The sequence below is a fragment of the Sinohyriopsis cumingii genome, chromosome 7 (assembly GCF_028554795.1).
Source record: "Sinohyriopsis cumingii isolate HCF-2022 chromosome 7, ASM2855479v2, whole genome shotgun sequence".
Classification (NCBI taxonomy): domain Eukaryota; kingdom Metazoa; phylum Mollusca; class Bivalvia; order Unionida; family Unionidae; genus Sinohyriopsis; species Sinohyriopsis cumingii.
This window is the reverse complement of record NC_142967.1, coordinates 66100540-66222832: the sequence shown is the minus strand read 5'-3', so window position 1 is coordinate 66222832 and position 122293 is coordinate 66100540. Positions and strand designations below refer to the sequence as shown.

General features: G+C 35.9%; 2 protein-coding genes across 3 annotated transcripts; one reads left to right on the top strand and one right to left on the bottom strand.

The window, feature by feature from the left end:
• The first annotated feature begins 23079 nt into the window (after positions 1-23079).
• Positions 23080-93598, top strand: LOC149795434 (serine/threonine-protein phosphatase 2A 55 kDa regulatory subunit B alpha isoform-like). 2 transcript variants are annotated; one of them, XM_089965221.1, is made up of 8 exons: positions 23080-23566; positions 51820-51888; positions 57568-57665; positions 65074-65245; positions 67430-67720; positions 71964-72128; positions 81835-82096; positions 85124-93598. In XM_089965221.1, exons 1-8 carry the CDS (start codon positions 23395-23397, stop codon positions 85398-85400), a joined length of 1506 nt encoding a protein of 501 aa, XP_089821347.1. In that variant the 5' UTR covers positions 23080-23394; the 3' UTR covers positions 85401-93598. The 2 variants fall into 2 exon arrangements, with proteins under 2 accessions (XP_089821347.1, XP_089821348.1); XM_089965222.1 differs by lacking the exon at positions 23080-23566 and adding an exon at positions 51522-51693.
• A 4569-nt stretch (positions 93599-98167) lies between these two features.
• Positions 98168-113547, bottom strand: LOC149795433 (protein D2-like). Its single transcript, XM_089965220.1, has 4 exons — positions 113257-113547; positions 104543-104663; positions 102880-103017; positions 98168-101135 (listed from the first exon to the last, which is right to left on the bottom strand). The coding sequence occupies exons 1-4, from the start codon at positions 113401-113403 to the stop codon at positions 100894-100896; spliced, it is 648 nt and encodes a 215-aa protein (XP_089821346.1). The 5' UTR covers positions 113404-113547; the 3' UTR covers positions 98168-100893.
• Between the last annotated feature and the right edge of the window lie 8746 nt (positions 113548-122293).

The following is a 122293-nucleotide window of genomic DNA, read 5'->3' as shown; positions in this document are numbered from 1 at the left end:
ATCCTCCCCCCCCCCCCATATGTTCTTTGATCAATAAGGCATTTGATATCACAGACTTCGTGATCTTTCTAGGTCGCTCGTTTTAACTCGGGCAAGTGTAAAGTTCCTTCTAACACTTGGTTCATATCTTCCAATGTCTAGACAAGTGGGTCACGTCCATACACTTGTACTGGACAGGAAACAGTTCGGTAAATAGCCATTCCTAAAAGTGTTTTGTGTTTTCAGTGGAACCCCAATCTGCGTGTTTCTTTCTTTTTCTTGTCTCTTACGTTCCAAACAATCTATTACTCTTCGTTTTAGGCGTCCTTTCTTCTGGAGCACAGCAGATACTGTGATGGTGTGATTGTAAGCTTTGACCATGCGTGGTTACATGTCAGTGTATTTGAGTGCATATTGATATGTAAAATATTTACACATAAGTTCTTTCAAAGTCCTTTGAAAATGATCCATGACACTTGCTTTAGTTTTAGGATTTTCAGTAGTGAAAAATAAGTGTGAGGAGTTTAAATATGTTTGAAATGATTCTTAAGAAAATCAGGAACTTTGACCTTTATCCATCACAGGATATCTACCACTTTATGTCAAGGCGATTTTAAGAACTCGTACTAACTCTGAACTATCTTAGATGTCAAAGTAAACACCCAATCCGATTCTGAAAAATACATCAGTTATACAAAACAAATAATTTTAACATCAATTGTACGAAGCTAAATGAGAGACATCTGCTAAGTCAGATCACTGATAATTGACTCCTGCATTTTTAGTTTCACGGCTTTGAAATTTTCGTCCAGTGGCTTTCATGTTGTGTACATCGATTGTTTTTGTAACCGTAGACCTTTGGTTTTGTTTTGGCTACACAGTACCAGTTTTTAAATTTCTCCTTAGCCAGCTGCGAGTGCGGGATTGCAGTAAATGCTTGAAAATGTAGTTTGTCAATGTCTTTGCTGCTGGATAAATCACCGAATGTATAATGCTGTTAGGGTCGTGTGGTATTTTGGTATTTTGGACTGTGATGCATGATGTGTCTAATGAGCAATTGGAGTAGGCCATGAAGTTTCCACATCGGTTCTTTTGGCACATTCTTCTTGATCTCATTTTCACTTCCATTTTTTTTTTCTTCTGCTGAAGAATGTATTGACATCTTTTGGACCCAGGCGTTGATTTCTTCTCGACTCTGATTAATGGATGGCGTCAACAGTGCTACCACATTGACTTTATGATGGAAGGTGGGGGGTTGAAATTCTTATAATTCTTTTTCTTTTTCTATTCTATTCTCTTGGCAGTGTACATGTATGTCATCATCTTCGGAGCTCCTGCAACTGCTGATTTTCGTTCTTCGGTTTTCGTGACATTCTTGAAACCTCTGATAATGGTTCGGTTGTCGTGTCTAATTCCTTTTGGTGAAACAATGAAGAGGTTTGTTATTTTTCAGTTTCTAACAAACTGTGCTATCCATCAATGATTGTAACTCTTGTTGTAAGAGTGACATCTCTGTAAATTAGGATTCGGGTGTAAATAGGCATCCATTGTTCATACCAACGGTGGCATTCCATCCATCGTCTGTTTGGTATTAAAGTTAATTTTAGTCCATCCATAAGATCTAAGTGTACAGGTGTGATGTCCTCCCAGAATGTTCGGTCTCTTTTATAATCACCTCACATATCTCCTAAAAGAGTTCCAGGAATTGAACCTAGCAATCGAACAATGGACCCATCTGCATGGGAAGCAAACCTATTTGATGAATAAGCAATTTTTCTTTTGACCGACTGGAATTTTATTTTTCACTGTTTGTCGAAGAACGTGACAATATCATCGCAATCACTGTTTTTGTATTTTGGTCAAGAGAACTATTCCTTTCAATGTATTCAAACAACATTCACAGACAGTATCTACGATTTTTCTGTAAGCGCTTTTTAAATGATCTGTTTTTGCATCAAGGCATTAAGTTTCCTAAGTGCTGACAACGCATCCCAGTGTTTATCTAAACAACGAGGAATAACATGTTTTACTTTTTGTGGCGACATCTCGGATGTAGACGATCATGTGGACCTTGAGAGGAAGTGATATTATTAAGACAAACTAAAGTGATCCTTGTCCAAAAACATTTTCTTTTATACTGGAATTAATCTCTTGTGATTGTCAGGTTGTCGTACAAACTCGACTTTGGGTAACCCTGAGCGATGTCGTGTTCTTAATGGACTAAATCGTGCCAGTTCTTTTTTGGGCAAATCCAATCCGGTAAACTTTGTAACATTCCTGTTATGTCTTGCACTTTTTTCTTATGGGGATGCCACCTTCTTCATCAGCTGAAGAAGACTCAGATAGAAGAAGTACAAGTCCATTTGGAGATGAGTTTCTATTTTTTCATGAGGTGGAGAAACATTTTTATTAAATCAGGCTGTTATCATCATTAGGAAGGGGAAAGAGGAAGACAAGAGGAAGAGGAGGTAGCCACAGATCGAGGTTGTCATGAGTAACTGCGCATTCGAGCCCCACACACTCTCTTTCTTAAAACAGCTTAATTTTTAAGTTTTCTTTGTCTTCTTTGTTGAGGCGATGCTGAGTGTGAGCTCACTGCCACTCTCTTCTTCTTGTTTGTCTGTCTCTTGAATTTGGGTTATTGGGCATGGTTTAGCATTGACCGCATCCCGTTGTAGAAGCGAACTAATAATCCCACCTCCTAGAAATCAACTTCATTTGATTACCCATTCTTGAATTGACCAACGTCGTCGAAGCTACTTTTGTATTTCTAAGGAAAAACGTGCTTGATGAAGAATGTGCATAATTCCTTGTAACAACTGACTTTCTGTCAAAGTACACAATCGTAACACGTCTTTGAGCTTGACCTCTCACAAAGTAAAATTCGACCACGGTGTTCCTGGACGTTTAGCCTAGATTTGAATTTGAGATTTGTCGTCTGACTCTAAACAATCATACGATACTGTTTGTTGAAATAAATTTTTAGTAATGTAAGTAAAAAAGGTGTTACAATGATGGACTTTTCGTGTACACCAAAGTTTCACTTATTTTTCGTCTTTTCATAGAATCGAAGATGACGAGACACTTTGACCAAAATCAGGCACGAACTTATCGTCTTCGCGAGGAATCATCTCTAGAAACAAAATGGATTCTCCTTGAAATTTTAGTAACATGTAAGACTTTTTCCATTCTGTGTAAAAACACTTTACATTGTGCAGGACGATTGAATAAAAGCCGGTTGTGTTTGATCACGCATTTGGGCAATTCTTTTTTGAATGAATCACTTGTTAAAAAGATCAACATTTTAAAGGGATGGCGAAGATATAGTGCCTTTCAACTTCGACGTTGTGATCTTTCATCAATCATTTTGAGAATGGAAAATGAAGCCATAACTCTCACTTATGAGACGATCAATATACAATTTATATATTTATTTTTTCATATTATAACAGAGATACTAAATTTAAAAAATGTTCATGTTTTGTTTCTTTCTTACAATCAGCCACACGTGTATTGCACATAGTCAGCCATTTCATATTTTCAATTCTAAGACTATTTAGTGATCAGTCTCCATATATCCAACTAGCCACGTATTTTTTTTTTGGTAAGTATAAAGACTTTTTTGTAATCTATCTCCATGCGTCCAACTAGTCACACACGTTTGTTGGTATGACGACTTCTAGTGATCAGTCTCCATGTATCCAACTAGCTACGTACGTTTGTTGGTATGAAGACTTCTAGTGATCAGTCTCCATGTATCCAACTAGCTACGAAAGTTTGTTGGTAAGTATGATGACTAGTAGCGATCAGTCTCCATCTATCTAACTATTCACATATGTTTGTGGTTACGTATGACGACTTCTAGTGATTAATCTCCATGTATACAACTAGCTATATGCGTTTGATAGTAAGTATGAAAGGCAAATAAAATACAACTTCTTCTTTGCCCATGAGTACAGAAGTCTTAATCAACACTAATCACAGCACATTTATTACAACTCTATGGTCTTAAACTAATAATAGAAATAGCGAAAACCAACAAGCTTTGTAAAATTCAACAAATAATGTATTTCCCTAAGGTACGAAGTGAAAATTTAAAAATTAACGTGCATTATCGCGAATTGAATCCAAAATAGTCCAAAATGTTCCGCCACCAATCCTGATGAAAACAGTTCTAATTAAATTCCATTGGTTTACGAAATAAGTTCAAACACTGAATGTGTCTTTAGTAGCATGCGACGTGGAGAGGCGTCAAAAGCATTTTGATGAATCACATTATAATCCAATATGTCCTTGTCTGAATTCACTAAAATCCTAAGATGATGTTTGTGTCCAGGAATATTATTGAAGAGCACTTTGTACTTCCAGTGAATAATAATTTGAATAAATAATTCAACCCAAATAAAATAATGAGCACAACAATACAAGTGATTTCCGCTTCAGATGTTTTCGCAGGAATTTTTTTCTTCTTCAAGTAAACAAGATTATATAAAAAGACACAAAAAAAAGAACACGGATGTATGTCCCAAGTTTATTTCTAAGTAAGTTGTAAATAAATAAAACCTGTTTCTAAAATTATAATAAAGAATGTGGTCAACATCATGTTCTTGACTCAGACTAAGATAATAATCCAAATATTTAACCTACACTTCTAGGGAAATATTAACTATGTATTATTTGTTTACAAGATAAAAACAACATCAGTGTCTCTTGTCATGAAAACTGTGACGTAACGGGTTGTTATACCGTCAATGTTATAGGTGTTATGGTTGGGGTGGGGTGCTCCCAATATACCATTTAAATTATTATATAAGTCCCACCCAGGCTCGATTTTGGTTGGAAGTTAAATTAGTGAAATATAGATGTAAAGCTCCGAGCCCTTAGTCAGCAATGCCGACGGTTAAATGATTGAATATACAAAAAGAGTGAAATTCAAAGAATAATAGATTAATGACAATTAAATAGTCAAATGATTAACATTTCCCAAGTACTATCCTTCCGCTCAACCCTGTGATAGCATATTGCATTATTTAATTCGTAGTGTGAGATAGCTTTCCACCTGTCCTTGTATTCTACTCATCTGTTAATTCTTCTCTCCTATTCCTCTAATTCCTTCTCCTCTTCCTTCCGACTTTCTCCAAATTTCTTCTCCTCCTCGACTTCTCTATACCCCTTCTCTTTTTCCACTTTCTCCTCCTCAGCTTCTTTTCCTCCTCATCATCGACTCTCTCCACCGACTAAACTTGTCGACTCCGACTGCTCTGCTAGTCTCACTTCCGTCTCCACTCTTAGAGACTCGGGACTTAACTGAACTGGAAGTTATGCCCCCCCCCCCCCAGCTTCCTGTGAAAACACAAGGACGGTACAATACTTTCCTTAGCCCTCTCATCTCAGACTACACCGAGCCTATCATCAGATAACGGCTATTAATCTTATTCGGTCACGAATTCATTCACATCGAAATACGCGTACGTTCTTGCATGGTATAACAACGTCGGAATCAACGCACGGTATCAGTTACTTCTCATACATACATCAATAAATTGCGTCACATCAGGAAAAATTCCTAATCCCATTATGCTAAACAATATCACAACAATCAGACGCATTTCTTTACATTACAACATATACAATGTACACAAATATTCAAATATCCATGCTCTGATATATCCAAACATCCATATTAACTAATCGTACACACTTCAACCATTTTCCAAATTCACAATTCAAGCATGTGTAAAATCTAACATATGACATGAATAAATGCACTAATTTACTACGAAAGCTAACAATCTAGATAATTCTCTACATATTACTCAGTCTCATTTCTCAAATACGCACGTAAATTAAACACTACAAAGGTAATTATACGTACTAAACGATCCTATTAATTAAGTATACAGAAAAAGGCACCAAATGTTGTTGTTGTTGTTGTTGTTGTATGTTTTTGCTATTCTGTTCTCCCACTTGGGCTTGTAGTATAAAGAATAACCTGTCAGTACATCGATGACATGTTTGGATGTGCACAGCATGGGCATCTTTTTGATATGTAAAGGCGAGGTCGTGCTGCATCGCGAACGTTACAGGGTATGACATCACTCTTGTCGCAAGGTGCAGCATCACACTCGGCTTAATTTAACTTTGGGGAATGAACCTGTGCCATACTGTGACGACTCTGGTTATAAAGTAAGTAGCAAAAAGAGCAAAACCAAAACATTTTTGTAAAATTTAACAACAATTTTACTTACCAAATATATAAAATAAAAATGTATAAGGAACTCACAGTATTATGAATAAAATAATCCTAAAACGTTCCATTCAAGTCCAAAAGAATCGACTGTTCCGAACCAATGTGAGATCCTCGAATGCATTTGTCTGCCAACAGTCTTGATGTATCAAAATGACATTGTTCAGAACTCCTTTGAATAATTCACAATTGTCCCAGAATAATATTTCAGTCCAATGCGCACATTGCAGCTGCAATGAATAATCTAAACAAATGTTTCCTCTCAAATAATATCTAAACACAACATTAAATAGTCTAAAGACTGATGCTACAACAAAAACGTAAGAAAATGTAAAACTGACTAACACTATTACGCTTCATGCACTTATTTATTCGGATAAGGGGTGAAAACTCACTTTGCTACTAATACCTACGCCGCGTTTTGCAAATATTCCATATCGTAAAAGAACCCATCTGACCTAACCCATCCAATGGAAATAGCTTAATTCTTCTAAGAAACTACATGACCCCACCAGCCAATGAGACATTAACCCAAAGTTGTCAGCATGTTTTATTATTATTATCATTATTATTATTATTATCATTATTTAGAAAATTTAGCTACCAAATACCTTGACTATAGATTATCTTTACAATTTACTTTCATGAACAAATATTACACACAATATAGACGCAATCATGTAGCAAAAGTTACAAACAACATAGATATACATAACACAGATTATGTCTTTATTGTTTTCTTTGCAAGGTATAGCATTACTCTTGTCACATTCATCTTCTATTAACTTTGAATCGATTGGACCATTCCATGGTTTCTTTTGGAATTCCTCTTTCTCCGTGAGCATCTTTTCATAAAATAATGTTTTGTTTTCTTTCTGAACTTACTTGTGCTTAAAAGCCGTAGCAACGTGGTACCATGTTGTGATTGGGAAGTCACGCTCGTTTTTTGTCGACTCAGGTGCACTTTCTCCAAGGGTAAAAAAACAACAAACAAACCAAACTATGATCTAACAAACGAATAATTTTGTAATGGTCAACCATTTTGACAAGACAGTCTTGATTGTCTTGACTTTAAGGCTTCTTTCAATACATAAGCGTTTACCTTTTAATAACTGGAATGACAGTTAAGGGTCAGTCCTGTAACTATACATTTGGTATGAAGTCGTCCTTTCTTATCTTTGTAAAGGTAATGACAATGTTTAGGTCCACCATAGTTAAAACTCACGTTAGTCCCCAGAATGTTCATGCTGATAAGCATTCGTCTTCAAAGTGAGGATGATATCCTTCAGGACGATTGTTGTATATGCAGCTATCAGTCTCAGAGTAACGGGCGTGGTCTCCAAAAGGTTCCAACACCGAAAACATTTTTAAACGAACACTGGAAGTCATACAAGCAGCAATGATGACATTGGCAAACTCATCTTGAGAACCAACTTCATTGCCTCTTCGTAATATCAAATCTTCGCATGCTTTCGCGAGTCTGATACGTTCTCCTTTACTGTCTATAGGCTGAGAGCAATGATGTGGGTCCACAGTGTATTCCGTCTCAGGTAACGTCCTATGTTGGCTAGTTTTCCTCACAAATAACTCGACATGAGTTTGGTCTGTTCTTCGTGCTCCAAGTATATCAGTAGCACTGTTTAAGTTGATCTTTTTTCTTATGGAGTATGACATGAGGAAGGATAGCTGCTTGCTTCTTGTTTCAATTTCAGAAACTCGTCGACATGGCCTTAAAAATACATTGACTGGAGTTATCGTCTACGGTCCCATGGTATTTTCTGTGGTAGGAAAGTGCCAAATTTCGTCAACTTTTAACAGTTGGTATTCACGATCGAGAGTATGAAACAATTCGACTCTCATCCACATTCCTGTCAAGGCGCATTCTTGGACATCGTGGCGACAAGGATGGTGTTGATTAGATGTTTTATCACGCGTATAATATAATGAAAACATACGTTTTAGTAGCAATGATGAGGCAACAAGGGTTGGTACAAGTTCGTCGGTGGTCGGTGATTTGGCAATGGTAGAAGTTTTCCTTCAAGGGATCGATACCTCCGTGCTCAAGGAATAACCAAACTTTTCCACAACATTGTAACAGAATGCTGATATTAGACCGACAATACTTTGGCACTTCTTTCTGAAAGTCAGAAAGGTTTGAAGAGTAGGTTTGATGCCAGGCACACAAAGCGTCATGTTGATCTATTCGCACACGACTGGGATCATAGTAGTGGATAATCGCGGAAGCTCGACGTGTTGATTTTCTTCATACTATATCATTTTACACTATCATACACAGAGTGAAAGAAGTGAATAGGGTACAGTTGCATACTCACATATACAAACATATACTAATATAGACATGCATATTTACTCGTCGATTAAAACCAATCTCTCTCGATTATTTGAAATATCGTGTGGATTTTGTATTTTAACATTCGACGTGGTTCTGTTTCATGAAGCTATACTAAAAACCTTAGTATCTGTTTGTCTTCATTTGTTTAGTAGTATGAAAACACACACACTTTATAATAGAGCGAAAATGGTTCTTAATAAATTAGGCAATCACTTGGGTTACATATCTTTTTAAAGAGGACCGTTTGTGTAGTTTTAGTGATAGTTAAAACATTTTCTTAACAAGTACACTTTATTTATAATGCACCGCTTCCAAGAACTTTGTGTTTGGCTGTTTCCAAGCACTAACATAAAATTCTCTCTCTCTCTCTCTCTCTCTCTCTCTCTCATATGATCTATGTGTAATAAACTGAACTGACCATATGTATATGCATGTAAAGGTTAATGTACTCTCACTACGACGGCAAAAGTTACATTTCTTTCCGTAGGACTGGAGTCGCTCTGTATTTGTACAGACAATTTGTTATTTCTTAACAAATACAAAATACTCGATGTACCATGTGTAACTTCAACTACTTTGTTCTGAAATTTTCAAAACCTTAACAGAAATTGTCACAAATTTAAATGAAATCTTCGCTTCACACAAAATTCGGACCTCGTTTAAAACTGCTAACTTGAATTGTAGTCTCAGTAGCTCATATTTCTATCCATCTTGAAAACAACAACACATTGGTATAAATTGAACTGACCTTGGGAGAAGTCTGACAATGTTCTAAATCTAGGGTACACAAGTTTAATTTGTAACAAACTGGAGACCCCAGATCAGTCGCATACAGCACAGGCGCTGCAATATGTAGTCTCGTTTTAGTGAGAAATTTAAAAACAGACCCCACGTGGCTCCATATAGGGTTTTTACAACAGTGGATATGTCTACGCATGGACTGTAAAAGTAAGTTAATTCCTATCCTTCAGTGTGTGTTTGTTCTTCTCTCCATTCTGTTGGATGTTTATAGAAGAGTGTATCCTGCGCTTTTCTCTTTCTACACTCCATGCATGATAGTGCAAAGGTATGTTTGTGTTTGGATGGTAAAAGTAGGCTAGTGTATGTATATGTCCTTGTATTTTTTCCTTCCACTGTGTGTATATATTTATTAGAGCAGTGTAGCATGAATAACTGAACTTGCCGCGATACATATGACAGACGCATTTTATTACGGACCAGCGATTTAAATGTTCTGGGGCAGGGACATGACACTTTTTTGTTTCGTTTCCGTCTGTCAATAGATGAAAATATGCCTTGTTCTGATTTATAGCAAAGTAACACCATATTTTATATCCTTGATATTATTTGGGGAAAAAGTTATTATCTTGAGACAAAGGAAAAGAAAATAGTTCACCTCAAAATGAAGTCACAGTCCCCCTCCCGCGTGAAACTTAAATGGCCAGTATTATAGCAGATGAATTTGCTGTGTATGTTATTGTTGCACAAGTTGTAATCTAAAAGCTGTAATTAACTAATGTGAGATAATTAAGCTTACACTATAGCTGATACATCGTGCTGACATTTGAGAGTGTATTAATACAAATAGGAAGTGTTACACCATCGATATAATAGGCAGGGAAACTTTGAGTGGGATGCCAACACTGGACAAGATATTCATTAGAGACGCTAAGTAGACCTGAAACACTTACGGAACAAACGGGAAGATATTTACGCAAAGTTCAGACGGAAAACAAGTGCGCTTCTGAAAATCATAGGACGATTCGCAGTCTTACGAAGGAATACATATACTTAACAAATTCATTTACGCGAGTAAATAACTAAACATGAAAACATTACTTTTTCTAAAAAATAATCCAAAAGTTGAATTTTGCTTGAATATGTTTCATAACGTTTCGTTTAGCCACCGCTTTAGCATACGCCGTGACACGTGTCAAACATGTCATTAAAAGATGATAGACATAATTATATTAGTGACATTCACCAATAATATGTGACAGATACAACCGTTTTGCTAAACAAATGATAATTTATAAAAACTTCACTGTCATGAAGGATGAAAACACGCTGTTAATATCGATAAAGTAGTAGCAGTATTCCTAGGGAATTTCCGTACATTTCCTTAAGGACGGAAACTATGGAGACACCCGTACATTGTAAAAGTACGGCGGTACGTATCACCGGCAACGATATGCCGGCAAGTTAGTGTAATGTAAATACGGCGCACCTCTAATTTCTACCGTTTCGTTTCTTCCCTTCCATGTATGATATTATTTTTAGAATTGGAGATGAGGTTTTGACTTTGTTTACAAGGGGATAATAGTAAAGTTATGGGGGTCTAGGTTATTATTTTTGTTTATTTTTTATCAGGGATTTAACTTGTATATTGTACCCTTTTGTTTACATCCCATTCTGTGTTTATTAGTAGATAAAACGGTCTTGTTCACTCAAAACAGGGTGTAAATATGTGGTACTGGTCACTCCAAAAGGCGTGGTGGATCGTAAATGCGAGGGTAAAGGATAGTTTGCAACTGTGTGTTGGTCAGTTAAAATGTGGTTTAGACATGTGGATTAACGGCGTAATGTTTAATTTCCATTGCCGCCAGACACTGTTATTCCCATGTAAGCCATGTTAGAGGTCATAATGCTATCAACATGTTAAATTCGCGTTCGATGCCATAGTGAAGAATTTCCATAGGTTTAGCATTAGTCAATGATAATTCCAGTTAGATGCATTAACTCATATAATTCCCTGAAAATGAGTTTAGTTCCATTAATGACAACTTGTGGAAATTCAGTTCCTTGTTTGAAACTGTTTTGAAAGGAATTGTCCCTCATGTCACGAGAAGTTGTGATCAATGGCTTGGTGTATTGATGACAGTTGCTGTACCGATACACCTCCTATTTGTTTCAAGTGTCGTCCGTGGTATCTAAAACCCACTGAGCCAAATCGGAAAGAGTATGGGAGCCACAACAATGTCTTTTAACAAACCCCCCACCCCATCTTCTCGAATTTAGACAGTGGTGAAATAAAGGCTCCCGAATACGTCGTGGCAAACGCAATGAGCCACACAAAAGTTAGGAATGTGACTCACTGTCTTTTGAGAACTTTCAAGGTCAAATGATCAAAACAATAGACAAGATGGTCCCCTTTCTTTTCCTTGTCCTGCACATTCACTAATTCCTCGGCTTCGTTGTCATATCCCTGAATTCAATACTGATGATCCAACTTGACCAATAATGGGGTATCGTGTCTTTCCTGGACAAACGTGAGGTTCTCTGTTATTGGTATGACCTGCTGTCCACAGGCACGATACTCACTGAATAATCTTTAAGCTCTTTTCTGTTGTTGGAGTTATTTAGTGCGGAAAATGTGGTCTTCGATACAGGAGAACCCCACTAATGACTCGAGGCTAAATTTTCAACGTATAATCAGGGGATAGTACGTCTTGACGCTTCTGCATTTTAGAAACTACACACAAGGTCTCTTTCGAAATTCTTGCTGCAAAGCGGTTTCTTCTTCTCTCAGTTGTTTGGAGTTTTACAAAATGACAAAACTTGCACATAATCATTTCCCCTCCGGTGTTTCAGTTTTCTTTGTATAAGCTACACCAACGACAATGGCGCGATCTAAGCACATCTCATCTTGGTCATTATTACTCTTGACGACACATCGCTTCGTGATCTCCCGATAAAACTACATTTTCAGCTGCCTGAAGGTGGTGAAACTTGAGACGTATAAAGGTCACTTTTCCATCGGACATGTCAAACTCATCATAGATTATTGGATGTGTTGCGTTTTATCCAAGATTATGGCAGAAATTAATTCCGCAGGTGTATTAGCTTCGGTCCAAACAGGAAATTTTAAACTCTTAGATCAGTTACTGTCTCTTCAGGGACAAGAGAGCCGCGAAGTCTTTAAATTTGACTGTGCAAGTGTAGGCGGTGGTTCTAAAATTTATATGAGCCAATTTGTGGATTGGTTGAATTGAAATTAGTCTTCGGGAACTATCGAACGACTTTCTTTCTTGGTAGATATATATAATCGCCAGGTCTTTGGGAGGTTGTGGATGGTACTGGATGGGGAAAGATCATGTCCTCTTCATAATCGCTATGTAAACTTATACCAAACTTTCATGACGAGTGTCCTTGTTTTGTGTCTGGCGTCTCCTTGCAAAGGCGTTATAGTTTTGTGATGTTTGATAATTGAAATGTGATTGCCTTGGCAAGACCTCTCTCTATATATATGAAGTACCCTCTACTCCACAAAAATACATTCATCCGGTTTCAATCTGTGAAGATGGATGAGCCCCAACAGACATAATTTCAGGTCAGAGATTTACATAGAGTTATTCGAAACTACAAAATGACTTATGGAGAGTCTCCAGGCTACTTTGTTTCTCGAAATAAAAGTGAAGATATTTGTTATATCTGGAAAAGGACACTGCACTTCAGAGTGTCCATAGATTTAAAGAAAAAGAACCTCAAAGACAGGAGAAAGCAGGCCTAGAGACAAAAGCAAATACACTGTTGGCAATGCTGAGAAAATGGACATTGGTCTTCATTGCCGCCGCAAGTACGTAAAAAAAGGAGTAAAATGGGAAGAGCTTTCAGAAACAGAAGAAAAACCAATGCCAGCGAAGAAATGTAACGCAAATCAATCAGAATGGTCCATAATAATGTAGAAAATAAAACGATTAGGGAAGAATGAAAAAAGGAATGGACAATCGTGACTTTTTGAAATTTCGTTGTGGTTCTTACTCGCAATTTACCAAAACGGAAGTGCATCCATCTCTTTATTTTTTGGTTTAGTATTCATAGCGGACGCACGCACACACACACGTCTGCTTTGTTTTCCTTTTTAATTATTCTGAGAGATCTGGCTGGAGACTGAAAAGAACCGTTGGGATGGAAAAGAAAAATCATGGACTTTATAAAATCATGTGTAACTGTCTTAAACGATGTAGTCGTGGAAGGTTCAGAATTTTTGGATTGTGAAAATCTTCTTTTCAGTGGTTTCGCCTAGTTAGCATCATACAGTTCTTTCAGTTGTTTTAGTTCTGCAAAGGTGGCTTCGTTCTCTCTGGTGTTTAATTTCCACAGAAATGTATTGTAGCATACTCACAGTTCAATTTTCACCCCTCATTTATGTTCACTACTCATGGTTTTCATCTCCTCTTGTTTGCTTTCTATTTCCCTCTTCTGGTGGTTTTTGCACAGATGTATGCTCTTCTATTTGGCTTCTAGGAACGCGTATAATTCTGTCTTCTTTTTTTAAAAAAATAATATGCTAGCGATAGTAGAGAATGAGGAGGTAGTACATGCAGAATACTTGCGATGATAAGAAATCGCAAAAAGTTTGTGTCATTCGCTGTAATTATACTCGCTACATCAACAGTGGTTGTAGTTACTCCCGTTACAGGAAGCCGCAATGGTTTAATGGTTAGAATGTTGGACTCACGACCTAATATGCACGGGTTCGAATCTTACAGTTGGTTTCCACTGCAGGCACATCCTAACACATCGTCTTTGTTTCAGGTGTAAAATCTGTACTTGCACTGTCCCGCACTGGGTTGTAAAGTCACAGTATGAAGAAACGGTCACTTCACTTGTACATATTACGTTACAAATCGGTACTTCACCCCATAACGATATATTTTAAATACAAGAATTTCATTATACTAGTTAGAATCTCATTATCAAAATAGTCCCATTCTGACTTGACGAGTTGTTATGCCGCCAATGTGGTAGGTGTTATGGTTGGGGTGGGTGCTGCCAATATTCTATTTCAATTATTACAGAAGTCCCACCCTGGCTAGATTTTGCTTGAAGTTAAATTAGTGAAAGATAGATGTAAAGCTCCGAGCCCCCAGTCAGCAATGCCGACGGTTAAATTATTGAATATACTCTTATGTTACGTGTTTATGCTCAAATAAACAGCAACAAAATAAAGAGTGAAAACAACAAGCTTTGAAAAATTTAACAAATAATTTATTTCCCTGGAAAACACTGTAAACATGAAAAAATGAGAACTTACGATTTTAGGAATCAAATCCAAAAATAATCCAAGAATAATCCACGAATTAAATTTTAGAAGTCCTATTAATGAAACTGTTGTAATGAAATTTGAGTTCGAGTCCGAACGAAAAATCCAAAATGGAAGGCGATGACGTATAGTGTAGTGAGTATCGTGCCGTTGTGTCTACATTGCTTTCTTGATTCACACACAATAATATTCCGAATAAAATTTAGATAAATGTTTTGTCCAAGAATTCTGTGTGAGCACTCAAATATTTCCAGGAAAAGGAATTAATCTTTTAGAATCCAAATAATTTGAATAAAAATTAAACTACAATTTCAAACTGGTCGCAAGCAAACACTTTCCAGTTTAAAAAAAAGGCGCAAACTGAGAAATATCTCTCTAAACATCACTAAAAATATCTAACTACTGCTCAATTTCGGAAAACCCAGAATTGTGAAATAGGACTGTTTACAACAGAAAATTATGTACTCCCAGTATGACCTTGATAAAAACCAATCACTTTACCCCGAGAATAAAATATAAAAAAAAAAGAAAAACGTTTACTTGTCTCAGTGATTTCTGAATCAAGGTCGTGAACTAAGTCAGAAATAGAAACAGTGCTTCTGTTATTAGGTATTTATGCAAAGATTTTAGGTCAAACTGAATTTTCTCGAAAATATATAATTCCTAGTAAACAAAATTACATTACATTGACATATATTGAAATTAAAAATATAAATATTTAAAACTTACAAACAGACAATTAAATTAAATCAAATATAAATTGAATCAAATATGTATAACAATACAAAAAGTGAAATTAAACGAATGACAATTTAATGACAATTCAATAGTCAAATGATTACAATTTCCCATGTACTCTCCTTTCGCTCGACCTTGTGACAGCCTACTGCATCATTTGATTAGTAGTGTGAGATAGCTTCCCACCTGTCCTTGTATTCTACTCATCTGTGTATTCTTCTATCCTATTCCTCTAATTCCTTCTCTTCCTCAAGACTTTCTTCAAATTCCTTCTCATCCTCGACTTCTCTATACTCCTCCTCCTTCTCTACTTTCTCCTCCTCGACTCTTTTTCTTCCTCCTCCTCCTCGACTATCTCCACCGACTAGACTTGTCGACTCCGATTGCTGTGCTAGTCTTACATCCGTCTCCCCTCTTAGAGACTCGGGACTTTACTGAACCCCCCAAAAGCTTCATGTGAAAACACAAGGACGGTACAATATTTTCTTTAGCCCCCTCATCTCAGACTACACCCAGCCTATCATCAGATAACGGCTATTAAATTTCTTCGGTCACGCATTCATTCACATCGAAATACTCATACGTTCTTGTAAGGTAAATCAATGTCGTAACAAAAGCACGGTATCAGCTAATTCTCATACATACATCACTAAATTGCGTCACATCAGGAAGTAATCCCAATCCATTATACTAAACAATATCACAACAATAAGACTCATTACATTACAACGCATACAAAGTACAAAAATATTCAAATATCCATGCTCTGGTATGTCCTTACATGCATATTAATTAATCTTACGCACTTCAACCATTTTCCAAATTCATAATTCAAGCATGTGTAAAATCTAACATATCACATGAATAAATGCACTAGTTTACTACCAGGTAACCTGTTAGCGAATGACAAAATTAATTCTGACCACAAACTAACAATCTACATAATTCTCTACATAATACTCAAGCTCATTTCTCAAATACGCACGAAAATAAACACTACAAAGGTAATTATACGTACTAAATGATCCTATTAAGTATACATACTACACATAATTACAATTACAATGCCGTAAAATATTTTGCAAAAATCGAGCAATAATAACTTACTGACCATTACGAAGCTTTTTCTTTCCTTAAAATCTCAGTAACCCTATATTGTTCAGCAATCTTCCTAGGCGAGACTAATTTTTCGCTTGCAAGTTAGAAGTTATGATTCGGATCGAAATTATTATCACACCCTCTATCTCAATACCGATTGGGTATCGTTTTGACCCGATCCAATCAAACTTAGCGGACAAGTTCTTCTCGCTGTCTGTCCACGTGGGGACGGATTTAGAACACTCGCCGGTTCCGCGCGGGTTCCTCTGATCTTAGGACTAAGCTGTAACACATAGGTGGGAAGTCGCTCGATCTAACGCCTGTGCCGATCCAAGATGCCGGATGTTCTCTCTGGTCACGGTTACCATGCGTAAGAGATTAGCTCTAACTGCGGAAATGTTTAGACATCAAAACATAGTTTGTAATAATATCTTAGTTTATGCACGACTTATGAACTGGGGCTGAACAATCGTGATCCATTTTTCACGATTATTAGTTTTGTCGAGACTTGTCGACCACTTCAGCGGCTTTGTATATCTTACTTAGGAATTATTTTTTAATATATTATGTTTATAATATAATTATGGACTCGATAGCGTAAATTAACAAAGAATTATAATTTATACAATAGAGTATCTATTAAAAAAACCTCTGAATTATTAATTAAATCGATATTTCGGATTTAGCAAAAACCATAAACATGGAGATGACAGAGAGATCAGATCTGTTTGAGTACGGGGAAAAGTACATGTTTCTTTAACACAGTTTTCCGTTTCCACAAAATTGAGGATGTAAGGAAACTAACATTTAATTTTCCAGAAGGTGGTAGGGATAGGGTGTGTGTGCAATATTTTGATTTTGCTATATTGCTATATTGCAAAAAGAACCATAACCTATTGTATCAATTATATTCTTTGAACGAAACAAACAATCTTTAGTAAAACAAAAAAAGCATTCTCCGAGTTTGAAAGGATATCACAAACCCCACCAAAACCTACTCCCCTCCTGGAAAAAAGTATACATAGTTGGTCCTTTATATGGTAAGATGTCATAAGTGCTATCGTGAGATGATCTAACCTTATTTACCTGTTTATTGGACGCGCTCAACTGCAGACAGGGTAGATCCAAGTCTGACATCGCATTACGTGGTAAAAGCTCACGTTTATATTATTCACTTGAAGTCATAGAAAGAACTTCATATAACAGCTGATCTGAGTCTAGGCTGTTAGTAGTTGAGAGCGTATTAGAACAAACAAATACGGCATCTAAACGAATTTACGTTTGAAGATAAACGAAAGATACTATACTTGCTAATAGCATTGTCATTTCAGGGCAGTCTTTCTCGCGATACATATTTGAATTGCGTGCCTTATCGAACAAATTTTGTATTAAAGCTCACAGCACTTACCGTTTATATTCGCTTATAAGACGAGTCTAACTGCAAACTGCACATACCTAGATCTGCCGTTGCATAATGCACAGGCAGATCTGGGTCTGTGCAGTTTGTTAGGAGAAATCAGTATAAAAAACGACACAGACCCAGATCTACAGGTTTATTATCCTATGGCAGAGCAGGATCTTTGTTGTTTGTAGTTTGCATCGACTTAAAAGCGGCTATAGACGGTTTCTGTGTCGGAACTCTTGATCCAAATAACAACACGGAATTAAGTCAGTGCCTGAAACATTGATTTATAAGGGAATTTATACCATGTATCCGTGACAAGTATGAAACAGATTTGAATTTAGATAGCAGTGAGTCTAATATTACATTTACAACTCCAGCCACGCACCTGTTGAGTCGACTTCGTTTCAGGGAGAGCAGGAGTCTCAAGGACTACAACTTACCACAAACAAGTTACATAAGCTTAATATGTATTTTTTGTAAAGAAAATAGAAGACACCACGTGTATGCATACTGGTTCTTGCTGATGAACTATCGTACTATCTGCTGCAGACTGTTTTTTCTTCTTCCTGAAATGACCATAAACAACAAGGCCATCCCATCAACAGGCAGCGGTCGCAATGAAGTTAATATACTTTATTTTTTGTTTTTTGTTTTCAATACCAAAAAGATGCTGTGGCATATGAAAACAGTGCTGCTGCGGCTGTAGGAGTTTTTGTTCTGCCTCCAAGTGACAAAGACAAATGATCTAAACCGAAAAACGGAAAATGCACAGCCTGCTGATCAGCTTTTTTTTATAAAAAAAAATGGGTTATTTATGTGGTGTGTTTTTTTAAAAAATATGTTTGATACACGACTTACAATTTAAAGTTTACAGTGACTCTTTGATAAAAATTTGGGTAGAACATGTCATTTATACAGTTTCAAAACGTATGTTACATTATGAAGTACCTAGATTATATATTCGGTTTGAGGGAATCTTTTAGAACCATCCGAACGCTGCCAGTCAAATAATGAGATTCTGTAATAATTCACATCTAGCGTGTGATTGGACTGGTCAGTTGTCCACTGAAACTGTATTCTGCCATATTGGATTGACAGATGCCAAGAGGACCGTGAATCATTTAGTGCTAAAGATTGACAAACGATAAAACTGAACGGAGACACTAAAGTCCAAATAGACCATGTGGTGACAGGGAGTGTTTTCAGCTATGCCGCAGTTCTGAAAAACAATTGTTCATGTGACCACAAAAACAACTGAAAGCCGCCATTTCGAAAATATTACCCTATGGACACATGGACAAATTTTGCTATTAAAATATCCACAGGAATAAAATTAGAGGGAATTTGGGGGTACCATAGGGTTAAGGTGAATTTAACACTGTGGGACAGCATGGCGGGAAGTGGGTATTTAACGGGGGGGGGGTCACTTTGGGGACATACGAGTATTAAATATTGTGGACACTCTGTGGATCAACGGGAATTAAACACTTAATCCAACTCAGATATACTCACATCGCCAACACATACTGACCACTACAAACACCTGCTGACCAATGTCCATACTTACTGTCCAGTACATAGTCATACTGACCAGAATCCACGATTACTAACAAAAATGGGCGTGGGATGGTATAATCCATGGACACTGAAAAAATGTATAAAGGGGTTTCTGTTACGACTCTATGGTCACAAATTTAAACAACAGAAAAGAAGCGAAACCTACACGTTTTCTAAAACTTATTAAACAGTGTAATTATCAAGTTATAAATGAAAAATGGGAGAGGAACTGTTAGTATTATGAAGTGATTCCAAGCTAGTCCTTACAAAAGTCTATGAAAGTCCTAAATGAAAGAAAATATAATTTCAGTACCGGAAATGTACTGGCCCTACAGGAACCGTGACGTTTTCAAGATGGCGTTCTCCAGAATTCTTTCGAACAATTTATAACAGTTCAAGAATAAGATTATAGTCCAAATAATTAATACTTTCTGTTTCCCCTGAAAAGTCAAAACAGATATTTTTCCTCTCGAATAATATCAAAGTACAATATATAAAACGTCTGCAGACTTACAACAGAAGAACAACAGGCGTGAATGACTATACAAAAATCGGAACTAATCTGATTGCTTAATTTCTTTTCCTTATATACACTGTATATTGTGACTGTACTAAGCAATAGACTCCACGTGACAGCATACACTATTGATTTTGCGTCGAATTAATCATATTCACGTGACTTATCGCAACTAATGGGAAACTACAGAATTATTCTCGAAACATTAATATCCCATCAGTCACTGAGAAACTAAACCATAGGCGCCATTTAAGTCTTATTATTATGAAGATTATTATTAATAATTGTCAACACTTATTTAAAGATCTATTTATAGGTCCTATGCAATAACATAGTCTTAACAGATCCAGGTCATGTATGCCAATCTTAAATAAAGATATGTTGTATACATTACAGCCATGAATAAGAATTATATAAAATCAGATAAAACCATGTACCAATAGTTTTAAAAAAAATATAGATATACATAACAGTTACCTAAACATAATCTTAATGACCAGCAACAAAACATACTGGCCAGCACTAACACCTACTGACCAACATACATAGATACATACAATTGAGTCATACATGCATGCATGCATACGTACGTACGTACGTACGTACATACATACATACATACATACATACATACATACATACATACATAAGTATGTACAAAGTCTAAATGATTTTTAAATATCCAAGATGGCGTCAATAGACAAAAGGAAAAGGTAATACTAAACTTCTGAAACTGACACAGAAGTTAACTGATACGAAAACCGCGAAGACTAGAAGTTGTACTAAAATAAAGAAACTTACATGGAACTTGGCAGAGACTAGCCAGAACCCCTTAATATTTAACTAAAATGGGCTGAGACTACAAGTATTAGTAACAATCCGAAACTAAAACGGAATTCACCAGAGACAAAAGAAAAATTCGAATATCCGAATATTAAACTGTTATTATATTAAAATGGATGATAAAAAAGTAGTACTCAAAAATTGGAACTAAAAGAGAATTCTGAGAAGACTTTAAAGTCGTGCTAAAATTCCGAAACCGAAACGAAATTAAGCGAAGTATTAGAAAAATTTGAATAAAGTTTTAAAAAATAAAGGAATTTGATGATAATTTAATTGCTGGAAAATTACAAATAGAAACATTTCGAAATAATTATAAAAAATTATTATTTAAAACTATAAAAGTTTTAAAGTGTAGCATAGAGTAAAAATTGAACAAATTTCGAAATTAACTAAGTTAACTATTTAAAAACTGGAAACAATTTGCAAAAATACCAAGTTCATTTTCTTCTTCAAAAGTGTTAACAAAAGTTGTAATAAAAATTTAAGATTTCAAAAACGTTTCAGAATGTTATTATTTAAAAATACAGAATAATTTGCACAACAAATTAAGACGTATCAAAATTTAACAACTTTACAAATTTGAATTTTTTTCAAATATTACAAAATGAAAACTAAGAAAGTTCAACAGTTTAACATGTATACACAACAAATGTAAAGAGAAAATATGTACTTGTATAACAAATTAAAGCAATTAAAAAGAAAAAAGTAAATAATATCCCCCTCCCCGCCCCCTCCGGGCCCGTGTAATGGGATCATTGATACAATGTCGATGTTTGTGTGTTTATATGTATAGTTATCTTATATATATATAAAACATAATCCAAAAATATTTTTTTATATAGGAATCAATATGAATTTAATCATTTCACGAAACTCTAGTTGCTCTTCTTAGTGTCTTACTTTGAATTGATTAGACTGGATGATTTATTATTCTCCTATCTTTGAAATTTGTTTCTACTCCTCCTCTTCCTTCAGTTTCGTTTGACATTCTGGACACTCCGAAGACGAATGTTTTTATGCATCGTTCCATTTGTTTCAGGGCCTTTTTTCATATTTGGGATAAATTACCCTTTTCTAAGATGCTTTGGGTTTTCCGAAACCCTTGTATTCATTTGTTTATCATTAGCATTATTACATGGACACACTCACTCACAAACTATAGAAAATGAGACGCGGGAGTTTAAGAGTTGTCTTCTAAATTTTGTGACTGCTGAATTTCTTTTGAAAATTTGATTTTTTTTGGTAAATTCTTTGATTTTGTAATGTTTAAAAGAACAAAACAATTGAAATTGTTAATTTCTTTTACCGGATACCTTTTAGGTTTCTGCTATGTGCATTCTTCTCCATTTTCCAAGTTTTATATTTCTTGCATTGAAACGTCAAAGCAGATGGGATAAGATAGTCACCCAGTTTTGAAGAGCAACTGATGCAAATAACCAGTACACTTGCCATCTCCAAACTTTTGTCCACTGAAATGCGCACCACCTTGTTTTCTAATGTCGCGATAGACCCCTCCCCCCCCCCCCCTTTGTTGTTGTTGTGGGGTTTAACGCCATTTTTCAGCACACGATAAGCTATGTATGGCGGCCAGTATTAATGGTGGAGGAAGAACCCGGGAAAACCCCGGGAAGAACCACCGACCCACGAGAAGCTACTGGCAAGCTTTCTCACATACCCAGATTGGCCGAATCCTTGACTCGAACCCACGCAGACAGAGGTGAGATGGCAGTGATCCGTAACGGAGAGCGCTCGGCCACTCGCCCCCCCCCCCCTTGCCAGTAGTCAGTCTGTACCATTCAGGATGGAAGTATCTACGTTATTTTTCTGTAACTACTACAGAAAATTGTGCTAATTATGGCATTTCGCGAAAATTCTGTTTTATTTACTGTTGTTGTTGTTGTTGTGGGGGTGTTTTATTTTCCTATATATACAGCATGGGTGGGGATGGTGGTGAAGTGGAACTTTATTTCAAATATGCAGACTATCTGAAGTCAAGCGTCTATGGAAAAAGCGGAATATTTGTGACAAAGTGTCTTTTTCTCCAAAGCAAGGAAATCACTAGGTATTAACAGGTATTTTCACTCAAACTATAATGACTGTGACCTATGCTTAACTAAAGAGTCTAAACGGTAATGGCACTACCAATTTTAATTTCAATTGTATCTTCTTTTCTTTTTTTCTTTCTTTTTTTTCTAATTCTTCTTATTGTTGTTAGAGGAAATACGGTACTAGATCACTGATGATCATCGAAAGAAAAAAGGTCCTGGTACGTCACTCGAACAACCGGTGATATCTTGTTTCCTTTTTAAAAAGAAAGCACTATTTACCAGTGCGGTACTAGTCTAGTCATATGTTTGATGTACAAGGACTCGTAGTCTCTGTTGTAGTTAAATGTTTAATGTCGTGTGAGGATTCATAGTCTCCGCTGTACACGTTTTTATCTCTTTGAAGGATCGTTTTGCTTGACCCACACAAGCCTCGTTTTACCTACAAGACAAGCATATCAAAGTCCGGACATAATACAGGGACTTCACTATTTCACATTGATGTATATGCTGATAGATATCTTCGTGTCCCAGAGGGTGCAATCTAGATATATAAAGTATACTGAATGGTCAAAATGAGTAGCGGAGGGACCAACGGCTCAAAAACAAACAGTGTGGACAAAGCACAATCATCGCCTAAACTTCACAGAGGCATTATTTCAGCTGGACAAAAGTTTTCCAACAAGATTCACACAATTTTACACCATGCCCCCAAGGAGAAATCACTTGAGAACAAAGGTGAGTTCATACATCATTAATCATAATCACCTGTTCGACCAGCCTGTGCCATCCGACAGTAACCTTTGCATGTTCTACTTGCAACAACTTCTCTCTCTCTCTCTCTCTCTCTCTCTCTCTCTCATTAAAGCTAATTTTACAAGTTTTCATTTTGATAACTGGTTTTGAACTTACAGCATAGACGCCAAGGACCATGTCCAAAATGAACCCATGCTTCCGAATTTCTGCCACAGCTTGATACTTAAATTTAGATACAGTTATTATATTAGTATGTTGTCCTCCATTTCACAGGCCCCCCCCCCCCACCTTTCCGATTCGAATATCACTTTTCTGAAACACAATATGAAAGTCGCTCATCACCTCGCCCTGCCCCCCCCCCTTTTTTTTTTTTCGGGCTTAGAGACGTAGAATGTGCCAGATACGCACTATTGCATGCTTTAAAGGCGATAAATAGAGACAGGAGCCTCGTTGGCTCAGCATAAGTGACTCACGACCAAAAGAGTTAAGTGTTCGACCCATTCTACTCAGGTTAGCTATCGCAGTGCGTTCTCAGGCAGGGTGCCTTGCTCCAGTGACCTCAGTTCAGCACAAAATAACCTAATTGTGTTGTTATGCCTTAAAACTTCAAACCAAACTAAAATACGGTATGTCTCAAGAAGGTATTATGGAAGCAACAGGTTTACGGTCATATGTCGCAAAGGTTGAAATATGGCTTATACAGATAACATACAGATATTGTTAAACTGGATTACATATACAGCATGTGCGTACATGTATATGTTATAAAAATGTACACAGATTTTCTATTATCGATACAACTACTCGTTAACTCTTAGCCAAATACAGAGTGACTAAGTTATTATTTCCTGTTTTAAGAGTTTGTTTTCGAAGCTAAGAATGTATTCTACCGCGGTTCGGTTTGTATGATGATCCAAATGATCCAGAGACATGCATATATAGTATATATATATATATATATATATATATATATATATATATATATATATATATATATATATATAGTGGCGTCACTAGGGTTGATGTCACCCAATGCGGTAACTTATGGTGTCACCCCCATGGACCTGCTTCCTGCACAAAAATTCAAAACTTTTATAGATTCAAGTGCGTTAGCTCATGATGTCACATCCATGGACCCCCCCCCCCTTCAAAAAAATGCAAAAGTTTTAAAGGCAGTCATTTTGGTGTCAGTACTTCATTCGCATAGTTAGACAATAGACGTCTATTCACTATATATAACATGCAGCAAATATACAGCAATTTAAACGTACTTATCTCACTTTTTGTACCTGCAACAGGGTCTTGTACATCCGAATGTTTAAGTCCCTGGCTATCATATGAAAAGAACTAGGAAAGGCAAAGAAAGAAAGATCTATAAAAGACAGGAAGGAACTTAGGAAGACAAAAGTAAGCATGAAATAGTTGTTCGCACTGCTCCAACTCGTTTTATTTTCGTCCATCTGTGAGAGAACGAGCGTTAACTAGCAAATACGACTACCTTAGTTTAGTCCAATATGCCCGTGTCATTAACTAAGTACTGACACATATCGGGCTCAAGGTCAGGTATTATATACTTTAAAAGAACCAGCATATTATTCATTAAGATATTTTATTGGAATAAAAGCAAGTGTAACAATTGTTTCAACGTTTTATTGAACATTTTAAACTCATTTATTTATGAATGAAACCGGAGCACCGCGCAGTAATACGTGTAATTGCTCTTGAAAAGCACTCGTGATTTTCTTTCCTCATTGGCTTTGTGTTTTGTTTGTTTTTGTTGTTGTTGAAAAATGTAGAGAAAGGCAATTGCAGTGTAAAAGCCATACCAGTTTTGGAGTCTGAAAAGCATAGGTTGGAATGGTTGTGATTGGGACACTAGCGTAGAGTTAAGTCTGTACATATATACTGTACACAGCAAGAAAGATACATACGGCTATAACGAGTGCATCTACTACTACTACTTCGGATTAAAGTCACGTGCACCATTTGGTATGTGCGACTGGTTAATTTGTACACGTTTGTGTACTATTTGATTTTTGCGATTCACCGATATTAGTACAATGCCTCCCAAGCAAGCAACCGGAAGCAGAGGAGCCCAAAGGCCCCGTTAAGGCCCCCGTCACAGTAACATCCTCCATCGTTGTCTTCCGGCGGTGGTTCATTCAAGGCTGTCAACAAGTACACTAGCAGCAGTGGGTTTTTTTAAATTCATGTTTCAAATCAATGCCCAGTTCCCAATTTTTATTGGGCTGTTCCTATACTATTTTGCCAAACATGTGATTGTCACATTCGATTCAGACATTTCTGAGTTGTGAATTTTCCTATCGTATGTTAGTTCTTTTAATTTCGTGTACTGTGCTTACTTGAATTTTCCGAAAAGTTTGTCACATGGTGTAGGCTTAAGTAGCCTTCTTTTGAGATCTAAATATCTGGGTAAATATTTCTCAAGTGGGAATTTAAACCAATAATTTTTTAAAGGGCCAGCAGGTTGTTGGTTTAAAGAGGGCTTTCGTGGGTCGGAATGAAAGCCCTATGTGGTAAACTTGTGTGTGTGCTATATATTTTTTTTTATTATTTTTTTTGGGGGGTGGGGTAGGTGTGTATGCTATATTTTGTGTGGAGGCTATATATATTTCTGTTCGTGTTTCTGTTAGTCTCTACATATATTCCAACAACACATTCACGCACACTTTCTCGCATACATGTGTGGGTTGTGTTGGGGGTGGGGAGGGAGTTGGTATTTCCCTTGTTTTTATTTCGGGATGGCAATTCTTTTCAGACTGGGGGTGGGTGGTTTTTTTTATATTATTTTGTGGCAAAAACCCCAGTCAGCGAAGAATTAAGACTGAAAAATACAAAGCTTGAAATACTAACACATTTAACCTAATCTTAAGTTCAACAGATTGTTCATGCACGATCTCTGAGGCTACGATCCACGTATCGTCATCAAGGAATTCGCGAGTCAAGACCTTGTAAATACTATAAATATTATTACATACACAGTCGAGAAATAAACATAATTCAGCATGGACTTTGCTGTGTAATTGAGTGTAAAACATGGTAAGAAAATTCCTGAGAAAAGGACATATATAATTGTTGATAACTTTTACTTTATGGGCCAAGTCTTTGAGCAATAGGTAAAGAATTTAGACGACAAAAGCTTTGTAAAGACAACGAATGCGTAAACTAAACTCCTGCTATGAGTAATTCGATTGTTTCTGTAGATTCGATGAAACAACGGCACCATCTATATATAAAAAAAGTTATATTCATCACAGTTTAGTGTTACGACTCTAGGTCTTAAATTAAGTAAAAGAAAGACAGTGAAACCAACAATTTAAGTAAAATCAAGGAGCAATTTATTTGTCTTGCAATACAAAGTGAAAATTCAGGAAACACAGTATTGTGAATTAAGTCCCAAATAATAGAAATGTCCTATCACAAATACGAAATATAGATTGTTGCGAATGAATGTCAATCGTCTCAAATGGCTCCATGTAATACAATGATGCAATCCAGAATGTCTTTGAATGAGTTCACAGAAATCCAGAAATAACGTATTAATCCAAAAAACAATGAGCACTTTATTAATTCCAATGAATATATTTTTATGAATATTTAATTTGCACTGTTTCTTGTTTTCTATTCATTATATGCTATGCATAATTGTATTTTGGACTTAACTGTGTCCAAAATTACGTTCTTTTTCTACATGACCTGAATCGTTGATTTTGGAACTGTAAACGACATATTTTTCTAAATCTGAATCGAAAACATTGGAAATCCCCCATGAAATACCGGGTCTACCTGTTGATTGTAACATTTTATGTTGAATTTTAGTAAGAGACCTTCTAATTATAACTGAGATTTTATCTTGTAAACACTTGGAACCTCCCAGAATGAAATTTCTATTAGGTAAAACATTTTTTAAATAGAAAATGCCAATTGTGACGTGAGGTCAAGTGGATGACTACATAATCTTGTTTATCTAGAAATTATTCATTCATGCTGCAAGATATGAGTAGAATCAATTTTGTTATTGTTGTGTCAAGTATCTCATTTGGACCGGACTTTATATATTCGAAATATTTACTTGAAGTTATTTTTCTCCTGAAATACAAAGTGCTCCAAACTTACATCCTTGGAAATAGAGACTTGGGTTTATAGCGAAATTCAAATAAGGATATATTCTTGGATGGTATTATTGTGATTCAAGAAAAGACTATTGTCATATCACTATAGGCCATCACAAGCACATCATAACTTAGAGCGTTGGATTTATTTAGGAATACCACAAAAGTTTATTCAGAACTTTAAATCATTAGGACTTGTGCTAGAAACTCTAGGATTATTTGGGATTTAATTCGAAAGAAATATTGTAAGTTCTTTTTACATTTCTTCACTTTCTATTTTTCGGGAAATAAATTATTTGTTTAATGTTACAAAACTTGTTGGTTTTCGCTCTTTAATGCTACTTTGTTTAGGACCATAGAGTAGTAACAATTTTAAATAAGTCCTCACGAATTATATGACAGACTGATATGAAACAGGAATTAATTCTTTGTTTGTGAAATGCCTATTTATACACATTTTCACTTGACCTACATTGTAATAGAATGTGAAGAGTTCAAATGGAAAAACCAAGTCCAGCTGTAAACAAAACTGGACTTGAACTCTTGCTATGTATACATTCTGTTTACAACTTACAATCACGGAAAAAGGGAGCCATGTAAATATTCTGCTACAACTGTCAATCGTGGACAAAAGCACACGAGATAAATTATAGATAACATCAGCTCTTACAGCTGACGGTGACTGTCGACACGGTCAAGATGTTATGTTGCACTTAAGCCTTCAAACATTATGTGATAGTCGCGACTATTATGTGAAAAAGAAGATGTTGTATGGCTTTCTGAACAGTTTAGCAATATTAGTTAGAAATCTCCACCCTCCCCCCCCCCCCCCCGTTTCATCACCCGTGGTTTAGAACTTAAAGGAGACCAGAAACCAATGGAAATATTGGATAATAATAAAGGTACTATAGCAGTAAACCTTATTCTGAAGTATCATCTGCGACCGAAATGCCAATATTAAAATATTGGCCTATCTTCTAGGAGCTGAATTTCCGTGACCTCGTATGCAAAATTTCCGCGCCTATTCGGTTACTTTCGGGATGTGACGTCATAGTAGCGACTCCAGCAGCCCAAGTGGGAGTTGCCAGAGTAAAAGACAATACCGTTTTGCGTTGCTTACGGGTGTAATAAAACATTAAGAAAAGCCAGTGGACAACACTTTTTTTTTCTTTTCCGAAAGATAAAGGCATACTGAAAGAATGGATACATTATTACAGACGAGTCGATTTCAAAGCAACACCATACAGCCCTATGTGCTCGTTACATTTCTCAAAGAACTGTTACGACAGGGATTCTGAAAAAATGGCAGCTCAAGGATACGCAAATGCTAGGCTTAGACAAAAAGTTGGCTCTGTTCCAGACATAACGTTGAATATTTTAAATCCTGGGAAAAGTGATGAACGTGCGAGTTACGAAAATAGGCAGAAGGCCGAGTAAGTGACCACAAAATGCAACAATCAATTCACAGATCTTTTATCTACACCAGCAGTGCTAAAAATAAATCGGATAGCCCGACACCCTGGGTCCCTCTGGTTTTAGTTCCGGCCCATCCTGTATTCAAAATGAGGTGCCCGTCAGGTTTGTCGAAACAAAAATTGTTTGCCTGAGGAAACTTTGATCGCGCTGGTGAAATTAGTAAATGTATTTTCAAGATGTTGACATGCATGCCTTAACACGGTACAATCTAAATCAAATCAATACTGTCCAAGGTGAAATTTAGATTTGATTTTAATCAAATGGAGGCTTTGCCAAAAATAATATTCTAAACCTGTCGTGTTTCGAGAAAACACAATTTTCAGTAATCTTATAAAAATTACAAATTTAAAAAAAATATCATTGTATACATGTAGTATGTATAAACGGTAATCTGTAATGATTGGAACTGATATAAAATTATTCCTTGGGCAGTTTAAATAACAGCGATTAAAAGAAAAGAGGTCAAAGTTTCACATTAAATGGCTGACAATAGAAACTGGGGTGGGTGGGGACTATTGACCCAACCCCTTGCCCCAATGTGCGAGCGCCCTTGGGACGTACCTTTTCTCCATGTGATACGCCTTATTATTCCCCCAGGACAAGCCCATTTTGCACATTCTGGTCAGCTCTGGCTAAATTGCAAAATAGCTAAAGTTTTGATTTAAGTACGCAAACAATAAAGCCGATGTGACCGTTCCGGTGGCCTAGTGGTTAGAGCGTCCGCCTCGGATGCGGGAGGTCGTGGGTTCGATCCCCGGCCGAGTCATACAAAAGACTTTTAAAATGGTACTAACAGCTGCCTCGCTTGGCGTTCAGCATCAAGAGGTTAGTGTTAGGACTGGTCGGCCTGGTGTCAGGATAATGTGACTGGGTGGGACATCATGCTACATGTCTGCGGCATGATGCCCCAGTGCTAGACATCACTATAAACTGCCACATTGCAGACATCGTAGCGATATGACTGAAAAATTGTTAAAGCTACGTTAAAAATCAAAATCACATCACATCACAATAAAGCCGATGTGACTGATGAACATATTCCATCCCTGCATTGATCTTGTGAAAAGGACTGCCCTTCGGACATACTTCAAAGAAACCCTGTTCGACAGTGTGTGTGTGTGTGTGTGTGTGTGTAAGCTCCAGCAATTGATTGCCAAAATAAACGATGCCTATTTTGTTGTTACTTACGATGCCATGGACTTCAGGTTTAAGTCTTAATGCATGTAACACTGTTTGCTGAACAAAATATTTATTCAGAATTAGTTCTTTAGGGCCACATATACTGCATGGTATATTTTGTTTTATTCCTTTTAATTTAATTATGGTAATTAAACTTTACATATACGGTCGAGGAATGTCAGGTGTTAACTGGCCGAGTTTCTTTGGCGGAAATGGAGATGCGATTTTTGTTTGCAGAGAAAATTTCACAGTGATCATTCATTTAAGCTAATTGGTGACAATTGTATTCTTTTTATTTTGTTATACTATAGTACTGTTGTAGTTGTTTAAAAACATCTGAAATTTACTTGAATAATGTTTAATTTTCACGTTCTATTTACTGAAGAAGAAAAAAAAAAGAAAAAAAATGTTGTGTGATATTAATTATTTCGTCCAGTGCCGGATTTAGACGTGTGTGCGTGTGATTTGAATTTTTAACGTAGTTTTAACAATTTTTCAGTCATATCACTACGATGTCTGCAGTGTGGCAGCTTAGACTGTGGATTGCATACGTTATATCTATTTATAAACGGTTTGGGGTTGGTTTTTTCTTCTTCTGACAAATGAAAATTGACAGACATAATGTAATTATCGGGACTTCGCTGCGAAAAATTTAGAGATATTACGAGATCGAGATGTAGATCAGGAAATACCCCCAAAATCAGGAGGTTTTTCTCCCGGCTTGAGAGTTGACAGGTATGAACTGTCCGGGCTTGTGGAATTTCAGTCAGGGCTTGAGTTTATTTAAGTCACCTGCCCGGGGCCTGTGCCTAAAAAAATTCTTTTAACACTGACCAGTACAGTACATAAACTGTTATATCAGACTGCAGATTCAAGTTTTGAATGTGCAACCCAAATGTGGTCTCCTTCCGTCTGCCTCGCTCGCCAATGTTTATGTTTGTATTCGAGGACTGGCTAGTATTGCGTCACGGTACCACGTGATCTGTCGTCTCATTAAAACTCGGAAAAACTCGGCAATTTACGGAATCGTGGTATCTTCCATGCAATAAAATCACTACCCGCTTACGATATTTAATTTATAAACATGTCAGTCGAATTAAAATCTGTAGAGAATTATATACGTAGAAGGAAAATTTTGATTTCTAGTCTCCTTTAAGGTCATGATTCGAATTTAAAGATGGCGGGTATTCAGTTAGAACGTTTCACATATAACTCAAATGTTTACATGAGCCAGAATCCATTTTGATTGAACCAATGGGGCCGCATAATCATAACGTGCGTTTAGTATTGGCACGGGCAGCGAACCACACAAAATGTTTCGTCGGGACTTAAGTTGTGCGACATATTTCTGATGACAGTTAAGTGGAATTCTTGGCGAAAACAATATGATACCGTATAGGCACGCAAATGTCAACCATGAATAGCTTTGCGAAAAATATACGATACCGTATAGGTACGTTAATAGTGTGTGTGATTTGACTTTTTAACGTAGCTTTAACAATTTTTCAGACATATCGGTACGAGTCCGCGGTGTGGCAGTTTATAGTGATGTATAGCACTGGGGCATCATGCAGCAGACACCAGGCCGACCAGTCCTAACACTACGTTCTTAATGCCGAGCGTCAAGCGAGGCCTTCTGTTTGTACCACTTTTATAAATCATTGGTATGACTCGGCCGGGGATCGAACCCACGACCTCCCGCATCCGAGGCGGACGCTTTAACCACTAGGCCAATGGAGCAGTGGCAATCATGAATAGCTTTGCAAAATTAATATGATATCGTATGGGTACGCTAAAGTCAATCATGAATAGCATGGTGAAATTAATGTGATACCGTATAGGTACGCTAAAGTCAATCATGAATAGCATGGCGAAATTAATGTGATACCGTATAGGTACGCTAAAGTCAATCGTGAATAGCATTGCGAAATTAATATGATACTGTATAGGTACGCTAAAGTCAATCATGAAAAGCGTGGCGAAATTAATATAATACCGTATAGGTACGCAAAAGTCAATCATGAATAGCGTGGCGAAATTAATATGATACCGTATGTGTACGCTAAAGTCGACCATGAATAAAATGCCGAAATTAATATGATACCGTATCGGTACGCTAAAGTCAATGATGAATGGTTTGGTGAAATTAATATGACACCATATAGGCATGCAAAAGTCAACCATGAATAGCATGGCGAAATTAATATGATCCCTTACTGGCACGCTAAAGTCAACCAGGAGTAGCATGCACATGATCAAGGAAAAATGATGGAGAGGTGGATGGGAAAAAGGCATATAAGATATAGCTCAATACCACAAATCTTGATGGGATGGGGAAGAGACAATATATGTAAATAACTTAAAATGTTTGAGATAAGCTGCATGCACACTACCGCCCATTACAAGTGAACAGAGTATGTATTTTTTACTTGATTAGCACAAAATTGATAGAAATCATTAGGTTTGTGTTGCTTTGGTTTTTCATGTCTGCCATAGTAGCCACGATGGACAACAACATCGTCCAGATTGTTTAAATGCAGAGTCAGCAAACTTTGTTCTCTGAGTTTTTCATTTAAGTAGTATCATCTATTGTATTTTACTCCCTCTGGTGGCCGAATTGTCTAAAGCACTCACCTTTACGGGTCACTGCCATCTCACCTATGTCCACTTTTATTCGAGTCTCGGGCTCAGTCAGTGTGGTTATATAAGAAATCTTGCCAGTAGCTTCCTGTGAGTAGGTGATTCTTACCGGTGTTTTCCCGGGTTCTTTCTCCAACAGTTATTCTGGCCTTCATGTATAGCCTATCAGGTGCTGAAAAATGGCGTTAAACCCACAAGAACAACTCCTCTCTTTTTCCCTGGTGGTACATTTGATGACATTTTGTGGTGTCTAATTTGTTCTTCATCATCTCCATCTGGATCCAATAGCTTCAACAGAAAGTTTGTTGCTGTAAATGCTGGACATTAGGCTATTGGACGCCCAGTCACAATTGCTGATGTGGACATTTTATTTTGACGCATTTATGATTAAGAAGTTACTGATGATCCAGTCATCCATTTCATTCCATTTATATGATTCAGTCATCCATTTCATTCCATTTATTTGATCCAGTCATCCATTGCATTCCATTTATTAGATCCAGTCATCCATTGCATTCCATTTATTAAATCCAGCCATCCATTTCATTCCATTTATTAGATCCAGTCATCCATTTCATTCCATTTATTAGATCCAGTCATCCATTTCATTCCAATGATTAAAACACTATTCTCTTCCAGATATTATGCACGTGGTTCATTTACATTGTAAAAGATTGCCACCTACGGTGAGTCGTTTTTGTTTAAGTCCAATTAATAAGCAACACGATGGTTGTTTGCCTGAAACCCAATTAAAAATCATGGTTTCTTCAGGAAGATATTTTGTATAATATATTGTACAGTTGATAAGAAGAAAAAAATCAGCATGCATGTGATTGTCTGGTTTGAATTATGTAATAAACTCAAGCATCTGTTATGTGAAACTTGTATTCAATAAAACGTGTTGGCACATATTTTAATCTGTTACTGTTAACTAATGTATGGGTGTAGCTTCGGAATTAAAAATAAGCATCAATCTTTCTCCTTTTTAAATTCATTGGACAGGTTAAAATTTCAATTTCATCTGTTGAATACACATGTAAATCATTCTGCAGCTCGTTTAGGTTTTATTCTTTCAATCTCCTTTTTGTATTCATCCATTTTCCTGTTTTGGTGTTTTTATTCTTTCAAATAACGCAATTTTTTTATGACCTATATCTGTTTTGAGTTCAGGTTTGATTGTATGCTGTTGTTGATATCGGTTCTAGCTGTATTAGAGCCACCACTTAATGCAATGGTGGTTTTTATCTACTCTAGTCTTATGCTTCGAAATATGTTGTAAACCTTGCTCCAAATCAATTTTAAAAAAATGTAACGTTCCATCCATTTCTCAGTTTTGTCAATACTACTTTGCTCCACACGGACAATTCACTACGTCTTGACCACTATGTGCTGCTGTTATAGATTCTTCACCCGGCAGAGTACAGTTTGTTATAAAATTCAGCGAATGTGACATCATTGATCGCTTTGATCGTAAAATTCAGCGAATCTGACATCATCGATCGCTTTGCACTCAAATCTGTAATATGGATATTGCAAGTTGTTGTCCTACATCTAATTCTGCGTTTTCTTCACATATATTTTGTTTTTGCGTCCTCAAATTTTATCGTCATTTCTGTCCAAAAAACTTTGGCAACTGGACAGTGGGCTGGTGTTGCCCATTATCATGATGTTAAAGTCAGCAAAGTTGATGACAAGATCATTAATTAACTTTTTAATTTCTTCATCGTGTGTTTTCGGATTTCATTATCCATTTCTCCATGAATTCCGTCTGTAACTGTTCATGTTGACATTGTAGAGTGCCATTTTTGTCATATATATATATATATATATATATATATATATATATATATATATATATATATATATATATATATATATGTGTGTATGTGTGTGTGTGTGTGTGTGTGTGTGTGTGTGTGTGTGTGTGTGTGTGTGTTTAGGCTCTAATAAACGGTAACAAAAGAAAGAGTGCAAGCAACACGCTTTGAATTAAAAAATTTAACAAATAATTTATTCCCTGGGAAAACTCCGTAAAAATTATAAAAAAAATTAACGGTTTTAAGAATCAAATCAAAAATAATCCAAGAATAACCCACGAATTAAATTTTAGAAGTCATAGTGATGAAATGTTCTAATGAATTCAAGTTCGAGTCCCGACGAAAACTCCCAAAATAGAAGGCGACGACGTATACTGTAGCCAGTATAGAGCTGATATGTACGGTCCTTTGTGAACTAAAGAAAACATAATCCCGGTGTTTGAATTCGGAATAAAATTTAAATAAACGTCTTTGTCCAAGAATTCTATATGAGCACTCAAATATTTCCAGGAAAAAGAATTCATCTTTTAGAATCCGAATAATTTGAATAAAAATTAACATATAACTCCAAACTGCCACAACAGTGAAACCTGACTACTGCGCAATTTCGGAAAACCCAGAATTGCGAAATAGAGGCTATTTACATATAAAAAATCATGTACTCCTAGAATGACCTTGATAAAAGCCATTCATTTTATTCCAGAATAAAATGAAAATAAAACGTTGTTTACTTGTCTCAGTGACTTATGAATCAAGGTCGGGAACTAAGTCAGAAATAGAAACAGTGTTTCTATTATTAGGTATTTATGAAAAGATTCAGGTCAAACAGAATTTTCTGGAAAATGTCTAATTCCTAGTAAACAAAATTACATAACATTGACATGTAATGAAATTAAAAATAGACAAAATTTAAAATTTACAATAAATTAAATCATATATATATATATATATATATATATATATATATATATATATATATATATATATATATATATATGTGTGTGTGTGTGTGTGTGTGTGTGTGTGTGACAAAAGTATTCATATTTTTTCGCCGTGGAGTATGACAACTGTATTTTAATCAACTTATTTTCTTCCTAACTTTATAACTACAAACTACATTCTCTGAAAAGAATGTTGATCAGTTTCCTTAACAGGAAACAACAACAAAAAAGCACGCTTTATTTGCATCCTCTCCTTGTCTCTATGACGGCCAGAAAACTAAAAAAATATCAAAAAATGGCTAAATTTTTAAAATTAAAAACAAATAAATAAAAACTTACCAAAGCTTCTACTAAGGTCTTAGTTTTAAAATTCCTTAAAGGAAAAGCTTCTGAAAAACTTGTAGGCGCACGCATACTCGTCACAAAATACTGATTGCCAAATTTAGTCTTTGGTAAAGGTCTGACACAGTCTACCATTACTCAACTAAATGGTTCGTCAGACTTAGGAATAGGTTGCAGATAAGCTTTGGGTATCATCTGATTGAGTTTATCTACCATTGGATAAGTAGGACAAGATTTATAAAATATAGGAACAGAACTCTTATGTTTCGACCGATAAAAAAGATTTAAGATCTTGTAGTAATTCTTGTTCGCATCTAAATGACCAGCCAACGAACTTTCTTGGGCTAGACTATGAAGTTCCTGTCTATATGACCTAGGAACAAACATTTATTGCCTTAATGACCAGTCACCACCAGCAGAAACCTCAGATGCCATCTGTTTTCTCATAATGATCCCATTCTTGGAGAAGTAACACGTTTCTTCTTGTGTGGCATCAGTTTCACTAAAAGCCCTCTAAAACAAACATAAGATCTGAGGATCTTCTTCCTGTAGGACAGCTAGTGATTGTTCTTTATCACGCTGATTGGTATTAAGAGAACAGGTTGCCAACAGAGCATCACTGTGATAATTACTCCTGATTGATCATAACTAGGATCAAAAGTGACCTCATTGAAAGACTGACCCATAAAGATGTCATCTCAAGGAATAGTAACCTGATCAACATCATTCTCAAGTGCATGCTTTGGCATGGCTCTATTAACTGCGCAAAATGGATATAAACCAGGGAATTCTACTTCAGTATGATCAACGCTTTGTCAGTTGCAGTTGGATTAACCACTACCTTATCTCCAGCTAGGTTATTGCATAGTAAAAAAAAAAATGAACGCCCTGAAGAGGCAAAAATTCCACAGTTCCTATAGTCACTGGTCTCTTAACTAATTCAGATCACAGATGAACATAGTGGAGAGGAATGATAACAATATATATACTCTCATCCCTTAATTATAACACTTTCACTAGAAGAAGACTTCTCAAAAAAGGGCAAATTGCCTAATAACAAAAGATGGATAAGCCCTTGTGTCTATATCTTAATTCGAAGCAGCCTTATCTAAATCACCAACAAATGATACTGAACCTTTCAACATGAATGTTTCGTAAATCTCCAAAAGAAACATCAGACTAGGGTTAGCTAGCCTTAACAACTGTATCTCTTTCAATATATGACCGTGACCTTGACCTCTTAGAAAGAAGAGCATTTAGAACAGTTCTGCTATAAGTCTTTTGCTTATTTTTCCCGATAGCAATCAGAAATAACTGCCCTTTCCTCTTACAATAACATGCATCAGGGAAGGGATAAGGATTTCTGATCGTCTTATCAGAAATTGTTTTCTTTACGGCTATACTTGTTTGAGACTTGTAAATACTCGCACGAGACTGAAGTCATTTCTTAACAAAAATCTGTTGAGACGATGATTTATTTAGAAATGGAACATTGTGAATTAAAGAATAATCATCAGCTGTACTAGCTGACTTTTCTAAAGTATCAACCCGTTATCACCGTATCATAAGCCTTCAAAAACTTGGCCACGTCATAATCACCAGTTTGATCAGACGAGAGTGAAGCGCATATATCACTAGCTTTACCAGTGAACACATTTTGCAATAACGAAGTCTTTCGGCCATGTCCAATTTTCAGAAATTTTCTGAACAGTGAGAACATTTATTTTCCTTCTTTTCTCGAAAAGTGAGTAACTGCATGGTGTTTGGCAATATAAAAAAATGAACCTGTATTTACATGAGAGTGCTCTTTGCTGGTCAGTTCAAATTCCTTTAATCTAAACTCCGTTTGATCTCACCCTTCGCTCTTGTCTTTCTCTTCCTATCTTGCCTTTTTATTTATATCTTGTGTATTTTTATTTGTACCTTCAGTATTTTCCTATATTTATATTCGTTCTTTCTATCTTCCTTTCTTGCATCTCTCTGTCTCTCTATGTCTGTCTCTTTGTTCTTTGTATATCTGCATTTGCTCCCGATGAAACTGGATCATCTCTAACGCTACTTCCTTCAATGCACTATATTTCCTGCCCGAACCATTCATTGAATATTTTTGAAATTTGAATTTCAGTTTGAAATTTTCGTAGTCTCTGGTAATATGATTTTGTAGTTGGGAAAAGCACATATACACACACACACACACGCGCGCGCCTAGTGGTTAGAGTGTCCGCCTCGGATGCGGGAGATCACGGGTTCGAACCCCAGCTGAGTCCTACCAAAGGCTTAAAAAATGATACTAACAGATGTCATGATAGGCGCTCAGCATTAAGAGGTTAGTGTTAGGACTGGTCGGCCTGGTGTCAGGATAATGTGACTAAGTGGGACATCATGCAATATGTCTGCGGCATGATGCCACAGTGCCAGACATCACTATAAACTGCCATACTGCAGACATCATAGCGATATGACTGAAAAAGACTAATAATGAAAAATGAGAGAGAGAGATGATGATGATGATGATGATGACACAATGACGATGTAACGTCTCCCTCTTAGTAAGAGAGGTGGTTAATTGGATTTGGCTGGCCTCTCTCGATATTATAACCCGGCGTGAGTGAAAGAAGAATAGAATTTCAACAGAGAACTGAGCGAGAATACTGGGAAGAAATAAAGCAATACGAGCCCCCTTTTGACAAAAAAATAACAAATTTAATTCGAACAAATTAATAACGGCAATTCCAATTCAAGTTAGATTATATCAATATAATTTAACAGGAGTGTCCAATTTGGAGTTATTTCATCATCATAACGAAAGGTGAAAAGAGCGCAATGTCCACGATTGATTGCATGATCTTCCTCTCTTGGCCGTATATCAACGTCTCCTAGTTCTTCCTTCCTAATCTCTATGCTTTGTCCCTTAATGGACTTCCTGGACCTTTAATTCTGACCTCGTCCTTCTTTTTCTCGGACTTCTGTCTTCAGACTGTCCCGTCTCTCTCCTAGAAAAGTGTTCTTTAACGGAAAAAATTACCCCTAAATTTCTGTATACACCACTCTCTAGATGTACATTAATTTCCTCACGTTACTCAGAGCATGTTATCTATCCACACACTGCGTAAATTCAGACTTGATACGGTAGGACATTAACCTCGCTTCCAGCGGCAGGTCTTAGATTATCACGTGAGCGTCTATCGAGTATTACCGTATTCTTTTATATATGCTACTACATGTTCGATTACTATTGCATGAAATATACAAATTGTAACTCGCAGATATCCTTAACCTACAAGATTATTCAAACATTACAAAATTATATATAATTAGGTAAGTATCGTTAACTCACGGTGATCCGTATCGTCCTAACAAAGTGAGTTATTTCATATAACCCTATGAAATCCTACATATATGAACATTTGGATCGCATGCAATCACTTCTCCCAATGAACTAATAACTGTAAAAATTAAAAGGTAAATTGCATAGCAATTCTTGCATCAACACTTTCCATGAAACTGAATAAAAATAAATTGCATCATAACTCTGTCATCAACAAATTTCCATGAAATTGAATAAACGATACATAATAATATGGAAACCTAGTCATAGAAAACACATTTGCATAAAACAAACAATCAAATAATAGAATATTACGTGAAACTAAAATTGCGTACCTTATTGCTGTTCTCTTTCAGAACCTGTGCATCCTAGCACCACAACCTGTCTTTCATTTTACAAGACGGCCACCTAGTCCCTTTCTTGTTTCACGAGGAAAGCACTATTCTCTTTAGGCCTCCCACGGAATTAACTACTTTTCCTCTTTCAGAAAATTTCAGACATAAGAATTTCGACCAAAGTCGTCGCTTTAAAGTCTGATTGCTTCTAAAGTGTGCGCCTTAATTTATTCTGCCCAATCGTAGGCAGCGGTCCCTAATTTTCCCCAAAGAAATAATTTATTTCATCAGGTTTAGACAGCTCGGAATCTGTGAACGACGGTGCGTAACATAACAATTTCCCTTTGAAAAAATGATAAGTTGACATAGGTTCCTACCAAGTGGTTAGGGATGGTAGCTCGAATGTTTACTTTCTAAGGACCGTGTTAAGATACCCGGTCAATTTCACTGAGTTGGAATCCTGCCCCTTTGAAGTTTACACTGACATGGGGAAGATGAACGAAGAAAGGTCGAAGTGATCCTTCACAAAGACTTTTCTGGCTTAAATGCGATAAAATTTTAGTGCTCAATGCATTCAACTTTAAAATTCACTGCAATTTAAAATTCGACACTTCACAGACGGCATTCGCGATTTAAATAAGTTATTGAACTCGTCCGGTATCAGTTACATATTTCCATACATGTTGCAAAATTCTATATTTTTTATGTGCATTGTCGCTTTCCCAAAGTAGTAAATCTAAGCTGAAAGCTTAATATGGCAACTCGGTATGTTGCTTACCTCCGACAGAACATGAACAATGCATGGTTTCTATCCCAATGCAGGAACAAAAAGTGGTGTCAACATATTGAACGCAGTAAAGATAGGCTTTTAATGCACTTACATCATTTCGCAGTCTAATATTGATAATATCCAGGGCATAATGACTAAAACCTTGTATTTTACTGGATTCTACATTTGGACAAATACTTTTTCCGAGTACTGTAAGACAGTGGGTATCCGTCCCAGACTACACTTGCATATTCCGAGATGGGCCTGATATAAGTGATATATAATTTTGATAAAATGTGCCTGCTAAGTATGTCTTTTAGTTTTCGTAAGACTGGCTATTCGAAATGATGATATGTTAAAAATGATGTCAGTATGACAAGTCCATTTGATATTCGATGAAAGTAGTAATCCAAAATGAGGATGAGAATCCACGTACTTGAGATCGGTATTTTAAAATTAAATGTTCAGATACATTTGTTGCACTCTTGTTCGTGAAAAACATAGTCATTGTTTTCTTCTGGATAAACTTTAAGAACCATTGCACATATCATTTATGCAGTTGTACTGTACCATTGTGCATGATTAGTTTTGTTTTATCACAGGAAGAGGACGAATAATGCAAAGATGGGTCATCTGCAAAGAAACAAGTGACGGAACTTATGCCATCAGCAATATCATTTATCGTGGCTAGTAAAAAATGAGCGGCCCAAGTATGGATCTTTGTTGTACACCATTATTTGTAATCGTTTCTTGTGGATAAATATCATGTAAAAGGACCATTTATTTCTGTTCCCTAGAAAATTGTCAAGCCATTTTATCAGATTTCCTGAAACACTGTAATACTTCCGTTTAAATAATAAGCAAGTGTGCCAGACACGATCAAAAGATTTTGATAAATTACCAAACACGATACAAGAATTTAGAAATTTTTCCAGTGATTTACATACACTATGATAAAGTTCAATAAGGTGAAAAACAGGCGAGTAAACGTAAAGGAATCATGATTGATAGTTTTGAAAAAAAGATAGTTGTTATGAAGTATACGTGTTTAACAATGAATCCTTCAAATCAAATTTTGACAAAGCTAAGCTGAGAGATTAGTCAAGACTAGGAAACCTCATGTAAATCATTTATGGGGGGGGGGGCATTGGAGTATGTTCATGTTTCCTTTTATCTAGACATATGCATTCCTTCAGTGATCGGTTAAAGAGAGTGTTAGTGATGTTCCTATCTTTTCACTGATGCAAATAAGCATTATCTGACGACTTACGCCATGTGTTTTTTTAAATAAATGGTTTTAATAATATCTTTAATTTCTTTCACACAGATTTAACCTTTATTAAGGGTAACACATCTTTTTCTGAACAATAGGAAGGTAAACATTACTGTTATCATTAGCTGAAATTGAACTTAAATACTCAATGGTCACAAACTAAGTAACTATTAGAAGCAAAAAGAACAAATTTGGTTAATAGAAGTTTTGTTAAACTTAAAGGAAACCAATTTAATTATCAATGTTATAAATGAAAATGCGAGAGGAACTTACAGTATTATGAAGTGAATCCAAAAATATCCTGAAAAAAGTTCTATTAAAGTCCTTTTGAATGAAAAGCTGCTTATAAATTTCAGAACCGGGAAAGTACGAGTCTTCCAAGAATGGTGAGGTTATCAAAATGGTGTTGTACAGTACTCCTTTGAATGATTCACAATAGTTAAATAATAACAGTATAGTCCAATGAGCACTTTCTGTTTCAACTGAATAATCCACCAAATTGTTTCCCTCTCAAGTAATATCGAAATACAAAATAATATACATCTGCAGACTTGATTTTAATACAAAAAATATGAATCAATACCAAATAGGGATGACTACGATTGCTTGGTTCGCTCCTTATATACACCTTTAAGAGACTATTACGACTACATGTTGCAGGATACCTCACGTGACAGATTGTACTACACAGTCTATTTCAAAATACCTATTCGCGTGACATAACCCATTCGATGGAAATTAACTTAATTCTTCTAAGATAACACCTGACCGACGTATCCAGTGGAAAAAAGTCCGAATATTATCAACGTTTTATTATTAGTAACTGCTAATACATACTTAAGCAACTATTTATAGATTCTACGCAAGTTGACGTTCTAAACATCTTAAATTAACTCTGTGATAATTTGGTTGTGAATATATCGGTAAAAGCATCAATATGGCTTGAGGTTAGCAAAAGATCTGTCCAGTTTGTTCCTGTTATCAGAACGTCGACTTTGTTGAAATAGCTCTGCGCTTATAGACCATTTGAAGGTGCACGTTAACACATGGTCACAAAATTTCTTTTTCAGTATTTCAGTATTTAAGTTTCAAAACTTTTCCATTAATTGGCAGGAGAGTAGTTAGATATAAACTATGTTAGATATGTCACTATTGCTACTTTATATGACGGAAACGTAATCTCAATCCAGATAGTTCAGTGTAATGACGGCGAAAGTTTGAATCGTCCAGACGTTTGCTAATTAATTATCGGAAACGTATACCATTTTACTGTCTCCATGACAGCTTCTGTCTTTTCTAAAAGTGTCTTAAAACAATTTTTAAGTACAGTACAGTATTTTATTATTCACATCACATTTTTTCATTTGTTTCAGTGTTCGCACTGTATAGTATCTTTCCATACCTTATATTAATCACTTGAAATCAATCACTAATCTGAATCAACTTTGAAATGTTGTGAAATAAAAGAGTGATGGACATAAAAAGCTACACAGACATATACGATTAGTAGAATTTATTAATCCATAACCTTTCTTAACTTTTATTTAATTAAGTATATCATGTTATCATGTTGGATATAGTAACAATACTGTTGGTCCTTTATAGCGGTAAAAAAACTACATAATATTTATCTGAGCTCTTCCTGTATATCAAAAGTCATTCATCGCTATGTTTTTGTAGCTCGTAGATTCCGTTGTCTCTTTTGACCGTACGGGTGGCCTAAGTGGTTTGAGCGTCCACCTCCGATGCAGGAGGTCGCGGATTCGAACCACGGCCAAAACATACCAAAGACATAAAAAAAAAAAAAATCCTGGTAGCTGCCTCGCTTGGCACTCAGCGTTAAGAGGTTAGTGTTAGGACTGGTCGACCTGGTGTCAGGATAATGTGACTGGGTGGGACATGATGCTACATATCTGCGGCATGATACCCCATTGCTATACATCACTATATACTGCCACATTGTAGACATCGTAGCGATATGACTCAGATTGTTAAATCTACATTAAAAATAAAAACAAGCACCAACACAAACACACCATTGTCTCTATCCTTGTAACTCTGTTCAATAGCAGTTAATTTATAGTATACATCTCATCTGCAAATTCTAATATCTTTCAAATCTTTCAGGGTATTACGTGTTTTTAGCATCAACCCGTTTTTGCACGAAATTTCCAATAGCCACATCAGTTGTTTTACTGGATATGCTCGATTGGTAATACAGTTACTGTTGAGCTTAAAGTCGCTGTTAATTATTTCAGCTAATACCGTATCATTGTTTTGTTATTTTTGTCTTAATGTTACAAGGACAATCAAAGTCTGCAGGACCTCTTACATGTATATCCCTTTGTTATCTAAATATTAAAACTGCTTCCATGAAGTCGAAGTGTTCCAAAGTTACAACACCTTTGGTGAAAGTCATGATAGTTATATTGTTTTAAATGGAAAACATATGCTACGGGAATTCCATTAGTCCTCGTTTTATTCTTGTCGTTGATGTAGTTAAGTACATTTTTTGTTCGTCAGAAATATTGGTAATAGGTAACAACAAAATATAATATCTGCAAGGAAATGTATTGTTCGGCATTTTTATTGTCAGCTTGATCTGTAAAATCTTTTTTAATTATCATGGTGTTAATCTTTGGCATGTAATATAGCATTTGTTGTATGAGAAATTAGCACAGTCAAAATTCAGAGAACCTAGGGATATGTTTTCTTTCCAGCTTGTATCGTGGAGAGCTATATGTTTTCTACGATCTCTTTCACTTTTAAATTCTTCATTTCGGATGTATTTTGTTCCTGTATTCATTCTTTACCTCTGTAATGTTTTTCTCTGTATATGTTTTACACGTCTGTTGTAAACAAAAAAATATAGCAACTCTTCCTGCTTGATTTCAGTGTCGTTGTCCTTACCCCATGTATCGTGTTTTCCATTTCTTATTCACACCCAATTTCAGGCCGTTCATATCAAATACGTTTCATACCAGAGCTTGACAGACAGCGCTACATGTTTAGTATTACACGTACCTTATAAAGAGATATCATTTGTAGCTGTGTGAAATATGCAACTTTATTGATATATTCAGCTGATGTTATCAGAGATCTTTTTTGTTAGTACAGAAAGAGCGTTTAAGCTTTTACAGTTTATATTACGCTCTAGTCACTGTAAAATGTACCAGTATTAACATTGCTGTACAGTTAAGTCCATGAACCTACTTTATGACTGAATCATCTATTTATATTATGGTTCGTTTCGGTCACTGAAAGTAAGAATCAGTGCTGTATAACATAAAGCTGAAGATTATGTGGCAGTTATACCATTTAAAGTTTCATTTAGCAAAGTGTATTTACCGCAACAGCCATGTGCCGAACTCGCGACCGAAACGATGCAGGTTTGAATCCTACTAAACGGCAAGCCTGGGTCAGCTAATTCGTTTGACCTTCGGCAGGGCACTTTGGTTCTGTTGCCTCAGCACTAATTAACCTCCAGGTATTGCTGTGCCGTAAAGCATCAAGCCAAGCCAAAACTTAAGGTAAACACAAATTGTCTAGTTTTAATGTCAAGAATTGTGTGTAAAGCCATCTCGTTAAAAAACGTTACACGTCATAACTGGGCAAGAAATACTAATCCTTGATTATTTTGTGTACTATCTTGGATATCGGGCATAAGGCCGTCTTGTAAGTGGCGAGAATAAATTTTCGTTGTTGTTGTTGTTGTTGTAGGGTTTAACGCCATTTTTCAGCACACGATAGGCTATACATGGCGGCCAGTATTAATGGTGGAGGAAGAACCCGGGAAAAACCCAGAAAGAACCACCGACCCACGAGAAGCTTAAATTTTCGTTGATAACGTCTGATAATAATCCGTTAAGTTTTAATTGTAAGACTTTTTTGTATTTTATGTCGAATAGTTCTTAGCCCGATGAGTATCTAACTTACCGTATGTACTCGCTTATAATTCGATTGAAACTGCAACAAAGATCCAGATCTGCCGTAGCATAATGTGCCCGTAGATCAGGGTTTGTGCTGTTTGTTCTACAGATTACTTAAAACAAACTGCACAGATCAATTATACGACGTCAGATCTGGGTCTGTGCAGTTTGCAGTTGGTCTCGTCTTATAAACGATAATATACGGTAAGAATGTACCATCGTTTGCGTAGTTGCTACTCTCTAATCGACAGGTGATGACATGTCCTAATTATGTATGTAGATGTTAAAACAACATCAGATCAAGGTTTCATTGTCGTCGTTATTTTTTTAAATATTTCATAGGAAAAAGGGTGTTGTTGTTTTTTTTTTGGGGGGGGGTTGTTTGTTTGGTTGGTTGGGTTATTTTGTTTGGGATTATTTCTTTTTTTAAATGCTTTTTTAAAAAAAAATTAACATGACGTGTTGTTCAGCCAGGAACCATATTGTTGTAAAATATATATATATATATATATATATATATATATATATATATATATATATATATATATATATATATATATATTTGATGTTTCTCTTTAATCAATTTGTTTTTGTCTCATGGGTGTATGGGTATGTTGTAAAATTAGACTCGCTGTTGTTGAGCTCGAACGAATTACGCCAATACTGCTTACCACAAACTCATGAAAGATTTCAGTAGCCTATCACCGTTTGCTGTTAAAGAAAGTAAGAAGTTAAAGAAACCGTGGTGTTATAGATAACATTCATGAAAGAATTTATCATATATGTTCATTTCATGAAGAAATGAAAAGAAAGGAGACCAAAAACTCGGTGGAGAATGATTAATACAAAACTTGCAGCTGAGTGACTGTCTTACAGCACTGGAGGAGGAGGTCCATTTAGACAGTGAATGTGCATAAACAGTGAAGAAAATAAAATAATTCATGAAATGGAAAGTGGAATTAATCTTCCACAACAGATAATGAAGAGTCTTCGCGTAAATGTCTCAGTTAAACAGACAAGGGGCATTCAGTTGCTACATACTTTTTTGTGGAAAACGCAAGACTGGGATCAAATGAGTAAATTTGATCTAATCATCATGGTTGTGTAGGAGAAAAGTGAATGGACGGTGTTTGTTTTTTAGTCATGTTTTCTAGCTGACTTTAACAATTGACAAGTTTGTATCCCCATTCCCACCCCAAACCCCCAAAACAAAACAAAAACACAACTGCGCTTGAACTTATGAATTATACTCTACTTCACTGATATCATGGGTGAGAGATTCTTAATCCTCATTTTTTGTATGATTGACAATTCTGGACCCGTAAGTGATCCCGGATTTTTGACACGAGTGCCAGTCTGATTAAAATCAGATCGCCACTGTTATACATGAAGATCTGACAGCGACTGCCTATGGGTCATGTTCTGGTAACCAATGCTATTACCATAATCGCTAATTTTATCAACTAATCAAATGAAGTTTTACATCAGTGCGGTTGGAGACTGAGCTGTGTGGATGAAGAGCATAAATGTGTACCGAATGAGTTGATTTACTTTCATATTTTTGAAAGCTGCATTTCTGTTGGCTAATCCAAAGTTCATCAGAACATGACCCTTAAGTGGCCGTCGTCAGATAGGACAGCGGAGATCTGATTTTAATAAGATTTTTACGAGTGTATTCCCGAAAATGAGTATTAAATGTTGAGTGAACTGATATGAAAAGCAAAATATTGGGGCGAAAGCACAAATTTGTCCAATCTACACGAGTTATTCCAACAATTATGGTCCATATCCCCTATAAATATTACACAAGATCTAAAAATTCAGCGTGTATTAGAAGAATTATTCGTTGAGCAGAAGGGAAGAACGTCATTGATGAATCACAAGCAGGTTTTCGTTGGGGAAGATTTCATTGTTTATTTTCAGATATTTTTGGGAAGAGGTCGATATAATCTGACAGTTCAGAAAGTCAGCACAGTATGAAGATGAGGAAGGGGCGTTGTTTAATTTTATTTATCACTATTTTCTTGCTTTTCATGTATCTTTCTTTAGCTTTTAGTTCTACTTGTCACAGAGCAGAAGAGGTTACTAGATGATCTGTTGTCCGTCCGTCCGTTAGCACAACTTTGGTATCGCTTCTTGTCCTAAACTACTTGGAGCATTGCCATGAAACTTTGCACACACATTCAACCTTTGGTCCAACTAGTTAAATCCTAGATGAAAATGGTGCTGCTCGCACATCCAATATGAAAACCGTGTTATTGCTACTTTTGACTGGATGGTCATATCAACATGGAGTTTTCACTAAAGATGCATATATTTAATGGTGCTGATTCGACGTTCAATATGGCTGCCAAGACAGCCATCATGCTACTCCTTTTGAATGGATGGCCATATCAATATGGGGTTTTCACTAAAAGACTTCGTATGCTAGACGGTCGTAGATGAAAATTGTTGATCTGTCGTCCAATATGACTGCATTGCCATCCATCTTGGTAATCTTGTTATCGTTTGTTACTCTTGCCTTGATGATCATATAAGCATGAGGTTTTCACAGAAAGATTCCTTATGTTATGTTTCGTTGGTCCCAAACGAAAATGGTGTCGAATTGACGTCGAATATTGCCACCATGGAAGCCCCCTTTAGAATCTTGTTATCGCTTCCTCTCCTGAATGGATGGTCATATCAACATCGGTTTTTTTACTAAAAGACTTTTTATGATGTCTAGTTAATTCCAAATGAAAATGTTACCGAACAGACTTCCAATAAGGACCTCACGGCAGCGAACTTGAAAATTTTGTTATCGTTTCTCCTCCAGTATGTATGATCATATCAGCATGTGGTTTTCACTATATAAAAGAAGCTTCTTCTGATATCCAGTTGTCCCCCTATGAAAATGGTACCGATCTCATGTCCAATATGACAGCCACGGCAATCAACTTCAACTTGAAAATCTTATTAGGGGCCATCCATTTAGTACGTTCGCAAAAATCAGGCAAAGTTTGACTCCCCCCCCTCCCTGTACACATGCGTACTTTTTTTACACCACCCCCGCGTTCGTACGCTTGACGCATCTCCTCCCCACAATTCTTTAGAACGGCCTATATTTAATCCACGCAGAAACGATCAAGGATTAATAATATTAACGCGTTTAATAAAACAGATAGTCCACCGACGTTGAATGTCTAGCTGCATCAAAGAAATAAGCTGCGTAACTTTAAAAAGTTTGTCTAGTGTCCGCTAAAATTCAAACGCCGGCTGAACCCAGTCGAACATGTTGCGTATTAGACAAATTATTATCTCGTTTTCTCCCACCCCCGTTTCCTATGCGTACGTACATTATCAGTAGACCCCCCCCCCCATACGAAAGCGTATGCATTTGGGTTAACCCCCCACCCCCTTAATGCGTACGTACTGAATGGACGGCTCCTTATCATACTTCTACTTGGATGGTCATATCAACATGTGGTTTTCATTAAAATACTTCTTATGAGATCTAGTTGTCCCCATATTAAAACAGTACCGGTCTGACGTCCAAGATGTCCGCAACGGCCAATAACTTGAAAATATAATTATCACTTCTTCTTCAACATAGATGGTCATATCAACGTATGGTTTTCACTAAAAAATACTTTTTATGATGTCTAGTTGTTCCTCAATGAGAATAGTGTCAGTCGTACATCCAATATGGCTTCCACGACGACTATCTTTAAAATCTTATTATCACTACGCCCCGTCAATGGACGATCATTATGACACGTTGCTTTCACCAAAAGACTTCTCATTTTGTCTGCTTTGTTCTAAATGAAAAAATGATGCAAATATGACATTAAATAAGCCCACCACGACAGCTAATTTGAAAATCTTGCTGTAGGTGGATAATATCAAAGATGGTTTAAACTATCAAGAGTTGAAGGGAAGAAATGGTCTTACCTTTAATTCCCGGAAAATCGTTTTACCCACTAGAGCGTAAGTTCCATTGAGGGACTCTTGTTTCTTTCTGCTTTTCTTTCGTTCGTTCGTTTATTCCTTTATTCATTCTATCATTATATATTTCCTTTCTTTCCTTTTTCCATTCATTCCTTATGATACAAACTTTTATCTTTTCTATCTTTTCGCTATGTTGTTTATTAATTCCCCCACCCATCCTCACATCTGACTGGGGGTTGAGAATAAAACATTTCTTGAAGTCCAACTAAATATAACAAGTCGGTCATAATGATAAATAGTCAGTTCGGTCATTAGTCATTTGTATCGGAACTGCATTAAAAAAAATAATAAAATAAAAATAAGACAAAATGAAAGAAAAGAAAAATTAAACTTACAGCGTGCAGTTTTGCAAAATGCGTGCAAATCAGAGGAAGATATATCCCCCCTTAGTAATCTTCATAATTTTACACAATAAATAGTTTAAAAGGTTAGATGCATAGATCTGTGGGGTTTTTTTCTGATAAAAACGTACAGAAAAAAATTCTAATGAAATTAGTCATTAACGTCACTGCTTGTATGGCAATGTCGATGATCATTTTAGCAAAAGAGCGTTTAAAAAGAGAAAAAAGTACGAATTCAATGTATATCTTTTACAAAACTACATGATTCATGGTTGGATGAAGGAGCATGGTTGGGGTTAGGGCGGGGAGGGGAGGCGGGCGTAAACATTTAGACACGCGGTCTTAGGGAAGGAGCCCCAAATGCAGGTTCAGGCGGCGAAATTTGTATAAGCTCTAATCGATTAAGCTTCTTCAGGGCATGCTTTTAACCACGAACAATGAAGAAGACCTTATTCAGCATGAAACGTTCCGGTTGTTTGCACCATCACCACCCGGATCCTACCACCATCGACTCTAGTGATTTCCCATCCTTTAGTTTTGGGTCAGTAAATGAGCAAATCAGTTTCATGAAACTTCAGTTTACACAAAAACTTCGAAGCATGATCCAAGTATAAATTATAATATGGTATTAAGCGTTTGCGACACAACAACAAGTATGTTATTTTCTGGCGAGGCAATTGGAGTAAAGTGGCTTGCCAAGATCACGCCATGATAGCCAAATAGGGCTGATCAGATGGTAAAACATGAACACCCTTACTTTCAATCACGAGTCAAATCTCCTGCCTCCATTAATCGCATATTACAACATATATATATATATATATATATATATATATATATATATATATATATATATATATATATATATATATATATATATATATATATATATATGTGTGTGTGTGTGTGTGTGTGTGTGTGTGTGTGTTATCTCAGATAATGTATATCACACCATTTTCAGATAGACATAAAGTAGTTTTTAAAAAATATGCTACTATCGGCAGGTACGTAAACAAACGCTTTTTAACAGGTTTCATTAGTTCACGGGTATGCTCAGTACTCAGCTATGTACCGCTTTTAAAATTTTAAACACCAGCTTGTTCATATATTTTCTATTAAATATGTAATCATCAAAGTCTTTGATATAAAATCATTTTTCAGCATTCTTTGTCAACTGTTTCCATAATCCTTGGTTGAATTTATTTTAAAAAAGAATAATTAAAATTTATTACAATGCACACTTATTTGTTCATGTTACTGTGAGCGATATTTACACATTTTCTTGCTAAATATACAGTTCAATGTCAATAAATCGGTTCTTCATCATCGTGGCTATTTACATTATAAGATTTGCCGTCTATTTCCTAAAATCTTTCAGCAAAGAATGTTATACAGTATTGAACTATTACCCACAAAGCATTGCTCCGGTAGTGAGCGTGACGTCATTATTAACCTCGGCCACAGTGCGCCATTTTAAAAAATATTGTGCGGGAAGAGATAAAGCATAACCTATTGTCATCTGTATTTATGAAGAATGTACATTGTCACTCTTTATTTGGACATATAATTCAGCCAATGAAGATTTAATTTTAGTTCATATTTCATATTAGAAATGGCAGGTAAAAATATTACTATGCATGGTTCGGAACCGGTGTCATTTCAATTTTGCAGATGGAAAACGAGACAGTAATTACGGTTGAGTTAACAATGAACTTTTACAGAATATATATATATCTATTTTTCAGGCAGTGGTGGAGAAATTCAATGGTGTTTCTCCCAGGTGAAAGGGACTGTCGAAGAGGACGTTACAGAAGGTGAATAGAAAATCTTTTATTGGCGGAAGTGCCCATTCTTGCATAATTTATAGTCCGCTGAACGAAAAAGGGCACTGGGACAGTTTCCTGTTATCATTTAACAATTTCCCTGCCCTAGCTTAAGTTATATTAGATGCAGCCGAAAATGTAAAGGATTATTATTTGCTTCCAAAAGCTGGACTTAAGATATGCGCCAGTCAAATTCATCCTGTTCCACAGGAACTCGTATCCTTGCTTACAATTGACCTGTCATACATGTACTATATAATAACTACAAAGGAGGACACTTGTCTCCTTGCTCGCGCGACCCATTTAACACTGAACGCAGATATTTCAAGCTACCCTTTGCGTAGCGTAATAAATTTGGTACCGATATTTAGCTCAGGCATTCGACTGTGTATCCTATTTAAGTCATACCTTTAAGGAATGTCAAATATGTCCCATGCTACTGCTCGACATGGCCGTGATCGCGCCTGCTTCATAAGCAAGTGAGATCCCGCTGAATAGAATACTGTCCTCTCTTAGGTTAAAAGAAAATGAAGTCCTGTGTTTATAACTTACTTTCAGTTGGCCAATGAGAATGTAGTATTTCATTCAGCGCGTTCATTCATATAAAGCAGGCACGATCAGGGCCATGTTGAGCGGTAGCATGGGAAAATGATTTGGCATTCCTTAAAGGTATGATGTTATGTCAAAGTTTTGATAGGGATACACAGTCGAATGTCTGAGCTAAGTATGGGTACCAAATTTATTAAGCTACGCGAAGCTTAACTTTAAATATTAGCGTTTATTCTTCGATAGATTGTGCGAACAAGGAGACAGTTGTACTTCCTTGTAGTTACATAGTACATTTATGACAGGTCAATTGTAAGCAGCGATACATGCCCCTGTGTTCTGTCCCCCACCAACCCATTTCATATACGAGTATGATGCAGTGGTGGCTGTCTCGATTTTTGAGGATGTCCTTAAATTACAATTTGTCGCTTTTGATGACAGATTTTGTTGGAAACAAATGCTGACAAGTTTCACCATTTCTTTTGTTTACAAAATCCATCTGTTGAATATATTGTCCATCATAGTGGACCTCGGGGAAACTGATATTCAGCTTGAAACCAGGTTTTCCAGAAAATGACTTAAAAACAAACCACAGCTGAATCCAGGACTAAAGTTTAAGGAAAATTTTCTTGTAGCCAGAAGTAATATTAGATTAAAGAATTTCTAGTCCTACTGTACCTTCACTATTCCTTCCCACAAAACAGCATCAGACGCATATATAGATTATAGTTCTACATGTAAGACCTCGACACTGATATTTGTTTTGGATGACATGGTATTGCTGCCTAACTAATGACGCTGTGTAATGCGTTTTAATGTCGACTTACATTGTAACGAAAGTCAAATTTTAAGGAATATCTCACACAACTGGCAACCAATGACAGCACTTTTCTTCAAAGTAAAGTCAGAAAGTCTTAGACTTTACTTACCGTCTTTTCTCTAAAGTTTCATTGGCGATGAAAGCCAGGAATGCCAAAATCAGGTAAAGTTGAAATATTATTTTTTAACTAAACGAATAAAATGCCTACTGGAATTGTAAGCAAATTTCGTTTCGTTCAAGAAATATATCCTGCACATGAACCTACTTGGCATACGTTGACTACCATTGCATTTCAACAAATTCAGATGTATGTCAACAGACATGAAAATGCATCCATTTGCTAGTGGCAGATTTTTTTTCAACCAGGATAAAAACAGCACAATAAGTATATTAATAACATGAATTAGTGGAAGAATGTCAATATGGGCTGCCAAGTGTGTGATATTTATGAAACTTTGACATTGAAAAATGCTATACAATGCCATTATTTGGGTGGTAAGACGTAGTACTAAAAAATAATGTGATATGTCTTGCATGTACGAGTAGTATAGATTAATGTCTTTTTCTTCTTAAACATCATTTGTTCATAATTTGGAAGTACAAAATCCACCAAAGTTACTTTAAAACATTTGCTACACGTTCACAAGAAAACCCTTGACTGGTTCTCTAGGGTTTCTCTTAGAAGAAAAAACAGATGACTTGGTAAACATTATTGTGAGCATAATCATTAGAAGTTAAAAAAAATCATAATATGAGGAAATTGCAAAGATCTCATTCATACTGGTAATTATGTTTTGTAACTCCACGGACTGACATTGGCATTACCTGATATGCTACAGCTTAATCAGGGTGATAATTCTTGATAGTAATGTAGGCATTGTGAGGGTTTTCACAACAGATACAAACCTTGACAAAATGTGTCTTGGTGAAGCTAATCCTTTATAGACAAAGTGGTTTATCATAACAGTGATTTTGATAACCATTGCACTGACATTTTCCACAATTAACAAATCTGGTTCAGTATTTTAGTCAAAAGCATCCTCTAACCTTTCATACCTTATTTTAGATATTCTGACATTTATATATTAAAGACAAAAATGTAATAATGGCAAATTTTGAGAAGATGCACCAGCTTCCTATTGATTTTATGCAGGTAGGGCTTGATGTAAGGTCATTCAAGTTTACCAGTTCCCAAATGCAGTAGGTATCTTATGTAAACATGGGTAGTTTTATGTGAATAACAACTTCAAATAGGCAATGCACTCTTACCTCACACACAACAAAAATGTTAAAGTATCTAAGGTACAAGATTGGTCAGTGGAACCCTCAACATACAACTTTACCTTGTAATTCTGTAAAGGTTAGCAGTGGAACGTGTCTCTGCCAGTCATTATTTTAATGTGTATACTATACTGCAAATAAATGTAGAGCGGATTCTTATCATGGAAATTGACTTCTCTGTTTGAATTTTTAAATGTAAATTTTACAGGGGGTGGGGGCATCTTAAGTGTGCATTGGCCATTAGACACATATATAAACTATGTAAATAAAGAAGGAATATTGAGGCATTTGAGACTAAAGTTTGTTGGTAACCATTGTTGTTTTTGTCCTCTAGCAGGGATGAAATTGGCAAAAACCACATGTCCACACTAGTAAATTTCCTGTCAGGCATGTAGTTTTCATAATTTCTGTAGTCCCAAGACTATTTGTGTTAAATTGTTTTCCTATCAGCCAGTGAAGAAGGTACTGAAAGATTAAGCAGGTCTAGTAAATTTCTCAAGGATCTAGTTCTCCTTGAATAACTTAATTGTTGTCTTCCAGAATAAGGACATCCTAAAAAAAAACAAAAAAAAAACAGGTTGTAGGTTCACTTTTAAACTGTTGAAGCCAATGCGCATGTAAATTTCCATTTTGTCTACGACTCCTCATTTTTCCTGGAAATGGTTAGCAATAAAAGTCAACACATTTGTTCGTTGCATAGCTAGAAAAATTGGAAAGCAACTCATTATTAAGTCAGAATTGTCTGTACACGTAACTATTGAAGGAATCATTGATGACAGCAGCCTGTTTTTGTCTTTTTGTTTGCTATTGAATGTCCAGTTCCTCTGGTCCCAACTGAACCCTCAAAATATTTAACTTGGGGTCAGAATGGTGAATGAACACTCATGTCATAATGTGCCATGTGCAGGGATTGTTTTCATGTTCTGTATTTGTATTTTCTACCATAGCTAACATTAGCATGTTAGTGCTTTATGTATGCAGTCATTGGTAAATTTGAGGTTTTCCAACATGTGCCACAAGGCGGATCATATTTTATTGGATATTCACCTATCTGGCTTATGCACACAAATCATACTTTTATATCATGTCTGGTTCAAGTGGACAAAACTATCAAAATCCATAGCATGCTTGTAATGCTGATGGAAGAAACATTGTGCAATTAACTGTTTCAATTGAATAAAATATGATATGCTTCTTATCTGTGGCACTAAATCCTGCACTCTTTCATTACAAAACCGAGATAAAGACGATTGACTGGGAAAATGTGTGCAGTCATTGAAAAGTACAATTTTTTAAAGCAATATTGGTCATGTAGAAAGAAAGGTTGTAATAGGTTGATCAGTTTGCCAGATGCTTTAAGATGACTTTCGTGATATGAAATCGAGTTTCACTGAATACAGTAGTGGCCTGATCATTCTTCCTAAATGGGGCAGACGAGTGGTCAGATTATCGAAAAAAGTCTGATAATGTGGAAATGGGGGTTTGTGTGTATTGAAACAAATTGCAAATTAAATGGAAGTGCATTATAAGTATGAAATCAGATTTAGTAACAATTATTCTACAGTACAACTAACATAATAGAATACAGAACTATTTGAAAAAATAAATTTGAATTGAGTAAACTGGACAGTGGATTTTAAAGTGATTAAATGCAACGTTTACTATAGAGTATGGCAAGACATGAAAGTTGTTGTTTAATAAAAATGACTTGAAGTTTGTTTTCCAGCTTTGCTTTTCCTTTCAAAGAGGCCGCATCAACGCCTCAATAACATGACATTGGTAGTATTTGCTTCCTCTTGTTTGTTGTAAGTCTGTGCCACTTCGAGAGCCTTGGCCCCTTCTCTGTGACACATTATCTCCATTTTATCTAGTCCTAGTCCAATCCCAGTATCATTATTTTCATTGTAACCCCGATTCATCAGAGCTGTTATGTCGTGGTCTGTAAGTTTTTGTTCGTCTTTCTCCATTCATTCACCGCACTGGTGGCCTAGTGGTTAGAGCATCTGCTTCGGATGCAGGTCATGGGTTCAGTCCATGGCCAAGTCATACCAAAGACTTATAAAAATGGTACTAACAGCTTAGTGTAATGGTCATGCAAAATTGTTCTTTTCCTTTTCTTTTAGAGGTGTTCAGTAACAAGAAAAAAGAACTGTTTAAACTTATTTGATAATTAATCTGGCACTATCTGTCTTCACATTGTAACTCTTGATCATCAGATATAAAAATGCCACAAGTAAATTGTTATTTTTAAACAAATATCCCTTGTGCCAGATTGCCTAATTCAGCATAAAAGTGTGCATACTCTTCATACTTTAAACAAACAAAACAGTTGTTCTCGATACAATATTTTGGGATAGAAAAATTCACTTTTATTTTATCCGTTTCTACACAGCCGATATCAACACACATGCCAGTCATTGGGCTTTTTTCACCTGCTTGTAACTTGCACTTGCCTGTATTTAGATTATACCTTTTACTACACTTTTAAAAAAAAGATGATAATGCAGTAAAAAGTTGTAATTGTCATTTTTCTTATTATCCCATTAATCCTACACCTTATAAATTTGAGAATATTCTTTAAAATAAAACTGATACATGTGAATGACATATGAGTACCTTTGTCCATCAATGACCTATATGTACTTATTTTTTATTTGTGACAAGAAGTTTAACAAGTTGCAGATCCTAGTTTGTAAAAATAAATGTCCCTTTTTTCATACAACTAATTAGACATCAACATCTTTACCATTCTGTAAAATGTGAGATGAATGCATGTAATGTTTTATCAAGAGCTGTGGACAAAGAATACAAGTAGTTATTTAGGGTATATTTCCTTAAACGTACTTGAATTATGACATTAAAAATATGCCTTCCTAAACAGATGTGATGCAAAACCACGTTTTGTTCCCTATTTTTAATTATTATTTATAGATATATTGAGCTAAAGGACATTTTGAACTGTGCAGAAAGGATTGTATCAAAGTTTTATTATGAGGTCTCTAATATTTTTTATTTATTTTCAGCTGATATAATTTCATGTGTCGAGTTCAACAATGATGGTGATCTTTTGGCTACTGGTGACAAAGGGGGACGTGTTGTGATATTCCAGCGTGACAAGTCTGTAAGTGTTGATTTGGAATGTGTTTGGTTTCATCCTTTGCATGTCCTGTCACAAATTGTATGTTTTTCATTTAAGTCATTTCAGGTGGGTTTTTTTTTCCCTGTAAGATAATACAGTGATTCCATTAACAAATTTTCTAACTTGTTACGTGTCTGTCACCTTCTCTATGTCATCCTGAATTCTACAGTTTGGGACTTGCTGTCTTCTACCTATACACCCTAATTATAAAGCACTTTGCCACCACAAGAAGTTAATTGGTGATTGATCTGCAATGTCCATTACACAGCATACATGCCAACCATTACGCTTTTGGCATAATCATTACTCTTTTGTTTCCCCCACTAAGTTACGCCTTACATGTAACTGTATTTGGATTTCAGTAGTCCCCCTCTTATAAGGCCACCCCTATTGCAACAGGGTAGTGGCCTTATAATGAGGGTGGCCTTTCTAGAGGGGGATGACAAATGCAAATAGTAAATGCATATGAAGAAAGTCACAAGTACATTCAATTCTAAAACATTTAATATTTTTATTAAAAAATCATATGCATGTTGTGAAATAAATGTAAAACAAGCTGTTTCATCATTTTCAAGTCATTGATATAGTTTTGAAGCTGTCTGTTTAATTATGTTACAGATCACATCATCTGGCACTTTCATGATAACAGTCTAATAAAACAAAACAATCTTGTCACAATTAAAATTATCCTTGCTGTCATATCCCCTGCATGTATCGTTCAGTCTTTTGTTCCAATCTTCGACAACTTCATTATTTACATCAGCTGATTCTCCACTAAGGACAGAACACTTAATATTGTGTCGCACTTGAAATCTGTGCAGCCATCCATTACTTGCGGTAAAGTCGTCATATCCCAATTCAACTGACAAAATTGTTGCCTTTTCTTGTCATTTAAATCAGGATACAAACATCTCCTGGTTCAAACAATCCTCCTTTCTCCGTCCATTTCACCTTCCCACTTCTGCAGAATTGTTTCCTTATCTTTCACAGTATTATTTATCTGAGTCTTTCCAACATCAGTTTTTTGCAAGGATTACTTTCACTTTCTCTTCTGAACTGAGAATTTTTCTTTTCCTCAATGACATGTTGATCTTTTTGCAGTAAGTTATTCATGTTGCCAACTAAAATAATGATAAAACAATTTTGTATGCATCTAAACAAATTGACGTGTTTTTTTATAAAGAAAGTGATCTTGTCACGTGATTCATTAGTCTCAGTCTGGTACCCTATTGTTTTTATACTTTTCTCCAAAACGGCTTCGATACGTACCATTAACGTCGCACAGATTTGACCTTACGGCCATTAGGATTTGTAATTTTGAAAATTATTGTTAGTAATAGCCACTAATTATCAAAGTGAACAAGCTCAACATCTTACTAAGGGAGGCCATAAAGGCTATCAAACCTTTTTCCTGCTGACTTGTGTATTGTACATCAATGCTGCTACTTCTCAGCTGTTACTACTGTTCAATAATTGTAATCTTAACAATTATCAGTGACTAAACTGGATGTCTTATGATAACACAGCTGTAAGGCTAATTAGATTACATGTACTTACCCTTTTGTTGGATTAAAATTTGAGTCTTTCTCTGCTTTATGGAATATATGTGGCTTCTTGTGAGGCGTAAATGATATAATATTAACCTTAGTGGTACATGTACTTCAGTCGACACATCTTTCACTAATGAAAACCTGACATCGGGAAACAAATCGGATTACTTTGCACACGTTATGAATAAAATACTGGTTCTGGATACATATTAAAATAAAATGAGGCTGCTTGTGAGGGGTAAATTTTATATTATTGCACTAATATACTGGTCGCGTTAGCCGGGTGGCCTTTCATGAGGGGTACTTTTGAACACAAACTCGTCGGTGCCAACATATTCTGGCCATAAGGAGCAGGTGGCCACTGGTCGGGGGGCTTTCAAGAGGGGGACTACTGTACTCAATTTTTGTTATATCCCCCGTCAAAAAAAAATTGATCATTTGTTTTCTCATTTTTATTAACATCCCATTAATGCCACAGCCCGTATTCTAGAACAGACAGCTTCTATGTAACTACGACATCAGAGTACGCTTGTCTGAAGACTTGCACGCACTTTCTTGACAGTATTATGTTCTATATTTCCAAGATACATGCTGGTTTCTACTTTCAATTTTTGACCTTGGTTTCTGTTTATAGCGGCTCTATGGCTTAGTTAAGAGATAAGAGACTGGTTTTCTAACTTGTAATCTTTGCTCGCAGATTCTTTGTTCTAATTCATATCTGGTGCAGAAGGTACAGAACCAGTCTGTAGGTATTTGACACCAAAAGTCGTCAGATTTGTTCTAGTAGATGGTGTTAGAGCAAAAATATTTTAAAAATTTCACAGCTGGATTAGGAAAATGTGAAAAACTGATTCAGAGATGAATGCATGAATTACACAATACAGCGTTACATTCTAGGCAGCTTCATGCCCCTTGCAGGCTGTATGGAAAGGGTTTTAATATTAGTCATGGTGGTAAAACAAAGAAACCTTGAATTAGCTCTTTTTACTAACTCCAGTACTAAGTTAATTTCTTACTCACAGCAGAACTAAATTGTGGACACGAATTTTATAAATGCAGAGGCGTTATCTGCCGAGTTCTTAATAGAACACGGACTACCTCTAACAGTAGAAGACAACATTGGTCCTTTTTTCAAACGGATGTTTCCCGATTCCAAAATTGCAGAAAATATGCATGTGCAAGAACAAAATCATCTAATATTGTTTGGTGTTAGCAGAAGATACTTCACTTAAAATTGCAGAAGCCATGAAAATTGGGCCGTTTAATATTGCAACAGACAGGAGTAGTGATTATGACAAAAGTTGTACCCAGTCTTTATAAGAGACTTCAACAGCGAAGAGGGAAAAGTCTGCTCTTCTTTCATTACCAAAATTAAACAGTAGATTCCACTGGCGAAAACCTTTTTTATTTGCTTGATAATGCTTTGAATAAACATAAGTTGGCAGAACTGTATGGGGGTTTTCAGCTGATACTGCATCATTGACTGGAATTCTTAAAGGTGTTGCATTCTTTATTTTGAAAAATGTCACCATCATTGTTCATATCAGGTTGTCTCTGTCTTTTGATGTACCATGCTGCAGAAAGGTTGCTGATAAATTAGGAGAACTCCTGAAGTATCAAGTTGTCACTCTACCTGGCAATGTACTTCATGTGGACAGAGTTGATTTTTTCATCTTATTTGCCAGCTAAAAGACCCAATAACTGGAAGATATAAATTTCATTTTCATTGTCAGGTTGTGAAAGGAATGTTGGTTCTTTACTATTTTAATGCTGCCTCTGAGAGATTGTTCAACATTGTTAACAAAAGTAAAACTGAATTTAGATCCAGGCTATGTAATAACCCAGCACTTAGTGCTCTACTAGTGTGCAAAACATTTATAGTCTCAGCTGGTACAAAGTGTTTTGAAATGCAGTACGAGAGTCAGTTGCTTTTTAAAGCTCAAAGTGTTATATAAGAAAACTTGAAGCAGTAATTGATGTTAAAAGACCAGAGGGATAAATCAATCATTTTGTACATATGCTCATTGAATTTTTGTCATGTTGTAGGTGGATTACTCTTTTTCTGCTCGGATTACTCTTTTTGTCCACTTAGATCACACTTTTTCCTCGTCAGGGGTTGGCATGTATGAAATTAGGAAGTAAAGATATTTTGTCTAACAAGTTGACATTTTATTTACTGAAAATTTGATGTTTGCAGAGTAAGGGTTGTCTTGTGAGCTTGACATGCCAAAATTTTTTATAAATCTAGTGGCAGTGTTGAAAACGAAATGTTTGCATTACACAAAGATACTTTCAGTTAAAATATTTTTTTGTTTGCATGCCACTATTCCCATTTCTGTATACGTGATATATTTTGTACATCCATCATGATGGTATTCATTATACAGTGCTTTAATCTACAGCTATTTGGATTTTAATAATTTTAAAATATTACAGATAAATTTAGTACTATACACCAAGTGAATTTCCATCAGTGTTTACTAGCAAACATATTGCATCTATTTTGGTGCAAGTCATGGCAACCTGTACTTGTTTTAATATTTGTGTTTTGCTATATAAACAGTGATGCAATAATAGTTTTGATTTAATTTATATTCCTTTTTTTTTAAATTTCTGACACGTGTGGAAGGCAGGATCACTCCGCTGCCACAAATGTGTAAACCCCCACCCACTCCGATCTTATCTGTTGCACTGTTTAATCGGCAGGGAGGTACAGTAACTACAATCAATCATACAACGGCCAATTGCTATTTTTAAAAATGTACCTAGATTAAATTGTTCGCTGAAATTTAAAAAAAAAAAGATTACCTTTGAAGTACTGATTTTTATGAAAACGTGCTCAGCAGATGGGAAAAAAATCTGTCTCAATCATGCAATACAATTATTTGTTGTTGCCGCCACAATAAGAAACAGGCATTTGTTTGGTTCTACAAAGCTGTCCTTTAGACTGCTAAAGACTTAAATAACGCATGCACCCTTCATCAGAAAAAGCTGACTACAATCTTCAATAAAAACAAAGAGCCTTTCTTCAAAGGAAGTCAGTACCGAACATAAATAAAAGCCATGGAATCTGATGGATTGTTTCAGTTTCCAATGTGACATGGCATGTTTACTATGCCATGAAAGTTTCCTTTTTGCAGGAAAAAGTTCATGCTTACAAACGCCTCCAACGGCGGCTAAAAACACAAACTTTTACCGACTTGGGAAGTACTGAAAAGTAAATGTGCTTCATCATTCATTTCATGATTGCTATTTTTTTCCCCACTGAATTTAGACCTACATGACCTGTGACAAAGTTACTGAATACTTTAAATATCTGTGTACATGTATATGTACCTATGCATGGGTCTCTGAATAAAGTAGAATACAGTCCTATCCGTTTATGTCGACATCCTCGGGCCCGAGGAAAAATTGTTGACGTAGGTGGGTGTCGAGATAACTGTTGGGGTGGGTCTGAAAAAAACATACAAGTTAAATTCGTCAGTAAGGGGTGACCTGTCATCATTGAGTAGCATTTACACTGAGAAAACAAACGATGGAAATTTTGAGTACATGAAGACAAAACCAGTGTGAAATACACTTGTATATTGACAAATTACATTTTGGTTGCCTTTATGTAATAAAATCCACAATAAAAATATTGCATCGGTCACATCCTGATATGAAGAGCATTCTCTACAATATTCGATGTTGATACTTAATGTCGGCATTAGCACATGGTTGCATAGTTATTTTCATGCTTCAAGTACATGCACTGAAATTGGCCTAGATTTTGGTCAGTCTGTTCCCATCTTGTTGAGGCTACCAAGGGAATGGGGCTATTCACAGGGAAAAGAGAACCTGTCAACAAGTTGATTTAAACAGCACATGTATTTAGTTACAAAAGTCATCGTGAAAAGTACATAAAAGCGAACAAGAGATGCGGCTGATATGACTAATGAAGGCATAATATTGTATAAATTGACACATGCTAAATATAGTTAAAAAGGGAACTTTCACAGCACAATAAACTTGTTTTAATCACAGATCACTTTGGAAAATGCAAGAATCAATCAGATTTCATTGCTTTTATTGAAGTCGCTGCAAGAGGCCAACTTTATAGGACCAAACAAAACCCTGTTTTTTATATATCTGACCGCGACATTAAAGCCCGGCGGCAGGATCAACTAACTGTTTAATAAATTACAGGACAGGTCAGAACTGGCTGCTTGCTGGCATAAATGATTAGGCAGGAAAATTAAAGCCTGGCGGCAAGATCAACTAATTGTTGAACTAAGTATGGGTCAGAACTAGCAGCTTGTCAACATAAATGATTAGAAAACAAGTGATTTATTCAAGCTGGGGCCAAGGGCTTCTGTCGACATGTACGTTTATTTTTTATCTCTGCATCGCCATAAGCATGACACTTTTGGTAGTAATATTATTAGACCAAGAACCAAGACTTTGCTTTTTTGGCGAAATAGGCTTGTCGACATATGTGATACTGATATAAGTGGGTAGGACTGTATTTTTTATATATATATATATATATATATATATATATACCTTCTGTTTTCATTCCACGTGTATTTCTCATTTAATATGCATTGATTTAAGATGGTAACTGTCCCAATGAAGCACATATTTTTGCACCCACATTTATTACCTCCCCTCCACCTGCCTGCCTGCAAATTTGTTGGTGTACATACATCATTTTCTTCAGCTAACTGACCTGGTTGCTCCTTTTAACATGGTTCATTATATAACATAGTCAGGTTCTGTGGCTTCCAACTACCGTGTTATGACAGGGTAACACTGTATATGCTTTGTGCCAAGTAACAAAGGGTGGTTATTTTAACTCTGTGATACTGCTGCACAGGACACATGTTCACTTGCAGCCTTTAATAGATTTCATGAACTGTTTGAGCAAAGTGTTATTCACAGAGCCCAATCTAGGCTTAGTCTCAACATAAGCACCCACATGTAACATTGTATTGAGGAAATGGAGACCAATAATTACGATGACTGGATGACAATTTACAGTGACTAGACAACAATGGAGGATTTCAGAACTTTATCAATTTGATGAATTCTTGGACTTTTACCAGATGGCAATAGCAAGTGACATATGATTATGTGCGAGTCGCATAAATGTGGACTTGACTTCAGTTGTTTATTTGTAAAGTTGTGTGAAATTAACATTACAGGATATTGTGAATTGAATGATTCACAATTATTTTTGTACCAAAACAAGACCTTTAATTAAATTTATGGATTTATCATATAAATGGAGTTAAAATGTCAAGCATTGTGGATTTCAGTTGATCTAATTCAAACAAATTGTAAGTTTACATATAAAGATATAATTGTATTTTGCACTGGTTTTGTCATTATTGTTCCATTTTGGTTCATTTTTCCAAAGTGCAATTCTGATTCATTGACAAGTCAACCAAACAGACAAATCTTGCTTGCAAAATACATCTCAACTTTTAGGAGGGTTGCAGAGAAACCCTGAAATGGGAGATATGTCGGCTTGTACAGTTAATTTGAAGCTAGTATATATGGTAGCTGACTTAAAAGTTTTAACAAATGGTGCAGTTATCCAGCAGTTATATCAAATCAAGTTTGAAGTTTGCATGACTAGCAGTGTTGCCTGAATTATTAATGACTCTGCAGAACAAGATGAAATTTGTACAATATGCATTTGGTCTAATAAGTAAAGCCCATTAACTCCACCTAGAACTTATTCATTTGTGCTTCATCAAATTGCACACTTTTAACTATAGTGTAAATTTTGGTTTTTGAAGCTTAATTTTTGTTGTATTTTGATATGATAAACTGAGCAGCTGTATTGATTTCAGAATCCACATGGAGCAGGGCATGCTGGTCGTGGGGAGTACAATGTGTACAGCACCTTTCAAAGCCATGAGCCAGAGTTTGACTACTTGAAGAGCTTGGAGATTGAGGAAAAAATCAACAAAATTCGGTGGTTAAAGAGAACCAATCCAGCCAATTTTCTACTTTCCACAAATGGTATGGGCTTTATGTACATGAATATTTGAAATTGGTCTCCAGTTTTTGCAGGTATTTTCCTTTTATGACCATAGTGCCAACACTACAATCTGGCATGTACTGAGTTTTAAAATAAATGACTTTTCTGGTGAGCTTGAGAATTTCCAGCCCTTTTTTAAAAAGAATAAGGTGCATTTCATGTTAGGTTGATTTATTGTTAATAATGATCCATTTTTACAAGCTGTCATTAGTTTCCATCATTGAGATGCAGGAGACATATGTAATCACTTTTTCCATCCATGATCCGTTTTGTCTATCCATTAACACTTTTTTTTTAACCAGCACAGCTCTGAAGCATTTGAATATGATTGCTTGCCATTTGGTACATTTTTTTATAATCAAGAGTTCTTGCGTCTCAATACTTCTGACTGTCGACTCGAAATAACTTTCTGCCACATGTTAAATATTTATACATGCTGATCCCTATGAACCATTGAGCAGTACTATCACTTCCATGGTGTAAGTTGCTGCACAGTCTTGTACACATTAGGCACCAAGTTCTAAAAGTGTGTCTGGTTGTAACTTCATTTTGTATACTACTTCATGTGGGTTTCTTTTGTCAAAGAAAAGAGTTTGACATGTGACATTCTAAGCTAGTAAGTAGGCATAGTTATGTCTCACTTTTGAAAGGATAATTTCCAGATTCCATAGCTGCCAATTGTCCTGTATTTTGGATCTGAATACAGGTGTACCTTTTTTGGATAAAACTTTCTGGTTTTTTACATTTTTTAAAAATCAAAAATTTCCTTTCTATTTTCTGTTTAGCATGTACACCCATTCTGAGAGTAAATGTATTTCATGTATGTAGGGATATAGAAGCCTAAAATATGATTGGTTCATTCAAAGTCGAGGCAATCATGTCAGTCTTTAACCACCATATTAGATTGCACAAAGCAGTCGCAGCTATCACTGTATCTCATCTTCATAATGTTCCACTTCTAGTCATGTTCAGAAAGAAAGAATATTCAGAATTTTTTCCAACAAAGAAAAGAAAACAGACCTGGAAGGACAGCCATCATGTGTAGATTTGTGAAACTGTTTAGTGAAGGAGAAAACTTGGTGTATTGCATATTGTTTAATTGTGATTTTGCTATTGGGCATGGAGACACCCATGACATAAAACTTTATGAAAAAGCTAATAACCATCATTTTGCTGCTTCATCAGCAACACAGCCAGAACAATGTTTATCAATAGCAGAGAGAAACTTGGTGTAATTTGATCAGAAGTTTGACTAAATTTCTTTTAGAAATGAACCTTTCTCTTTCAGTTGCTCATGTACTAGCGATTTATTTTGCAAACTTTTTCCAGACAGTAAAATCACAAAGAATTGAAGAACATTTCAGTAAACAAAATCGCACATAATTCAGGTCATAAATGAAAGAGGGTACATTGGAATCAACCATTTTTTAAAAACGAGGTGGAAAAAAGACTCTGACAAACAGCCTGTGTCTGGGTGCGAGTATGTTGCACTCTTGCACCTTCTGAATGGGCACCCAATGAACATGGTGCCCGCTCAAAAGATGCTAAAGTGCAACACTTGCATCTTTGACATTACATAATTAGGCAAGTTAGTGTCCTACTTTACAAATGGTTGTAGCTGTAGTAACGGGTGACATTTGTATTAAAGTTTTAAAAATCAGTATTTGTTCTTGAAAATCACTATTTTTGTCACAATTCTTTACATTGGGTTTGGCAGCTAAGAAAATCTTAAAGAGCTTTATACAGAGAGCTTTATAATTTAAAATCCTGAAGATGGGCAGTTGTCATACTGCAGATTTTAAATATTGTATTTTACTTACATAGATAGGATGTTTCTTGAGTTAATAGATGTTTCATAATCCAGATTTCCGTCATGTACAGATTTTGTATAAAAAAAATTCCATTAGTTAACTTAGAAACAAATGATGCTCAAAGGCATTTTTAAAATATTTTTATTTACAATTTTTGCTTGGGATATTTGGAAAATTTAAAGGTCTGTTGTGAAAAAAAATGTATAGTATATTTAAAACCAATGTGGTAATAGGATTGTATTGAAGTGAAATTAAGTTTAAATTTTGAAGTAAAATTAAGTTGATACCTACCCCAAATGTATTTACGTTATTGTAATCCATTCATGTTATTATTTTTCTCCAATTTTTTTCCAGATAAAACTGTAAAATTATGGAAAGTTACAGAACGTGACAAACGGCCTGACGGTTATAATCTAAAAGATGAAACTGGTATTTTAAGGGATCCATCTACAGTCACTACGTTACGAGTCCCAGTATTCAAACCTATGGAGCTTATGGTTGAGGCTAGTCCACGCAGAATATTTGCCAATGCCCATACTTATCATATAAATTCCATATCAGTGAACAGTGATCAGGAAACTTTCCTGTCTGCAGACGACCTTCGCATCAATCTGTGGCATTTAGAAGTTACTGACCAAAGCTTCAGTATCCTTGTTGGCATGTTTCTTTTGTACTTGTGTCCTTTAATAAGACACAAACCTTGATAATTAAAATGTCATATAACTTGTCTATCCACTGATGGGAAAATCCATTGCATGCCCACCTGGGACAAATTGAAAAACCAGTGCAATTTACCGTGAATATGCCTAGATTATGAACCAGCTTTTTTTTCTGCTAAATTATTCTAATGTGCTTCATTCTTGACCCATAAAAAGTTGCTAAAATATTCAAAATTGTAATAAAGTGTTTTAACTTTGCATAGACAATCTTGTGTTCGTTGTGCAAAATGGGTTCAGGATTCAAATAAATTTTAAGTTGGCTATTTGTTCTGTGCTGCAAGTGGCTTAAAATATTTTTCTTGCCCTATATATGTTGTCATAAAATTACCATTTTGGGGTTGCATCTTGGACATGCAATAATGCATCTCCACCCACCCACCCCCCCACCCCCCCAAGATTTCACGCATGATTTTTAATCCAATGCAAGCAAAATCTTGCAAAAAATAAGAATTGTGTGCAGAATACGTTATTTTATTAATTTTGGCTGTAAAATTCCCATTTGTCACTATTGTATTCGTATAGTTGTAAATACATCATGTATTTCTGTGTATCATGTGCTCAATTCTGATTGGTTAATAACAGACATGAATTTCCTCCATTTTAAAACAAAATTATGCCTTTCTCCTGACTTTAATCAGATTTTTCTTAATATAATCCGTTTTTATATCCTCTCAGATCCAGTTTTTAAAAACAGTCTGTCTGTTCCCATTCTGCAACAACTCTTGTAAATTATTCATTCCATATATTAGCACACAACTCGTAAAGAGTATTCTGATTGGTCAAAGGTTTAAATTCATCCAATGAATCTTCATGTAATGGAAACTGATGGCAATGGAAAGAAAAAGCATGCTTGCAAAACATGGTGTCTCGAGTTGTTGAGAGAGACCATGACAAGAAAAGTTTAGATAAAGGTTTAAAAAAACGTATGGAAATGGGAATGGCTGGAGTGAAAAGTTGACAGAAAATTAGTTGGTCAGTTTATGAGAAACTGAATGCTAGAAGGCTGACATTTTGTGACCTGTGCAATAAAGATCTGAATTAGGGTAATCGTGGTTGGAATAGTTTGGAACAGCATCCACAAATGAAGCTGCATATGGAGAAATTGAAGCTCAGAAGACATCTTGGAAAAAGTGCAGTTAATTACTATAAGAAGAAAGATTTCTTGCATGAAAGAACAGATGTAGCCCTATGTCAGAATATGCACACTGCATGTCGCCAGTGCAAGCACCAGCTTGAAAGGAAAAAGGCTTTCATTGAGAAGGAAAAGAAACGATTGTACATTGAGCCAAAAAAGTCAGTGGTGACAAAAAGGAAGGCTAAAGAAATCTTTGCCAAAGCCACAAAAAAGAGCTCGACTGGCATATCATGTGTCCATTGGAGAAAAAGACAAGTGAATACATGGGATTATTTGTATATAGTTCATGTACTTAGGTGTTTATATTACAGATTTGTTATGAAAAGAGAAAAGTATAATATATTTGCTGCAAAAATTGAGAAATTATTGTGACTTATGATTTGAACACTGACATGCACATGAAATAACTTCAGCATCAATAGTAGTGGAGAATAAATTCATGTGACTATAAATATTGTGAAATTATTGAAGGCAAGTTGAACATTTTTGGTAAACTTGTTAGTTTTTCAAATGATTATTTTGGTTTATTTAATGATCATAAGTTGCACCAGGAGCAGTTTTTGTATGTCTGTAAAATGCATTTTTGGCTGGGGCTGCCTCAAGATCCCTCACAATCTCAATTTTTTCAGTTTTTTTTTTTTATGGAAGACCAAAATCATGTCTGTAATAAGAAAGGTCAGAAGAGTACATTTGATACAGAAGCTTGCTTGGCATGACGTGTTAATGGCAAAATCAGTTAAAACTCTGACATGTTTTCATTATTTTAGCAACAACACTTCTAATAACAGTCAGGGTGCAGAAGTTTCTGTCAGTTTGCACAGTGGTAACAAGCAAACATTTCCACAGGCTATCCCTTATCGGACAATGCTAGTGATGATGTGCTTAAAGACTAGGCAACAAGACTATGGGTCCATCTAACACCAAGAAAAAAGTACTCTTTCAATTTAGACTGGAAACAAAATCGACCATGGATGGAATGAATGAAAAAATGAGATGCTTTGCAGATGGTGTGTAAAAACTGGCCAAAAAAATTTTCACACTTGGAAATGTTAATTTCAGGACATCAACCCTTCACAGGCATGTTGAATTACCAGCTCACAAACAGGCGATTCAGGATTTGAAACTAAGTGAAAATCTTAAAACTACATGGCATGGCATCTATCAGCAAGAAATCTGAATCAATTATTCATGCTATCTCGGTTGCCTATTATCAGTTTCTTTTACCATGGAAATTAATGGCTTCTCCTAAAACCAGTATCACCATCTTTTCTCACTATTTTGTTGAATAGTTTACCTTCCTGCTGAGATTCTGCATTCTGGAAACATTTTCTTTGAATCTTGGTTTAATTAATCAGCTGTTTTCAACAGTAAGCGGGGTCCCGAGTGGTCTACAGTGCTCTCTGTTATGGATCACTGCCATCTCACCTCTGTCTGCATGGGTTCAGTCTCGGATTCAGACAATGTGGGTATGTGAGAAAGCTTGCCAGTAGCTTCTCGTGGGTCAGTGGTTCTTTCCGGAGTTCTTCCTCCACCATTAATACTGGCTGCCATGTATAGCTTATCGTGCGCTGAAAAATGGCGTTAAACCCTACAACAAAAACATCAACAGTAAGTTTTACTTAGCCAAAAGCTGTCTTATCTTCAGCACAGATACTGTTCATTTCCTCACTGTTGGACATTGCTTTACAGAATGAGGACAGCTACTTATTTAAATCTCCTATTTTGGCCCACTATAATAACGCATTTAAAGCAGTGCTGATGTCTGTTTAGAGAACAATTTATTTTGTATTAAATATGATGCATAAGTTACATGTTTCTGAAATAACAATGAATGTTGACCTATCTTCCAGATCATTATAAAGCAATTTTAGGAAATTAATTATAGTTTGAATATCATCATTAAACAATATTGTAGTATTTTGCATTCATTATTTTCTCATATAACCTGTATACAAAATGTTAGCGAAAATATGTCTTGGAAATCTCAGTTTGTGGTCTTTGAAAGTTTGGGAAAAGTCTTTGTATTTATCTTTCAGGGTTTAGTATGAACCCTGTTGAATACATCAAATGATTTAGAGTGGTTACAGTAAAATATACTTGGGACTCAGAGAAGGTGCTTTTAATGTGGAGTATTCACCTATAAATGCAGTTTAGAATTTTGCATTGTTTTCATTTGAACTTGTCAGGTAATCTGAGTACCCAGGTGTTTTTTTTTTTTAAAAGCATTCTTCCAGGGTACCATCTGTATTTAAATAAAATAAACCCTTGGTAATCAATACATTTAATTATATGACCCAGTTTTAGTGTTTTTGTATTTATCAGTTATTTTAAACATGCATGGAACAGCTGAAGTTTAGAACCTAAAATGTTTGTATTTAATGAGTATGCCATGTACAAACTTGCATAAACAATAGGTTGACCAGTTTGGACTCAAGGCTTAACATTATTTCATATAATTCTTAATTTCTTTACACAAATGTACAGATGTACTGCTTATATAAAGCTCTGTTGACACAAGTAAATTGGTCCAGATCACATTATAATATTGACATTTGTTAGATAAAATTAAGTGTTTTTGTTTTTTTTTTGTCCAGATAGAAAAGGGTATACAGGTTATTAGTAGATTTGATTGGCACATCTTGGAATAAAATGATTGAGGTCCAAATGTTGTATTTTCCATGTTTTTAATTTGAACAGCTTTAACTTGAATCTACCACAAGGTAGGTAGTATCCATGCTTGTGACCATTTTTGTTTGTTGCCCTTTCCAACTACTTTTCCATTCAGTGGATGAGAATTCTCAGACAATAGAGAATATTTATAACGGCCTCCATTTTAAATCACTTGGAAACTTCTGCAATAAATGTTCTTTCATGGCCCTATTCATGCATAGGAGGGAAATGGTTAATTTTATTCAAGATATTGGGGCAGAATATGGGACAACAAATAAAGGTGTTGTCAGCTGTGGAACTTTGCTGTTATTAGTACATCATTTAATTTTAAGTTTCATGGGAATATTTCCTTAATAATAATCAGACATTGTGGACATCAAGCCTGCCAATATGGAAGAACTGACAGAGGTGATAACAGCTGCAGAGTTCCATCCCACTGAATGCAGTCTCTTTGTTTACAGTAGCAGCAAAGGGACATTGCGACTTTGTGATATGAGAGCACAGGCACTTTGTGACAAAAGTGCTAAATGTAAGTAGTGTAACAAATGAAATTTGTTATCATGTGTAATAGATATGGGAGATAATATTGAATTTAATCCTGTGATATCAGATGATATTATTTGAGTTTACAACCACATGATCAAATGGCATATCTGTTCTGGGTTTGTATTTTACTTGAGACCTGGAACCTGACAGTGTAATCGTCAGCTTACAAAAAAATGGTTGGTCGGAATATGAATGTCATGTACAAGAATGGAAGAGGAGGAAACAAAAAATGCATAAATAAGAAGGTTATTTTCAGACTTGTTTCAAATAAGTAATCAAACTTGAACAACAATCTGCCATTTGTAGAAGAAAGTTAATAGTATGGTTGCGAGAAATCGTTCTAATGTTGAAATCATGCTAGAGGTCAAAGTTTGGAGTAAAATAATCACATTTGCTGCTGAAAAATGTTGGCTGGCTGACATCTTGTGGCATTAGAGGTCAATTTTGGAGAAACTCTTCAAAAAGGTAGTTTTTGTACATTTGTGAATATTGTCTGGATTACAAATAGGTTATTTCCTGTAAAATTTCCTCAAACCAAACTTCTGAAATTTATCCTTAAAATTAACGAGTTATTGTACAAAATTTCCAAAGAATTGGTTTGCTATTATGTGTGATCAAATTTGTGGCTCAATTAAATTGACTACTTTAAAATATAGTCAGTGCTGCACTTACAAGCCAAGAGCAGATAACCTTGGGGAAATAACAATTGGGGAAGTAGCTCCAGCTTGTGGAAAATATAAATCGAATCAAAACTTTATTGCATCAGACCTAGTGTTTATACTGAAAAACAAAAAATATATTAATACAGCTTGTTTGGTCCAGCAAGAAAATTAAATCAATATATTTGCTAATTAACACCCACAGTAAACAACATTGACAGACACTTCACTTTGAAGTGTGTAATATTTAATTTACCTGTAATATTTTCAAATTAATACAATCAGTAACAAGATAAAAGTATTGTGTAAAGAATGCTGTGTTTATTTGTATATAGTTGATGTATTTGAATGTTTTATTTTACAGATTTATTTCCAAAAAGAGGAAAGTAATATAATATTTGCTACAGAAATTGAAAAATTTATTTTAATTACTGTATGAACACTGACATACACATATAATAATTTTATCACTAATATTACTGAAGAACAGGTTGATGTGACAATGAACATTGTGAAACTCTTGAAAGTATTGTTGAAAGTTTGAAAAAATTTCAAAATATTTTTGTTGTTTTGAATGAAATAGCAACTTTCCAATATATTGTGATAATAAAGTCTGTCATGACCAGTTTTGTACAAGTGTACAGTGCATATTTGGCCACCCTGGACCCCCAAATCAGGGGTTCCTCCCCTTGAAACCCCAATGTGGGAGGACTAAAATCATGTTTTGGCACCACTGCACTGTCACTGCTTCTAGACTCCCTCACTTGTTATGGTGCAGCTGCAATCCAGTACTGTGTTTCATTAATTTGATAGCTGCCAGAACTCCACCACTAAATGTAAGAAGTTTATTTTAACAGACTAGGAAGGCAGAATTGTACCATATGTATTATGCCACCAGAATCCATCAGAGATGAGCTGACTCTTCTTAAGGTGGTGTTGCTGTTGTCCTACACTGATAAAAGTTTGTGCGGATATGGGACTACAGATTCACGAAAAGAATTGATCAGCTCAGAGAGACTTTAATGTTTAGACAGTTACATTTCGAGACCTAAAAAACATTTTAAATTTTGTCAGTACACAAATAACAAGAGGCTCATTGTTTCCAGCACTTGGACAAATTTTAACAGTAAAAACTGGCATATACCAGTTTAATGGAATCTGGTGGGATATTAATTAAATTCGAGTCATTGAAAATAGCAATTTTCCAATATATTATGATAATAAAGTCTATCATGACCAGTTTTGTATGAGTGTACAGTGCATTCCACATCATTTAGAGGAGTTGTGGCCTCACAATGCCAGTATTTTTTAAAAAAATGCATTTGCTCAACACATTTTCTATGTAAAGTCTGAAGAGCACTTTTAAGAAAGCAAAGACATTTGGGACACACCCATTTCTAATAAAACTGGTTAATTGTTAGTTCTTTTGGTTGGTTTATTTTCTTCAGTTTTTGTCATCAAAATTAATAGGTCTTGGTATGTTGACTTTTTGAATGGCCACTAAATTTTTAAGTACCTTCTCAATGGCTAATGAAGATTGAAAGGTTCTTTGAGCACAACTGCATATTCTAATGTTAAATTGTGGTGAACTGTATTTGCTCAGTGTTTTGATTATCTCAGACACATCCATTAATAAGTGAACTTGTTACTGAAGAAGTTTTTGCTTAGTTGCAAATTTGTGGTGCCAGTATGATTTTATTCTAAAGGAGTCCGAGATTTGTTGGGTTTCATCCTACCTGGACATTTGTATACTGTGACTGAGGTGTCCATGTGTACAAGATAGTGGTAGGAAAAGAAATCTGGGGGCTTCGTGCTGGTTCTCTTCCTAGAGAGTATCCAGCCCCGTTACCATCAGACAGTACAGTTTCTTCCCAGAAATGGAAGAAAATTCATCAGTAATGGATGTAAACAATTCACTTTTACCCATATTCAGCTTCATCTCGGGATGTAAAGTCGTCTTTTGGCCTGTTCCCCCACCCCAATGTAAAAATTAAAGTAAAATTGTTAATAATATGCTGTACAATCATTTTAAGGGAAATAAGAGATAACTGCTAGTAAAAGTTTCACAGTTTTCGAAAAATGTTAGGGTAGGATCTCGATGTTCAAATTAGGTGGTGGGTGCACCAGAGGCACAAAGTATGGATGGTGTATAAATGTATATTTAAAAAATGAAATGTACAACCATAGTGTGTTGTCAAAATAATAGCATATATTTTGCAAAGTGCCAAACTTATTGTTTCTGTTTGTGATCCCTTTACCTATGAAGTGCTATTTGTAGAAGAGGCTTTGACTTCCAGTCTGTAGGATCTGCTTTGCAGATTAATCTACCTTTTGCAAGTGAATTCATATTTAACACTGCTTTGATTGATATCCATTTACATTTTCTGCATTAAAATGTCTTCATTAGGTTATTTTCAAATAGTTGGCATTTGGGGTCTGGTGACCAGATTAGCAAATTAAATTAATATTACAGTTGTTTAAAGAGGCTTCCAGTTTTAACCTAGTTCACCTTAGAATCAGAAAAAATTATGTTTGATCAAATTTGAAGGGTAATGAAGTCCGTAGTACATGCATCATGGCTTGGTACAACCATGGTAAGAACATTGTCTAAATCAGAAACTTTTCTTGATAAAGATAATGCAACAAAGTAATGGTATTTTTTAAATATTACAATATTGATACATATAGAGTGATTTTCATTTATATTCGTTAGATGTTTACTTTGCAGAAAAATTCAGCTTGCTATTGATGATTGCTTGACGTTTTCCCAATGAAATGATACACAGTGCTTTTCAGTATGCATCTTCTGGTAGTCCAGCCTGTTTAGTACTTGCAACCCAAATATATATGTCCATGCTAAACATATTCTCAGGAACTAGACATGTAATTAGTTTTTACCATGGACCTACCTTTCAGTTGAGGCAGGTGCAATTTATTTGATACTGTACATGTTTTTAATCCACATTACAAATACAGCAAACTGCTATCGAATGTGAAGCAAATACTGTTTATCACTTTAGTTACTGGTTGTGACAGTTTAACCCAATTGTCCTTCATAAGATGACTTGAATACAAATAAAACATTTTGTTGCCAAAGAACATGGATCCAAGTGTTAGGAATTAGACAAAGATTACTAAATTTATGCCCATAATCACCCATTGGCACTAAATGTTTGGGAATTAAAACTAAACTAAAAGTCACATGAGCACGTTTTGGAAAGTTAAAAACATTAATAAATGCAGGTAGAAAGGGTTGGCCAGTTAATATATGCTGCCAAGTGTCCCAGTTTCGGTATTCGTTCTGTATTTTGGACCCGAATACAGATTTACATTTTTCTTGTTAAAATCTGTTGTTTTTTTTTTTTATTTAAAAATCGAAATAAACAATTTTGTTGCAATTTTCTGTTTAGAATGGGCACCCAGTTCCATTCTGAGAGTAAATGTATCGCATGTATATAGAGATATAGAGTTCGAAAATACGAGTGATTCATTTGAAAATGAGATTACCATGCCAATCTTTAACCACTGTATTGGATTGTATAAAGCAGTTGCTGCTATCACTGTATCTCATCTTTGTAATATTCAGCTTCAGGTTGTGATGAAAAGGAAATCAGAAGATTCAAAATTTTCTCCATCAAAGAAAAGATGACAATTATCCATCATGAAACCATCTGGTGAAGGAGAAAACTTGGTGTATTGCAAATTGTGTAATTTTGATTTCACTATTGGGCATGGAGGCACCCATAACATAAAACAGCATGGAAGAGCTAATAAACATCAGCTTGCTGCTTCATCAAAAACAAATCAGCCTAAGTTGTAATGTTTATGAATACAGAGAGAACCTTGATGTAATTCATCAGAAGTTCAGTTTACAACATTTCTTCTAGAAATGACCTTCCTCTTTCAGTTACTAGTGTTGAGGTGATGTCACGCACTTTTGTCCAGACAGTAAAATTGCAAAGGAATAAGGAATGCTCGTGTGCTAGAATGAAAACTTTCAGTATAAAAAATATCACATAATTTAGATCATCAATGAAAGATGGTACATTGGAATCAATAATGATGGCGGAAAAAAAGCCAAGGTGTGGGAAAAGCTACTTTAAACAACTAGTGTCTGAGAGTTTGTTGCACTCATGCACCTTCGGGATGAGCACCCGAATGGAACACGCTGACCGTTCAGAAAGTGCATAAGTACAACACATGCATCTTTGACATTAAATAATTAAGTTACTATCCTACTTTACTGATGGTAGCAGATGTTGTAAATAGTTACATTTATATTAAAATATTAAAATTTTACAAATCAGTAGTGTTTCTGAAAGTATGTAATTTGGTCCTAAGCTGTCGGCATTTGTGTACTTTGGAGTTGGCAGCTATGTGGAAAGTGCAAGTAGCTTTGTATAATTTATCATTAAGAAATGTGTAAAAATATAAGTAGTTCCATATTTGATTAAGCTGATCATAGGACATATTTATTTGTCTTCAGTATCCTTCATTTTGGTCACCAAAGGTATGCATGGATGAGGGACATAAAGCACCCATGTGAAACTAACTTGCAAATTAATTCATAGGTGCATATTATTTAACTTTGTCTCCAGTAACCTTGTAAATTAATTCATAGGTACATATTATTTAATTTTGTCTCCAATAACCTTGTAAATTAATTCATAGGTACATATTATTTAACTTTGTCTCCAGTAACCTTGTAAATTAATTCATAGGTACATATTATTTAATTTTGTCTCCAATAACCTTGTTTTGGTCGCCAAAGACATTCGTGGATGAGGGTCATTAAACACCCATGTATAAACAAATTTATAAATTAATTCATGGTTGGAATACTAATTGGCAACCATTTTGATGTGGAGGTTGGGTGCGCCTGTTCCATGAAAACATTTATCTAAACTAAATGTTGCCCAGGATCTTAAACCCATTTCAGATGAAATAATGGTATGGTAAAGCTTGATCCAAGTGTTGAGGCACTGTCCATCCAACCTTGGTATAAGGTTGAATTTTGATAGCAGTGAAATTCTCTAATATCTACTTAGCTTGAAAACCATCCAAGTCTATACCATCATCAGTATCAGTTTACAAAATACCAGTTAACTACTTTTTATCCACTTAATTCATTTCCATGTAGTTGGATCACTATGCCCACTGCTTAAATTAACAATTCCACATCTTTATTGTCTTATCCTTTCATCCGAGTTGACATTCAGGTTACTATCATTGCTTGTAACATGGTAATGTCTGCCATTTTGATCTTTGTTCATTACGATTCAAGTTTTGAAATAAAATAATCTGCTAATCAATTAACATCTGTTGTTTGATCAGATCACTGCTATCACTTGCACTTAAGTGCTGTTGCAATATTGATCTCCGCACAATAAAACTTGTGCCTAAAAAATCAAATTTTCAGATAACTTCGTTCAATTTGATGATTAAAAGATAACAATTCCCACTGCCTAAAATGTAAATTTTCCCCACAAGATTGTCTCTATTATCGACTACTTCGGCAAACAAGTCTGTGCCATCACTTAAGTACTGACCACCATTTTGAATCTCGGCACATTACAACTCAATTGTTTGATTTAATTTTTGGCAATTTTGGTTGTTTTTATTAAAACTCCTGCTGTCACTGCATGATATATAGCATTTGTTTACACTCCTTTATTTTCAGAAAAGTACACACAAAATAACATGATACACTGCTACAGCACACTTTAACAAAGTGCTAAACAGAATGTAGCGAACATGCAACTGGGATCACATTCTGTATGAAATGTGTTAAACACTTACTGTATATACTTGTGTATAAGCCGAAAAATTTAGGAAAAAAATAAGGCCTGGAAAAATGGGGGTCGGCTTATCTGCGGGTCAAGGTCCAAGTCTGAAATTTTTAACGCTTTTTCCCTCGATTTTTAGTATTTATTGTTTCTGTCAATGGCCGAAGATGAGATCACATGCCTAATGATGAAACATGGCTCATAAGATTTGTGCTGTCGTGAAGTGAAACAAATATTTTATTTCTAACTTAAGTGGTAGGATAATGAATGAAAAACATGTTTTAACGTATTGACGTCTATTTGACAGATGTCCATCCACCAGAAAATGCAGCCATATGTGTTATTTGAGCCACGGTGGTGCGTGTATATTCCAAAAGAACTGCCATATTAGTAATCTCCAGTCAAGTATTTAACCCTCGGCTAATCAGTAATCATTGAACTCTACGGTATCGTACAAATGCATGCTAGCTTATTTCAGTGTAAATATGAAAAGAATCTACATAAAAAAATAAAAGAATTACGACACTGAAGGTATATACGACAAACATTTTGATCGAGAATAGAAATACATGTACGATAGTCTTAAAGGAACAATATCGAGAGGCTCCATAGGGGTTTGTTGCGCGCACGTTTAGGAAGGGTAAATAACAGGGCAATATACGAGTCAGTGTGAATAATTGTAAAACAATATAATTTGTGGAATTTCTTTGACAGGTGTTTTAGAAGTAACCGGCAGCCACAGTTTATATACTACTGTTGTTTGGTTATTAGTAAAGCAAAGTGTTTTGTTAGCGGTTGAGTGTTGTATAATAGCTACCATATGCTTAATCTGTGGTAAATTTCTCGGGGATAATATGCAGAGATCTCGCTAGGATTTTAAAACTAGGAGTCCATGACTCCCATTTTGGTAAAAAATAGGAATCCCACCATCAAAAGTTGGTCCCTTCTTTCCTACAGAATCAACATAAACGTATGTGCATCTATTTTTAGAAGGAGAGGTTTTCGTAATGTAATCACTTACTATAATATAGCTTCATTACAAATGGTCCATTGACATGATTGCAATTTTTTTGGTTTATTTATTTGTCTACGTCCTTGTAGTAATTTTAGGCAATTAGTAAATAGTATCTTATTTGCTGTTTCTTCTTCTCTCTTCCCCCCCCCCCCCCCCCCCCCGTATTTTCGCAAATACATGTCAGGTCAGAAAAACAGATTAGACCTTAAAGCGCATCTCGGGAATTCCACAACATAGCATTGTCCCATATGTTTTCTGACCTACATGATTTTCAATTTAAAGTTAAATCTTTAATAAAATAATACCTTGGCTTTGCTTTCAATGATCTGTATATTTTTCTGAAAATAGTTGCCCGATGGTTTAGAAAACAGACAATCTAATAAACTGGTACATCCCAGACTTAGCGAAGTCCGCCATTATTTCCCGTTAGGCCTAATGGTTCACTTAGAGTTTCAAACTAATTTTATGACGAAATAGTGTACACGAGGCAGTTAATAATCACCGATTCTGATCTTAAAACACAAGTTTGTATGTTTTATCATTAAAGGGTATCATGCAGGAAATTGATAGTTGCTACTTTGCTCGGAAAAGGATTAATGGTCAATCAGCTATCAAAACATATGCTTGTGAATGGGTAAGAATTTGTTTGTCAACGTAATTGATATAAAAACTAGGCGTAGCTCCTGATGGTATTGATGAATACATTTTGCTACAACACTAGAACTAACCCGGTTAAGGCGAGCTGCATTTTTAAAAAAAAGTATGGTCAGTCAGTGTACCTCTTAAATAGCTCTTGTTTGTCCATCAGTGATACTGAATTTTGTCAATCCAAGTCAGGACTTATTCCAAACACTAAGCTAGGCATCACACGCTTTCTTACAATTGGCTACTGTCCTATCCGAACTATCAATGCTAGCAGCTTTAGCACTCTTCTGAATCTCGTTATGATCTTCGTAAGTTTGCCGCTTAACCCCAAAATACTTAACCAAATTACGAATGGCATTTTGTCAAGGTCTCAACATGTCTTGATTCTCGTGCACTACTTATTCCGATACATTCGAAAATGAACACAGTAACGAAAGCTAAAGTTGTTTATTTGATGTACTTTTATAAATAACCACATGTACATCTCTAGGTCTTTCTGACTCTAAATTCAATGACTGTAAATGTAAATATCAGTACATTTTCACATCCAGCCGCCAGTCAAACAAAGCCTTTGATCTTACCGCACAGCTATTGCATCATGTTCTTTTTGATGTACACTTATAATGGCAACATGTATGTACATCAAGGCGTCTTTCAGTCACTGAATTCTGTCATTGTAAATATCAGCATAGCTAATTAATCATCACATTTTCCCACAAAGCAGGTGGCTGAAGCAGGACTGGCAAGTCTTTGAAATTTGCCGCACACCTATAACATGCGTACGGAGGACTCCCGCCTCAGGGATTTTCTGCGTCCCAGATCAAAAATTGGCGTCCAAATACGCGTAATTAAGCGTTTCCGAGATCTCTGATACGTTTGTTTTGTTGCGCAATGCCAATGACTTTACTAATCAGATGTATTGTTTAATGAGATATGGTTGTGGACATGGTTTCTGCTCAAAGTTATAAACTGTCACAATGCTTGAATAATGTCCACGCTGAAACCAATCATATTTTGATCAAGTGAATCACACTATCGGATGATCATGATGACAATGACGACATATATGATGAAAGCACACCCATAACAGAAGCCGAGTTTCGTGAACTGTTTGGCGAGTCTGATACAGAGTCAGATTTTGAAGGATTCTAAAAGTGATAGCACTTTTATAATTCATGATTTTAGAATGAGGATTAATTAAATTTCCATTAAGACTTAACACTTTAGAATTGTTTTTATTTCAACATATAAATTAGCTTTCTTACTTTCATTTTATTTAATAATGTGATTTGCTGAAATAAACGTATTCAGAACTCACTTTGTGCATCTTGTGATGTACTGGTAGTCTAGAAATTATGGGTCGGCTTATACACGGATCATGCACTTTATAACAGTTTTACCACTTCAGTTTGGGGGGTCAGCTTATACGCGAACGGGCTTATACGCGAGTATATACGGTATATGGATATATATAATTAATGTTCATGATAACTTATTTGATCATATTTAAAGTTTTGTTTGTTTTAGGGGTTCAGTGAGATTTCTACAAAATTGATTTTAATTATTTACTGTATTCTCTTCTAGTGTTTGAAGAACCTGAAGATCCAACTAATAGGAGTTTTTTTTCGGAAATCATTTCTAGTATATCTGATGTGAAATTCAGTCATAATGGACGCTATATGGTGACTCGAGATTATTTGTCAGTCAAAGTCTGGGACCTGAATATGGACACCAAGCCAATAGAAACTTACCAAGTGCATGAGTACTTGAGAAGTAAACTGTGTTCATTATATGAGAATGACTGTATATTTGACAAGTTCGAATGTGCTTGGAGTGGAGATGATAGGTAAGGCAATATATTTCATGTTTATTTATAAGGTATTTGCAATTTATTCTGTTACCAGTTTGTTAATATTTTGTCACAGGTTAATGATATGATTAATCAAAATAAATCAGATTACGCAGAAAAGTCTAATGACCAGGCATTCGATTCCGATATGCCACGATTAAATATAAATGAGCATTGTTTTCTTTCTTAGCTGACATCTTTTTTACAAACAAAATCTTTCTGAAAAAGTTGAATATGTCCATGACAGGTTCTGAATAGTGTAACCTTCGTTCGTAAAGCACAGCTCAAGTTTCAACAAAATGGTAGACATCAGATGTTTGGCTTACAGGATACAAGCAACTTGTCCACTACCAAGCATGCAAAAGTGACTGGCAGTGAGAAAAGTATAAAAGATATCTCCAGCTGAATAAACGATTGTTCGCTTGATTTTTTCATTTCAGCTGATTCCCCAACTAGTTGAAATAACAAAAAAAATTGCATTCTGCATGAAAGATGCATCAATTCAGATGGGAAAAAGTATTTTTCATCCATGTGATGCAAACTGTTGAGTGTGTCACGACAAGATAGCAAATTATCAATGTTCCTTACAAGTTTGGCTAAAGTGGGAAATGTCAAATGATAAATACCAAATTTATTTGCAAATCCTTATCATATGGAAAATGTCTCGATCATTTATGCCTTGAAACTTAAAAGTACATGTATTTTGTGTTGTAAGTTTCTGACCCCAGTAAAGTCTTGCTTCTACTTGTTACCTATCTATAGTTTTATTGAAAAAAATACAGTGCTTTTATTTTATTTTGAGCCCATAATAATAAAAATTGAGACATAAGAGCTACTTTACCTTGCTAACTGTTTATTAAGGGTTTGGTCAGAATTTTTGATTAGCATATCATATATATCTTAAACCAGGATAAAATATACTTTGAATGAACACTTATGAAAACAAATCACTCTATGATGCATTTGTTACGTTGACATTAGAGTTTTAAAAAATTGCATGCTGCAGATATTTAACAAGTTGTGTATTTAAACGTCAATTTGAAAAAAATACTAATGACTTAAACAAATTTAATGCAAGAAAGCATAAACTAACAGTGGGGAAACTAGAGCAAAAGCTTGAGAAATTACTGTTGATACAAGTACAACAATGTGCTAATGCTTGTCATCGCCAAGGGAAATTGTAAATATTTGAAATGGGAATAATAAGAAAGAAGGAAAATATATTTTATTTTTCAAAGTATATAAATTTATTATAACATTTTCATCTAATAATCCTTCAGATCCTTAGTGATAGGTCTTTTTTTAAAAATGAAAATGTTAACATTGAATAAATTGTGCTGAGCAAACATTAGGGAAAAAAATATTGTTTCCAAGATGTCTGGTCTTGTAGTACATGAAAAAATTGCTGTGATTTTGTGCCCCAGCCTTGTAGGTAATTTAAAAAAGTTAGTTTTTGAACTATTTAATGAGTGTCCCAAGACTTGCCATCGTTATGATAGTTGGTCCTAATTGAAAATGGTGCTGATCTGGCATACAATATGGCAGCCAAAATGGTCATCTTGAAAACACTAACGCTACACTCCTAAATGGTTGGACAAGTTAGTGCTAGGTTTTCATGGAAAGACTTGTGATGTTTACCTGATCATAAATGAAAAAATCAGTCTAACATCCAATATGACCACGGATCTACTTGAACAGTCATATCGATATGGAGTTTTCACCAGAAGAGCTGTGATTACAAGTTGGTCTTGAATGAAGATGGTGATTTGACATTTACATCGGTCATCTTGAAAATCTTGTCATTGCTACAGCGGGATGTAGCCACATGAAGATTTTTTTTAAGAGTCTTCATCACAGCCATATCTGATGTACAACTGGCACTGTTTTCATTTAGGACTATCTAGGCATCATAAGAAGATGATTGCTTGAAAAACCCTATTGATATACCATACATTTGGAAATAATTAGAGATAATATGCTCTAGACATCACCATTTATTCAGGAGCAGTAGTAACAATTTACAGACATCCAATGTGACCTCCATTGAAAAAAAAAAAATTGTTGTTGTTGCTATGCCACCTGGATGGAAGGTCAAATTGAGATCAGGTTTTCATCAAAAAAGATGTTCAGTTTGTCCTAATTGAAAATGGTATGAATCTTGACATCCAGTATGGCAGTCATTTTGAAAGTCTTCTCTGCTCCTAAACAAAGTCGTAATGACACGGTATTTTCACCAGAAGTCTTACTATGATGCTTAGTTCATCCTAAATGAAAATGACGTCACTCTAATGATTACCATGGCAACCATCTTGAATTTTCACTGAAAGACTTTATATCATATCTAATTGATCCTAATGAAAATGGTGCCAGTCTTGCATCCAAAATAGGTGCCATGTCAGCCTTCTTGAAATTCTTGTTATTGCTATTCCTCTTGAATGGATGGTGATACTAAATGAAAAAAGTACTGAATACTTACATATGCACACCAGTGTCAGATTTTGTATCAAATAAACACCCACATTTGTCATTCCATGCATCACAGCTGCTAGACAAAAATTCACAGGTTAGAAACTGGGTGGCATCCCAATATTTTTATTACTTTTTGGGGTTGTATTTTTTTGGTTAAAACTTTCTTTGAACTCTCTCATCCCGATTATTGTTTTCTTTACCTTGTTTTCATCTCGGCTCCTGTCCTAGGATGGCAATAGCCAGTTTGAAAATGTTGTGGCTCAAGAATGTTCAAGATAGTTTGAATACTTGGCAGTTAAAAATTAAATAGTTGTATCTTGGATTTCTGGAAATCCTTTTAAGCCTAATAGAGGACAATCCTATTGATGGGGCTGTCATTTGCTTATATTTCCTATTGAGAAAAAAAATTGAAGCATTTTATTCATACTTTGTTTGAATTAGTGTGAAGCTGAGATAAATCATTTGCAGTATGCTTGCTGGAACTTTTAACCTTGTGGTCTAGACTTTTATAAGGATGCTATTCAGTTTTCTTACAGAATGTTTCATGTTTTTCAGGCACATTATGACTGGCTCATATAACAATTTCTTCCGAATGTTTGATAGAGAAAGTAAAAGAGACAGTACTTTGGAAGCAAGTAGAGAAAACATGAAGCCTAGAACAGTACTCAAACCTCGGAAAGTGTGTACTGGTGGCAAGAGGAAAAAAGAAGAGATAAGTGTAGATTGCTTGGACTTTAATAAGAAAATACTTCATACTGCATGGCATCCAAAGGAGAACATTCTAGCAGTAGCTGCCACGAACAATTTATACATATTCCAAAGCAAGGATTAATGTTGGTGAAAAATAGAAGTTTGTTTCTTCAAATTGGACAGAAATAATTTCACGTGACAAGATGGTAAAGTTGTCCTAGTTATTGGCTATACAGGACAGGATTAAATGGATGCTCTATGATGTGCAATGTCAGGGTGATGATGCAAAATGAAAAGTAAAATGTCCAGTTAAAATCGATGGCTGTAATGCCAAGACATACAAATAAAAAGTGGACTACTCACACATTGGCCAGTTTGGTTCTGACATCAGCCTATCCAAATTAATTTCTGCATTGATCATGTCTTGTGTGCTGCACAATGGCTGTATATACATGGTACATGTACAGAAAAATCTGTATCAGTATTTGTGTCGGAAAGTGTGATGACCTGGTTTCTGTTTTGATTGCAAAGCATGGGGAAGACCTAGGTATTGCTTTTTTCACATTAAAGGTTTTGTTGTGCATGGGTGGAATATTAACTTGCCCGACTTGAGTGAGAATTTTGAATGGTTGAGTGAATTTTCAGAGGGCTGTTCTGTGTTTCATGTTAATGAAAGAACAATTTGTGGAGAATATTGCAGGTTTTTTTTGTTCATTGAAAGCCAATAAATTTGCTTGAATTAGGCTCATACAAGCACTTCATTAGTAGGGGCCCCATGTTGCAGATTGGTATAAGGTTCTCACCTTTACAGATCACTGACATCTCACTTCTGTTTGAGTCTCAGCCTTTGCAAACGTGGATATGTGATAAAGCTTCTCATGGGTTGGTGGTTCTTCTCAGGGGTTTTCCCAGGTTCTTCCTCCACCAAATATTCTAGCCACTATGTATAGCATATCGTGTGCTGAAAAATGGTTAAACCCATAGCAATAACAATAGTAATACTAAACACTTGCCAAAGAAAAAGGGGCTTTGGGTATCTAAGTGGTCTGAGGTGCTCATCTTTACAAATCACAGACCTATTGCCCCTATGCATGAGTTTGAGTTTTTGCATGGCAACATTTGTATATGAGAAAGTTTGCCAGTAGTTTCCAGTGGGTCATTAGTTTTTTCCTTTACTATACTGGCCACCATTTAAAGCCTTTCCTGTGCTGAAAAAATGGTGTGAAACCTACACAACCAACCAGCCAACCTAAAGGAAAGTAGACCAGTCTCCATTTGTAATTACATTTGGTATCTTGAAAGGACACAGAATAGGTTTCAGGAAACATCCATTCACAAGATCAAAGTAAGTTCTTGACATCATGAATTTGTATTTCTGTAACGGATGGTCGAATGCATATATATTCTTGGAGAGTAAACATTTTGAGATCTTTCAGACCCTGTAATGATTATTCAGGTGGCTAACAACATCAGCTTGACAGTTTTTGCATCAGCTGTATGTTTTAGACACTTTCAGGCAGACATTCAGGAGTTTAATCATCTTGAATACTACTTGTAGTTTCTACAAGCAGGTTATATAGAATTGATATTCCTGCTCATGCAGGTGCCCCGGGTGGCCAAGTTGTTTAAGGCACATGCCTGTACATATCACTGACATCTTCTGTCCTTGTGGGTTCGAGTCTGAAGTTGACAACATGGGTGTGTAGGAAAAGATTGCCTATAGCTTCTTGTGGGTTGGTGGTTATTTCTGTGGTTTTCCTGGGTTGCATGATGCCCCAGTGTTAGAAATCACTATAAACTGCCACACTACAGACATAGTGATATGAATGAAAAATTATTAAAGCTACATTAATAATCTGAAGGACACACTCCTTGCAAATATACTGGCATTCATATATAGCCTATCATGTGCTGAAAGAAATGGCATTAACACACAAACCTAAATCAAACTTGCCTCTGCACATTTCTGTTCTTTACTTGGTAACAGTATGTGGAAGGAGCAGACAGATTTACCTCTGTCCATACATCAACTTAAGTCTTGTGCTTAGGTCACTGTGGCCAGGCAGTCATGTTCCAGTTGAGTGTTCTACTTCATTTTTGCTCAATTTCTTGGAATATCCATTTAATATGAAGAAAAGCTTGAAGCTTTTTGTTGATATTGGCAATCTATCTCGTTCTGCCAATATTGCCATTATGCAGAAAACACAGTGCATCATTGTGGCAATATATGATGTTGTTAGTCCTTGGCCACATATCTGCAAAAAAAAAACTGAAAAGTCGAGCACATGAAAAAATAATACCCAGCTTGGAATCATTTATGAAAATACTTTAAGGACCAGATATTGGATGTCCAAGAGGATGAACTCCTTGACAACCAGGACCTCAGAAATATACATTGCAGATTTATCTTAAAATCTACTTCAGACTGTCAAAAGATAGGTGTTGTTTGGACTTTAATGCCATTGTGCAGCACATGATAGGTAATACTGTAGTAAAAACCACAGACACATGAGCCTGAGAATGTAAACCCATGTTGACAAAGGTGAGATGGCAGTGATTGGTAAAGGCAAGTACTTTTCTGCTTTGATATAGGGTGGTTTATCACCAAAATCAATGAGTACATGGACAATAATAACATGTTGTAGCATTATTTTGCATGTTCCACTATGGCATTTATAGGGTATTTTGTCTTTGTGATTATCACACCTTGGTTAAAGTATGCATTTGGTCAGATTTCAAGCACGATGGTGTGGCATCCATATTATAGAAACACATTTCTAGTTCTCTTTTACTGTAGCAGAAACAGTGCATTTGGTTCCGCCAATAACAAATGTTGTAAGAGTGCTACTTTTATGGTGTGTTTGGTGCATTGTATGCTTTGAGGCTTGTGTGTCTGATGGCAAAATATGCAGTTATTCTCTAAATAGGTACTTCTACAAAGTAAATAAAAATTCAAGACATTCAGTGCTAATTTACTTTCTTGACAGTTATCATTCATTGAGTTGGGTTAATTTAACTTTATAAATAAAAATTATTTCAATATTATGATTTGCAATTACACAATTGCATACGGCAGCAGCAATACAAGGTCAAAATCATTGTGCACATTTGTCAATCACAGTACCAATGGTAGCAGTCTTAAAACACGGCACTTAAACAGGTATATTCTCTGAAAAGAGGCTGGTGAAGTCACCATCCTTTCTGGACAGTGTGAGACAGTGGATGTTTTGAAATTAAAATACATTGTAGGTAGGTTTTGAAGTACATGTACCAATTACCCAAGACTAATTGATATTTGCAAAATTTTATGTATTAATATGCCACATACTTAACAAATGCTTTGTGAAAAATGCTAAATATAATGAGTGAATGTATTCGAAGGATTTGTTTACTGCGGTCATATTTTTTAATCAAATTTGTTTTCATTACAAGGTGTTGTTGAATGTAAACACGTAAACAAAAATGTGCAGCATATGCTTTGGACCAAACATGTACAAATTATAGTATATTAACAGAATTGCATTCAAAGGAATTTTCATTTTAGCTCTAAAGACTTGGAGAATATTATTCAGATGTTAGACTAAATCAAATATCAGAGGGAAATTAACTATTGAAAAGCATTTATGTGCCAACAGTAATGCAGAGCATATAACGTTGTGTCTGTCTACATGGCAATATGTTCACTATTTTGTGTCCACACAATTCTTTTTTTTTTTGTTCTGTTATTACCAATCTTTGTAGAATGCATTTGGGGCAGGGAGGAACCCAAGTTTAGGTGCAGAAGTCAGATCACAAATTGAAAGAAAGAAGATTCCACACAACAACTTGATTTGTATATCAGATACATTGTTAAATTTTGAAAATGGCTTGCATTCGAAATAAAAAATTTGCCTAATGATTTTAAGGTAAGTGTCAAAGGTCAAATTGTCTTGAAGAACAGTGATTTCCTCAAGATATCAGTTTTTTTAATCACCTACATTGACCATACTTTCTGGATGGCTTGCATTTGAGCAGTGGAAGACCCATATCTATTTTACATACCTGTTGTCGAGGTCACATGGAGTGAAAGAAGGAAAAACTAGTAGCACAAAACTACTTCAGTTCTGTACCACATACCTGGACTAAACTTTTTAAATGGCTTGCATTTCAGACATAGACATGGAACACACCACTTGAGGGTTCAAGGTCAACAATCATAGTCAGAGGATCTCCAAGGAGAAAAATGGTTTTCACAAAAGTCAGTCATATATGATAGCCAGGTCAAAGCCACCATGGTTCAAGGCCATGCAGTTGCGAGATCATTGCAAGAAAACCCCACACCAAAAAAAAATGTCAAGTTGCAAAATGTTTAAATCCAATGGGGGACTGGTCTTGCAAACTACCAGTTTTATCTACAATTTTTTGTACCTAGTAGTTCTTTTAAAAAAATATTTTTGTACGATTCAAAATAAATGTTTATCAGATCATCCTGTTCATGTCCTTTCCTCCATGATCTCAATTGACTGGGTAAAGATGACTGCATGCAAGCCCTGGTATGATTGTGGTTTATGAAGAAACAAGTGAGGTTCAATTTAGTTGTCTTCTCGAGGCTTGTAATAAAATGTTCCGTTGAAAGTTTTTGAGAGTGAAAAGTCAATATTAACTGAATCATGTCAAAATGGAAAAGTGAAAGTGGGGGGAAACCTTAGGATACAAATCTAACACTTGCACTGTATGCATTATCTGTCAGTGATAAGCTCGTTTCATTTAGAATTGCTAGGCAATATCACTTATTGACGGAAAAACGAGTTACAGGATATTAAATTTGGTACCCGATTATTTTTACTGAAGAAAGAGGGTTTACATATATGTGTAATAATATTTACCTCATGGCAGGCATATAAATGCGCCCTTTATAGTACAAGATAAAAGGCATTGTTACTCTTAAAATGATAAAATGACATTCTTTTATATGGACTCTGAGTCTTCTGGTGCAATTTGTTCTGGTTTACCTAAGTTAGTCTTGCATATAACATTTCAAAAGTTGGGTCTTTATCAACAGGTAAGAGTATAACCTGGTCTTGACCAGTTATTATCTGTTGTGAATGGAGTTGTTTTTTTCTTTGTATTAATTTTTATTTATGCAAAACAATGTGTATTGTTGAAATTTTGTTTTGTTCACATTTTCATTCTTTGCTAACATATCAAAAAATCTACATGAACACCTCAGCAATAATCTGCACATACTTAGAACCTCACTGCATCTCAGCCATTCTTTATTCACAGGGAGGGATAAACAGGGACCTAATTTGTATTTCTCAAGATTTGTGTCTTTGCATGGATTCAGGTTTTCATCAAAAACTGTTTGTTCAGAAAAACTTGAAGATACTGGTCATAATTGCTATCTGCAATCATTGTATGTAAATGCAGTTAAATATTGGTCCAATAAAATGCATGGCTTTATTCCTTGCCTTTTTGACATGAACTGTGTACTGCATGGCCAGTTCATGACATCGGCACTTTGTACTCGATGCAGGTCAATTCCAGATCAAGGGTGATAATTACACATCGGGTCAGATTTGGCAGTGTCAGGAACTTGACTTGTATATATGATATGCTTATCAGGGCACTCAAGATTGTCACTAATCCTAATTTTATTTGCCATAATTTCAATAAATTGTAACCAGATTGTGTTGGCATTTGTGTTGATGGCTAAATAGGGACAGGTTTTTTGCTGGAATTCTGATGCACACCTTGGGATCTCTTTCTTGTGTAACGGCACCTCAGATTCAGGCTGAGGTTCTGATCTAGAGCTAGATGTGATGGTCCTTAAAGGCTTGTGGTCCAGACAGAATTCTTCCCTGTATGTCAACAATATAGAAAAGTGCTGTTTTTTGTTGGACAAAGCTGTATTATGGTCACCACAGACAAGATATTATTTGTGGCGTATCTCAGATGCCAAGGAGGCACTCATGCCCCTTCTCTTTACTAGGAAATATGAAACCTCCTTCAGTGGACAACTTCGGAGGTGATCTTTGTCAGAGCGTGCAATAGCTACATTTTGAACCACTCCGAATAATTTCATGTAAGCAACCTTTTGTTAGTTCAACTCCATTTTATTTTTCTTTCACGTTCATTTTCTGTTGCACCAGAGAAAGGGTATTTATTCGTTGGCTCTAAATGAAATGCAATTTTAATAGTAATAGATTACCTGTTGGTATTGCATAGCTTAGTTTTTCCAGAATGGAATTGCACATGTTCATATGATAGAGAATTTTAGAAAGAATTGATGCAGTCTGCGTGCATCGTAGTCCTCGTCTTTGTAGCTGTTCTGGTTATTGACCAGAAGACCTTGTGGGATGGTCTGATGTTCATCCACCCTTTAGTAAACTTCTCAAGGATTGCATAACACTTAGTATGTTATTGCTACCATTCCTACATTGATGGACATATAAAGATGGAGATTTTAGTAAAAGACTTTCTTATGGTGTCTAGTTAGTTAGTACTAAATGTAAATGGTATTGATCTGGCATCCAATAGGTCCACCAGAGCATTCATCTTGAAATTGTTTGCTACTTCATGTATGGCCATATGAAAATGTGATTTTCACTAAATGAATTCTTATTCTAGTTGGTCCCAAATAAAAATGAACAGAAAGTTATATTGACTTGGGTTTTCCACCTATAGACTTATCACGATAACCAGTTTTTGAATAAACAATGTGCTGATGTGACATCCAATATGGCCATAAAACAACAGGCAGCTTAAAAGTCTTTTTATCACTACTTCTGAATGGAAGGTCAAATTGTCAAGGAATATTCACCAAAAGACTTGAGATGGCTTCTTGGTCCTAAATAATGGGGGGTTTGATATGGGTGCCACAGTGGCCAGCTTGAAAGTCTTGTTATCACTGCTTCTCCAGAATCGTGAGTTTTTTACTAATAGACTTCCTATAATGTTTTGTTGGTCTTAAATTAAACTGGTGCTGATATGATAATCTTGACTACTCCTCAGTGGGAAAGTGATTTTGAAATGGGGGTTTTTTATCACAAGAGTTCTTAGGGTGTCTACTTTGTCCTAATGAAACTGACTCAATATGGCTTCAGTTTTGAAAATAGTGTTATTTCAAATCCTAAATGGATAATTATATCAGCATACCTTTCTGACAGGGATTAGCAAATATTGTCTGAATTTATCACTTTTTAAAAAATACAATAATGTACATACAGGTAACTAGATTTGCCTGTTCTCCCATTTATTGAAAGAGACCTTTAAGAACTGTTTTTCTTATTGTATTGTTTGTAATTCTTGTTTTCAGAGTGTATTTGCAGGAAATGTCTAAGCAAAGTGTAGGAAAATGCAGGCATAAGGATCCACATGAGATAACTACACCATCTCAGACCTGCCAACCCATATGACTACAGGTCTTGCAAAATTGACCCTTAAAAAAAAGACTTGCAGAATAAAAGCAAAAGTTACAGTATAATTGCTCTAAAATCTGGTTACTGGATTGTCATTTTAATTTTGTTAGAGGTATACCATATTAAATTAGTAGAGTTGCTCAGGGAACCAGATTATCTTGCCACAACTGCCTCAGATGCTTTAAACTGCAAATACATCTTGAGTTAGTTATTTAGTGACAAGGCAGTTGGAGTAAAGCGCCTTGCAGAAGGATACGCCATATAGCCAATCCAGGCAGATCTGATGGTAGGATTCGAACCTTCACCCTCTGAAACATGCCCAGCACACTAACCACTGAGCTATCATAGTTCCTGACAATTTCACATAGTGTAATGCTAACTTGTATTGTGAAGATGTCAAATGGATGAAGAAGGGGTCTAATCAAATGTTTTTTAATGGGTTATATTGCAAGAGACTGAATTCAACAGGATGTTCTGTAGTACCAGGAATATGTTCCCATTTTTGCTGCACATTTTAAAAGTAACCCCAGCAGATCAAATTTTCTAGAGGCTCAACACACAAAAATGTAATAATTATATATATATATATATATATATATATATATATATATATATATATATATATATATATATATATATATAAAAAGGACTGAGGTTGGTCTATCTTGTGTTTGGTCTCTTGGTCAGTGCTATAATGACGACATTGTATTATTCCATTTCTAATAAAATTGCAGTCCAGAAAATTAAATGTCTTGGGTGCTTTCGACCTGAAGAAAACTATGGAAGAAGAACATCAGAAAATGTATAATTGCAACCATCTTATTATTCCACATTGTTGAATCCTAATTTATTCTTTTGCAGCTTGTTTGTTTGTTATTGCATCATACGAGTAGGCCAAATTTTGGATGCCATAAAAGTAATAAAAACAAATTCAGTATAATGCTGTTATTATTTCATTAAGATGTAGTAAATTGTCTTGTGTTCCTGTTTTAACATGTCTTTAGCAGACTGATAATGTAGAAGATTGGACATCACCTGGAGAGTGTCATGAGCATCTAGCATTCATAATAATACCATGAAAGATGTTGCACGTTAATTGAATTCGTAGAGACTGCTGTGTACCATCACATGAAAAGCTTCGGCAGTTTTGCTCACATAACCATATTGGTCAAGCCAGAAATAGAACCCATGCAGAATGAGGCGAGTTGTCAGTAGTTTCAAGGCAAGCACCTTATTAAATCACTCTGCCACCATACCAACAGAGTGAATATAAACAAAAGTTGTACTTGGATTCGTTTCAGTTGGATTCAGCTGTCTTGTGTTTGTATTGAGGAAAATTCTGTAATTTGACATGGATTGCCATGAAAGGAATGAAATGCATGTTGATAAATTTGTTGCAATTTTTATTAGCTCTACTGGTTGAGACCAGAAGAGCTTAATGGGATGTGCTGTTTACCATCCATCCATAAGTTGGCACGCTACTAGATTAATTTAGCTACTTCCTTAACTATTTGGATTACCATGAAACTTTACACACACCCATAACCAGTATAGATGGTCCGAAATAAAAATGTAACCCTCACAGCAGACATCTTAATACTGGTTATTGCACTCCTGATTGAACGTTCATGTCAGCATTAGGGTTTCACAAAGTTGCTCCTAAATGAATAGATCATTTTCAGATCCTATTTTTAGCTGGCCAAACCTATCCCATAGCCGCATCCGGTACGGTCATGCGCATTTGAGGTAGGGCAACTCTAGTGACCTATACTTCTTACATGAATAGAACCTGTCATTATAGATATCCGCAGATAGTAGTATACAATAATATGCCAGCCTACAAGTATAAGGGTTGAACTGTACGTTTTCATCAAGTATTTTTAACAATAAATGAGTATCTATTGCTTTGTTAGGGGTCGTCCATTAATTATGTCAAGAAAATGGGGTGGGGGGGGTTGAAGAAGTTTGACAATTGTTGACATGGGGGAGGGGGAGTTCAAGATAAATTGACGTCAGCAATGTTATTATTTACAATAATTTAATAAATCAAAAAATAGGAAATTAGTCGGTGCGTTGGTATGGCACACGCTCGCTCGCCCGTCAACAGCCCACCAGTTTAATCCTAAACCGGTTGAGCTCTTGCCAAGAAGTCATAGTCTTGCATCATCATATTTTGTTTTTATTCAATGTAGATTGTAGACTGTAGACAGCTTTTTAAGGGAAGCTGTTACTAAATTCAAAGACTGAACTGAGCCATAGACATCTATTAGATGTTAAGCGCAGAATGGTTAGATGAAGATGATGTTGACTTGTCGGGTGTATCGGTTCCACAAGAAATTAATGAATCAGCCACTATGCCCATTATAACAATTGAGGAACATTTGGCTTCCCCATGGAAAGATGATAGAAGCTAGAATATAAACTCTCGATTTTTCATGAATTCAAAGTGTTGTAGTCAATTTGAAATCTGTTAAACGAGTAAAAAAAAATGTATTAAAATTTATTTGTAGACCTTTTAATTTCCATAATTCTATTTTTAGCATAAAAGCCAGCCGTATAAAATATTGTTAGTTTGTGGGGGGAGGGGGAGGGGTTACTGAAAGTTTGACAGTTGTTGACAAGGGGTGGGTGGGTAAAAAATTGCCTAAAAATTGTTGACATAATTAATGGACATCCTCTTACATCATCGTGACTCTCGTCTTTAACTACGCCCCCCCCCCACTGCATGGTAACGAATAATCCGGAAATAAGCAAGTGAGCTTGTCTAATTAGCGTATTACATATTAAGCAGATTTCTCAAAGGTTTGCCATTTAGTTTAAAAATTACATGCCAATGAATGTGAATCCCCAAACTGCTTATGATATATTGGATTGGCTAAGGAATTTACTCGGTACTATCAGCTATGTGTAACTCGTGTGGTTTCTTGGATTGGGCTTGGGATCTGATTACGCTGGCATTGATAATGATATGTTCACTTGAATGCATCCATCCACTATGAAATTAATTATATGCAACAAAGGGATTTGTAAGTCATCGTGTTTTTGCGAGTATATAGTGTTGAAGAGTCATCTAAATACACGTAGATTCGTACAAATTGTAATTCTGGACACATAAGAAAATCGTCCCACCACCCATTTCCTTTCAGAAACGGATCATCCAACTTTGTAAGTCCTATCCAGGACCTCGGACAGGGTAGGTTAGGGGGTCCAAATAGTAAAATACGTTGAAAATACCCATCACTATTCCTTCTAACCGGATGGTCGTATCCACATGGGTTTTTCATTAAAAGATATCAGGTACCAATATTATACTAAATGAAAATGGCGCAGATTTGACTTCAAACATGACCACTAGATATTGTTGTCGCTACTTCTACATGGGACCGCTCCGGTGGCCTAATGGTTGGAGCGTCCGTCTCGGATGTGGGAGGTTGCGGGTTCGAACCCTGGCTGAGTCATACCAAAGACTTACAAAATGGTACTAACAGATGCCTCGCTTGGTGCTCAGCATTAAGAGGTTAGTGTTAGGACTGGTCGGCCTGGTCTGAGGATAATATGACTGGGTGGGACATCATGCTACACGTGTGCGGCATGATGCCCCAGTGCTAAACATCACTATAAACTGTCACACTGCAGACATCGTAGCGATATGACTAAAAAATTGTTAAAGCTACGTTAAAAATCTAAATCACGGACTTCTACATGGATGGCATTTTCACCAAAAGACTTTGTTCTTTATCAAGTTGGTTCTAAATGAAAATGATGACAGTATGACTGGTACGGTGGTTATCTTTTTAAAATCTTGTTATGGACACTTCTGAACAGATGGCTCTGTCAACTTGATGGTGTTTCATAAAGTGAAAAATGTACCAATCTGACATCCAATATAGCCGCTATGGTGATCATCTCTCTCTCTCTCTCTCTCTCTCTCTCTCTCTCTCTCTCTCTCTCTCTCTGTTCCGTCTTGAGGTTGCTGTTCTTAGCGTTGTTCGAATGGGTATAGTGACTGACCCAAAGGTATACTCCCTATTGTCGGCTTATCGATCTTGAAAACTTGTGCGATGTAATACTTACGATATGTATTTATTACATATCTCTCATACTGAGATTTTTACATGTATTAGTGGGAGAAAATATCGCTTTTTGAACAACTATTTACAAATTTAGATCTTTTTAATTTTTCTTCCATTTCTTCTCGCTCCAAACCCACACATACACACACAGCTACTAATCAGGATAAACACATCTTAAAACGTGTAAAGACTATAGACCCTCAGATATACATTAATGTAGTAAATATGTATGTGCCATAAAAATGTCTATGAAGTCAAAACAACAAAAAGTGGGGTTCACTTATTCACCTGTTAAAAATTATTTTTCCAAATAAACCCTGCATTTTATTAGTAACTGAACTTGCACGACATGTTGCAGTTCGATATTCTCTCACCCGTTACAGTAACGTATACCTTTAACACTGGAAGACAAATGGACACATTTTTAGAACAAAATCACTCTTGATTAAATATAGTAATACTTTTTAAACAGGCGATTTTAACTCGCACCACAATTTGAATCATTTTTTGAAAATGAAGAAATTGTGCATTGACGAGGATTGATTGCAAACAGAAATTAAGTGAATGTTGAAATTTGGGTGCAGTGTTTATTACTGAAGCAAACTGGAAGCTTGCAAAGCCCCAAATTCATGTTTGAATGCAGAAGATGTTTAACATACCCGACCCCAACAATGACCATTGTATCAATCCGCGCAAGAAATTTTAAAATAAATTCTCTTTTCGTTTGAAAACTCGCTAATTTCACAAAAATGCAGTTTGAATCATGTGCATGTACAAGCTAAAAAAAAAAATTTTTTAAAGCGATTGTCCTAATATTATTGTAAGGTTTTGGAGCTTCTTTTTATCATTATAGTACAGTAGAATAAGCAAATCGACAATTGCATGCTTTAAGAAATATAAAATAAAGGAAAAATCTACTTTTATTTTTAGTCACAAGGAAGTATTTCACTTCAGCATTTTCATGACTGGACTCGTGACAACAATATTTCTCATTTCTCTTTTTTAGGATCAGTCCAGAATCCTTTTGATCAGAATTAATTGTTCTGTTAAGATGTAATTCGAGTGGAATTTTTTAAAATTATTAATTGGAATTACTAAGTACTCATGACCTATTTTGGAATTATTGTGTATTCATTAAAAGACATTCTGGATTGCATCACTGTGGTAGATCAGGACATTCAAGACTTTTTGAATTCTTTCAGAACATCCAATATCTTTATCACAAGATAAGACATTTAGGATTACTTGGGACTTAATTCACAACATAAAGTATCTCATGAACTTTCACTTTGTATTGTAGAGAAATAAATTACTTGCTGATTTTACTTAAATTAAATTTGTCAGTTTCACTTCTTTCTGTTACTTATTTTAAGACAGTCATTACAGGTACATTGTAGTTTGGAAAACAAATCGCTAGTATTCAGGACAAATCACGATGAAGGTAGATGCAACATTTATTGGAGAGAATAAATTATATTTCATTTGATTGTTCTTTATAGCAAACAAAACTTGGATGGATGAAGAACTATGAAAAATATTAAGCATTGTTATCATGAAGAATGTATGCAATCACGTCCATTTGTCATAAACATTTAGGGGAGTTGTCGCGAGTTCTGCGTGAGTAGTAATTAGTAATTTCTGATTTATTTGTTGCTTAAAATAAAATAATTAAACTTTCTGTCCCTAAACTGGTTTGATTAAATTTATTCTGAAAAACAAGAGGATTTCTCGGAAACTTTTCTAATTTGTAAAGGTCAGATATTTTGGAGGCGTGATAACCAAGATGGTGAATTGGGAATATAGAATTTTGCAGTATCTGCAACATTGTTTTTACTACTTCTATAGTGTATGTCGATATGGTCAAGTAGGCGCATTTACTTTTCTTAAATATTAGTAGTTGTTCTAAAATTTAATACTAATACAGTGTAACCAGTCTATTCACTTCTGATTATTGAATGCTCTGCAGCTAAACTGTCATAAAGAAACTTCCAGACTAAATTTATTGTTCGCTATGGCTTTTTACAATGGTGTGCAGGTACTAACCTGGGTCGAGAATAGAGGGTCTAATCATTGCATTTTAATGTAGTACGATTTTAATCTCCACATGCGCAACTTTGATTGTGACATAACTACGCACGACATTCAATCAGGTTTGTATAATATCACATATAGGCTGACCTCGTGCAAAAAAATGTCCCCATACTTTAAAACGTAGTTTTGTTGGATGTGTTTGTCGGACTATGTAAATAATGACCTTTGTGTAATCAAATTCTAAAAAAGTACCCCCTTTATTGAAATAGTCGGTACTAAACGCATACATGACCTTTGTTACTTTTACTATATATGATGAATTCGTAGGGTGGAATTCCATTTGCTTTCTGGGCGTACAAGAGTTGGCATTTGGACTTCAAGACTACATCATATGCAGGATTAGATGGATTCGAAGATAGTCTGGAGGCTAGTGAATACACAGTTTCATTTGGCACTGACAAATTGATGGTTCATTTGCCTCAACATACAGAGTTTCTGAAGGGAAGTTCTAAATGCTCACAATCCAAGACAAAACCTATTTTCTTGCTTGTGTATATGATCCAGCATGTGCAGGTAAGCTTCACAAACTAATCGTGACACTGCCAAATCTTAATTAAACTTAAATTTTAGTAAAGACCTGTATAGCCCGACCAAGATATTTGGCCTGGCCCCAAAGCTACAATCGCCACGACTAGTATAAAATCTTATGTTACTTGTTTAGGCTCGAATAAACAGTAACACAAGAAAGAGTGAAAACAACAAGCTTTGCAAAATAGAGTAATTTATTTCCCTGGAAAAAGTCTGTAAAAATGGAAAAAAATATGAACTTACGGTTTTATAGAATCAAATCCAAAAATAATCAGAGAATAAAATTCTAGTAGTCCAAATAATAAAATGTTCAACCGATTTCACGTTCGAATCCCGACGAAGAATCCAAGATGGAAGACAATGACGTATGCTGCAATATGTAGTGTTGAAGTCAACAGTTCCTGGTAGAAATAAAAATTATCACTGTTTCTTGATAGCTGAATATATTTTTTTTAAACTCCTTGTTCCACAGTATTACATGAGCCAACGTTTTTTCCAGAAAAATAATGGAATTAATCCTTTTGAATCCAAGTAATTTGAAATAACTCCAAACCAAGTAATTTGAAATAACTCCAAACAGCACAACATACAACTAACAGTTTAACAGCCCAGCTTCTACTGAGATTAATTCTCCGAAACATGGGTTATATCTTCTTTCTAAAACGTAAACAAGGGTCACGTGAGCATCTTCTGGAAGTTTTGTATCATTCATTCCATGATTTTGGAGGTAGTTTGTTAGCGATATGGGACCATAGCTGAAATGACATATGGTCATATCTAGGTTTAGGTACTGGTATCACTGTACCTTCTTGCCATTACGGCGCTAAGTCACGTGTTTGCTAAATTTTATTGAAAATGTTAGGTAGTTTATTGAGAGCCCTGCCAGGTAAGCATTTCAGAAGCTGATATTGGATATTATCTGGTCATGTGGAAGAGTCATATGACCAAAACAGCCTTATAGTTTTCTGAGACTCAAAGGTTTATTTGAACCTTCAGTGCTAGAAGATTTGAATTTTAACAGAATCTTTCTCTCAGGTTTTTGACAAGTTAGAAATTTTCAGAATAGTTCACCCATGAAGAGTTTTTCTTGAATGTTGTGGACAATGTATTTGCGATTTCTAATTAGGTTGCGACCATTTCATCTGATTTTGCAAAGTCTTTAACGCAGTTTTATTTTTGCAAATGATTTTTCGTGCCATATTCCACATTGTGTTAAACGAAGAATAAGAGTTCAACCTAGATACATAAGATCTCTCTCTCTCTCTCTCTCTCTCTCTCTCTCTCTCTCTCTCTCTCTCTCTCTCTCATTGTGGGATTAGCTATAGGTCTTTTTTAATTTCTTTATATGATATTGTAATGTAACATTGTATGTTGGACTTAACTTTCCCCAAAATCAAGTTTATTTTTTTATTTGACCTGAATTAACGTTAATTTTTTTTACATTGATAAGTCAGATACATTTGTGATCCAGGCACATATATGCATGTGGAAAAACTTAGGGAGCAGTAAATTTTGCATGTTGACAATGGTGGCGTGATGGAGATCATAGTTCTCTTTTATGTTTTCCTGCCAGCTGAGAATGTAACTGGGGAACATAATCATCATATTCAGCTTGAAAGAAATTGCCAGCCACCAAATTTTCTTCCAGCTCGTACTTTTTGATGAATTCTCGTACTTTGTTAAAGGCTCTTTTATCTCCACTCTGATTGGTCAGCTTTGGAAGCTCTTTAAAACTCATCTTTCCTTTTGTCTGTTTGTATAAAAGGAAGACATAACGATGTAAGCCTGAAATAAAATATAAAATCAGTATTTTCACAGGCACGTATAACAGTTTATATTCGTATACAAATACAGAATTTAATTAAGGTATATAAATGATATTGTTATATAGTATACACTATAAATATAAATTGTTACAAGTACTGTGGTATTTACTTTTCCCCCACAGGATACCTATTAAGACTAGGTAAGATCAGAATCAAACTGCTAGAAACTGGTTTCATAATAGTGGAAACTGGTTTCATAATAATAGTGGAAACTGGTTTCATAGTAGTGGAAACTGGTTTCATAATAGTAGTGGAAACTGGTTTCATAATAGTGGAAACTGGTTTCATAGTAGTGGAAACTGGTTTCATAATAGTGGAAACTGGTTTCATAATAATAGTGGAAACTGGTTTCATAATAGTGGAAACTGGTTTCATAGTAGTGGAAACTGGTTTCATAATAGTGAAAACTGGTTTCGTAATAGTAGATACTGGTTTCATAATAGTAGATACTGGTTTCATAATAGTAGATACTGGTTTCATAATAGTAGATGCTGGTATTATTTGACTGAAATGTAGTATTAAGAAATTGTCTGATATAATTAAAATTAGTGTTACTAACAAGCATGTCGAAACCACAAACAAAAAACACACTTTGACATAAATCCTTACCAAACCTGCTCACAGCTATGATATGGATGGTAGCAGAAAAGTGACAAGTACTGTGAATTCACACTGGCTTCAAATTTTCATTTGATATCAGTTTTTTTTTTCTTCTTTTATGATTGCTACAAAACAAGAATCTAAAGCTCCAATGAACAGCAATACGACTGTCAACTAAAGGACCCATTCACCAATCCACCAATTCATGCACTGATGAAATGTTTTTCTGAAACCATTTAAATCAATACCCACAGAAATAAATTAATTCGCAGCATACGTTGTTTTTCCGCCAATATGTCTAACAAAATGCATACTCCAAATATGTCTAACAAAATGCATACCCCAATATGTCTAACAAAATGCATACCCACAATATGTCTAAAAAAATGCATACCCCAAATATGTCTAACAAAATGCATATCCCCAATATGTCTAACAAAATGCATACCCCCAATATGTCTAACAAAATGCATACCCCAAACATGTCTAACAAAATGCATACCCACAATATGTCTAACAAAATACATACCCCCAATATGTCTAACAAAATGCATACCCCAAATATGTCTAACAAAATGCATATCCCAAATATGTCTAACAAAATGCATACCCCAAATGTCTAACAAAATGCATATCCCAAATATGTCTAACAAAATGCATACCCCAAATATGTCTAACAAAATGCATATCCCAAATATGTCTAACAAAATGCATATCCCAAATAGCTGAAAAGAAAATGCTTAAGTGTCCATAATACTGAAACTAAGTCTCCTGTTATTTTAAGAAGTAGGAAAGTATTGATTTATGTTAACACTTTACTAAAATAATGTCAGCGGATATAGTGTAAAATGCTGGAATCTTGTCTCTGATATTATAATAATGATAAACTACATCCGTCAAGGTAACAGAAGCTCAAACATAACGATGTGAAAAGTGGAATCCCATCTGTAAAATTTGTATAGAAATGAATTTTTCCTTTAAAAAAAATCGGGGAAAAATAGATTGCATTGCTCAAAATGTTCACCAGTTGTAAATTCATGAAAATTTAACAATGTAATTATTTCCCCATATATAGTATGGAAACGTGTTCTAATTTTTCCAACCTGTGCCTTTTGGTGGTCCAGCACCGACATATTGTGTGACTTCCTCACCCTTGGATACATCGTCACCAGGAATGTTAGTCACCAGCCAGTGGTGCCATTCGCCCATTACAGGATCCTTCCGACTTGGTGCATCAGGATCTGCAACGGAAACAATAACCATGGCAACCGGCACCACTCATAAGCTACATATATAAGAGGTAGTTTACTGTAGTCAAATACACTTAATTATGGATGTTAAACTGCAATTAATCCAAATTTTCAACTTAAAAATACTATAAGGATGGTATTGAGTTAAGCTGTGAAAATGAATTACTGTATTTTCGGATATTACCTCCATTTGCAAAATTTGATTTTAGTACTGAGAATTAAAGTTCTTCAAGAACAAAATAAAATCTGAAATGAATATATCTTTTCATTCAGTAATGTTTGCAAAATTTAATTTACAGTTACACCAATATGAACACTATGCTCCGCTTAACTCAGTAAATCAATCATTACATTTGACACACACTGCAAAGCCAAACCTGCATCATAAATCACCTGCATTAATCTATCACTGGTCTTAAACAGTCATTACTTGAAGATTCCACACCTCCACTTATATTAGAAATTAATCTGTATAATGCAATCACCTGCTTTCAAAAGACCAATTTCTCACTTCCAAAAGGTGACAGCTTAAGACTAGTTTGACTCTGTCACAGAAAATTTGTGCGAATCACTGTGAATAAGTCACAATTTTACCTGTACTAATAAACCTGTATAATATTTACCTGTTTCCTTGCTAAATTTGTGAAACTTTAATGACCTCATTTATATTCTAATCATTGTGACCATGACCTTTGACCTTGCAACTCCAAAACAGACAGGCTTCATCATCACCCCAAATGCATACCATTCATATAGTTTTGGACCAGGTCTCAAAAGTTGAACTAATGTTATTATGGAAACTCAATCGTCTTCCTTCATTCGGAGCGACTTTGACCTTTGTCCCTCTGATCCCAAAATCAAAAGGTTTTTCCGCTTCTCCATTGCAAGCCACCCAGAAAGTTTGATCCAGGTATGTGACGTAGAACTAGTGCTAATATGTGGAAATAATTTTTCTTCTTTCAACTGATGTCACCTTGACCTTTTAGAGTCTAGAGACTTTTTCTTATCAAAAATGCAAGCTATCCATGTAATTTGGTCCAATTATCTATTGTATAACTAATGTTATCATGCATGAACCATTTATCTTCTTTCAGTCACAGTGACCTTGACTTTCAACCTTTTGATTCCGAAATCGATGGCAATTTTTACCCCAAGTGCTTGCCATCCACTAAGTTTATTATTTGTAGATGGTTTGGAACTTGAGAATGTGGGGAAAAAATCTGAAATATTGCAATCATTAGATTTAATAATAATAATAATAATAATAATAATAATAATAACAACAGCAGATTCAAAAGCTTCAAAGAGTTAATCGTACTTGCTGTTGTAATACAGCAACATAAACGAAATTAAGATCAATTAAAGAATCGAGGTTTATGTCTTGTTAAGGTGACGCATGTTTATCTAATAGTATGTCTCAAAAGTTGAACAAGTTATTAGCCACACTGGCAAACAAAAAATCAGTTCCGTTTTTAAAATAAGTAATGAGGTGTATCTACGACAATATGTGGTTTACCATTCATAATCAGTGTGTAGTACGCCCCAGCTTCTGCCTCAAACTCCACTTTAGGGCGATCCTTGACCTGGGTCGGGGTCAACACCATCCCTGGCAGGACATCAATACTGCCGTAATGCAGCTAAAAAAAGAGAACGTAGGATTTCTTGTGAGGAACAGACCAGATGTCAAATTTATATATATATTGCTGTTTCAATTTATATCGATAAGAAACGCAGGCATTGCTTGCTAGCTTCCCGGATGGCTGCTTAAGTTTTAAAATTATATTCCTTGGCCACTGATATTTTCTTCCTCGTCCATTATAAATAACCAGGATTATATATGATTTTGATTGATGATGGAATTTGGTAACTACTAAAAATTGTTTAGTAGGAACCTAGCCATTTCAAATGCGTTTCTATCATGAATCCTTATGTGCACTCATACAACAAGAACCAAACTGCAGGCAGGTGTGTGGACAGGCTATAATTTATACATTCTCTTACAAAAACTGGTCAAACGCGCTTGTCATATGGTTGTGTACAGGAAATTTGTTTTAAGCATAACTTTATTTAGAAAAGATAAGATTTTGATACTAATCTACTATGGGCGCCCGCACATAGGGGCACCACTAAACATGTTTTGGCCTACATCTGTAAAACTCAATAGCTGACCACCATATGTTTGCCCCCCCATTCTGCGGGCGCTCCTGTTATCTACAACGATGTCAATATGTACCAGATTATTGTATAAATATTTTGCTTTGAGAACATTTGTTAAAATATATCGAACAAAAATCATTCGTCTTTAAGATCAAAACCTTTTTGTGAATTTTTGTTTCTATTTTTTAAGAGAATAAATTTGGTCCAGTGTAACGTTTTTCACCAAAATTTAATTAAAATATTTAACTTACAACAGTTAGAGTTTGTACACATTCTATAAAAACTGGCCAAGGTGGCATACCATAAGTTAACCAGACAACAGTTGCAATTTGAGTAAAAATGGCCAAGGTGACAGACCATCAGAAAACCAGATTCCAATTAGAAGTTGTACGTGCTATAAATTGAGTAAAACTGACCAAGGTGACAGTCTACAGTTTTCATTGGTCCACGATATAGAGTAAATTTGGACGTAATGACCGACCATTAAGTAAACCAGGCTACAGTTAATTTTTACTAATGTCACAGACCACAAGTTAATCAGGGTACATGCTATAGGTGACAGAGGATTGGCCCAGTCAAAATTTCTTAACTTAAGGCTATGGTGCGACTTTTTCAGCTATTATTGTTTACTAATTTAAGATATGGATATATTTGTGAACTAGCTGTTTCGGGCTTGTGTTGTTCTTGAAACTGATGTCAGGCATTTACACCTTCCATAGCTACTCTGCTGTATGTTGATAGTGAAATACCAATAGTCGGCTAGGAAGAAGAGCTAGCCTCCCATAGCAGTAAACACATGGGTTTGGGGCAAGTAGAATATCTTAAAAACGGCTTGGATGACAACTATTTTCAATTGCATCAGCCTGTTTAGTACACACTATTTTGCAGAACTGTCACCTTGGAAAAGGGGTTGTGTTTGCACAATGAGCATCACATTGTCAAAAATTACCTTCGGTCGTGAAAAATACAGGTATAAGTGTGTGGTTGGGTGCATAAACTTGTTTTGATATGAACTGCCATTGATTTCTCTGGTCAAATGAATAATACTCTAGTGTTTTGTTTTAATATAACTATCCAAAAATATGGACCTTTTTGACCTCACTCGTGTATTTTGTTTTTTTAAATGATTTAAAAAAAAATACTAGGTTGGTGAATGCGGCATTAAATTTGTGCATAAAGACTGTCCCTTGCACCCTATAGACCATCTTCGCTAACAAAGGTTCGTTGGTCCATTTGGTTCCACATCGGTTCCTGACATATTTAGCAGCTGAAACAGTATCTACTGCTCCACTGTCTGATTGGATGCAGCTGAAAGAAACTGACCCTGTCAGATCCCTTTTTACATTTATATTGGGATACAGTTATGACCAATTATAGCAGCTTTCGTACACAACGATACATGTTGTATGTAAGTTTCCCGTTAAACATTTTAAGTAACGTTTCCTTCCGAATTGATGCCTGTGGACACTTTTGTGGTAATATACGGTATTAACATTCCGTTGCTACAAATGGTCTGATAGTTACAGGTCACCTAAGGTCAGCTCAAGGCTCTCAGTTGTAACCCTATATGCCTTATGATAACATTAGCGTAAGAAACTAGTGTGCGTGTGTTTTCACTGTTTAAGTCAGTAGTAATCTAGCTATTAAAGTAGTTTGATCAAACCATGTTTTGTGTTATTTAGCAAAACATAACGTGGTGTCAGAAGTGAAATTTTTGGAAAAAGTTGAATTTATACCATCAAGAAGTGTATCTCCATAACAATACTGAAATTTGGATAAACAAGTTAATGTGTTAATTGTGACATCATAGAAAACTCAACCAGCCACCTGAAACGGACTTTAATTCCCACCATCTAGCAGAAACTTGGAGGAGGTGGAAGCAAACTCTGCCGTTTTACTTAGATGATGCGCTTGCAGATAAAGTACACAAAGAAAAATCCAGTGCTTTCCTATATATTATTGGTCAGGATGGTAGAGGCATTTACAACACATTTACATTTGAGGCCAATGAAGCTGTAAAACAAATTGATCCAGTGACCAAACAGTTTGAGGATTACTGCAGTCCGAAGCAGAACGTTACAGTAGAGAGACACATATTCAATACAAGAATCCAACAAAAGAAACCATTGACCAATATGTAACCGAACTTAAATTGATTGCAAAGAACTGCAAATATGAAAATCTACAGAATGAAATGATTAGGATAGAACTGTCTTTGGGACTAATTCTGAAAAGGTAAAAGAAAGACTGCAACACTTGTTTAAAGCATTTTTTTTTTAAATGGCGGGTCTAAGAATTTGTGGTAAGAGGATTCGGTTTGAGAACACAATGTCATCAGAAAATCTCAAACCTTTACGAACATATCTCTCTTGCAATTTTAAGTTTCTCAATCTTTTCCTTATTTTATAATTTTCGCGTAGGCTCTGGTTCTTCTAATAATTGTTATATTTATCTTATTATTATTATTGCGGGGTATTTTTGGGTGTGTGTGCGCGTGTGTGTATGTTTAAATTTTACTTTATTTTATTTTCAAAACAATATCATATTCATGTTATTTTCTTTCATTTACATTCAACCGTTTTATAAATCTAATTTAGTAATATATTGACATTTACATGAACAAATTCTTTAAGTTAATGATTTGAGATTTCTCCAGTTTATACAATGTTTTTGTTACTTGCAGTCTCTCAGACTCTGTTGATTCACTCACAATACTATCCGTTTTTCCTTAGCTGTAATTATGCGTCAGCTGTGTCTGTCTTGTTGTTGTCGTTACCCCGTATAAGGCTGTCTCTGTAGAGCTGCTGTTGTTACAATTTGTGGCCCGATAAATCAGACCCCCAAAATCGAGGAACTGTTTGCAGACCTATGTTAACAACATATCGGTGTACATTTTAGACACTTACCGGTATTTCTCGCGTCTCCAGAGCTAAGGCGATAGGTACAGACTATTTCTGGATCAAATCCTATGTCTGACGACTTGCCAATAGACGTTGAATAACACAACCCTATGTCCTGTTGCCATTTTGAATTTCATGGCTACATACGGCTGTTCAAAAAATACTGCACGTGTTTAAACTGATCACCACCAAGGACTAATATTGTGCAAGAAGATCTGAACCGACTGGATCTCTGGGAAACAACTTGAGATATGCCCTTTGTAACGTCGCCCTCTTAGGAAGAAGGGTGGTTAATCGAATTTGGCTGGCGTTATCTAGAGGATGACCTCTCTCGATATTATAGCCCGGTGGGAATGAACGATAGAATTTCAACAGAGAACTGAGCAAGAATATTGGGAAGAAATAATGCAGTAAGAGTCCCCTTAGACAAGAAAAATAGCAAATTTAATCAAAACAAATTAACAGCGGCAAATTGCAATTCAATCTAAATTATGTCAACAGAATTTAATAACAGTGTCTAATTTGGATTTATTTCATCATAATAACGAGTGGTGAAACGAGCGCAATGTCCACGACTGATTGCATCACCTTCTCCCGTGTATCAACGTCTTCCTGTTTCCTCCAGCCTTCCTGCCTTCCTATTCTCTATGCTTCACCCATTTCTGGACTTCCTAGTCCTTTATTCTGACCTCGTCACTCCTTTCTTTCGTACTTCTGTCTTTGGTCTGTCCCGTCTCTCCCCAGAAAGATGTTCCTTAAAGGACAAAATTACCCCTATATCTCTGTATGTAACACTTTCTACAAGTACATAAAAAATCCCTCACTTACGTTACTCAGAAGAATACTAGCTATCCACACTGCATAAATTCAAAAATAATCCGATAGAACATCACCCTCGCTTCACGGCCACAGACCATTATTAACACGTTAGCGGTATATCAAACGTTACCGTATCTCTTTACCCACGCTACCAGATGCTCGGTTACTATTGCAGAAAATAAACAAAGTTCTAGCTCACAGCAATCCCTAACTTGCAAGATTATTTAAACATTACAAAATCAGATATAAATATGCAATTATCGTTAACTCACGATAATCAGTATCGTCCTAACAGACAAAGAAAATTATTTCATATAACCCTATGAAATCTGACACATATTAAAACTTGGATAGCATGCAATCGTTAATACTATCAATGAACTAGTAACTGTAAAATTAAAGAGATAAATTACATAACAACTCCAGCATCAACAGATTTCCATGAAATTGAATAAATGCTAAATAATATGGATCCTAGTCATATCAAGCACATCTGCATACAAAAAACAATCAAAAAGTAGAAAATAACGTGGAAAAATTAAAATTGCGTACCTTAATGCTGTTCTCTTTCAAAAACTGTGGGTCCTAGCACAAAACTTTTGTCTTTCCTTACAAGACAGACATCTGGTCCCCTTTTCTTGTTTAACGAGGAAAGCACTATTCTTTTTAGGCGTCCTCGAAGACAAGCTTTTCCTCTCTCAGGAAATTTACGACTAAATAATTTCGACTATGGTCGTCACTTTAAATTCACGTTACGTTCAATGTGTACGCCTTAAATTACTCTGCCCAATCGTAAGCAGCTGTTCCTACTGTATCCCAAGATAATTATTTCTTCCGTCAGATTTCAGACAGCATAGAATCTGTGAAGTACGGGGCATATCAATTTCCCTTTGAAAATGATAATTTGACATGGGTTCCTATCAAGCGTTGATGGTTGGTAGCTCAAATGTTTACTTTCTCAGAACAGCGTAGCAATGCGCAGGTCAATCTCAATGAGTCATAAATTCTAGCCTTTCACGTTTTAACACTGACATTGGGGAGAAAAAAAGAAAGGTCAAAGTGACCCTTCATAGAGACTTTTCTGGCTTAAATGTGATAAAATTTTAATGCTCAATGCATTAAATTTTAAGGTTTAATACAGTTAAAAACTCGACACTTCACACCCTTCTACCCAGACAAATGTATCATTCTTAGAGTTTACAAGAGGAAATCACCGATCATGACCAACTACACTCTTAAGGGGCACAAACTAGCCACCGAGTATGCAACAAAGTATCTTAGCTGTAATTCTCTAAAGACCTCTCTTGAAAGATCCAGATAGGCAAGATGATGATCAAAGGGAACATCACTCTTGGTTTCCTGCGTCGTAACCTCTGAATCAGCAACGAGGAAGTAAAAAGCTCACCATAACAATGACCTGATATACAAGACAGAGATGGTTCAGGAGAGGGCCGCAAGATATACAACAAACAGATACAGAAATACTAGCAGGTCAGTGCCATGCTGGACCATCTACAGTGGGAATCACTTGAGACCCGAGGAAACAAGGTCCAGCTGACCATGTTATTCAAGATAACGAACAACCTACTGTACATACCAGCGGACAAATATCAGATCTTAGCATTTAGCCGAATCAGGACAAATCATCCCAAGAAATTTAGAACGATGTTTGCAGCGACAAAACTATTTCAAACGCACCACACGGACATGTAACAAATTATCGGCAACAGTGACAGAAGCTCGGGACCTGGTGTCTGAAAGGCACGAGCTTTCCACCCTCATTTTCTAATGCAATCGTCAGCTACAAATAAGACCAAGTGATTTTCAGGGCTGTACCGGTTGAGGTAAATTTAACTCTTCGCCGCCAGGGTAGCCGGGTTAGTTTAAGCATGAGGGACGTAAACGTATATTGACATACTTAACTTATTTCTACCTTACCTATTATTACTTTTATACTTGTCCTACCGCTACCTTATTTCCTATTATCTTGACCAAGCACCACCAGTTGTTTAACTATCTATCTGTCTGCCTGTCTGTCTATATATATACCTACCTACCTACCTATCTATCTGTCTATCTATCATATATATATATATATATATATATATATATATATATATATATATATATATATATATATATATATATATATATATATATATATATCTGTCTATCTATCTATCTATCTATCTAATATGTTAAGTACAAGTTTGTGTGCATCAAATTGCACATTTAACTAACAGCTGACATCATACCCACAAATAGTCCATCAGCATCAACACAGATTTGGGATGCTTATTTATCGGACTGCAAATTAGAGGCGGTTTCAAATGTCTAAATAGTCTCTGTTTTTGGTATCAGACAATTTCCTCTATCATCGTCAGAATTTAAAATGATAATCGCCGCTGGATGATTTCGCTTTGAAAATGAGAGAGGAATTGGGGACTAACCCATATTTAAGTCCGGCTTAAAAGAATATCATGTTTTCTCCTTGATTCATGGGAGTGCTGAACCCCATCTCATTCCTTGGCCAGCATTTCGACACTGTGTGACCTACACTAGGAAATATATTATGTTGGCTGAAATATCCAAACAAAACCCATCCAGTACACCGCAGAGTCTCACAGCTACCTTTGAAATTTATTTTTGATTCCCACTTCGTCTTGTCTAAATCCGATTTGAAATAGCGAATAAATGCTTGATTGCAACGCTCATATTTCGAATTTTCCTTCTTACGCCAAATTTATCAAATCCTAGATTATTATCTTGCCAATTCTACTTCCGTGGATCAGTGTCTGAGGAAAATATTTTTTCTTGAAGGACTCTAGCAATTTTTACTGTTTTCTACTAGAAAATTAAAATTATCGTTTGTCTCCATTTTACAAAAAGATAACAGATGCCGTGCAAATTCTCTGTCTTACTAAGCATTTGTCTCATTCTGAAAGTCGCGATTTTCTGCGTTTGATGAAAATAAGTTATCACATATATATAAATAACACTGACGAAAATTACAAAACGTGTTTGATTTGCACGATACATTCACAAAGGCGTTCTATTTTGATGTTGCATGCTATTTTATATTCGGATATTTCTGAAATCATGTATTGAAAAAGATCTATCAGATCCAGTTAACAATTAAACAAAACTTTTTTTCGGCGATATCTTTGAAGTATGTGCACCTGTAAGTTATATTAAAAATATTTTGGAAAACATAAAAAGCAAACTAAAAATATAAAAAAGACGAACGAACAAGGGTCTCGAACTCAGCTCATTTAAGTAATGTTATCAATACCAGTCTAATCACTTCACCTATTTACTACATAAATATTTACGAATGTGTGGAACCCGTATGTCCATTCATCTCTGTGTAGACCTATTGTTCATTAATGCTATCAATTAATGTACAGTTGACACATGCATAAGGTTATGAAAGCAAAGCGTGCTCTGAATATTCTCACAAGTATGGTTTTACTGGCAGGTGATTTACTTGACTTTTGTGCTGAGCTCTGAACCTGCTACCTCTAGGTCTGTAATTGCCATGATTTGCTACCTCTCAGTCTGTAACTGACATGATTTGCTACCTGTCAGTCTGTAATTGACATGATTTGCTACCTCTCAGTCTGTAATTGACATGATTTGCTACCTCTCAATCTGTAATTAACATGATTTGCTACCTCTAGGTCTGTAATTGACATGATTTGCTACCTCTCAGTCTGTAATTGACATGATTTGCTACCTCTCAGTCTGTAATTGACATGATTTGCTACCTCTAGGTCTGTAATTTACATGATTTTCATCCAGATCTTATAAACAAATTGTTACATAAAATAAAATATTGAACATTCTGTGAATCGAATAAAGTGATATATTATCATGTTCTTTTATGTCAAATGAGAACTACATATCTCACATAAAGCATTAGTATGTTAAGTTTGATAGACAGCCTCATTGAAATTCCCAACAAAATTATCTTTCATTCAAAACTAATTTAAATGACAGAAAGAAGATATTTTATACAGTTGTATGTATGTATGTATGTATGTATGTATGTATGCATGTATCCATGCATGCATGCATGTATGTATAAATGTATGTATGTATGTATGTATGTATGTATGTATGCATGCATGCATGCATGCATGCATGTATGTATGTATGAATGTATGCATGCATGTATTCATGCATGTAGAAACAAAGAAAAATATAATATTGGTGTGACACCTGTAACTCATCTAACATTACTAGAAGCAACGTATTGCATTCAACTCCTGGTAAATTATCATTTTTTGTTTTAACCCATTTGTTAATATGTATGAATGCATTAGAAGAGGACACGAAAAGGCACGAAACTCACTTTTAATTGTTGTGTCGGCGCTTTGTCAATAATGTCTGGCACAACCCCATCCTTGTCAAAATTGTCTAGGCTGTAAGCTGCTACGTAACAAAGTAAAGTAGCTGCAGTAAGTATCTTAAATGTCACGTCTTTGCTTGAATGATGCATACCAGACAGATAGAGCGAGTCAGCTAGAATTAACGGAATATCAAGAAATAAGAGCAATCCACTGCCAACGCTGAAGTCGACGTGTTGGGACCAAAACCTTCCCGAAAATACGTTACCTTTTTTCTCTCTCTCTCTCTCTCGCTAAAGTTACCTCCCTTTTGCAAGTAAACTACGACTGACCATTAGCGACAGCACAATATAGCACTTGCTTTGTTTAACCTTTTCATAAATATACTTCTTTCATAATGTTATCTCTCATTACTTTCGAAACATTAATTGGAATTTTTATTTTAGCACAGTATGGGTAAGAAATCTAAATGATATATTTCCTCATGCCCCGCTTCACGAGCTTACATCCCGACGACATATTGTCGCAAAGATTTTGTATTACGTCACCCATTTTGACGCACCTCTCAGAAGTCTTTTTTCTTCTTTTTTTTCTGTGACACTATTGTACACATGCTCGGGCCAAAAACTGTATTGCAGAGCAACATGGACAGCACAAAGAAAACTCAAGTTCATAGGAAAAATTACATGAATTTTTTTTAATTATCATTCCTAGTTTTTCTTATATTTATCATGAGCTTCATTTTGGAGCAGATTTTGTCGCAAAAACTAAAAAGAAAACAATAGAATTGGAGAAAATCATGTTCGTATTATAATAAATTTTTTAATTATGATAAAAATTAGATTCAGTGTACGATTGTTTTCCAATACTTAATTGGCATTAAAAATGTACAAATAGATCCTCAGCCTCTGAATTTTCTGGTTGTTTTTTTTTCAAAACTTAAAAACTGGCTTGCATTCTCATGACTTAGAGCTCTAAAAGTTCAAATAATCTGAGAGAGAAGACATAATGTTAAGGAGACGGTTTCTTTTTTTTTTTCTTCATTTATTGAAAATGTTATCATTATCAAATAAGTTTATAAATAATAAGTAGGCTAAATAAGTTAAATATTGTGATTCTATAAAAAGGCTGATAGAAAATATACTATCAAAGTACACCTTATTTAACGTTCGCCTCGGATACGGGAGGTCGTGGGTTAGAACCCCGGCTGAGTCATGCAAAGACTTATAAAAATGGTACTAACAGCTACCTCGCTAGGCGCTCAGCATTAAGAGGTTAGTGTTAGGACTGGCCGATCTGGTATAATAATGAGTTTTTGGTTTTTGTTACGCACACTAATGCTCAGAACCTGTAAATATCCCTCGTAAATAGTAAGATGGACCCTTTAAATGTTGGGTCACTATCATTCGTGCAATAATTAATTTTAGACCTAATATGTAGTACTGACTGTATCTAGCAATTCTTGTGATTTGCACGTTGTTGTGTGTTTTAAACCTTTTCGGGGTACACATTTTTTTTCAAGAAAGAACGCACAGTTGACAGTAGTCGTATGATTCGGGGCCATACCTTTTTGAATGTGTGTGTGTGTGTGTGTGTGCGTGATTAGGATTTTTAACGTAGCTTTAACAATTTTTCAGTCATATAGCTACGATGTCTGCAGTGTGGCAGTTTTATAGTGATGTCCAGCACTGGGGCATCATGCCACATACATGCAGCATGATGTCCTACCCAGTCACATTATCCTGACGCCAGGCCGACCAGTCCTAACACTTTGCAACGAATCGAGCGTCCCCAATTTCGATTTCAGCAAATTTGATTTGCTCATGGAAGTTGCTGCCAGAAATAGCCATGGGGACATTGTACGCCTTTACTGCAGCTGTAGTGCTAAAGACGTTGATTCTGAAATGACAGAGGCCGCCGAAATTGCCCCAGTGCCATTGTGCGCCTATGTCAGGACAAAGGCGTCCCAAAATAATTGAGTTGACTGTGTATTTAGCAGCTGAAAAGGGCCATCGTGCGCCTTTGATTTGACTTTGGGCGTCACCAACCTTATTTTTGTTACAGCAAGGGCCGTCCAAAATGAATACTATGCACGTGTTCGATAGTGCAGCGACTATATTTTACTGGCTGATTATTGTGATGCTGCAGAACACGTCTTTTTTTCTCTCGAATATAACTGTCTTTGTTCCGGGTGAGACGAGTGATAGAGGGATCTCCATACTCCGACAGAAAGGTTATTGACGAGAACGTTTCGCCAACAAATTCAAAGTTGTTATTGTAGTAGCAATTGAGACCGACAAGTACTGAGGATAGTAATTTCGGCTGTTGTTCCGACAGCAAAAGCTGGTCGTGGGTTAGCTTAGGGTACTCTAGGCGTCCCCAGTGCTCTAGGTATGTCTGCTTTGCTTTCTCGATTCACCCCAATCTGAAACCGCATGCAGTTTAACCCAAGGAAGGGCCGTGGTTTTTTTATTCCTTGTCGATGTCATGCACTAGTTATGCAAGCTGCAACAATACTCTGTCTTGTTCGTGAAAGACTGGATCGGCAGATGACATCAATGATTCATGTTCCTTACCTACGCCAGGCTGCTTCCTTGTGTTTTTTTTTTTAATAACTAGCATAGAGTGGGTTCTAAATACGGATCAGAAGATCGTTAAAGTTGCTGAGAATATCAGCAAGTGTGTGATGATGATGAGACACTCACACCAGATTATGTCGGCAGCGGCAAACAAAGACGCACGGCCAACTGTAAAGTTTTCGATGCAACGTTATTGAGCGACTCATCATTGCTGTCATTACGTGCCTGTACGACATCCTTTCAAACGGACCGAATGCGTTGCAACCCTTCCCCTTCCCGTTACCACGATTCCCATGGAGGTTAGCGAAGCAAAGTCCGGCACCAAGGATAATGATAGTTGTTTCTGCTGAGCATAAAATCACCAACATTTTGAATGTTGTGTTAAATAACAGCTATAGTAGGCAAAGAAATTTATTGATGTAATCCCGCTGACCGATGTTATATTTTCGGCTGTTAAGTAACAACCTTTAAAGCAGTACCAATGGCAGGATTGGCTTGGCTTGTCAAGTGGCAGAGAACGTCATTATCTGTGAGTAGTATGAATATTGGCGGTTCCGACCACATTTATGAAAACAGGTTCCTTTCAGTTAAAGAAAAATGGCCCGTAAGGGAGTTTCCGAGCACAGGTTAATTTAAAGATGGTCTCTGGTCGGACCCCCCACCCCCCGGACAACTGGCGGCTACAGGTGGCAAAAAATATTTAGCTACTTCCGACCGGACCCGGAATCCTACTGCAATGATGACATGTTTATGAGTTTTAGAAGCTCTTCTCGAGGCATGCCGAATATGCTGTGTTTCATGATGATGTCTCTGTCGTACACGATGTGCAGCGTTCAAATCCTTTTTTTGTTGCTAAACAGTGAGTAAAACAAAGTCTGTCCCTATACGTACCACCTTTGTGACCTTTAATTCCACAGTGAGGTCAATGTTGAGATGGTGCGTGTTAACGGTAGGGTTCTTGAGATCCTTACGGTTTCGACGAAGGCATGTGTGAGGTACCTGGTGTTGGTTCTGGCGCCGGCGCCATCCATGGTTATGCCATTAGGATTGCGATAATTTTAACAATCGCTTAAAGTATTCCGTTCCCACGCAAAACACGCAGTGCTTTCTGATGAGGTCTGAGTCGTACGTGAGGTTAATGATTCCGTTTTCCGACAGCCCCTCCCACTTCTCTCGCGTCAGCAAGATCTTTCTTCGAGTCACGTCTTATTGCCTTTATCGCAGTGAGTTCTAAAGCACAATCACTTTATTTCTAATCACAGTAGCTACAGCGTTGTCAAGCGATTCCGGGTTGTGCAGAATCAAGTCTGTGATGAAGACTTCGTCTCCGATTATTGTTTATGTTAGAGAACCAGCTTTAAAATAATCAGAATGGATATGCATCAGCAGCTCAATGATTTTATTGCACGGCACAGAGTTCAGAAAAAGTCGCAGGAGGATGTTCAATTTAATGAAGACTGCCATTGGCGGTTATGAGCTGCACACTGTGATGAGGTGTCTTTTAGCGATGTCGATACAATTGTGTAATCAAAATTATCGTCTCCAGGTGGTAAAATCGTCTCAATGACGTTACTGTGCTTGTGGGGATCTCTGTTTGAGCCAGCATTACGACCCTACATGGAACAGCTACTGGACGGTAAAATCAGTTGCAACGACATCTGCATCGACAACGTTATTCCTAGTCTTCGCTATTCTCCTGATGGCTGCTATATCGTGACGGACAATAACATTTTACTGATCGAGTATAAGTGAGACGCGTGGGGACTCTACCCGATTATTATTACACACATGTGTTGTCAGGTTTAACGGTGTTCTCCGGTGGCTTCTCAGGGCTTACTGCTGAACACGGTATTCGAAAATGGGCCCACCGCCACCTGGCTTTTACACCACCTTATGATAAAAAATGCTTAAATCCGCGATTTTTTCCCGTTATAAAATTGCTCCTTTAGCCATTGGTTTGATACTGTTTTTCGTGAAGAACGACGGCCGTGTGGATAACGGCGACGCCGACGAAACTTCGCTGTTAAAATTACTTTAGAGGGATTTGGAAATGGATGTGCTTCTTCACGCCGAAAAGAGAGAGATGCCGTTTACTCGGATAAAAACATCATGGCACACGTGCTGCTTAAACTGATGGAGTTTCAGCAACATTAGGTACACCTCCAGGAGGTGGCTTCACTAGGGTTGGTATCACCAAGTGCGGTAACTCATAATTTCACCACCATGGACCTCCTTCCTGCACAAAAATTCAAACATTTTATAGATAGTCATGTGCGGTAACTCATGGTGTCCCCCCTCTGATGGTATCACCCGGTGCGGTCCTTACCCCCCCCCCCCCGCACTCCTCTAGTGACGCCACTGCCGCCAGTTAAATTATCACTGCATGAACCACAAGGCCGTATCGCGGATTAACGAAAATACACGTTTAATTAGACAAACTATAACAGTGTAATAATGGACAACTGGAGAGCTCATCATGCGTTTAAAAATTTCGAAGCTAACGAAAATGGCGACGTACGTCATGCGTGGACAAAAAGTTTATCATCGTTAAACATCACCAACTCCTAATACAGAGATTTTCGTTAAAAAAAGAGGTATATTAACTATTAAAAGCGGGTCCGATGTATGTTCTTGAGGCCAGTAATAGAGGACATCAGCTTATTAGTCTAGTATGTGTAGTATGGCCGGTCAGTACACTTGGTAATTACTAGTGATCAGATAATATTAAGATTTAATCTCCTCGATGATGGATCGAGTTTTGTTAAAGCCCTAGAAGCTGAAGAAGTTCAATAAGAAAAATACTTACTTGCTTTGGCACACATTCTACAACGTAGACCACTTTGTGCTGTCGTAAAAATGAAATGTTATCGTAGTTTATAACTTACGAAAAGAAATACTATGCTTATATCGATATCTAATTTTTTATAGAAGATTACACCGATCGGATTATAGCTGTCCGAGTGTCGTCTGCAACAATGATCCTTAGCCGAAATATGTATTGACACTGTGGATTATTAGTTTCGACGACAGACAACACGTGTCATGCATAGCAGCGCCACCATGTGCAGGTCTGGTTTTTCGCTAAATGATTTTCAGTTTGACCGTAAATAGTAGGCCCTAATTTTTGTCCCAGCCGGGCTTTGTCAAACTGTTTACATTCGATGCACTTTGGGTCCTTTTAAGTTGGTTCCCGTCATATCACTTAAAAATAAACATGTATGATACTGCATTTATTTTCGCATTATTTTTGTTTGTTTGTCAAATTATTTCTTTTTATACGTGTAATTTTATTATACTTCAAATGGTGATTTAAGTTATACAGCTTCATCGTGCTCTTTTTTCATCTGGAATATCAGTTGACCATTCAGACTGCCTTATGTAAATTATTCCAATTTCTTGAGCTTCGTTTTGTTACTACTGGAGCGGATTTACATGCTCTTCCATAGATGCACCTGTGGGGAGGTCTTGGAAGGGTGTGCTCATATTTTGATCGAGTAAGTATTATTCAAGAAATATATTTTACTTTAAAACTTTATAGATTCTTAAAATTTCATTACCCAACCATGATACGTAAGGAAAATAATTAAGAGCGGACGTGGTTACATTTCCTTGCTATCACGTTAGCCATGTCTCCAATCTTCTAAAGTACGTGTAGAATCTTCGAAATCGTGTGAGATATGCCCTAAGGTTAGTTCATGGGCTAAGCATGGATGTCGTAAAGAAAACAGGTTTTTACTCGCACAACAAAGCTCCTGATAAAGCGGAAAGTTGCCCCGCTATACCACTGCCATGTTGTTATATTGTGCTGTATATTTTCATATTTGTTGATGATATATTTCATATAAGGTAAAATTTAGCTCTTTGACATGGTGGGTCTCTGAGGTAAAACCAAAAGAATGTTGTCTCTGATCTCCCCTCATGGCTGTAATAATGTCTGTTAGGGGGACATATGCAGTAGAATGCTGTGCTAGTGACTGCTCGATTCTATTGAGCCGATCTTCGCAAGAAATTAGTCTGGTTTTGGGCTACTTTCTCGCTGACTGAGCGGATAATCCAATGTGTCCTAAATGACAGTGCCTAAGCGGTAATATCATACATTCCATTCTGGCGAGTTCAGTTTGCTTTATGAACCATTTAACAGCGCTGGGGACGTCCTGTAGACGCCAGACGGGTCCAAAGACATCAACACTTATAATACAACGATCATTAACCATTGTTCCTGGAAATGTAAACATAAACCGTCATAAACTGAACCGTCGTTCATATAGTTCGGGTCGACCGATAGGGCGTGTATCTCACTGACTGTGCCTGCTGCAAGTAAAGTGACGAGGAAGGAGGTCTTTTCAGACAAGTGCAACATAGAGGCTCTAGATAATGGATCGATGAACAATTTATTCAGCAACTTCAGAACCCACACAAATTCTTCCATACAAGGACATCGGTCGAAAGAAGTCCTAATTTTCAAGAAGGTCTAGTGGTATTTATTCTGGCCTTTAATATCCCTCTCCATAATGACAAAATGTAACTGAGATCGTTGAATGGAGGCAAATGACTGCGATAGGAGCTTCGATGTCATGCTTGGCGTCTGGGGCAAAGCAGAGCCTCAAACTGGCGTGACCGGGCGTCATAAACTGTATGTTTTGGGGCCGAGAAGTTGTGTACCAGGTAATCAAAGGCTAAGGCTGAGACTGTGCTGGAGCTGGAATGGACGTAGTCTAGGGCAGGCTGGTGCCTGGTGCATTGGCTATTTTGGTAAAGATAAATGTAGTTTGTACTGGGGTCTGCATGTGAATATGGTATATCCATGACTGATTCATTTAGGCCAACACACCATGTTTTTTTCTATTGGCTCGATCGGTTGTGGCGCGATGACCTGTTACTGTTCTGGTAGTGTGGGCGAAGCGGTGCGAGAAGCCTGTGATACCATATTACTTAATTTTGGTCTAAATGGGCAATCATTTCTCCTGCAGTGATTAAGAGATTAGAGAATTGGAAACATGCAGCTTCGGCTAAAATGGCGATGGCATTTGCATCCCTGCTTGTGTCTTTCTATGTCTCTGATTCTCAGGAGCCAAATGCTTGGTTGTAACGGTCGCCAACCCAGTGTAAGCACGTCACATGTATATCCAAATTGCACCCTATAAAGTGATAAGCCACAATTTGCCGGAAACTATTGCATATCCCAAATATCCAATTCTGCCCATTCTTGTTGGTATCCATAATTTGAGAAAGCACGACAATGATATATACAGCCACAATCAGTCAAGTACTGCGCTGATCCTACTTTAAAATGTACGTGTTGCATTAAGATCAATGTCTGGAAAACTACTTGAATTATCTTATCTCTGGAATAAATTATTATTTACCTGATGTTACTAGCAAAATAGATCTAGTATTTTTAATTCCACGTGCTAAATACCCACGAGGAGTAATTATGTCGGTGTAGATTAGCAGGGCCGGATCAGGTCATGTGTTGGGGATTTTTTCCCTCAAAATTTCAAAAGGGCTCTGACTTTCCTAAAACTGGCACCAAAGCAAAAGTATATGTGTCTATTTACTCAAAGTGTGCATAATATCTAATAAACGTACCCAAGAATGAAACCATGGTCAAATTTCAAGCGACAGGTGACTGTACATTTGTATCCGTGTACATGTTTTTATTTAGCGGTGGGTGAGTCCGGAAACCTCTGAGCGCCCTCCTCCCTCAATCCGGCCCTGATTAGCTTTAAAAATAAATTTAAATAAAACATATTTCTCTACTACAAGAATAAAGAGAAAACCCGGACATACAAAACAGATGAATTTTACTTACCTGGGGTATGAAAACGCATATAAATCACTCAGTTTATTAATCATTTGTATTTACGAGGCCTTAATAATAGTTTACTGACCAGGCAAGAGTGTAAGCTTGACGATATTTGACACCAGTATTGGTATCATAGGGGAGACAATTCTAATATAATTTCTGCTTTATTAAGCTGGCGATCTTTTAGGCACTTTTGTTAATAAAACAAACCAGACGATGTGGTGACTATTATTGTTTGCTTCGGATGGTTGCATTTGCAACGTAACGAATATACGCCTAACATAAGATGATTAGGTGAGATATTTGAAGGAAGAAAACCTTTTGATTATGAGCAAGTATCAGACTCAAAACCGAAACGAGTAATAGAAGCAGCCCATTACTAGGTGAAGTGTATCACTCCTAATACTTCTTGCAACAAGTACGTCACTCCTCGACCTATCAACAATGATATAGCAGTCCCTCTAATACGCGTCTGATCAATGGGAGCATTAGTGTTAAAAATGGATCAAGTGAATGTGTGGTGCAGGCTGGGAAATATTCTAAATGGGATACCTATTTAATGCATCTGATTTCTCATGGTGCACTTGGTTAATTCGGTAGAATCCCAATGGTTACTGCAAGGTTGTATCAGTTTTCAGCTATAACTGTCCAGCTAGG

Excerpts from the sequence above, each read along its gene's own strand:
- LOC149795433 (XM_089965220.1), bottom strand. The coding sequence starts at position 113,403 with ATGCATCATTCAAGCAAAGACGTGACATTTAAGATACTTACTGCAGCT. Across the intron at positions 104,664-113,256 it reads CGCCGACACAACAATTAAAA|CTGCATTACGGCAGTATTGA; the intron begins GTGAGTTTCGTG and ends CTCTTTTTTTAG. Across the intron at positions 101,136-102,879 it reads TGGACCACCAAAAGGCACAG|GCTTACATCGTTATGTCTTC; the intron begins GTTGGAAAAATT and ends ATTTTATTTCAG.
- LOC149795434 (XM_089965221.1), top strand. The coding sequence starts at position 23,395 with ATGGTCAAAATGAGTAGCGGAGGGACCAACGGCTCAAAAACAAACAGT. Across the intron at positions 72,129-81,834 it reads TTGTGACAAAAGTGCTAAAT|TGTTTGAAGAACCTGAAGAT; the intron begins GTAAGTAGTGTA and ends ATTCTCTTCTAG. Across the intron at positions 82,097-85,123 it reads GCTTGGAGTGGAGATGATAG|GCACATTATGACTGGCTCAT; the intron begins GTAAGGCAATAT and ends CATGTTTTTCAG.